Source organism: Arachis hypogaea, chromosome 16 (assembly GCF_003086295.3).
Source record: "Arachis hypogaea cultivar Tifrunner chromosome 16, arahy.Tifrunner.gnm2.J5K5, whole genome shotgun sequence".
Classification (NCBI taxonomy): domain Eukaryota; kingdom Viridiplantae; phylum Streptophyta; class Magnoliopsida; order Fabales; family Fabaceae; genus Arachis; species Arachis hypogaea.
Genome location: NC_092051.1, coordinates 8,706,949 through 8,851,127, shown reverse-complemented (window position 1 = coordinate 8,851,127; position 144,179 = coordinate 8,706,949). Strand labels below are relative to the sequence as shown.

The following is a 144,179-nucleotide window of genomic DNA, read 5'->3' as shown; positions in this document are numbered from 1 at the left end:
GGACAGCTCGGTTGCATGAAAATGCTCTTCTGTCCCGGGTATCAGTTGGGAGTCAATGAACTTGGAAGCATCAAAATTCCTCTCCATTACGGTAAGGGCCCCTTCCGGGCTGGAAGACATCTTTCGCTTCTTGGGAGTGTGGATAAGCTCCACGTCACTATCCGGATGAGGGGTGAGAGTCACGTGCCCGTCAGCGCCCCCTCCCTCATGGACAGGAGAAGCCTGACCCCTTGCGGCCTGTTTTCCCGACGTTTCGGTTTCCCGGACAGGAGAAGCCTGACCCTCTTTCTCCCCTGAAGGACCCTCCGACTTGCCGACGTCCTTCTCTTCGGCATTCTCGTCATCACTTACCTCAAAAAAGGTCTTCATCAGATTCTCAAGACCGGTCACGGTGGCAGACATTTCCACTACAACAAACAACAAGCACGACTAGTCGTTAGATCGGAAAGAGAAAAAACAATGACAAACATAGGCAAACAAGGAAAACAACTCACGAATATAGCTCCTGGCGGCCTCCCGTTCACCCATAAGAAGATGGGGGTTCACGGGGTTCTTTTCAAAGATAGCAAGAAGGACGTTCGCTATCTGCTTATCTACAGCCGACAACCTTTTGTACGACACTTTAACAAAAGGATTCGACCCCGCGCCAAAGCTCCAGTAAGTCTGGATGAGGCGCTCCCCCTCTAACGACAACCAGAAGGGGTGACGACCTTTGACGGGACGAACCTTGAAATACTTATCCTTAAAACCATGGTAAGAGTCCTCAAAGAGGCTAAAAATCTTCCTACCCTGGGCAGCACGAAAAGAAAGAAATCATTTTCTCGCCTTCCCCTGTTTGGAAGGGTTGGTAAGGTTGAAATAAAAGAGAAAAACGTCCACCGACGCCGACAACTCCAAGTACTCGCAGACCATCTCGAAACAATGGATCGAAGCCCAGCTGTTCGGATGAAGTTGAGACGGGGGGACGGATATCTGGTTCAGCAGCGCCATTTGAAACTCGGAGAACGGTATCCGAACACCAACTTGCGTGAACATGGACTTATAAAACCAGATCCAATCGGGGACGCGGGGGGAATGGAAATTGAGCTCATAAATACGCTCATGAGGAGCAGGGACAATGGCCTCGTAGTTGGCCTCTTCGTCAGTACCCCCACACAAGTAGCCGGCTTGCCGGAACTCCGTCAATTCCTCCAAACCCATCTGGTTGGGTGAACTCCTTATATCGTCAGTCACCCAAGCATACGGGTCGTAAGCCGCAGCAGATCCGGAAGACCGGGAGACAACGCGAGGCATACCTACAGCGGGGTACCACTCCGTTAGTCTATGAGGTCGGGAGCCCGAAAAAACTCAGAAACTACACCTTTTCAACTCAATCATGACCAGATACGGCTAAAAACTACGCCTACCTCACAAACCACCCAAAAAAGCCTATCCTGGAATGGTACTCCTTCCCTAACTCACCTACCCCAGCACTGAAAAACCTCTCAACAAAAATAAACCAGCCATGCAACAAACGCAAACAGCAAATCACACAACAACAGAACATAACACAGATACCAGAAGAAAGAAACCAGAAGATTACCTGGAACGATGAAGGAAATCTGGACTGAAAGTTGAAGCAAGAGGGAGTTCGCACAGGAAGCTTTGGATGTTAGGGAGAGAAGGAGTTGGAAATAATAAGAGTGGGAAGTGGATAGGGAGAAAACTGTTTAAAAACCACCCCCAAAAGCGCGAAAGGAAGCAAGGGCAAAATGGTCTTTGCGCACTGGTTTTTTCAAATCATTATGAGCATTAAATACCCAGCGCGGAGAACGAAACGGCAAACAGATGCCACAGCAGATCAAGAGACACGCGCGCAGGAGACGCGTCCCTCCCACGATCAGCCGACTCGACGACAACGTACGAGCATAGAGATCACGCGCCACCCATGGCCTTCACGACCATCGCTGACGCGTCGGGGGCACTGTTACGGCCTGGCCCAAACTCACGCGGGTTAACCCGACCCGAGTTCCTGCCGGCCCAATAGTACGCCCTTCATCCGACCCGGACACGCGTCCCGTACGGCTTGCACGCGGCCGTGGGACAGCGTCTTCGAGGGTATGGGCCTGACCACTGAAAGGGCCCACTACTGACATGTATATAAGGGGGAGACTGGCTCTCCCCCCAAGGTACGTCATATTCACACACCATTTCCTCTCCGCCTGCACATATTCTGACAAGAGCGTCGGAGTGTCTTTGCAGGTGGCACCCCCCTCTCTATGTGAAGTGCTCGGGACCTCGCACACCCGGGACCAGGAGACCACGACCAGACGAGCCTCATCACCATCACAAGCGTTGACCTCAGGGTCCTGACCCGAACCGTCCGGTACCCGACCTACCGAACAGATGCTGATATGTGTATTTAATTATATAATATTATATTAATAAAAAAATATTTTTTTATATTTTATTTTAAACTGATAATGTTATTTTTATTTAATTTGAGAAATTTCATTTTTAATATAAAAATATATTTATAACAAATTTTGTCAAATAAAAAATATTAATTTAAAATTGATAATATTTACTGCATTTCTTTAATTCATTATTGTATAAGTGATATATCTTTTAGCGACTTTTTACTGTTTTTTATTGCATTTTTTTTTCTTTTTAGTTTAGGAACTCAAAAAAAAAAAAAAAACAATTAGAGCTGCACATAAATCGGATAATATCCGCATATCTGCGATAATTATCCACATCCGATTCAAATTTTGCGGATATTATCCGTCTATCCGATCTGCACTATGGTAAGATTGAATTGCGAATTTAGCCGTGATATCCGCGGATCCGATTCGCAAATTCGCATATCCGCACGTCTCATATAAATAGCATAGTTTAAGAAAGTAAACTCTAATGTGATATGAATTTTAGTGTGTTGTTTTATGAATTTTATGATATCTTATTTTTAATTTTTTATGTTATACTTCAACTTAGAATAATTAAACTTAAATCTTGTGTTATTATTATTTTTTTTTTTGGTTATTCAAGAGAACTTTTATTTATAATATTTTAGGAGTAAATAGGTTCAATCAGCTGAAAAATGAATTTTATGGATATTTTTTGATAAAAATAGTCAAATAGAATCTTAAAATAATTTTTTTTTTAATTATGCGGATATACCCGATATCTGATCCGATCCGCAACTATGCAGATCGAATCTGACCTAAAAAAATGCAGATATCTGTACGAATCGGATAAAATTTTAGGCTATATCCGATCCGATCCAATCCGTATGTAGCCTTACCAGAAAGTGTTTCACAAAATATTTTTATTGGCACATTAAATAATAAAATTATTAGTAATTATAAAGTTAGACACCTTTATATGTAAGGGGAAGTGCAAGTAAGGATAGGAAAAGGACTAGACTTTTGCTCTATTGGATCCTATGCAGAAGTACTGACTCTTATAAAATTATTAATTATTTTAATGTAAAAAAGTAATTATTTTGATAGATAATTATTTTTTAAGAAAACATGTAAAGACATATATACATAAATTAAATAAATATGTGTTTGTTCTTAAAAAATATTATCAAAACTTTAAGAGATAGGGATGGAAGATTAGATTGAATTATTTCTTAAGAACTAAACCTGGTTTAATTGAGAGTGTAAGATTACAATAAAATTCTTCTTTGGTAAAGATAATTGCAAACTTCAAATCATATTATTAGTTAATCCACAGCAATTAAAAAAATCCTTACAATTGTCTACTATTTGTACGACGAGACTTTACTTAAATCATAAGAAATGGAATATGTTGCATTGGAGGATCTTAATATCTTGAATAGAGACCATCGTATGCTTATAGTGCAATCAAACTCACTGCATTTAGTTATAAGAACAGAACAAAATAAAACAATGAAAATAAAATATAAAAAATAGAAATGTAAAAAGTTAATATTTTTATATTTTATATAAAAAAATTAAAAAATATATAATAATAAAAAATATAATTATAAAAAAATAATAAAAAAATTGTATTTTTTGTATTATTTTTATATTTTTAAACACAATATTTTTATTTATATCTCATCCGTAAAATATAATTTTGTATTTTTATATTTTTATTTTACTATCGGTTATTATAAATAAATGCAATCTTTTAGAACACAAAGACTTGATTTTGAACAAAGCAAAAAGCATATTAATATTATTCAAGATTTTTCCCTCTTCCATTTAAAGTTTAAAACATGAGGTTTTCTTTCTTTGCCTTTTTTTTTTTTTTTTGGTACAATCAAACTTCTATTGACTTTGGTTTGTTAGGAACTTAGGATGCTAGTTCGGTGTAAAGGTTAATAACGTGTCACTATGTTAGTGGTTGGTTACTATATAATCAAAGGTTATAAGAAGTTGTTGATTTCTTTTATTTTGCATTTTTTTTTTCACATGGAAAGTAGTTGAATATTGGTTAAATGGGATGTTCTGAAATTAAATTGGTTAATTTGTGTTGCATCAATAAATCATGATATAAGCCAATGAGTTATAGTTCAAATGGTATAGTCTCTCCATACTCATCTAAGAGGTTGCAGGTTCGAGTCTCGCTATCTTTGGTAAAAAAATAAATAAATAAATAAATCATGATATAATATTTGCATCCATGAGAACGTTAGGCAAATAAAATTGTGAGATTTAATTTTACTGAGACAAACATAATATAAATAATTCTATGTAGATTTAGAATATCTGGTGTGCACATGACGGATATAATACAGTAATGAGAGGCAGAAGAAGGTTGGTTTGGCTTGTTCATCATTTTTAATCATTGGCAGCATATTTGATATTATAAATTACTAAATCAGGGAAGTTAAAAATAAGAGAGAACATGGTGGTTTCATATGAAACCAATCATATGATTTTTGTTTTTGCATTGATTCCTGTGCACCAAACTAGCTAGTTTATATTTTTATTTTCGTTTAGGGAAAAAAATACTGAATATTATTTATCAACAAGTGATATAAAATACTTGTAAAAGTTAAAAAAAATTATTTTTTATTTTACTAATGAATACTCTTATCCTTATATAACTACAAAAATAATAAGACTCAGATTGGATAAATAATTTAATTAATTTTTTTAAAAATAGTTTAAATAATAAATATTTATATTAAAAATAATTTAAAAATAAATAATTTTGTATTTGATTTTTTAGTTCTAAAAATATTTATTTTAAAAGAAATGTGATAAAAAGCTTTATATTATGAGAGAAGTCATTTTGTTTAACTTCTCTATAAATATTTAAATAACTTCTTAAAAATTATACTAAACATTAATATTACTATTTTTTACAAGTCAAAAGCTCAAAAAAAAATAACTTTTAAAAATTTTCAAACGGACTCTAAATACTTGTAAAAAGAAATACAAATTTTAAATATATTAACACATTCAGTATATTAAAAATTAAAGTTTAAATTTTTTTGCAACTTTTTTTAACTCACAATTTTTGTAATCTAATTAATAAAAGTGTTGCTAAGGCACTTATGAATAAAAGTCAAAATATTTTAATTCAAATTATATGACAATTTAATATCAAGACTTCAGATAATATTCAAAACAACAATTATTATATGCTCTAATCTATTGAATATTTAAAACTTAAATTTTTTAGTCAGTTTATATATAGGGGAATGTTAGGGGTTATCGAGTCAATACTTTCAGTGTGACAAAAAAAAAAGGGGGGGGGGATTTATTATTTTTAGTGGTAAAATAATAGAAAATTGATTAGTAGTAGATCAAATATTATTAATCACCTAAAATTTGTAATGATAAAGACAAAACACCCACTTTTACTTCATTGACACTGCAATTTTTTGTTCTTGTTCTTGTTCTTGATGCATGGGGATCTATACTCCCTAATAATTATATTATTTGTGCAACATAGACGTAAGGGAAAGGGAACATGCTTTGATTGAATCATTTTGATTTTTGAGGTGAACAAGATGCCTGCTTCTTAGTGCACACTTTATTTTTCTGCCACTCACTTAAATTAAATTACATCGAATTTGCATCAATGCCACCCCAAATTAAATAATTAAAAGAAAAAGATAAATAAATTTTTAATTTTTTAATTCGAAGACACATAATTTTTTAATTAATTAAAAATATAAATATATTTTTAATTTTTTAAAATATGAGATATTAAATTTTTTGTTTAAAATATATAAAGATAAATTAATTTTTTAAAAAAATCTCATATTTTAAAAAATATTAACATTTTTGTATTTTTAATTAGAATCGATAACTTATTTGTTTTCGAAATAAAAAATGATGGATGTATATATAGTTTACTCTTAAATTAATTGTTATTGCTTTTCAAGATTTTCCACATACACACTTTGTGTTAGTGATTGACACGTTTAATTTGAGCTTTGTGAATTTGAAACTCGTTTAGCGATATTTTTTGTTTCCACCACTCACCCTTTCTTCTTTATTTAGACCCCGCTAATAAGTAATAACATATGAATGCATGTAAACTTTACTAAAGAAAGGGAAATATCAGAAATCTAATAGTATCTATCTATCTATCATGTATGCTACTTAGAAATTTCAAATTGATTCCCATGAAATTTTAAAATAGACATATAACCTAAGAGGTCTTTTCTTCTTTCTTTTTTTTATTTTATTTTTAAAAAATGAAACTCTTACATAATTTGCGAATGGAGTGATGATGTGACTATACAACTTTATAATTTTAATAAATTAAAAAGAAAATTCTTACAAGAACCACTAATTAAGAGTTCTAAATTATCTTCTTTATTTTAATTAAATAAAAATTTAAATAAACCTCCTAATTTTTTAGATTCTAGTAATAACATGTATTTAAAGTGTACATTTTAAAAATATTACAAAAAACTACCAAGAGTTATTAAAACAATAATTTTTTTATATTTCTAATATAAAATATCTTAAAAACATAAAAATTTCTATTACTATATTCTTAAAATTATAAAATATTTCTTTAAAACAAAAATAGGTAAATTCATTATTTTTCTTCTTAGAAAATTGAAGGTTTAGTCCAAAAATCTAGGTAGTGTGACACATTGAAGAAAGAAAGGGAGCAGCAAATAGCGAATTTCGTGGAAGTTTCGTGGAAGTTGGCATTGTTATTGAATGGGCACTTGCTTCTTAGTTCTTACGGCACATGTCTACGAGAAAGGATGTCGATCATTGCATCAAGTCATCAATGTAACCCCATGGTTTTTTTTGTTTTGTTTTTTTTTTTTTTTTTCAATAGTTAAGTTACTGAGTTAATGAAAGATATTTCGATTTCCATATGAGTCCCCGAATGATAAAGTTAATCAAAATAGTCCCCAAAAGATGACGGACATGACCACGTTAGTCCTCCCGTCAATTCGTCCGCTGAACTGGCTAACGTTAGGTGACGTGTTCCATTAACTGCCTGGGTGGCTGACACCTACGTGTACGCTAGGTTTATTGACAAGGTAAGTTCGTTAAAAGAAATCAAATCAGTCCCTTGGATAATGAGCCCTAATCCTAAATGCGACGACAAATACAGTAGTCCTCAATATAAGCCAAGAAAAATACGGTCCTCAATAAACAAAATGAAATATTAGTCACCAAAAAAACAAAATGAGATATTGTACAAGGAATTTTCAGTTTGTTGCAGCAAAGATGAACTTAATACTTGAGTGCTTCATCTATTTTCATGCAAGTGGTTTCAGATGGACAGCACGAACCTAGTATAGGGTCAATTGGGCAAAAAGAGTTGTAGCTTCGGTTTGAAGGGTCTAAACTTTGCACTCGAGTTCTTGTATATAGCGGACCTTTCTCTCTTTTGAATGTGCAGCAGATTGCCAATTAGCAAGTATTCTATACATACAAGATACAACAATATTCGTCAGAATACTAATTCACAGAAAGTATTAAGATATGGAAATAAAAAATGACATGAAACAAAAGAGCAGCGTCCCTTGAATCTCACTATCCCTCACTTTTGTTTCTCCCATCTCAATTTGAAATCAAAGCACAGACAAAATGGGAGGATACATGATGATCTCTGTTTTTCAGAAATAATAAATTATCTATTGTAATGTCACTAGATTGAGCATAATTCATGTTAAAAAGGAAGAGTCTTCATGACAAATGGTTTTGAACTGTGGCCTGCACAGCATTTGTATTGGTTTTGAAGGTTCTGCTACAAATTCACAATTGCAGCTGCATCAGCCATGTAACCTTAAAACTTCCAAGGTGCCTATTCAGAAACTACCTATCAATTGCTATAACAACTCATCTGATTCTGAATTCCAATGCTTTAATTACTTCCAGGGTTAACAAACCAACGCTACAATAGAGCTAGAATGCCAAAATCCATTCATGCATCAAATTAAGAAAAAACATGGCAAGAATCAAATATCATTGCCAAAATTTAGCGTTCCGACGTCAAGAATCAGAAATTTTCCAAAAGGAATTGTTTGTAAATAACATTAAGATCAACGGAAAAAGTCCACGCTTATAAATCATTGCATTACCTTAAAAAGTGCAATTATCCACCACAAACTAACGCAAGAAATTTTCATTTTCAATAGCTAACTCAACAAGATGAAATTCGTAAACTTCATGCAGCAATGTAAAAGCATAAGAAACCTAATTCCACTGTTCGAATTCCGAAATTGCAAAAACAAAAACATGTACTCAAAATCAAAATAAAAAAAATAGAAAAAAATAGCAAATTTAAATGAAAAATGAAGTGAGTATCATGTTCAGACCTCTTGGCGCGTTTTGGATCAATGGTCCATAGCTCAACGAGCTTATCAGGAGGCATTGCTTTCTTCGCCTCCATGATCTCTCCGAACACACCTATCGTAGAACCGTCGACGGAGTTACTATGCCGGTGCCTCGGCCTAGCTCCTCCGGCGCCAGCGCTACCGTTTCCACCAGGACTCTTATCTTCCTCGTTGTTGCCGCTTGTTCCGGCGCCGCTGTAACTGCTCTGATCCGATCCATTTCCTCCCTGAATCGAACCGTTTGAAGCCCCTCCTCCGCCGCTGAGCTTCTTGATGGGTTGCAACGTTTTGAATCTCTCCTGGACACCAAACGACGTCATCTCAACACCTGGAGGCCATTGATTTAAAACGGCGTCGTTTGTTACTGTGCCACGCGGGCTCTTAACGGAACACGTCACCCAACGTTAGTCAGCTCAGCAGACGAATTAACGGAAGGACTAAGGTGGTCATATCCGTCATCTTTCGTGGACGATTTTGATTAACTTTATCATTTGGGGACTCATATGGAGATCGAAGTATCTTTCAGGGACGATTTTGACTATTAACTCTTAAGTTACAACTTCAACTCAATGGAGAGAAAGTTATAAAAAATTTAAGAGTCCCACTAGGGAGACAATGAAGTATCTATACAATATGTACAATAGACTGTTTATTTAGCTCATTATAATAAAAAAGAAAATAAACCCTCATTTACTCTAATTTAAACCCCCAATTTCAAATTATCCCCCATTTATTTTTATTGACCGTCGGTAACTCTACCCCCAAAATCCCCAACTGTCGCTGCTCAACCTCCCCCACCCTCGCGTTGCCCCCCGCACCCGCAACCTGCCGCACCTCCAACGAGAATTGCATTGCCCACTAGTCTGCGCGATCATCCTCCTTCGCTGGCAACATCAGATTCACACCGTCGGCGCTGAACATCCGACCGGTGCATTGTCGCGTGAGCTACCACATCCGTCACCACCCACCCCTTCTACAGCGCCCAGCATCCGCACCCGTACTCGGTCGCTGGCAGCAACCGCGTCGCACCGTTCTGGGCTGAACATCCCAACCTTGCATCGCCTCGTGGCGTGGACCAGTCATCGGCGCCGACCCGAACAGCAGCACCCAAACCTGCTTCCCGCTGCGTTAGCCTGCGGCAACGATCCTGCCTCCTGCATCAGATAGTTCATGCAGTGACGGTTGGACGGGCCAGGCTCTCGTTGCTGTTAAGGGCCCTCATCTCCGACCGTCGTCAACCATCTAAGGTTAGTGGGTTAATTTCTTCCTTTCACGATACATCTTTCTGTTTCTTCATGTTCTAGTTTATCCTGCTGAAATGTTTGATTGTACATGAAAAAAATTGAATAGATGCAATTTTAGTATGTTGGAACATATTGAGTAAGATGTTGACTGAGATGGTTGGAATTGATTTAACGATGGTGCGGGAAAGATCGCGAAATTTAGGTAATCTGGTTTAAATAGCAAAATATTTTTCCCTCGCCTAGTTGACCTTTATATGCAATGTGACGTAAACAAGTTGACCATTGTCGATCTTTAGTTGACCCTAATTGGATGGTTACTTTAGCAGGGTATCAGATGTTTGATTTTGATGGTAGTTCTTTTACTTCTTTGACTTAATTGTTTTTTGTAGTTGATTAATTTAATGTATAGTGAGATGGTTATTTGTTGCTGTAAACGTTGATTTCAGGAGATACCATGTTCTTGAGCTGTGTGAATCTAATTTATCGTGCTATTTGTTGTGGTTTTTTTATTCTAGAATATTGTCAGCTTGTTTGAATTATTTGTTGCTGTAAACATTGATTTGAAGGGATACCATGTTCTTGAGCTGTGTGAATCTAATTTACCGTGCTATTTGTTGTGTTTTTTGATTCCAGAATATTGTCAGCTTGTTTCAACGAGTTGCTTGTTTGATGGGTCTCTTCTTTTTGTAGGTAACACAATGCATATATGATGTTGATTATATTAGCCTTTTATTTAATTTGAAGCAGGGACGATTCATTAAATTTGACCCCACAATAATTTTTCACTCAACTTTTGGTACTTAATCGTCAATTTAAAAATTTTTTATTAGATATTCATTAGAATGATCAATTCTCATATTTAAACGAAATTAGTGTTCTTTTTTAAAAATCAACTCAAAAGAATATTATTTATCTTCTTTTCAAATTAGCTTTAGTTTTTGCATAGTAACTATATTAATTGAAAGGATTTTTTTAACTATGAATATCAATAAGAGTCGGCTTCTAATTGTGTTGGGAAGTGAATTTTTAAATAATTGTTTAGTAATATATATGGAAAGAGAGAAATTTTGATGGTAGTGTTAAGAGAAAAATTACTTAATTTTTTAAAAATATATAACCTAAAAGAATAGAATTTTAAATTATTTATTATTATTATTTAAATTACTATTTTAGTGTTTTAATTTGTATATTAGATATTTTGAAGGCTAATCATATTTTACAATAACAAAATATAATCATAACAATAATCATACTATATGTATATAAAAAATAATTATCTGTATAAAATATATATTAAAATATAAAATATACATTAAAAATAAGTTACACAATACATATATTTATACACAAATAAATAATGGTTAATAGATAATTTAATATTTAATTTTTTTATATACACATTATTTTTATTATCAAAATTATTATCATGTTATATAAATTTTGCCCCCACTACCAAAATTTTCTGAATCCGTCACTGGTTTGAAGAAGTTCAAGTTAGATGTTTACTATCACACATACGACTTACTTTAATTTTATCATAAACATATTACATGAAGAGATTAAGTTTCTTATATTCGGTGTTAAATTAGTTTATCTAATTATAGAACACATGTAAAATATAGTTTTATTAAAAAACAAAACTAAAAATTGATCTAGCCATTGGAACAAGTCAAATAATAGCAGGCCATGTTTTCTATAATTTGTTTAATATACGCCATTTTTTGCAGGATAGCTGCAAGTTTGTTTTGATTTTTATTTCAAGCTTTTTTTTCAGTTTTTCAAAGTTTAAAAGTCACACATTACTATAACCTTATTTTGTTTTCACCTTGATATATATTATGAGCTTTTGTTTGATGATCTTATAGAGAGGTTGATACCTAATTAGAACAAATACAACATTAGTTACATATATTGAAAATTTAAATATTTTTCTTAATTAATAAAACAAGGAGGGAAGAGACTTTTACCAAAAATAAGCGACAAAATATAAAAGTGGTATTCTGCATGTCTTTTAGCATGCATCCAACTATGACTTTGCTTCTTTCTAATTACTAGCAACATATCATGTATATAATAACAAAAAAAGACCTTATGTAGTAGAATATATGCTGTCTATGTGTGCTGTTGGTGGTGGTATTAGATTTTAATTAACCACATTAATATCAACACTCACGCTGTTATGATTTAGTCCATCAACATAACAACTATGAATAGTTACCAAAAATGTTATATATAATAATTATTGTAAAGCACAACCAGCATCACAGTGATTGAAAGGCAATAACATGAATTGCATTATTATGAGAATACATTAAACAATACATGAAAAAAGATTTCTACCAATTAGAAATCTTACCTGAACAGTTGCTAAAAGGGATCCAGTTTCCTTCACATATCTGTTATAACTTTTTGTAAAATAGCAGTAGTGCTTTGAATCAGGATAGACCACAACTACGCTCTTCTAAGAAAACAATTCATTATTAGTTGCTAAGTGGCCTTTTTTTTTTGAAATCTGCTTAAAAAAATAGAGAATGAACATCCAACTTTAAACAAGTAAATGACTAGGATAAACTACTTTAAATATATCATGATGCTCACTAAGGACAAAATCAACCAAATTGGCAGCCACAGCTATAGCAGCACCACTGGAGGAGCCGCCTGGTACTCGAGCAGGTAAAGCAGGATTGGTTGGCGTTCCATAATGTTTATTTTCACCACTAAAACTACAAATCAGATATTCATTTACTAAAAATCCAGAAGATAAAAAATAAGAAAAACTTTCATTCTAAAATTTTTCAAGTAAACTATTGAATATCATTTACTATCTACTACACCATATGGTGGACACAAGACAAAAATATATTCAGTTATTCTTTGATCTCCTTAGCCAAATTCCTAGATAGGAAGAAATTTTTAGGTCAACATGGTCTACAATATCATGTCTTAGACATTCAGATCATTTTTTAACTTATGTAAGATCATTTTCGATGACCCGCACATTTGTTACATTTCATATTTTTTTACTCATGGCCAGGTGCCTATTTTTCTATACTCCATTTGGTTAACATCATAATTCAGCATAACTTTCTTGAGTATGTACCTAGTTAACAAAACCTAGCCCATCTCTCCCCACCAAGACATGGCTGAGGGAGTGAGGGAAATCGAAAAGAAACAAATAAATAAACAATAGAATATGAAGCCAACCCAAAAGCTAGTTCATCAACAATTAAAACATCCATTTAAAAATTAAAACCCTAGCTATCACTAACCTGTTGTAGTCAAATGAGGTTGCTGACGAAGATGTGTGTTACTGTGTCAGCGCCGTTTGCTGGAGTTGGTGGTGACAGCGGTGTTCAGGTGTCTATGACGTGTGGCTTGCTTGGTGGTGCTGCTGCTGCTGGGTCCGTGGCAACCGTGGTGGGCGGCGGTGCAACGCGAACAAGATTGGGTGTGGGAGAAAGGAAACAGGCTGGAGACGCTCGGCGACGACGTGTGTTGCTGGAGAGGGAGTGGGCATCTACAATGGGAGAATGGAGAGAATGGAGGTCAAGTCGTATTGAGAGAGGGAGGTCGTTATTTTGATTCTATAACTGACGGTAATCCTAATTTGTTTCAAATTTCAAAATAGAAATTCAAAATTAATTAATTGTCCATAATTTAATTTTAATTTCACGTTAACTCTCATTGTATATATTGTACAATACATGTATTGGCTCCTCATACTTTTCTAAAATTTAATAGTAGATGTTAGAGTATAATTATAATTCATTAAAATCAGTTAGTATCATTTATATTTATATAACATACATATCTGTGTATTATAATTATATGTTAACACAAAAAAAAAAAGAAAAATTCTACACTTGAAATTAATTTAAGCACCTTCAACCTCGAGTAAATCACCAACATAAAATAGAATACAAGTCCTTATGGCATCAAAGTGTAGATAAAATACCACACAAGAAACAAGTCCGTGAGAGTAATTAATTTCTATGAGTTGCACTACATTATTCTCATTGAATTTTATTGTGTTGTTATCCCTAAGGTAGCGTTTGTTTTGAGGTACTTAGATAGAGACTGAGAGATCGAGACTCAGTATCGTGTTTGTTGGTTTAGAGACTGGTACTAAAATTTCTGTCTCTGTCTCTAAAATTTCAGTATTTCAGTACCTCCAAAAAGTAGGGACACAGGAGATTAAAATTTTTAGAGATGGAGACTGAAACTTTAATAACATTTTATACCTAAAATACTCTCATTTCAATTAATTAATTTCAATTTTACCCTTTGTACAAATTAAATTAGAGTTTTATTCTTGTTTCAATTCTTGTCTCCCATTTTATACCAAACAGAATATTGAGATTTATTTCAATCTCTGTCTCTTAGTCTCTATCTCTCAGTCTCAGTCTTTCCGTCTCTGTTTCTCCACCAAACGCTACCTTAAAGACTCAGTCTTTGTATTAGATTCATAAATTTATTTTTTTCAAAGTTTAACATCCAATATGCATTCACTTTTTCTTTTGACCACTTCACCAAATACTAATCCTTAGATATGAATACTACTTCATCTAATAGTCCTAACTCCTCTTCAAGAATAAATTGTGTCACTAATTCCACACTAAGCACAGCTGCACCCGCATTACATCCTACACCTACAAATTCATACCAAAAAACAAGCACATTATTATTATGGTTCAAGAGATAACCACCACAGTCACATGTTTTTCATGAATATACTCTATACATAACTACCAACTCCTTTTTCCCTCATGGTGCTTCCTATAGTCTATTCCTTCACTCCTTCTATTGATCGGTCTCAACTTCTCATAAGGGGACAAATCATTCAATTTTTTTCATTCACTCCAATGGTGCTTTATTATTTTTCAAACTTCATCCTGTTAAAATTATTTATTTTAAAAGAGCTTAAGATTTTTAATTCTCCATATTGTCCACGTTATAGCAAACCATAGATTGATCCAATTTTCTCTTTCGCATTTTATTCCATCTTGATCACACCATGAAGCAAAGAAAGTTTTTAGATCCACAGTCTAACCCATTTAATTCCTTCCATATGCATTGTCTTTTTCCACATACTTACAATGGATAAAAAATTGATCTCCATCTCCCACGACTTCTTTACATAAGCCACAATTTATTTGGTCTAAATTTAAGATGTTTATCTTCACCAATCTCATTTTTATATTAAGTTGGTTATTAATATCAAATCATGCCATCATCTCCACTCCTAGAAAAATTAATCTAAGATTTTATCAAAACAATGTTTGGATTCTGACATGCCTAACTTTTCTTTTCAAACTGTATTCATTAGTAGCAATCTAATAAAAAAAATGGGATATCAGAACTGTTGTAAGTCAATTTATCTTCATCACCTGCACACAGAACATTCTATTGTAACATAAGAAATTCATTGTACTCGAGGTTGAGGTCCACCTGTATGCTGGAGGCTGGAGCAACGCGCGCTGGAGCGCGGAAAGGTGGATCAAGAGGACACGCAACCTGCTGAAGCATGAAAGACCCTCGGAATCATGGAGCACAGTACAATAACTATGCTTTCACTCCCCGCGAATTTTAAATTATCTTTCAAGAAATTTCAAATACCTTATTTCCTTCTCTCTCAGTATTTTCTTAGTGATTCCCCACGAATTTCCAATTTAATGTCTAATTGTCTTGATTCTGAAGCGCAAAAATAGACCTGTGCGCATTGCCCAAACTCAAAATTCACCCAAAAAGTTGATTTGGTGCAACACTCCAAACAGGTGTATGCCAGATTTAAATTCTTTTGTGAGAAATCTTTTTTTTGTAATATCAGATCATAAGAGAATATTAAAGATATAATTATTCATGTTGTCTCTTTTTATCGGCTTCAATTTTTGAAATAAGTAATTTCATAATAACGATAAAAAATAAAAATCTATAAATAATTATATACCCTATGTATGTTAAGTAAAAGTTTTTCTTTTAATCTGAATGAATATTACTCATGTTTTCTTAATTTTTTATATTAAAATTATTTTTTTAAATAATTAATTAGAATTAAATTTTAAATTTATTATCATAAAAATTCTAATGTCTTCAAAATTTGAACAAATATACAAAAATAAAGTCACAACTCACATATGTAGATAAATGGACAAACATCTAGAAAGTGTGAAGGATGAATTTTTTAATTTTACTGAAGAATCTACTTTCAAGGGTGACAAGGATGATACTTGTATCTAGGGGTGGCAAAGCGGGCTGGCCCGCCCCAACCTGCCCCGCCCCGCCAAGGCTCGCCTCATAAACGGGGCGGGCCGGCCCGTCCCGCCAACTAAAATGGGTTCAAAATGCTAGCCCACCCCGCTTTATGGCGGATTGGCGGGTTGGCGGGCTAGCCCGCTTGATTCTTTTTTTTTTTTTTTTTGAAAAAAAAATTCATTAAATTTAACCAAAAAATAATAATTAAAAAATCAAATACAAATAAAAATAGTCAAATTATAATATAATTTTTTTACTATTTTTTTTTAAATTTTTAACTTCAATAAAATTGTTCAAAATAATATTTGTCAATAGAATCATCCTTATTTTAAAAAACAAGTCACATAATTTGAGCATATATACGAAATTGTAGAATAAAATAAATAAAGTTAATAACTAAAAGAAGAATAAAAACAAAAAATGAAAAAAAGGTGTTTAAAAATTCTATAATTATTAATTTTATAATAGTAATCACTCTTTTATTTAATAAAAAATAAGAAATAAATAAAAATCTTCGGCCCGGCGGACCGGCCCGCCCCGCCCCGCCAAAACCCGCCAATTTGGCGGTGCGGGTTTGGCGGGTTTTTTTAATTTGGCGGGTTCCAAATCCTAGCCCGACCCACCTTTTTTAGCGGGTTTAGCGGATCGGCCCGACGGGCTCGACCCGTTTTGCCACCCCTACTTGTATCTTCAGTCATGTCCTGTCACCTATTTTTATTTATCTCACTAATCATATATTCTTTTTGCTAATTAGATAGAATCAATTACATTTTTATTAAGGTTTTGTTCATCATCACGTACATATAGTCATGATTTAAGTTTAATCTTTTTTAATTAAACTTTTAAATGTATAAAAGATGGATAACTCATCTTGGAAGATATAATTAGTAGATTTATTTGTCCATGTATAAACAAGATGCAGTATAAGACACAGACAAATTGTACAATGTACATTGCTTTATGGTGTTGTAAAAGTTGTTGTATTATTTGTTATACATCACAGAAGTACAATAATGATAGAATAGTAGACAATATGTTATATAAAATGAAACAATAATAAATATATTCTAACTTTTTTTTTTACCAAAGATAAGAGATTCGAATTCGCAACCTCTTAATTGAGTATGGAAAAATTATGCCATTTGAGCTATAACTCATTGGCAATAGATTCTAACTTTTTAATTTAATGATAAATAAATTTTTAACTAATTGAAAATATAAAAATTTCTCTCACTTTTTATGACGAAAGACATCTAAATTCTTTTAAATAATCTATTTATTCTTATAAAGTGACGAATATTTTTATATTTTCAATTAATCAGATACTTATATATTTTTGAATTAAAAAGTTAAAAATTTATTTATTTATTTATTTTAAATGAAGTTAACGAGGGTGATAGAACTTCTCTTATACCACTGATTGACGATGATGTCGTTCACATACAACTTAATTAGTTTGTTTAATTAAGTGTAAAAAATTTTGGCCAGCAATTTTTTAAGTTCTGTATGATATGTAAGTTTTTTTTTTTCTTTTTATTCATTGGTAAGATTGCTTTATTAGCGATAGAGTAAACTACCATTTGTACCCACGAAAGTTGAAAACGCTGACATATCTACCCATAGAAAAAAGAAATTACCATTTGTACCCATAAAACATGAGTTTCGCACCAAACACTAAAAAATTATCTAAAAACCCCAAAATACCCTTATCATTACCACTGCTACCATCATCCCCCATCTCTCTCTTTGGTTACATGAACACTCTCTGATCTAACCTCCATTTCTCTGCCACAAACCACTTCATTGTCACTCCTTCATCACCATAACCTTCATCTTTGGAGGAATCAAAATCAACCCAGAGAAGAATTTGAAATGGATGACGATGGGTGAGAGTCAAAATTGGATCTTGGTTTCAGCTGAATCTGAAGCTGTTTGAGAGAACAAAACATTGAAAAGGGTGTCATGGAGAAAGCTAATAGAAATAGGACAAACAAGAACACAGATCCAAGGTGAGAAGAGAGTGAGGAGAGAGGATCAAATCTGAACAATCAAACACAGAAGTCTCATGTATTAATTTGGATTCACTTTTTCTGGGGGAAAAGAAAAATGGTGAAAGAGACAGAAAGAGAGAGAGAGAGAGCTCACCGCGATTTTGGTTCGCAAAGGGGACCGCGGTGGCGGCGGCTGGCGCAGTGGCCCATCAGGGGCACTGGTTCGGTGATGAGGAAAAGGTAGCCCCGGTAGGTGAGGGTGGTCGGCGGTGAAAAGAGGAGGAGGGGGCACTGCGGCTCTAGGGTTGCTAGCGACGGCGAAACAGGGGCGGAGTGGGAGCGAAGGTCCTCTGGTCGGCAAGACCGAGACAGGGAAAGAGAGAAGGAGGGGTGGTCACTGACAAGGGTCTCTGACGCGGTAGGCTCTGATTTGAGGCCGATGGTGATGGTGGCGAGGAGAAGCTGGCGCGGTGCTCTTGGGCTGGCGGAGGTCCGCGACGTTGCTAGCGGAGAAGGGTGAACGATGATGAGGATGGTGAGACGGTAGTTTGTGGTTGATGCTGGGATTGAGTGGCTGTGAACATTGAGAGAGAGAGAGAGAGAGGAGGGAGGTGGCTATGAACATTGAGAGAGAGAGAGGAGGGAGGAAGGAGATGATAGTGTGGAGAGGATGGTAATTTAGGGATTTTAGATAATTTTTTAGGGTTTGGATAATTTTGCCTGTAAAAATAATTTTTTATGGGCACACATGGTAATTTCTTTTTTCTATGGGTAGATATGTCAGCGTTTTCAACTTTCGTGGGTACAAATGGTAGTTTACTCTTAGCGATATTATAAAGAGAATAAGTATTACAAGCTAAGAGTGTAACCGTGTAAGAGTGTCTCGAAAGATTACAACCAAATTAATAGCGATGGAAATTTTCCGAGTTGATAAACAACTCTAAAAAAAGAAGTTAAAGCTAAAAGAATTAGATAAATATACATTATTGTTAATAATTAAGAATGTAAAATATTTTAATACGTTTTATTAGATTTTCATCTAATAATTTTTAATTATAAATTTTACATGAAGGCAATTATACACAAAGTTTTACCTATTATAATGGGTTAATAATATTTAATAGTTAAATTAGTTCTTCAAAAATAAGACATTTTTTAAATTCATCTCTAAAAATTTTTTTCAATCAAGTTGATCTATTAAAAATTAAAAATTAATCTTATTTGTCATTCAATAACTCAATTAACAATTTCTGTCGATGATTGATATTGTAAAACGTTAATTGACAACATACATGACACTTGATATATATGTTTCATTGAACTTTGACTAAATATATTTATGAAAATCTATTAATTTAGTTTTTGTTTTCAATTACATAAATTATATTCCCAATATAATCTAACAATTAAATTTGTTCCTGCGTGGATATGGATGCTCCGAGATATAGCTCGTCCTACTAGAATTCAGACCGGCTTCCCTTGGGCAGAAGGGTGGAACGTCGTCTACTTACTGGCGAGGCGGTGTTGGGCACCTGCAAAGGGACTCCAACGCTCAAGTGAGTAAGAGTGTAAAGTAATTCAGAGTGAAAACTGAATGTATTGCATACCTCTAGACTAGTAGATTACTAGTATATATATTGAGCTGTTGTCGTTTGGTTTGTTACTCGTATCAGGTTTATTGGTATCTTTGTTGCTGGTTTGACGGAGTCTATCCGAATTTGTTGGGATAGTGATGGTTTGAATGGAGAGGTTGTTGGAGAAGGTATCTCTGCCAGTTATACCAAGTTCCGAGATATGTGTGGTTGTGGGCCAGGGTTTGAGTAACGGATCATAGCCCTGAAGTAAGCTGCGCGATGCTCTTGACTTGGTCAATTCGTTGCAAGAGAGGTTGACGACTTATGAGAATGCTGAAAAGGAATTAAAAGAGAAAAATGTGTCCCTTGAAGCTAAACTGGTGGTGCTTGGTGTAGAAAAGAAACAGGCTGAGACTGAGAAGGAAGATCACGGTTTGGAGATGTTTTCGGCTCGGTTTGAAAGGGCTGTTGATCAAGCGAGGCTTCTGGCGCCTGCTGCTGACTTGTCAAAGATGGATCCTTGTAAAGTTGTTGTTGGTGATGAGTTGGTTGAGGACGAGGGTGGTGTTGAGGGTGAGGGTGAAAACCCTGATGTTTAAATTGTAATGAATTTGTTTGTATATGTGGGTTTGGAACTTGTTTGACTTATAGCCGTTTGGCTTTTTTATTTTGAACTGCTGGCTTTTAGCCAAACATATTTGGTAATATTAGGATTTGGTTTCATATTCCTATTGCATGTTTGATTTGTTTGAAGGATATGTTTGTATGTGTCGGATCTTTAGTATTGTTTGTTTGTGATAGTCGGATGAGTAGAATATGAAGTAGGATACAAATGATTGTTTAGTGTTTGTATATAATGAAAAAATGCGGGGTGCTGTGCGTTATTAAAACCTCTCCAGCAAAACCCTCCTTAGGGATAAAATCTGGTAGTAGGAAAAAGAGTACATCACCTTGCCCAACTTATAGACTAACTGAAATATAGTTTTAAAGAAGATGTATTCCAAGTATTTGGTAGGATAGTTCCATCAAGCTTTTGTATTTTGTATGCTCCTTTGCCGATAACTCTTTGGATTCGGAATAGTCCTTCCCAGTTGGCGCTTAGTTTGCCATGTCCTTGTATTTTTCGTATATCTTCAACCCTTCAGAGAACGAGGTCTCCCTCTGAAAATGTCCTTGGTCTGAGCCTCTTGTTGTATTTCCAAGCTATAGCTCGTTTAGCGGCTAGTTGATGCAGTGCTGATTTGTCTCGGTTTTCTTCGACGAGGTCAAGCTCGGTTCTTCTGTTTTCGATGTTGTCGCTTTCGCTGACGTTTGTAGTTCTGGTGTTTTGTAGGGATACCTCAATGGGTATCATGGCATCACATCCGTAGACCAACCTAAAGGGGGTTTCCCTTGTTGATGATTGTTCAGTTGTGTTATACCTCCATAGTACTTCAGGGATAAGCTCGGCTCATTCTCCTTTTGAGTCTTCGAGCTTCTTTTTAAGGCCCAGCAAAATGATCTTATTGGCAGTTTCGGCTAAACCGTTAGTTTGTGGATGTTCGACAGAAGAGAATTGTTGAACTATTTTAAAATTTTGTAAGAAATTTGTGAACTTTTGATCTATAAATTGTCTACCGTTATCAGTAATAATGAATTGAGGAATACTGAATCAGCATAGGATGTTTTTCCATATAAAAAAAATCATTTTTTTGGAAGTGATTTTTGCCAATGGTATTGCCTCTATCCATTTTGTAAAGTAATCAATGGCGACAATTAAAAATTTAACCTGGCCTGGGACGGGAGGAAAAGGCCCGAGGATGTCTAGCCCTCATTTGTTGAAAGGCCAGCATATCTCGAATCGGTGTAACTGCTCGGTCGGGTTGTGGATGATTGGTGCATGACGTTGGCAATGATTGCAATGCTTAACTTTGTTCATGTAGTCTTGTTGTAACGTCGGCCAGTAGTAACCTGCTCGGAGGATTTTGGCAGCTAGGCTTCGGCCGCCTATGTGTGTGCCATAGACGCCTTCATGAACTTCATCTATTGCCAGCTTGGCTTCTGTCGTGTTTAGACATCTTAGGAGAGGTCTTGTAAATCCTCTTTTGTATAGTTCGGTTACGATTATTGTGTAGAAACTTGCTCTTCTTTTGAACTTTTGTGGATTTTGGATGTTGTTGGAGATGTTACCTGTTTGTAAGTAAGTTATAAAGGGTGATCTCCAGTCATCTTCCTGCGAAATACTCGAAATTGTTGTCAGCATAACACTAGGTTCTTCGAGTGTTAGTTGAGATAATATAGGTCGTAGTTTGACTTCTTGTTGTTACTAATTTTGAAAAGATATCTGCTCTATCATTTTGTTCCTGAGGTATGTGGGATATATTGAATCTTTAAAAATTACAGACGAGGTTATTGATGATGGTATTGTATTTTTCTAATAATGGGTCTTTTACCTGGAAGTTACCTGTTACCTGCTGTACCACAAGGAGAGAGTCGCATTTGACGTTTAACTGTGTTATGCCCATTGTGTGAGCCAATCGTAGTCCTGTTATTAGAGCTTCATACTCTACTTGGTTATTGCTTGCGTGGAAAGTAAATTGCAGGGATTGTTCTAGTGCTATTCCTTGTTCATCCTCGAGTAGTATTCCTGCTCCGAAACCCTTACTGTTTGAGGCTCCGTCGACATATAGTATCCATATGTTATCTTTAGGATCTTTTTATTCTAAAGTGAGTTCTGCAATGAAGTTGGCCAGTGCTTGTGATTTGATAGCTCCTCTGGACTGGTATTGGATGTCATATTCTGACAACTCGATCGACCATTTGATTAATCTTCTTGCTAGTTCAGGCTTCGTCAGTATTTGTCTTAAGGGTTGCTCGGTTCTAACCACAATGGTATGGCTTTGGAAGTAGTGTTGCAGGCGTCTGGCTGTTGTTACAAGAGCCAGAACCAGTTTTTCTAGCTTCGGGTATCGGACCTCGGCGTTCTGAAGGAATTTGCTTACGAAGTATACTGGGTGTTGTTGCTTCCCTGTTTCTGTTACCAAGACAGAACTGATGGCATGGTTAGTAATAGATAAATAGAGATAAAGTGGTTTACCAGCCTCTGGGGTTTGGAGGATTGGAGGTGCTGAAATTATGGCTTTGAGCTCGGTGAAAGCTGTTTCGCATTCTTCAGTCCAATGGAACTGTTCTTGTTTCCTTAGGCTATTGAAGAAATGGTGTGATCGGTGGGCTATACGGGGCAGAAAGCTGGCCAACGCTGCAAGTCGGCCAGTCACTTGTTGGACTTCCGTGACTGTCTTTGGGCTTCTCATGTTAAGGATTGCCTAGCATTTTTCGGGATTTGCTTCAATACCTCGGCAAGTTAGCATGCAGCCGAGGAATTTTCCACTCTGCACTCCGAAGGCGCATTTTTCTGGGTTGAGTTTCATGTTGTATTTTCGAAGTTGTTGGAATATCTCTGTTAGATCGTTGACGTGGTTTGCCGTATGTGTTGATTTTGCCACCATGTCGTCGACATAGACTTCTATGTTCCGGCCAATTTGATTTATGAAAATTCTGTCCATGAGTCTTTGGTAAGTATCACCTGCATTTTTGAGTCCAAATGGCATAACCTTATAGCAAAAATTTCCATTGTCAGTAATAAAAGCAGTTTTATCTTGGTCAGCCTCATGCATTAGGATTTGGTTCTAGCCAGAATAGGCATCCATGAAACTTAAACATTGAAAACCAGAGGAACTATCAACAAGTTTATCAATGCATGAGAGGGGTAATGCATCCTTTGGACATGCCTTGTTGAGGTCTGTATAATCCACACACATCCTCCACTTACCGTTGTTCTTTTTTACCATTACCACGTTGGCTAACCAAGTGGAGTATCTGAGCTCTTTGATGAAGTCAACGTTGAGTAGTTTTTGGGTTTCTTCCAGGGAGGCTGCCCTCTTGTCTGTGCCGAGGTGTCTTTTTTTCTGAGCTATAGGTCAGACTGATAGGTTGATGGCTAACTTATGACAGATGACGTTGGGATCCATCCCTGGCATGTCTACTGGGGTCCATGCGAATAGGTCGACGTTTTGTCTTAATAGCTCGGTTAATTGATCTTGTTCATCATTTTTTAGTGTGCTGCCGAGGTATGTATATTTTCCTTCCTCGGTTGTTAACTGAATCTTAGTAAGGTCGTCTGTTGGCATCGGTCATCCTTGATAGTTGGTTCTGGGATCCAGGTCGGCCAGGGGAGGTAATCGATCTGAGTTATATACTGCTTGGACATACTGTTGGTCGGGTTGCCTTGATTGTTCATTTTTTTAGGCTGGCATTATAGCACTGCCTGGCCTCCTTCTGATCTCCGTGGATAGTTACAACTTTATTATCCTGCAAGAGAAACTTGACACACAAATGCATAGTAGAAACAATAGCATTGAATGCATTTAACGAAGGTCTACCTAGAATGATATTATAGGGACTTTTGCAATCCACGACGAGATATTGTATTTCTAAGGTTTTGCTGTTAGGATATTCTCCGAAAGTAGTTTGTAACCAGATGTAACCTCGGATGGACACTCGCTCACCTGGGAAACCTACCAGTTCTCTGGATGAGGGTTGGAGGATCTTGTCGATGAGTTTCATTTTTTGGAATGCTGAATAGAACAGCACGTCCGCGCTGCTCCCTGGATCCATCAGGATCTTCTTTACTAGTGGTTCACCGACCTGTGCTGTAATGACGACTGGGTCGTCCAAGTTTCGATCGGTCGCCTTATAGTCTTTAGGGACGAATGAAATTTTCGGTTTGTCCTTGTTGATGGGTTGGGATGAAGTTGACTTTGTCATAGACATCATAGCTCGGTATGATCTCTTTCTTGCCGAGTTTGTGCATCCGCCACCTGCAAAACCACCAGAAATGCTATTTATTATTCTGCGAGGTGGATTGATATCATTGTCTACCTTTTTCCCTTTATCTCGAGAATTGTCAGTTGTTTTGGATTGCTGGCGGAGGTCTTCTGTGTTTCGCTTTCACCCGCGGCTGTCGATGTACTTGTCCAATAGTCCTTGGCGGGGAAGCTTCTCAAGGACATCTTTTGCTATTACGCAGTCATCTGTGGTGTGGCCATACTTCTGGTGGAAAGCGCAGTACTTGGATTTGTCTACATGTCGCTGGTCCTGATATGTACCGGCCCTGTTTTGGGTTTGATGAGTTTTGAGTGCAGTATGTCTTTTATAATGTCCTCCCTCTTTGCATTAAGGGGGGTGTAGCTGTTGAACTTGGGTGTTAGTCTGAACAATCTTTGGTCTGTTCTGCTGCTTGAGTGCCTGTTTTGTCTTTCCTCTTCTCTGTTTGAGGTGGGTTTTTCCGCTCTTCGCAGTGCTCAAAATTCTTCGATTTCGATTTAAGTTGTTGCTTTTTCTCGGAACTCGGCCAGGATCTTCAGTTTTGCTATGACTATAGACTCTTGGAATTTTCCTAGGTGGAGACCGCTCTTTAGGGCGTGGAGATGGACTTCGGGGTTTAGGTTGGGTATCTCATTGGTTGCTTCAGCGAACCTGGTGATGTAGTCTTTCAGGCTTTCATTCGGCCCTTGTTTAATGGTGCTCAGGTAATCAGAATTGTGGACATATATTTTGGATGCGACAAAGTGATTGACGAACTGGTCGGCCAGCTCATCAAAGTTTGAGATGGAACCTTCAGGGAGGTTGGAGAACCAAATTAAGGCAGCTCCATCCAGAAAGGTTGGGAAAGTGCGGCATAGGATCGGGTCGGATTCTTTGTTCATAAACATCATGGCATGAAATTTGGTGACCTGGACATTTGGGTCTCTTATTCCTTGGTAGGGTTTTAGAGTTGAAGGCAAGGTGAAGTTTTTGGGCATTTCAAAGCTCATAACTTCCTTTGTGAAGGGGTTTGTCCTTTTGGTGGTTGTCTTTGGGGGATTAGGTATAGTTTGTTTGGTCTCTGATGTATGCTCATCGTTGTTGTCCTTGTTTTCTGTATTTTTGTGTTCTCCCCCTTTGCTGTGGTCGTGATGCCTCTGGCGTAAGAGTTCAGCCATTCTTTGATTCTCGGCCCTGAGGGCCTCATTAATTGCCAGGAGCTCGGCCTGGTTAGTATTCGAAGGAGTATGGCTGTGCTCGTCCGCCATGTGCTGTGTCCTGCAAAGAAAAATAAAAAATGCGCAGAATGAAGAGTTGTGGGGTTAGAGATATCTTTGCCCCACGGTGGGCGCCAAATGTTCCTGTATGGATCTGGATGCTCCGAGGTATAGCTCGTCCTACTAGAACTCAGACCAGCTTCCCTTGGGCAGAAGGGTGGAACGTCGTCTGCTTACTGGGGAGGCGGCGTTGGGCACTTGCAAAGGGACTCCAACGCTCAAGTGAGCAAGAGTGTAAAGTAATTTAGAGTGAAAACTGAATGTATTGCGTACCTCTAGACTAGTAGCTTACTAGTATATATATTGAGCTGTTGTCATTTGGTTTGTTACTCGTATCAGGTTTATTGGTATCTCTGTTGCTGGTTTGACGGAGTCTATCCGAGTTTGTTGGGATAGTGATGGTTTGAATGGAGAGGTTGTTGGAGAAGGTATCTTTGCCAGTTATACCAGGTTCTGAGATATGTGCGGTTGTGGGCTAGGATTTGAGTAACGGATCAAAATTCAAAGATTTTCATAAACATATTTGATCAACATCAAATTGGATATGTTAGGTATTATATATGCTATCAATTAACATTTTACATCATTAATTGTTGACAAAAATTATTAATAAAGTAACTGAAAGACAAATATGATTAATTTGTAATTTTTAAATGATCAATTTAATTAATAAATTTTTTTAAAGACAAATTTAAAAAATATCTTATCTTTCAGAGACTAATTTAACTATTATCTGGTATTATAAGTCATGAAGCTTAACCATAAGCAGCTTATCCCAAGAGTCATAAAACGTTAGTTTGCTAAGACGTTTAGGGCTAGAAAGCTACTAGGATTCCATGTATAAAGATCTAAAATGACATGTGATGAATGTAATAGGTCCACTTGTTCCTTCTTTTATTTGCTTTCATATGTCCTTTTCAGTTTTCACACTTTTCTCTTCTTCATTATTCATAATAGTCCTGCTCCATTATTGTAACTTATTGTAACGTACTACTCCTTGCATTTCACGTTCACACAATACATCCATATCCATATTGTTATATTAATAATGTTAAATTAACACCTCAACCAGATAACCATTGTACAAAATCACAAAAACCTGGTGTTGTCTTTACATGGATTTATTGTAGTTATATTAGTTTTTAGTGTAACTATAACTTGATTATTTATTACAAAAATATCATTTAAAATTAACTACTAAAATCAATTACTAATATATTTGTATATAAATGGTGGTAAAAGTATACTTTTACAATTATTACGACAACTCAAAATCATGCGAGTAATATTAAGGTACAAAAGCCTAGCTACTATAAATAAACTAGCTAGAAGTATAATATACTACAATTTTGCTAGAAAAAAAAATATTTAATTAACAATAATCATATAACAATATAATAAATGAAAAAAAAAGTTAAAATTTATTTTGACTAATTATTGATTGAAAAATACGATTTTAAGAATTGCATGGTATTGGTTAGTTCAATTAGATTAACCAAAAATTAATTATTTTATCAGTCAAATTTAGATAAAAATTTCGATTACCAAAATCATTTAAAAAAACTAGTGAATTAGTTAAATAGTCAAATTTGTTGAGAAAATTATTACTTAAAGATTTTATTTTTAAATTTAACCGGTAAAACTTTTTTTATTATTATTAAAAGTTTAAAGATCTAAGTGAGATTATAATTTTTTATTATTAAAAGTTTAAAACTTTTTTTAATTAATATATATATATATATATATAACACTTTTAAATACCTAATTTTACCGGTTAATTTTCAAAATCTTGCTAAAAATCAGTCTCAATCTTTTCTTACGATAAATTTTTAGGGACTAATAATTTTTATTATTATTTAATCAACATAAATATTAAATTATTTTTAATAAATAAATTTTATTAATTTATATGTATAAATTTTAAAAAATATAGATATAAATTATATTAATTTATGTATACAAAATTTTAATAAATATAAATGTAAATTATATATTTTTTATATGTAAAATTTTTATAACTATATATATAAGTTATTATTAGTTAAATACTGTTAAAATAATAATAATATTTACTGACTAACATGGTTCGATATTAACTATATCCATGTCAAAAAATAATAATATTACTGTCAATGAGGCACATGTAATTCTGATATATATCTCAAAGAGTTAAAAAAATAAAAAAGATTTTGGAGCCGAGTACAAGTCATCACTTTGGTGAAACATTTTTGTGCAATTTGGAATTAAAAAAGGGGCAGGGATTAATGAAAACAAAAAGGGTGCTACTCAAATGAAGATGCAAAAAACATCTTTTTATGAAGATGCTTTGTATAAAAGTGTGATTTATTGATTTGGCCATACTTTAAATAAAAACAACACTTTTATAACATATCAAAATCTAACCCTACAATCCATCATCTAAGGGTCAAAAAGAAAAATCATCACATGAAGACAATTATAATATCTTCATGGGAATACCCACCAAACAAAAAAGGGTAACACAAATGTCCACAAATTCGGCAACTTGGATTAAGAAGCAATCGCCGACTCAAAACACAGCACGCGGAAATGCTTAGGCACACGGCAAAATCCTCATTGCACACAAACTTTAATTAATTGAACCATTGAGTTTTCAATCCACGGATTCTTCGGATTTTTTATTTTAATAAATAAAATAAATATAATATTTATCGAAATAAATATTTTTATAAAAATTTATCGATTTAAATTTTTTTTTCATATCTCATTTACACTGTAAATAAGATGTACAAATAAGATATGACAAGTCAAATTAATACGTATAAACGAAATACGTGACAAATCATCTCGTTTACACGATAAACGAGATATGACAAGAAAATTTAAATCGATATATTTTCGTAAAAATATTTATTTTAATAAATATTATATTTATTTTATTTATTAAAATAAAAAATCTCAGATACTTTATTTTTTTATTTGTTAAATATATGTAAAATATAGTTATATATGTATTTTTTATTTATTAAATTAAGTTTATGACATAATATACGAAAAATTATTATTATAAAATTTAGAGTCTAATTTTTATTATTTTTAAAATATTTTTTTAGGCAAAAAAAATTGTACGAAATTTCAACCATCAATAAAGAAACTCCCACAAAACAATATATTAAATAGGATATATAGTGGTTTATGCACTTATCCATAATTTTTATAAGAGGGCACACTCATTCCACACGCACATAAATTGAAGTTATTGTATTTGTAGGACCCTTCACCCTCGGCCTTCAGTTTTGAGCACTTCAAAGTCCAAACCTAAGTGGGCACTGCCCATGTTAGCTTTTCATCAACGCTTGGACCACCATCTATTTTTTCTAGTTTCAGTTCAAGAGGAGTGTATGTGGTTGTGTATTTCAAATTGCGGCTCACTACAAGAAATTATTAAAATAAAAATTGGTTGTTAATAGTGATTGATTTAACAATTAATATAGAATTTATAAAATTAAAAAAATATTAGTTGCTAAATTACATTCAGCGGTCGATTTTAGCGACCAACAAAATCGGTCACTAATAATAGTCGAATTAGCGATCGATAAATTTTTTATACAACTAGAATAAAGTTGGTTGGTAAATCGGTCGCTATTTTTTAATTTAACGACCGAATTAGCAACCAAAACAAGAGAAGTAACGTTTTTGGAATTCTTAGTCACAAAATCGGTAGCTATTTGTAATTTAGCGACCGATTTTACAACGGATAGAGAAAGGGTGAAAAATTATTTGGTTGCTAATTTAGCCACTAAGACAGTGGTCGCTAAATTGGTCGCTAATAGCAACCGAATTAGCGACTGATGGTTACTTTTTTATACAACCAGAATAAAGTTGGTCGTTAAAATCGGTGGCTATTTTTTAATTTAGCGACCGAATTAGCAACCAAAATAAAGAAGTAACGCCTTTGGGACTCTTGGTCACAAAATCAGTCACTATTTTTTAATTTAGTGACTAATTTTGCAACCAATAAAGATATATAATGAAAAATTAGTTAGTCGCTAATTCGGTCGTTATAAACTCATCGGTCACTAAATCGGTCGCTAATTTAAATAAAATAATATAGTTATTGAATTACCCTCACTAATCCTAACTCACCCACACCATTCTCATCTTCTCACTTCAGTTACGGAGTTATTCGCCTGAAGCAGCACCGTCTTCTTCGTCTTCTTAGTTACCCACACCATTGTCATCTTCTTCGTTGCAGGGCCGTCTTCATCATCTTCTGATTGCAGCGCCGTCTCCTGAGGCCTCGTCACTGTCGTCTTCTGAGGTTTCGGTGTCGTCGCTAAATCGGTCGCTATTCTGATAATTTCTTATAGTAACTTTTTTGTGTGATTTTTAAATTTTTTATATTTATTATTTTTTTCCAAAGAAATTTTTTTATTAAAAGTAATTTTGAAATAATTCATTATTTTATTTTCCAAAGGTAAATTTTGTATGAGAAGTAAATTTGAACTAATATATAATAGAAGGATGCTATTATTAATTGAAAGATGATAATATCTACTACCTTAATTTAACTATAATTTGTTGATATGTGGTTCAAATATTTATGATTTAAAAAGTACAAATATTATTTAATAGTTATTAGTTTATATTTTTAAGTATTAGAATGTTTAAATTTTATGTATTTTAATTTTTTTTATTTAATTAATAATTTGTTCTTTATGTTAGTAGATTTAGAATTGTTTTATTTTTAATCTAATTTAAAATATGTATAAATATCTTTTAAAATATTGTAGTCATCAGTTAGATATAGACATTAGAGGATTGAAAAATCAATTTTTCTAATTTGGTAATGAAATCATAGTATGAATAAATAAAGTTGAATGAATTTATTTTTTGTTATATCAAAAAATTAGATAAAAATAGAATAATTTTTATTGTATTTAATTTCAGTCTATGTATTTTATTTTTTATTTATTTTTTGCATTTAATTTCAATCTTTATCCTGTTATTTATCCTTAGTTTTTGTATTTTTCCATCTATTTAATTTATACTTATGTATGGAGACTATTAAAGTGTTAAAATAAGTCTCTCTAATTTCTCACTCACGTACTTAGTTAAGATCATTAACTATCATTTTAAACATTTACAATAACATAATAATAAAAATATTAATCCACCAGTTTTATATAATAATTTAACACATTTTTTCTATTATTAATAAGACGTAAAATTATCATTTTATAAAGTTTACAATTTATTTAAAAAAAATGAATCAATTTAATATATAACAAAGAATAAGAAAATATAACATTTATTTTAAAATAATTAGCTCCATTTTGAGCATGCATACAGCGTGTGTTTGTTTCCATCCATTCCTTTATGCTATTTTGCTCATGCCTACAAATCTTTTTTAAAAAAAATTATTTTATATATAATGCCATGATTATAGTCTATAGCATCCATAATAACACTGTTTTGCATATGAACAAGTTGCATTTTATTTAGACTTGTGACGTAATTAAATTAAATTTGGGGCATTATGATGAGTTTGGAATAGAGACAAAAATTGAGATATTGAAACTAGGAGATAAAGACTGAGAGATAGAAATAGAAATTAAGAGGTAGAAATTAAATTAAATTATTGTATTGTGTTTGGTATAAAATATACTTGACTAAGTTATGTTTTAGTATTATGTTTAATTTAAGATAAATATAGAGATTGAATGATAAATTTAGAATTTAAAAAGTTAAATAAAGATATTTTTAAAAAAATATCATTAAAGATTTAATCTCTCTCCCTAAATTTTATCTGAGACTTCACTTTCTCAAAATATTAAAGGGACTGAAATTTTGAAGAACTGAAATTTTAGGTAGCGTTTGTTTGCGAGACAGAGACAGAGACAGAGAGACAGAGACTAAGAGACAGAGACAGAAATAAGTATAGTATTGTGTTTGGTGTGATGGTGTACAAGACTGAGTTATGTCTCAGTATCGTATTTGGTTTGAAGTAAAAGATGAAGACTAAATTTATGAACTTACTAAAATGCCCCTTTAATTTCAGCAAAGAACCCTAACCCCCCCCCCAAAACAATTTCATTTTCGATAGTGGCAAACCCTCACCCCCTTTCTCCTCTCAGCCACCGTTCCTGCTGTCCTCTTCCGGCAACGTAGGCTGGAGCCTGACCCGCGGCCGCTTGGACCTCAGGTTTTCAGCCTTTTTTGGTCAGATCGACGAAGGCCCCTCGGCAGTGATCCCTGGTTCGACTTGGTGGACCCGCTAGTGACCCTTGTTTTGTGACGCCGCTGCAGAATCGATCTTTGTGGGTGTGCGTCGCGACGGTGCCGGATCTGTGCCTCAGTTCGTCGCCGTTTGTGAGGTAGCGTTTGTTTGCATTGTCGTCTTTTTTGTTTTGCTCCTTTCTCAAAAACCTTAATTAGTTCATCTTTAATTTCGGCTTCTCTGTTCAGACCTCTCAACCGTTTGCCGAACATAGTATTGAATTTAGAATTTAAAATATTGAGTGAAGGCATTTCTCAGGAATTGCTGTCAATACTTGCTCATATTTGTCTTCCAATGGTATTTCGTTTATGTATGTTCTACTGTGAAATTGTAATTCTGCTGGCGAATATTTGCTCTGCTGAAAAGAGAAGTGAGCTTAATTAAGCAGGTATCTGTTCCAGCAACTATCTAAAATTTAACCTTTTATCAATTAAATAACCTGTTCAATTTGAGTTATCCATTTATTTGTCCACTTAACCATCTTTCTTCTTTAATCACTCATAATAAAGTGTTTATATGTACTCAAATTTTGTTATTTGAACTTTGCCAAGTAAGAGGTGACACAGTTAACACTTGATATGCAAGTTATCATAGAATTTTCCTGGTAATTGTTTGCGAGATGTTTGTCACGAAACTAGCTGTAAGGCCGTTTTGCTGTAGTTGAAAGATCCTCCTAAGATGTATCCTATAGTTGGTTCTCTAGGTTCATTTTATTATCTTGCAATTTAATGCAATTCAGATTAGGAGCTGTTTTGTGACCATACTCTACTGCTAAGTGTAGTAGCAACTAATTTAGCTAGCAAATGCACTAAGCACACTTGTTCCTAGCAAATGCACTAAGCACACTTGATTATCTAGCAAATGCACTAAGCACACTTGATTTTCTCTCTGCATCAACTAATTTGTGGTTTCAATGAATTTGTCCCTTTTGCTTCCTAACAATGGTTTGTAGTGCAGTTGTTAGAAATAGGCTTTTTGTGTCTGCCTGTGTATTAATTTGTTATTGTATATGGTTGAGAGGGTTTATGCAAACTATTGTATATACAAAATGTATATACGTTGTAATTGCGCAAAGTGGAAATCTTTTGGGGAATAATGATATATCCTCCTACACAGAAATTGTTCATTTCTTCTTATCTGATATTCATCCTAACTAGTTGACCATTTATAATATTGTTATAATGTAACCTCCTGTTTGTGAATGGCGAATGAGTTAACAATTTCTGAATCAGTGTAACCTGCAATACAAGTCTACAGCAGTCTTGATGATATACTTTGTCTAGATGCTCAAACTATTCTAAGAAACTTTCCTTTTGTTTTAAAAAAAATGAGAAGAACTGGTACAGAGACATGATTGCAACCAAAAATTTTTTTTACATTTCTGCATTTGTTTCGGTTGAATCATCATTGGTTGTTTCATATATGAATCCTCTTCTTCTTTTATGTGTTGTGTGTACTACATTAAAATTGTTTGAGTTACTGTTAAATTTGTAGGGTGGTTAACAATGGCTTCCTCAAGTCGAAGATCAACAAGTGGTACGTACGGCAGCAGGAACATAACGGGAGACCTTTTTGTGAGTGTGGGTTAAGAGCACCGTTACAAGTTTCGAATAGCGTGGCCAACCCGTGTAGAAAGTATTACGCGTGTCCAACAAGGCGATGTGGATGGTTTAGATGGGCATGCCCAAATATCCAGCCTTCTGACTCCGGAGATGATCAATCTTCTCAGCTTAACTTTAATGTTAAGACGAGCGAACGAGTGGAAAAACTTCATGCTGATGTTGTGTATCTGAAGTTTCTAATGTGCGGTCAACTTGTTGTCTCCGTTTTTTGTATTGTGTTGATCATTGTTGTGTTGTGTAAGTTGTAGTATGGTCTTTGAACAAGATGTGAATAACAGTAGCACATATTTGGTATAAAAGATGGAAGGAATTCATATTTTGAACCAATATTGTCTCAAGGCCATTTTTGCCTGTGAGAGAAATTTCACCTTTGTTTGTATAAGTGGATATGTATGTTTACACTCATGATGTCGTTCTGATGAAGTCATTTGACTGCCAAATGTATCAACATGTTGCCTTTGTGTGTGTTACAAAACACTATTTTTGTTAAAAAGAATTGAAACAGAATTATTAGACTTACTAGGAAGAAATCTTTGTAAGTTAAATCCTAATACAAATTAATATAACCAGAAAATGGAGGAACTTGTTAAGCTTGATAATCAACCACCAAAGTATTCATCCAAAAAATATCAAAACAAAGGAAATTCCATAGTTAAGGAACCAAAACATAGCAACACACAGAGGGTACCAAAGTTTTACCGTGTTAAACATAACAATGTTCTTAAATCCTAAGACCCAACCTCCAAAAAGTTAACACCCTTAACCAAGCTTAATACCAGAACCCAATGTTAATAAATTTAACTAGTCTTGAACTTCATATAATGGAACGCACAAGCGCAATCATTTGTGAATCTGACAAGCCCCAGAAATGTGCATACACATTAGGACTCTGGGCAAACTTCAGAATCGCCCTCACCACATCGTCATCACCGAATCCAAGCTGTGTGAGCTTCTCGCCAACCTTCCACTTCTCGTTCACACCAACAATGGCATCAGCTATCAGCTGGGCATTCTTTCGCTGGTCAGCCGATGATTGCTGAATCTGATTGGCCATCCTCTCGAGTACGTCAACTTGTTTTCTCTTCCTCCCGCATAGCCTTGTGCTTCCCGCGGTCGCACCGGCCTCAGAATGTGATGCTTGTCCTTGCATTGCTACAACTCCCTCTTGGTCTGGAGGTGGAGACATCTCAGACTGATCAAAACCAGCAGCAGTGTCGTCTGTCTCCTCGTTAACCCGTTCCTCCGCATCGAAGCCACTAACGGCCCCGGCTCCCGTGGCTCTATCTCTGCCAAAGATACCTTCCAGCCGGTGAAATAAAGGAAATGGCTTGCCAGGAGTGTAGAACTTGGTCGGATGTGCCTGCGAAACATGTACAACGAAATCAGTAATGTTCAGAAAATAACACAATTCCAGATAATCAAACTCGTCAAACAATACATGCGTAGTAATAACGAATCTGAATTAGTGGTGATTTGGGGTTCAATACATGAGTAGTTAGAATAAAAAAATCTGTATTAGTGGTCATTAGTGGTCTTTGCTTCATAACATATTTAGAGTTTTACTAGAACACAAAAGTGAATGGAACTGCATGTGTTTGTATACAAACTTTCAAATAGTAGTACAAGGTGGGAATTAGAGGCATGAAGTTTTATAAAGCTATGGTTAGTGATTAACCAACCACAAATTAAATAGATCAAGCTTTTCCAATATTTATATTAGAAATATCTGAAATGTCTTTGGTTAAATTTGTGCAGAATACAATAGTTAGCAAATAATAAAAGTCTGCTTAAACTTTTTATAGTTGGCAATGATTAGAATGAATTCACATCATTGACGAAATTGAATTTTTTTATTATTAGCATAAATAATTTCATACTGCCTATATTCTATTCGGAATGTAAGAAATATTGCTATATGCATAGCTTAAATGTAAAAAGTGAAATAGTAATCTCTTATTGAATATAATACTTCCTTAATTAATTATTTTGTAGTCAATGCTATTGCTCAAGAAGCATTTTTTAAAACATATTTATCAAGTAGCACAAAATGGCAACCACCCAATGAAATTCCTCAAACACATGCACCTTCAACCAAGCATCAAGGACGTCTTTGCTGTCAACCTCTACACATTCTTTCTCGTTGTTCCATCCGAATCCGCTACAAGCAAGCATATCAGCGGCGTACTGGTACTTCTCCTTGAGCCGCTTGTGCTTATTCTTGCAATACTTCGCGGTCAGTGTACAACCGAGGAAAGCCTCCAACATCTTCAAAGCCAGTTTCTCGAATGTTCCCGGTTTAAACTGCCCACAGTCAGCCCTCTAACCGTCAACGACAAACTCCTCCATGAAGCCAACAAAGGCCAGTGTCTCTTCATCACTCTACATTCGCTTGTTCTCCATTTCTTGCTACCAACATTAAGATAATAAAAACCCTACATTAATAATGTAAGTTACAATAACATGAATTAGCCAAGGTAATAAAGTAGGTCATCAAAAATTACGAATGGAGTAGCAAAGAATTACACTACAAACAAAATTAGTAAAACTGGTCTTTACCATAAGAGATGAAATAAGGAAAAAATAGTCAAGTAGTTCAATTGTTAAAACACTGGTCGTTGCCACGGCAAATGCAAATAAAACAGCAAACAATATCACAAATACGCAGTAGCCGAAAATTAAATGATGTGCTGTTACAATGTCTCGACACTCTACTATTCATACAAATTAACTTGCCGCCATTACAACATCCCTAAACCACACAACACTACTCCGTACGACTTGCACGCCACTCTTCATACATCTCATTTGCTATGTTGTCACGCCAGTGACTTCACTCGTTCGTGTTTTCGACCACCTCGATCAATCCATGTTGTTCCTCGTCTCCATCGGGCGTAAATTCATCCAATATGCTACCTTCCTCCTCCGGATCCATCTCCATACTCTTTCTAATGAAATTTTGCAGCAAACAACAGGCAATAATTATCTGAAATTGTGTCTTTACGGGATAAAAGCTAGGGCTCCTTAAGATGGACCACCTCTTCTTCAGCAAACCAAAGCATCACTCAATGATATTCCTTGCAGAAGAGTGTACCCGGTTAAAATATTCTTGGTAGTTGCGCGGTGCACGTGCTTCCTGCGCCCACTCTCTTACATGATATCGAGTCCCTCTATACGGTGCAAGAAACCCCGGACCATTTGTGTAGCCAGCATCAACTAAATAGTAATTACCTATGCACAAATAACGCAAACAACGTAAGACGATGGCTATCATGAACTCAATCTAGTTGTATATACTTAACTCTAGAGATGGCAGAATTACCGTGGGGTATCTTAAGACTATTACGACGAGTTATTGCATCTCGAAGTACCCGTGAATCAGATGCCGAATCCTCCCATCCACTGAGTACGTAGACAAAACCCATCTCCCGATTACACACTCCTAAGACATTCGTGCAGATTTTACCCTTTCTTGTGCGGTACCTTGCCTTCTCAGACTCGGAGACTGTCACCTCTATATAAGTGCCATCTAATGCTCCCAAGCAACCCTACCATCCATAGAAAGCTTGATATTCAGATAGAGAATCCATCAGATAAACATGAATCATAGAGAACATCGAATAAGCTCTACCTTAAACCTTCGCCATGTGGGGTCAACACAGTCCTCGGCAACTGGTGTAGCCTTCGCGAACAACATCCCTTGAGTCCGTATTACAGCCTTCAAAACTTTATTAAAATACTTACTAACTGTCTCGCCGGACCTACAAAATCTAACCTGTAGACTACGTTTTTTCTTGTGATGCGCTAAGATAATTAAGAAGGTCACAACCTGCTCCGGCAGGCTTACATGACCATCCTCTGTAAGTCCGCCCTGAACTTGGAGCAACTCACACAAGTTAGCAAAGGCATTTGTGTTCATTCTCAACTCCCAGATACAATTCCTATCACCCTCACCAACAATATGCTCTAAAGCCTCACGTCTAATTCTACTATTCATTTTTCCGCCTAACGATAGTTGGCCACTAGTTCTACCCCTAAAGTAAACAAACAGCGTAAGCACAAAGAACAACATTCTTTCTTCATGGTTGGATCTCATCTCTTCATAAAAAGACACGCATCGCTTAATAATTTCCGACCGCTCCATTTCTTTCTAGCAAAATCGTTTCAAAAAAAAAAAAACATAAACTTTCCAAAGAACTCTTACACAACTTCAGAATTTTCATTACAATTTATTTATTAATAACGTTATTTCATCCAAACAAATGCTTACCATATATTTTTATTAACTTAAAAAATATGAAACACACAAAACTTTAAAGGGAGTATGGAGTTTGGACTTTGGCATTTTTATGAAAACCAAGGTTAACAACAAAGCAGTGTCAGTCTCTAAATTAGGTTAACTCCCTTCTCCCTTTACCTTATGCTTATCCTTATACTTAGCTGTGACAAAAGAAAATTTTAGTTTGACATTTTCAAAAGTAAGGTTATCATTTAACAATGAGTCAAAGAGTAATTAAAGATGTGGTTATTTGATTTCCGGTAGCAAAGTATAACAAGACAAGAATGTTAACAGAAATATGCAAGCGTGCAATCCCTTTGCGGATTCAGAAATAAGGGAATCATCTAAATCTGTATGTATCAGTTACAAAACCTAAGCTCAATCTTAGTAACATTGTCAATTCAACAATTAATTTCATTTCGTACCAAACTACAAACATAGTATCAGATTCAGAAAAAATAAACACATTATAAACATAGACACAACTACAAACATTGTATCAGATTCAGTTACATCAACTGTCACAAACTATGAATACCTTAATTACAACATAAAAAATGGATTCTGTTTGTCACATAGAACTGTAACAAATTCACAAAGTAGACTATCTTTCAGCTGCATTCATGAATTAAATAAATAATCAACAAATGAATAAATTCGAATAGACCATGCAATTTGTCGTGGTTAACCTTCTACACATCTTGTTTGAATGTATAATCTTCTATGTTCAATTCTTAATCTGCTTTTTTCAGTACCCCTTAACAGTAACTAAAGCATACATTCCACTTCAACTTTCTTCTCCCACTTTCCAAACCCAGTAAACCAGAAATAGAGCATAATCCACAAAATAAATTACACCCAAACCTCTTCATCCAAACTGCATCCCACACCATATGAAGTCACAAGAACCCATATAAAAAAAAAGGAGCTTTACTAACCTGGATAACGGAAACTGTGCTCGCAACAACTCTCAGATGGCCTCCACACCGACATGGCAGGTTCTCTCCTGTAGCTTCGTCGGACCACAAAATCTGTGAGCAAGCGAGAAGACGTCAGAAATGGAGGCCTCGGAAGAGGAGGTTGGAAGTGCCAATCGCTTACCTTCAACTGGTTAGGCCGGCGAGGTGGACGGACCTTTGGCTATGGACGCCGAGCAGGACCTCCTTCAAGCAAGAAGGAGAAGATGTATCGAGGGGCTGTTATAAACTCAAGCCCTAATTTCAGATTGGGAAAGGGTAATGTTGGAATTAGATAATTACATTAGGGGTATTTTAGTGATAAAATAATTAGTTGAAGTTCTGTCTCTGTCCCAGTCTCTAGTGTCCCCAATTTTTTGAAGCACTGAAATACTCAAATTATTAAGACAGATACACAATTTTCAGTGCTAGTCTCTGCAAACAAACACTACCTTAGTTCCAGTCTCATAGCCAGAAGCAACGTTGTCTTCGACACCATCGCAATGGAAAAGGCAGAGGATGCAAACCAAGAACTAGTAGAGAAGAAGGTGATGCGACCACCACCAAAGGCACCACATATGAACTCGCACGCAGTGGTCTTAGCTGAACAGAAGAGCAAGAGCCAAGAAAGAAGAAGCAACAGATCTGACCATATATGTAGCGGTCTTTGCAAAAAGAGAACAAATACTCGCATCGATGGCACTTTTGACGGTGGAACTCGTGACGACCAGCGTGCTTTATGTTCGGTGACCGTTGTGAGAGACACAAGGAAGAAGGAGGTGCATGTGGGTACGACTAGAAACCATGGAATTAGTAATGAAAGGAGAAGTAATAGGTATTGTCTGTTTTAGGGTTTATGAATGTGGAGATGGAAGAAAATGAGATTGTATTTTTGGTACAGATTGCCGAAAAAAAGGGGAGAGAAAATATCTGAAATAGAAGAAAAAAAAGAAAAATAATTTTTTTAAAATTTATTATGATTTTTTTTAATTCGTGTTCTATTAATATAAATTACATAGGATAATATTAAATCAATTTTTAAATATTATACATATAAATAAAATGATTTAAACGTTAAAAATAATTTTAAAATTTATTCTAAACATTGAGAACAAAAATAATACTTTATTCTAAAAAAAATTTATTTTGCTAGTTTAGGTTTTTATTTTATTAATATGTCAAAATAATAATAAACTTATAGTGACGTGAAAGACAATTAATTAATCATAACAAAATTACTGAATTGCGCTCAAATACCTAAAAAGTTTTTCTAATAAAAACAGTTTAATTTAAGCAGCAATGTTGAAAGCATGCAAAATCGAAATTAAACGTGGGAGGCAGATTTGATTGGTTCACAAGGTTTTGTCTACTCAATTGCCCTCAAAATCAAATGGGGATATTACACCATAACCACATGCCCAAATTAATTATTAATTATGGATTTTATAATATCATATAGTATTATTAATTAAATATCAAATTGCAGGATGATGTTATGGGTTTGTATCCTTGTATTGGTAAGTTCAATTTTTTTTTCTAATAAAAAAAAAAAAACACAATGTGTGCTTAGATGCATTTCTCACATCTGTCATTAACACTATTAAAGAAGAAAAGTTTTGAATCTTGATGACAGAGTAACCTATATTAGAAGAGATATATTTTTCTTTGTAATTATCTAAGTTTAACGATAAAAGATACTTTGAAAAGAGATAAATTCTTAAAAATATTAAATAAAAAATGAAGGTGGATACTTTAATAATAATGTTTCACATAAAAACCATATTATTAATTATTTAATAGTTAATTTAATCAAATATATTCAATCAAATATGTATCAATCTATATAATGATTTATAATATAATTTTTATATGAAAATTATTTACCATAAAAAATAATATATATATACCATACATTTATAAAAGTACACTCCATATGTCTGGAAACCTCTGTCAATGCATGTTCAGTGGAATGAGGACACAACCCTTCTTTACTTAAAAAAATTGTGTCGATAAAACATTTTACATAGATATTAAATTTAACATCATTATAAATAGGTTTAGGATTGTAACACACTAAAGAAAAAAGTATATTTTTTATTTTTAAAATTTATTTAAAATTTTAAAAATATCTCTTAAATTTTATTTTATTTTGATTTTGTCCTAAAATTTTTTTATTTACATTAAATATATTTTTATCAATTAATTTTTAAAAAATTTAAGACCAATTTATTAATATTTTTACAAAAATAACCTTTAACATAAACAAACTAGATATAATAATTATGTATTATTGTTAGATTGAATCTAAATTTTCTGAAAATTAAGTTAGTAGAGATATATCTGATACAAATTAAAATTTTAAAAATAAATTTAAAACAAAATAAAACTTAAAAAATATTTTTAAAAATTTTAACAAATTTTAAGAACAAAAAACATATTTTATTTTAAACTAAAATTTCATAACTAAATTGAGTTTTAGGACTTTTGTCTTAACAAAGCGGAACTAATTAATATTTGACATAAATAAGCTGGCAAATTAATGAAATTATAAATAGAAAAGTACAGGTAGATAATAAAAATACGGAAATGGATCCTCTCCATTTTTTTTATTAGAGAGAATAAAGTGTGATCTCTCATCTTTAATTTTATAAGTGGGACCAGAAATTAATAAGAGAGAAAGAACAATGAATGGTAAAATCAAACACTGGATACTATCCAATTTTTTTTTTTACCGGAGAGGATCCACTACCTAAAAATACTAAATAATGTGAACAATGAATATATCGAATGTTCATTTTACTAGGTGTGCGGATGGTTATTCTAATATTAAGATTTAAGTGCATAATTTGGAGGTGTATAACCGAAAGCATATTGTTTATAAGTTATAACAAATTGGAGACAGAAGAGTGAACCCAAAATCAAGACACAACAAAAATCTCTTAATTAATAACAACTTAACCAACAAAAATCTCTTAATTATCAAACCACAAATATTATGAAATTATATATGAACTGTAAAGTAAGCAACATTTTAGCTATTGCTTCAACCACAAAATCGATGTTTTTGGAATGCAATTCAAAAGTTTGAAAAAAGACATTGTATTTTGTTGTCGGCTTTTGCATGAGCACCGGCCATGTGATCTTAGTCGGCTCATCTTTTTCTTCCCATTTATATTTTAATTATTTATTTATTTTTTTCATTGAGTTGGGCAGATAAGGATAAATGATAAACAATGATATGGCTCACCAATTCTTGTTGGGGCATCATTTTTTTTTTTTTTTATTTTGGTGTGACAAGTACATTTACGTTAAATGTACTTCATTTAAGTATTTAATATCACACGTCTTTTTAACTAACAATGATTGATTTCACTAAAACGTATTAAGACTCTAACAACACTACTACAGCTCTGAATCATGCAATCATTCATTCTGTAAGTCACAACCATAAACAAAGAAAGAAAAAATTATACATATATACTAAAAAATTAACTATTAAATCAACTAAGTATATAGAATACGTATTAAAATATATAATATATAGTAACTATTTTTTTTATATTCACATGACAATTTTAAAATTATATATACATATGAGGGAAAAATAAACACCTAGTGTTCTATCTTAGTTTATATTTGAATCTCTTTTTATGTCAAACTAGAGAGAGTTCCTAGTTAAGGAGAATGGAGATTGTTAGATATAGCGGCATGATTGAAGGGATTACATTAACATTGTATTTGTCCAAAACTAATCTTGTTGCAAGTGTCATAAAGGTTTACAGCTAATCTTATTGTTAGAGTCTACTATGAATGGTTTTTTGGTTGTATAATTTCCTTTAATAGTTTCCTCATATTTAAGAATAGTTTCTCCAATTGATTTTAATGGTTAAGTAGAGTAAGCTGCACTTTCAAGTGAAATAAGTGGTTGGGCTTACTTTTGTAGCCCTACCTAATTATTTTTCCAACTTGATACATTAAGGTTTCATAAAAAAAAAATTAAATGCCAGTTTAATAGGGTCAAGTTGTTGGCTATTATTATTATCATATCATTGAGAAATGTCAGAGTTAAATGCTGGACTGTGAAATTGACGTTGTGCACAGATTTCAATGGCATCGATTATGTTCTTGAGATTGACAAAAGTACACCATATTAATTCCTAACCTATTTTTTATTAACGACGTGATGACATGACTTGATGACGTGGACTGTTAGTGACACGTGTCACTCTATAATTTAGCTACGTGTAATGGAATGATAATGTGGTGACCAGTAACACGTGGCATACTGATGTGGATGGTTATTTCATGTGTCACAATGCTATTTGGCCACATGTCTATTTGTGCCACATGTCGCAACAGTATTCGTTCACGTGTCGTCCATTGTGTTATCATTGTAGATGTACCAAATTAGTCACTCAATTTGCATTAAGTGACTCATTTTAGTCACTAAAATTGAAAGTCGAGTACCAAACTAGTCCTTCATAAGTTTTTTCTCCTTTTTTACTATAAATTCAAAATTCTCAATATTTTTCAATGTATTAATTTCGATTCTATTTTTTTACATGTTATTCAAATACAAGTGCTTTTATAAAATTTTTTTTTTCTTGTGGATACCCCTAACCGCTATCTTGGAGTTGACGTGAAGGTATTTCAAGCACTTTCACTATCATCTCCAACCTCTTTCAATGCTTTTATAAATATTTTTTCTTGCGGATATCCCTAACCGCCGTCTTGGAGTTGATGTGAAGGCATTTCAAGCGCCCTCACTACCATCTCCGACCTCTTTCGTCTAGACTGAAGAAGTCAGAAATAGTAGTGAGAGTGCTTGAAGTGGTCTAGCCCATTTACACACAACGGAAACGTGTATTTCATAAGAACAAAAAAAAATATTTATTTTAATTATTGATTTCTTGTTAAAAATACATTTTTTGATGAAAAAATGTGTCTAATTAATCATATAATTCGTTTTTTATATATTACAAAATTTACCAATGTTAAATTATTATAGAAAAAAATTATATAATTAAAACTAAAATCTTAAAATTTTTTATGAAAACACTTGTATTTAAACGATATATGAAAAAATAAAATTGAAATTAGAGCATGTAAGATATTAAAAATTTTAAATTTTAAAAAATGAGAAAAAATTGGTGAATGTACTAGTTTAGTGCATGACATTCAATTCCAGAGACTAAAATGAATGAATGACTAATTTGGTGCATCTACAATGATGACATAATGGACGAAACGTGGACGAATACGGTCGCGACACACGTGACCAAATAGTATTGTGACACGTGACACAACCATCTACATCAGCATGCCACGTGTCACTGTTAACCACATTATCATACCATTACATGTGGCTAAACCATGGAGTGACACGTGTCACTAACAGCCCACATCATGACGTCGTTAATAGAAAATGAGTTAAGGACTAATATGGTGCACTTTTGTCAATCTTAGCGACGTAATTAGTGCAATTGGAATTTCAAGAACGATTTTAGTGCAGGACACCTAGGAGTGTCAAAAATCCCCAGGAGGCGGGGATCTCCGTGGAGACAGCCCCGAATAGGGCCCAATAGTGGGAAATTTTTCCCGTGGGGATGGGGAGCGAAATTCTCCCGAGACAGGCGTGGGACCCAAACAGGGATCCCTGTCCCATCTTCAATAATTCTCCGAATTTTTTAACTTACTTAATAACCCTTACTTTATTTCTAATATAGGAGTTTTTTAGTAATTTCACTCATTGAAAAATCCTAATCCTATTGTTTAAGATTTTATTTTATAGATTATGATTTGCTATGTTATATTTCTGGACTTATAATCTTGGATAAGATATGTTTGTGTGTTTGTAATAACATTTTGTAGTTTGTTTTTTATTCTTTTGATATTTTTTATTATAATTTCCATATGAATGTTAAACATAGGGAGATAGGAAATGGAGCCCCGCAAGAAATGCGGGAAACGGGAATGAAAACAATTATTCCCCATGGCGAGAAACGGGGCGAGGACGGGGATTAATTCTGGAGGCGGGTCGAGGAGCATGGAGGCATCCCCCACCCCCACCCCGCCCAATTGACATCCCTGAGGACACCAATCACAGGTACCACTTTAGAGTTTATCCTACATTCAAATTAGAAAATAACCTTATTCATATGTAATACTAAACTAAAAACTGATTTAATTTCAAATTAATTCTTTTTACCTACATGAACCCCAACCTCCAAAATTCATCCTCAGAAGTAGGAAAAAGTTTTAGAATGTACAATATCTCTTTCTTTTCTTACTTACATATTTATGAGTAAAGCAAATTGAAAGCTATATTCCCTTCAAACTCAGAAACACAAATAAATAATGCAACCTAAGATTGGATTTCCTACTACTTACAAGGTGGAATAAATTAGACCCAAAAATATGAAAGACTAAGTGGAAAAGAATTGATCTCTAACTGTAAATAAAACTGTGATCCATGGAAACATATTTTTACGTCTAAGTTAGGGACCTAGCTGCCTAAGGATCATCATCTCCACTTTCAGAAGATGAGCTTGCAGCATCCATATCCTTTTCTGGAGACTCAATTTGGACACTCTCAGCAGCTTCATTGCTGTAATTTTCAAAATCATGACACCGATTTGAATGTGTTAACTCTTCTTTCTTGACAATATTGAACACAAACCCATTATGTATCCTTTCAGGCTGCAAAAGGTCACCTTCATTTACCACTATGCTAGAACCGTTAACAAACCTGTTACCGATTTGTTCCTTCTGATCGGATTCTGCGCTATCAAAGCTACAATCTGGCGGTGTGTTTCTAGGACTGTGATATTGGAAATCATGAGGGTTAGAATGAGCCATCAGGCCTTTATTTTGCTCCGAGTCGGCATCTAGGCTGCGGAGAAAGTCGACAAACTTATTCGCAGAAGTAGTTCTCATCAAAGGGCCTCCAGATCTGGTCCATGTATTCAAATCAACACTTTCAGAATCACTGTCATTTCCATCATGTGCGCCACGGTGGGTCTTCCAGTTTTTACCATGGCCTCCATTGGAACAACTAACACCTTGATGCATTGGGGAAGCAGCATCCGTAAGGTCTTCAAGGGAACCTGTTGAATTCTCTCGTGCAATGCAATTCCATGAAGGGATTCTTCTTGAAGCATTGAATCTGTTGTTGCTGGACAAACCATGAGAAGCAGAAGCAGAAGCAGCAGCTCTCTGTGCGCTTCTTTTGAGTCTTCTCATATGATTCAGAACTGCAACACATTCATCCAGAGCAAGCTCGATTCCACAGTTTGCTTTTATGGCTGAAAGCTTCTCCCAGGTGCATCTTCTCCCTTGGTTGGCTGCCTTCTGAAGCTCCGCATGTGAAGGGTTCTGTATGATTTTTGAATACTGGAGCGGGACACAGGTAAAATAATATAAGATAAATTTCAGGACACTTCTCAAAATATAAGAATGTATCTAAGTACAATAAAATTTCAACAAGTTTGGCAATAAAGACTTGATGTTAACCATTAGCTCTTTTTCTTTGAGTTAAAATATAACCGAAGTCACTTTGATCACTCAAATTAAATACATAGCTGATAATATGAACTATTAAGATTCCATAAACACATACCTGAGCAAGAGTTGCAGGCATAACAACAGTAACATCGCCTTCCCAGTCTTGAGCAAACAACTTGGCAAGTCCACCTAATGGAAAGCCAAGTTCGAGTATTTGATTGCACCTGTGTTTCACTTCCATCTCCGCGAGATGAGCAAGCTGAAAATTGAAAAAAATGTTAAAAATGCTAAAATCATTGTCTTAAGAATATATTATAGATGCAATAATTAATATGTATGACGACGCCTTAGAATTTAGAAATTATGAATGATAGAATTTAGAAATTATGAATGACAGCTGTCAAGGGATACAATTGTTTCATTAATCAGTCGGGGAAAGTAAACACAAATTTATTATAGTGTGAATTTAAGAATCCTCTGCTTAAGGGATGAAAATTTTGATACAGATGAGATACTATTGTGCAATGTGCATAATATTTCAGAAACAAGCGTATGCAATGACAATAAATATAAACATGCACATGAACAAATCATGAATTGTGCTTGTAGTATAATAGTCAATAGTAAGCTGTAAGTCCATGAATATGTACCTTAGCAGCGAAATTGCCTCCATAATTTCTCACAAATTCTTTCAATCTTAGCAAGGGTGCAATATGAGGATTAGCCTGACTGACTATAAAGTGATTGACATTGAACAGCTCTTTCAACTGAATCATTGGTAAATCAACCTCCAAGCTACCATCTCTCCATCGGCGCGCTGAAGTGGATCCCTCCTCAGGACCCAAATTGAAAGGAGGATGGTAAGGAACAATCTCACCACTTCTATCCTTTGCCATCAATTCCTGAGCCTCAAAAAGGCCAGGAAAAGCACAAGAAGCAGTGACTGCACTCCATATGACAACGTGCGGCGAAGTCAAGTAGTTAAGACATCTTGGTGGTTCATGCTTCCTCGGGGAGCAAACTGTAATCCCAAGAATTCTACCCGTCATGTCATAAGCCTCTTGAAATGTAAGATTGCTTGTCAGATGCCTCAACATTATTTGCAATTGTCTGATCTCATGAAGAGCGCCAAATGTTGTAACCCTCTTGACAACTGTGAAAATCCCACCCATTTGGTCGAAAAACTTCAATGCGTGCCACGAATCCTCAAAGAAGCTTTGAAGTTCAGGCCAAGACCTAGTGGCAACAACAGCACACATTATGGATCCCACACTAGAACCAGCAATTATCCTAGGCAATAGTTTATGTTCTACAAGTGTTTGTACAACACCCACATGGAATGCTCCAAGAGAAGCACCCCCACTTAACAACAAAGCCGTCCTCCCAAAAGCGTGTCTAGTTTCGTGCATGAACGCAAGCTTTTCTTCCAATGAGAGCTCCTCTGAATCAGAGTCACATACCATTCTGAGCTGAGTTGATACTTCATCAATGTACTCCTTGATTAAGGCAGGCACATGAAGCCTACCCTTGTGGAGCTCGGGGTTACACATGTTACCTAGATTCCTAATAAGATCAGCACGCATACAAAATATTATGTCTCTGAGAGACCCCTCTTGCCGGCGGTGGCGCAACTCTTGGAGCTTGTTCCTCACCAATTCCACATCATAAAGATCTGATTCATTCATCTTTTGAGTCGCTTTATCGAGCATCTTAGCTGCATGAGCCCACTCCTCATAAGTCAAGGCAGATCTCATCATATTCCTCCAGAACTTCCTCCTATACACTAGTTCAGCACTTGCCCTTACATTAGTATATCGTTTCAACAAGAAAGCAAGTATTGTCATCATTGTTAGTATCCCCTGAGGGTTTCTTGGATGAAACCATGACAAAATGGGTGCAAAAAATCCCTTAAACCTAAAAATTAGATGCAACAATACATGAACTATTCGGTGCCTCAATTCTGACATAGACTTGCAGAAAAGAACCCTATAAGCAACCGTTCTACCAAGTATGCCGGAAGGGCCAATTCGAAAACGGTCAACTCGAGCCTCATTACTAATATGATCCATTCAAATCGCAAACTATAAAATCCCTAGGGTTTAGATTAAATTAAACAAATGAATAATTAACAACAAGAGAATTTAACAAACGAAAGGTTGAAGTTCTAAGTTTAGCCACCTACAGAGCTCATAAAATTCCCAAATAAACCCTAAATTAGTAACAACCAAATTGACAGAACATTAAATACAACAAGATTACAGTATTGCAGCTGAAAATCTTTGTTGTTTCTTGTAACTACAAGGAGAAACCCAAGAAGTGTGGTATAGTATAGAAGCTGAAGAAAAGATGAAAGCTTTAATGAAGCTCAGAAACGAAACGGTGGATTTGAGAAGATATAAAGTTGGGGGAGTCAAAGAACGCAACTAGATGAGATAAAAAGATTCGGATATGGGTCAAGAAGCAGAATCAGACGCAGAGCCCCAATCACAAAAAGATGAATTGATGACTAGGACACAACACAACACATATACTTGCATGAACGCACCATATCCAATAATAGAAAAATGTTATTTGAACGTTCAAATCAACATTTATTTATTTTTCTATTTTTAGAGTTTGTGTTTGTTTAGATGCTATTAAATTAATAAAAAAATATTTTTTTATTTTTTAATATATGTAATAAATTTTTAAAAATAAAAATAAAAATACTAAAAAAATAAAAAATATATATTTTTTAAAAATTATAATTTATATATTTTTTAATTTTAAAAAAAAAATATATATTGTTTATATAATAATTAAATAAAAAAATATTTTTATTTTATTTTATTTAAATATAATTGATAAATAAAAAAATTTATATTAAATATTTAAATATAAAATTATTTTTATTTTTATAAAATATTTTTTAAAAAATATGATTTAAAAAAAATCTTTTTTAATAATGACGTCGAAACAGACTCTTTCTTAACGTGTGTCATAAAATTTGGTATTAAAAAAAGTAGTGGTACTAGAGATAACTGAAAACCTAACCATATCTTTGGGAATTGGGAACTGGGAATTGCAGCTTTGGAACTTTTCGTATCATGTACAAACCTATCCAATCGCACAAGCATTCGGTTCCATACCTCCCAGAGATAAGGGAAGGGGAACAGCCAAACGTGACCGAAAGGGACACCTCTCATGGGCCTAGAAAAAATTTTAGATGGGCTTCTTCAAAACACAATCCCATTGAGCCCAGATCCATATGATAGTCTTCTTCTCGGTCATGGGTGGCACCTATGACTCACAATACGCGTTATTCTTCAGAGCAGCACAACTCACACTTGTCAGTTGTCACACTCATTGTGCATGCATCAACACTCACTTTCTCACTCATTAAAGTGTTGTCGTTAGAATTTAAAATGAATTTATACATAAAATCTCGCTTTTCTTTCCGTAATTATTTGCTTTATATGGAACGATTTAACCTTTTCAATAATAGAGTGATAAGAACGTAAACCGATTTGAATTGGTCGATTGATTAGATCATTTATTCGTTTAAATATATATCAAAAGTTTAAATAAAAATTTTCCATATAATGGATGGCATTAACGCATGACTTTTTAATATAAACCATAATAAAAGTTGGTAGTTATCAAAGAAAGGAAGAAAGAATGATGAGTGTTTAGACTTTTTCTACATATAGACGTAATGAAATATTTTTCTACCAAACATTAAACGGTTCCGCTACGTTATCAACAGTTTGCCAACTTCTGTCAAATTGTGTTTTATAGAAGTGTCTTCGTGAATGTGTCTAATAAAAATATCTTTTTTATGGTTGTTGTTACGGTGGGTAACCGGAGATTAGTGGGCCGGATGACGTTGGTTGACCCAAACGTGTGAGGGAGGTGGCCAGCTGGTGCACCTGAAACTCGGTGTTCCTCCGTTCGACTTGTGCGTCTGGAAGAATGGGGGGTGGTACCTGCAATGACACTCCAATGCCTAAGTTAGCAAGAGTGTGAGCAAGTTGAGAATGTATTGGGACTTAGTGATACCTGAGGGATGTCAGGGTATTTATAGTGGTGAACCAATAACCACCGCTGAAGTAGTGCCACCTTTTTAGGTGGATAACCGTTCCCATATCTTAGGGAGGTTAAGATATGGCTCTATGAAGTGGTTAGAGAGTTTCTAGGGGCGGTTACTCATTCAAATGAGTGTTATCTGCCAGCTAACCCTCGTATCCGACTTCTTTGGAGTAGGTCGTGTTCAGTACCGACTTCTGGGGATGAAGGCCGGTACTGGGGGAGGGCCAACCCCTTTGGGTTGGGCTTCTTTGCTTGGATCCTGGGTCCTATTTATTGGGCCAGGGTATGAACAGTGCCCCTACTCGAGCCCAATTTATTTTTAAGAGTTGGGTTCGAGTATTCAACTCGGGGTCGTAGCCGATTTGTGAGAGGACCGACGTGATGGTTTGAGAACCGACGTGTTTTTTCGTGACCTTTTGGTTCTGACAGTTACGTCTAATCAAGCGTCGTGTCCGTTAGGGGTGTGCGTAGGGATTTAATAGCCTTGGTAACGGTGCATCCTCATTAATGATTGCCCCGATTTTACCGTTATGCCCCTAACGTTCTTATAAATATTTTCCCTCTCTTTCGTTGTTTCGTTTCTGCGATCTTTCAAATTTTCCTTGCCTTCGTTCGTGCTGCGTTCTTGCGTCTTCAAAGGCTTTTTGCTTCCAACCCTTATTTCCGGATAAAGGTTAGTTCTTTAATATGCCTTTGTAGATAAATTTGATTTGTAGACTTTAGTTTCGCATCCTCCTCCCTTTAGAGACCGTGTTGGTGACATTTCTTTTCCCCTTGTAGGTTTGTTACCCCCCTTTTTTATAAAAAGAAATGGCTTCTGTAGATGCTCTCTCTCACTGGGTTGATGTCACGGTCTTAGGGGAGGAGCCCTCAGTCGATTCTGAGTTCATTACCAACCTTCGCACTCATCACAGAATTTGTACTTCTGAGGATGACGAACCAAAATACGAATTGGTAGTCCCGGGTCCTGAAGACCGGGTTTGTTTTGGAAGAGTCGATGAGGCGGCCCCTCATTTTTTCTTTATGTATGAGTGCATGATCACCCGTTTGGGTGTTTTTCTTCCTTTTTCGAATTTTGAGATATCTGTTTTGCGTCACTGTCGAGTCGCTCCCACCCAGCTTCACCCCAACTCTTGGGGTTTTTTGAAAATTTATCAATTTGTCAGCCAGGCTTTAGAGTTCCCGACTTCTTTAAAGATTTTCTTCCATCTTTTCCATATGACAAAATCCTTCAGTGGGCTAAACAATAAACAACAGTGGGTGTCGTTCCGAGCCATACAAGGTCGGAGACTTTTTACCCTTTTTGACGAGTCCTTTCATGACTTCAAGAACTACTTTTTCAAAGTGCAAGCTGTAGAGGGTCACCACCCCTTTTTCCTGGATGATCATTCTTCTCCCCAATTTCCTTTATATTGGCTGGAGGCCTCCCCTTGCGAGAAATATGATCTGGATGATTTAACTGAGGTAGAAGCAGCCATTGTGGGGTTCCTCCGAAAAGCGTGGGGGAGGGCCCCATACTTGGATACTAAAAAATTTCTCCAGGGGTCGCCGTCCTTTGTCCAGTCACAATTAGGTAGCTTTTTGCGTTTCTTGCTTGTTTCCGACTTGCAATTTCTTTTACCGACTTTGTCTGATTTTGGCTACCAATTTGTTTTTTGTAGAGATGGCAAAGAAAAACGCTCAAGAGTCTTACCAGAGGGTTCAGGAAGCCAAGGCAAAGTCTCGAGCCAGGTCTGGAGGTGTTAGGATGGTTGTCTCTCCTCCTCCTCCTCCTCAGAACGTTGGGACTCCTTCTCAGCCTATTGTAATTTCTTCCTCTGCTTCCTCTCTGCCACCCCCTTCCGTCCGACCTACTCCCGAACCAGAGCCAAAGAAGCGCAAGACCTTAGAGTCTGGCGCTTCTGGTGAGGCGGACGCTCTTGCGTTCGTCCGAAAGAACATCTATCCTCATGCTCGTATGAGTATGGATGATGTTTCTGTTCGGCACTACCTCACTACTGTGGTTGAGGAGAGTCTCAAGACGGCGGGGGTTTGTGGCAAACTCTTGGATATATTTGAGAAGACTCCCATCATCTCTTTAGGGACGACCTCGAGGGTCGAGGAGCTGGAGGGTAGGCTCCGTATATATCAGGAGCATGAGAAGGAGTTGGAGGGGAAAGTCGCCAAACTGGAGGGGGAGAGGAACAGCCTCCGAGAGAAGGGGCAGAAGTTGCAAGCCCAATGTAACATGGAGGTGGAGTTGAGGAAGGCAGCGCAAGCCAGCTACAATAGTTTATTTGCTGATCTTGTGTCTGTAAAGAACGACTTACTGAACGCTCGGAAGGCCTACACCGAGTTGGAGGACTCTATTGCGGATGGTGCTGATGAAGCCTGGAGGATTTTCAAGGAACAGGTCGGGGTTATTGCTCCTGACTTGGACCTTTCTCCTTTGGACCCTGATAAGGTTGTTATTGATGGTGCCATCGTGGATCCTCCTGTCCCCATAGTGGAATCTGAGTCTGATTTAAAGACTCGGGGGCAGAGGATCGTAGAGTCCCCTCCTCGCTCTAAGGACGCTCCGAGTTCTTCTACTGTTCCTCCGACTTCCTCTTCAACTCCTACCCCTGGCGTTCCCCCTGATCCTGCTGGTGGTGATCTAAAAAAGTGATTTTTGGCTATTGGGGCCCGGCTTGTGGGCCCCTCTTTTTTGAACTCTTTATATTTATTTGTTGGTGTTTTGAACAATTTTGGCCTTTTAAGGCCGTAAACAAAACAGTGGTGCCCCTTTTTAATAGGGGTTTAATTTAGCGTTAAATAAATTCCCTTTCTGGATAAGGGTTTTGAGTTACCTTATGCGCACATGCTTTTCGTGGTTTATTTGACTCTTTGATCTTTTGTGGAGAAAACCTTTTCTTTGGGACTTGCTTGCTTTTCTGAATTTCCTTGATTCTCAAAGCAGCCTTTTTCTTAGTTTTTCCTTATCTCTTTTGGTATTCCTAGTACTCAATTTTGTTTTATTGAGTTTTTCGTGACTTAGGCTACTTTTGCGATTCATTTTAATTGTACTCGGTTTCGCATTCCGCCCTGTGAGTCGGACCGATCCCGAGTTTATCATGATCGACTTCTATAGCCTCTTTACACCGACTTGTACCTCGTCGTTTTATCCTGACGACCATCTAGGTCGGTTCATGGGATTTTTACGTTTTGTCGAGCTTAAATCGGCGCGTTTCGTAGAAAGAAAATTTAAAAGGGAATTTTGAAAGAGATATTTAAAATGAAAGAGTTCTTTATTAATTGAGGAGGTACCTTATTGCTACTAAGGGCTTTTGCTAATTTATTTCCCTTAGCCCCTACTGTGATGCCTCGTTAAAAACCCTTCTTCAGAAAAAACCCTTTGATTCTGGGAAAAAATCATGAAGCTGGGAAAAGAGTACATCAGGGAGTAGGGTTTGCTTTTAACTGTAGTACCTTTTCATATTACAAGCATGCCATGACCTTGGTAACTCGGTGCCGCCTAAGTCGGTCACCTTATAATAGCCTTTTCCTAAGACCTCCTTGATTTTGTATGGTCCTTTCCAATTGGCGGCGAGCTTTCCCTCCCCAGATTTGTTGACCCCAATGTCGTTTCTGATTAAGACTAAGTCATCTGGGGTGAAACTCCTTCGAATGACTTTTTTGTTGTACCTTGTAGTCATCCTTTGTTTCAATGCTGCTTCTCTTATCTGAGCTTCTTCTCGGACTTCAGGGAGCAAGTCGAGTTCTTCTTTATGTCCCTGTATATTCCTGATCTCATCGTGGAAAATCACTCTTGGGCTTTGCTCATTGACCTCTATTGGGATCATGGCTTCTACGCCATAGACTAGTCGGAAGGGTGTTTCTCCAGTGGCGGATTGGGGAGTTGTTCTGTAAGCCCATAGTACTTGTTGGAGCTCTTCAGCCCAAGCCCCTTTCGCGTCTTGTAACCTTTTCTTCAGCCCTGCCAGAATGACTTTGTTGGCTGCTTCGGCTTGCCCATTGGCTTGTGGGTGTTCCACCGAGGTGAACTGGTGTTTAATTTTCATACTGGCTACCAGGCTTCTAAAGGTGGAGTCGGTGAACTGGGTTCTGTTATCTGTGGTAATGGAATAAGGTATCCCATACCTTGTGATTATATTTTTGTAGAGGAACCTCCAACTCCTCTGTGCAGTGATGGTGGCCAGTGGTTCTGCTTCTATCCACTTTGTGAAGTAATCTATTCCCACTATTAGGTATTTAACTTGTCCTGGCGCTTGGGGAAAAGGACCTTGCAAAGGGCCATGGAGAAGTGATACTAATGAGCTCTTCTGGGAGGGCCACGTGGAAATTTGCATGCATTTGGCATGGCTGGCACTTTTTCACAAATTCTGTGGCATCTTTCTGTAAGGTTGACCAGTAAAATCCAGCTCGGATTACTTTCCTGGCCAATGACCTGGCTCCGAGATGGTTCCCGCAGATTCCGCTATGTACCTCCTCCAACACCTCGGTGGTTTTTAAGGTCGGTACACACTTTAACAATGGTGTTGATATTCCCCTTCTGTAGAGAACATTTTTCACCAAAGTATAATGTTGTGCTTCCCTTCGGATTTTCTGGGCTTCTTTTTCCTCCTTAGGGAGGATGTCGAATTTTAGGTATTCGACTAAGGGGTTCATCCATCCGAGGTTTAATCCGACCACTTCAAAGACTTCTAGTGTGTCTTCTGTTTTTACCACTGAGGGTTCCTGGAGGGTCTCTTGAATCAAGCTTCTGTTATTTCCTCCTGGCTTGGTACTTGCTAGCTTGGATAGGGCGTCTGCTCTGCTGTTTAGATCCCGAGTTATGTGCTTCACCTCGGTTTCTGCAAAGCGCCCCAAGAGCTCCGAGGCTTTCTCCAAGTACCTTTTCATAGTTGGGTCTTTTGCCTGGTACTCCCCACTTATTTGAGAGGTCACCACCTGGGAGTCGCTGTATACCATCACTTTCGTAGCACCGACTTCTTCAGCCAGCTTCAATCCTGCGATCAAGGCTTCGTATTCTGCCTGATTATTTGAAGCTAGGAATTCGAACTTGAGGGAAACTTCTATCTGGGTTCCCCTTTCATCTACCAATATTATGCCTGCGCCGCTTCCTGTTTTATTGGAGGATTCATCCACGTAGAGTTCCCAGGTAGTCGGTTTGTCCTCTTGATCCCCTGCATATTCAGCAACGAAGTCGGCGAGGCACTGGGCTTTAATCGCCGTCCGAGTTTCATACTTTAAGTCGAACTCGGAGAGCTCTATTGCCCATTGTACCATTCTTCCTGCAATATCCGTTTTTTGGAGGATCTGCTTCATGGGTTGGTTCGTGCGGACTCTTATTGTGTGAGCCTGAAAGTAAGGCCGTAGCCTTCGAGAGGCTATTACTAAGGAGTAGGCAAACTTTTCTAATTTATGGTACCTTAGCTCAGGGCCCTGTAGAACTTTACTGATGAAGTAGATTGGGTGTTGCCTGACCTCCTCTTCTCTTATCAAGGCTGCTGAGACAGCCCTGTCTGCCACGGAGAGGTATAGGATGAGGTCTTTTCCGGCTATAGGTCGGGTCAAGATAGGAGGCTGGCTCAAAAACTTTTTGAACTCCTGGAATGCCTCCTCGCATTCGGGGGTCCACTCAAACTGGTGCCCCTTTTTTAGTAGGGAGAATAGTGGAAGGGATCTTAATGCTGATCCTGCCAAAAATCTGGAGAGAGCTGCTAGTCGGCCATTCAGCTGTTGGACTTCTCTCAAACAAGTCGGGCTTTTCATCTCTAGGATAGCTCTACACTTGTCGGGATTGGTTTCGATCCCTCTTTGTGTTAGCATGAATCCTAGAAATTTTCCTGCCTCCACTGCGAAGGCGCACTTTGCAGGGTTTAGTCTCATCCCGTGCAACCTTATGGTATCAAAGACTTGTGAGAGGTCGGATAGGAGGTCCACTTCTTCCTTGGTTTTTACCAGCATATCGTCGACATAGGCTTCCATTAAGCTCCCTAAGTGGGGGGCAAACACCTTATTCATCAGCCTCTGGTATGTGGCCCCTGCATTTTTCAATCCAAATGGCATGACCACGTAGCAATAGTTGGCTCTGGGCGTGATGAATGATGTTTTTTCCTGGTCTGGTTCGTACATCGGGATTTGGTTATACCCTGAGTAGGCGTCCATGAATGACAGGTATTGATACCCCGAGCTAGAGTCCACTAGGGCGTCAATGCTTGGTAGTGGATAGGGGTCCTTGGGACATGCCTTATTTAAGTCGGTATAGTCGACGCACATTCTCCATTTACCATTTTGTTTTTTGACTAGCACTACATTGGCTAGCCATGTTGGGTATTTGACTTCTCTGATGAAGCCGGCTTCTAGGAGCGCCTGCACTTGTTCTTCTACTACTAGGGCTCGCTCTGGGCCGAGCTTGCGTCTTCTTTGTTGTACAGGTCGAGACCCTGAGTAGACCGAGAGCTTGTGAGACATGAGCTCGGGATCTATCCCAGGCATGTCGGAGGCCTTCCAGGCGAAGAGATCGGAGTTATCTCTTAGGAGCCTAGTCAACCCTTGTCTTAGGGTTTCCCCTAGGTTGGCTCCTATGTGAGTGTTTTTTCCTTCCTCTTCGCCGACCTGAATTTCCTTGCTCCCCCGAGTTCTATTGTGTGGACTTCTCTGCCTTTTCCTCTCAGGTTTAGGCTTTCATTGTAGCACTTCCTTGCCAGCTTCTGATCTCCCCTCACCGTCGCTATTCCCGACGAGGTCGGGAACTTCATGCATAGGTGGGGCGTCGATACCACCGCTCCAAGTCGATTAAGGGTAGCCCTGCCGATTAAAGCATTATAAGCCGACCCCACGTCGATGACTATGAAGTCTATACTCAGAGTCTTTGATTTTTCCCCCTTTCCAAAGGTGGTGTGGAGGGGTAAAAATCCTAGTGGCTTTATCGGCGTGTCACCTAATCCGTATAAGGTGTCGGGGTAGGCTCTTAACTCTTTCTCATCTAAACCTAGCTTGTCGAAAGCGGGCTTAAAGAGGATGTCTGCTGAGCTTCCTTGGTCTACTAGGGTTCTGTGTAGATGGGCATTTGCCAGGATCATAGTAATTACCACTGGGTCATCGTGCCCAGGGATTACTCCTCGCCCGTCTTCCTTTGTGAATGAAATGGTCGGAAGATCGGGGGACCCCTCTTCGACCTGGTAGACTCTCTTGAGGTGTCTTTTTCGGGAGGATTTTGTGAGTCCCCCTCCCGCAAATCCTCCTGAGATCATATGGATATGTCTCTCCGGAGTTTGTGGTGGTGGATCTCTTCTATCCGCATCTTCTCGCTTTCTTTTTCCATGACCGTCCGACCTTTCTATGAGATATCTGTCAAGCCGACCTTCTCTGGCTAGCTTTTCTATCACATTTTTAAGGTCGTAACAGTCGTTTGTGGAGTATCCATATATCTTATGGTACTCGCAGTAATCACTGCGGCTCCCCCCTTTTTTATTCTTGATGGGTCTGGGGGGAGGCAGCCTTTCAGTATTGCAAATTTCTCTGTATACGTCCACTACAGGAACTTTCAATGGAGTATAAGAGTGATATTTTCTTGGCCTATCAAGGCCGAGCTCTTCCTTCTTCTTCGCTTCCCTCTCCCTTTCTTTCGTTGAGGGAGGGGGCCCGATTCGCAAACTCGGGTCTCTTAGCCTAGCGTTTTCTTCCATATTGATGTACTTTTCAGCTCTTTCCTGTACATCATTTAAAGAGGCGGGGTGTCTTTTTGATATGGACTGTGAGAAGGGACCTTCTCTAAGACCATTGACTAGCCCCATGATGACCGCTTCGGTGGGCAGGTCTTGAATCTCCAAACATGCTTTGTTGAATCTTTCCATATAGGCCCGTAAGGACTCCCCGACCTCCTGTTTTATTCCCAGGAGGCTTGGTGCATGTTTTACTTTGTCCTTCTGGATGGAGAACCTCATCAAGAATTTTCTTGAGAGGTCTTCAAAACTGGTAATTGACCTCGGAGGGAGACTGTCGAACCACTTCATCGCTGCTTTGGACAAGGTTGTCGGGAAAGCTTTGCATCGCGTAGCGTCTGAAGCGTCGGTCAGATACATCCGACTTTTAAAGTTGCTCAGATGATGCTTTGGATCGGTGGTTCCATCGTAGAGGTCCATATCGGGGCTTCTAAAGTTTCTCGGAACTTTTGCCCTCATTATGTCCTCGCTAAACGGATCTTTCTCTCCTAAGGGAGAATCTTCTCTATCGCCTTGGGAATTCCGACCCTTGAGGGAGGATTCTAACTTTAAGAGTTTTCTTTCTAACTCTTTTCGTCGCTCCATCTCCTCTTTTAGGTTCTTTTCAGCTTCCCTTTGTCGTTCCCGCTCCTGCTCTAGCTGCTCGAGGCGGCTATGAATTAGCCCCATAAGCTCACTAGCGAGAGGGGGTCCTTCTTTTTCTGACTCGCGCCCCTCCGAGGAGTTTGCCTTCGGATTTTTGATTCCGGAAGTACCTTCCTTATTTTGATCATTAGCTTCCTGGTGGAGGTTCTGATCTGCTTCATTGTTTCCGGTGTTCAAATTCTCTTGATCAGAATCTGTCTCCACATGACCTTCTTCAGGGGATCTTTCCGCCATCACTGGTCAATCTCTCGGGTCCCCGGCAACGGCGCCAATGTTACGGTGGGTAACCGGAGATTAGTGGGCCGGATGACGTTGGTTGACCCAAACGTGTGAGGGAGGTGGCCAGCTGGTGCACCTGAAACTCGGTGTTCCTCCGTTCGACTTGTGCGTCTGGAAGAATGGGGGGTGGTACCTGCAATGACACTCCAATGCCTAAGTTAGCAAGAGTGTGAGCAAGTTGAGAATGTATTGGGACTTAGTGATACCTGAGGGATGTCAGGGTATTTATAGTGGTGAACCAATAACCACCGCTGAAGTAGTGCCACCTTTTTAGGTGGATAACCGTTCCCATATCTTAGGGAGGTTAAGATATGGCTCTATGAAGTGGTTAGAGAGTTTCTAGGGGCAGTTACTCATTCGAATGAGTGTTATCTGCCAGCTAACCCTCGTATCCGACTTCTTTGGAGTAGGTCGTGTTCAGTACCGACTTCTGGGGATGAAGGCCGGTACTGGGGGAGGGCCAACCCCTTTGGGTTGGGCTTTTTTGCTTGGATCCTGGGTCCTATTTATTGGGCCAGGGTATGAACAGTTGTGTTTAATAGAAATGTCTTTATAGACATATTTTTTGAATGTGTCTCTTTATATATGTATTTAAAATATAATAATTAATTATTATTGACAATAAATTGACAGATAATATGTTGGTACCCTATACTTTTTCAATATTAAAATATAGTTTGGAGATCACAATTCACAAACGAAACGTACAAGCCGTGAAATCATGATTGTCATCATGTTTCCAAAATAAAATAATAATAAATAAAATAAAATTGAGTTGTTATCACGTCGAATTCTATATTTCTATTGAGTATTGACCATAGGCCAGGTCAATTAAATGCAAGAGAATCTTCCTTTCTTGCCTACTAGTCAAGCACTCCAATGTCTCCATTTCACTTTTTTTTTTATAAATTAAAGAAAAAAAAAATCTCTTGACAATTTCAATTCCAATTCCTAGACGTAAATCTCAAGAGCCATAGCTTTTTTTTCTTTTTATTAATATATATAATTTTTTTAATTCCTCCATTAATTTTAATATCAAAGTGCAACTAAGAAAACTGGTACACAGCTATACAACAAAGAACAAAGTACACTACACACACTTCTCTGGAGCATTTTCACAAATAGGTGCCAGACCATTTAATTTTGTTAATTTGTTTTCATTACTCAATCTAGAATTTATTTGTTTTTCCACCAAATTTTATTTCAATGTGTTGAATGTGTTCTGCACTTCTGCAGAATGATCAATCTAGAGGTTGAATCTGAAAGTGTGCCTGAAACAGAGGACTCGCTTTCTTTTCAGCATGAAAGCATAGGAAGGTTGGGATCTGGGAAGAAACTGAAGAAAATGAGATCAATAAGGTTTCCCAGATTTTCAAGCATGAGATCAACCAATAGAAGAGGGAAATCCAAGCATGAGAATCTCTCCATTCTCTCATCTTTTGCAACAGAAAGTTCAGAAATGCCAACAACCCCAATTGAGATGTCAGATTCATCACCTCATTACATGAAGGGTACAAGTAGCTCTCATGCAAAGGAGAGCTTTCAGGTAAAAAGAAAGTTTACTGATTCTTGATAAATTTGTAAAAGCTTGATTTTGGGCAGCTTCAGTGTTTGTGAAAAGGATAAAATGAAAAATATGCATTCCTTCTTGAGTCTTGATTCTTGTGGAACTGTACCTTATAGAGCCATAGATGTGAAGTCTTTCTTGAATCTCTGACATGGATTCTTGATTCTTGTCTGCAGAATACACAAATGCTATTCACAACTGTGAAACTGAAGAGGAGTCTGAGCAGAAAGATATCCGGAAGGAATGATGTGAGGAGGAAACTCAAGTCATCAAGATCAATCAAGATTGGAACTCTGAATGGCCAAAAATCAACAAGAAAAGTATCTGAATCCATTTGTGACAGTGATGATACACAATCTTATGATGGTGGTAACAAACCCCAGAGAGTTCTTACAAGAAGATTGAGCTTGAAGCCTGTGAGGATCCTAGCAAAGATGCCTACTTCCAAATCAAGGAAAGCTTCCATGGACAAAGGCCATCATCACATCTCTCTGTCCACAGAATCATGCTTGCATAGAGCCACATGTTCTTCAACTCTCAAGGATTCCCATTTCTCTGATCACAATGAATTGCCACTTGACGAAAATGGTTCTCAAGAAGTATCAGCAGTGAAGGTTTGTCCATACAGTTACTGTTCCCTTCACGGTCATCGGCACAAGGATTTGCCTCCATTGAAACGCTTTATGTCTATGAGGAGGCGTCAGTTGAAGGCCCAAAGGAGCATGAAAATGGATGGTAGAGCTGCTACCAGGTCAAATAAGTCTGGTAATTCAAGGAAAGTTGCTCAGAAAACCGGAATTGTTAACACTGAAAGTGGCATATCTAACATTCAGAATGGGAAAAGGAAGGTAAAGGACTCAAGTATTAGGGCTGTTGACAATGAAGGATCCACATTTGGTGAAGGTGGCAGTTCTATGGGAGAGGATGAAGAAAATAACAACTTCAGGTATGATGCCTTTGAGAAATCAACATTAGTTGATGTGGTTAAGCCTTCTTCTTTTGATATTGAGATATTGGAGGGAGAAGTAGCCACCAGTGGTGAAGAAAAAGAAGGAGATAATGAAGTAATGCAGGTGTGTTCTTTGCAGAAAGAAGCTAAGCCTGCTTATAGAATACAGGAAGGGAATGATAGATATATGAAAATGTGGCACTTGGTGTATAAGCATGCCATGTTAGGTAACCCAGAGAGGGAAGAAAAGCATCCAAATGATGGGAATGATAAGAGAGGAGTAGGGAAAGGAGCTCACTCATTTGATGTAGTAAACAGCTCTTCCATTCAGGATCAGTGCGAAAGGGACCAGGCTGTGTATGATGAAAATAAGAGTGTGATTGACTTGGTCCAGAAAGCATTTGATGAAATTCTTCTTCCGGAAACAGAAGACCTTGCTTCTGATGATGGTTCTAAGTCTAGAGGCTCCGGTCCCGATGAGGAGCTCTTAGAAAAGAATGAAGATAAAACTGGGGAAGGGAGTGTCTCAATATCTGAAGAATCTCCTAAAGAAGATACATTGCTGAAAGACGAAAACTTGAGCAGTCAAGCAGAAGAGATAACAGGGCAAGGAATGGGATCCAAACCTGACCAGAAAACACCGAAGAGCTGGAGCAATCTGAAGAAGCTAATCCTGTTGAGAAGGTTTGTGAAGGCACTGGACAAGGTGAGAAAGTTGAATTTTAGGCAACCCAGACATTTGCCATTAGATTCTGAGTTTGAAGCAGAAAAAGTTTTTCTCAAGCGGCAAACAGCTGAAGAGAAACAAAGCGCTGATGAATGGATGCTTGATTATGCACTTCAGAAGGTCATTTCTAAACTAGAACCAGCTCAAAGGCAAAGAGTTTCACTTCTAGTAGAAGCTTTTGAAACAATTCTTCCATTTCAAGATGCTCAAAATGCCCCATTGTCTTCTGCAACAATTGAGAATCGAGCCAATCCAGTTCGGTCCCTTGATGACTCCTCGAATCACAGCAAGAAAGAAACAGAAAAAGGTACAGATTTATGGTTATTCTAATAAGATATGTTGCTTGGAAAAGCATCCATGTTCTCATAATATTATTATTGAATTTGCAGATAATGCTTGTTATAATACAATGCCTGAACTGCACAATTCTGTTGTGCTTAAAGAAAGATGTCTTGAAAGTCTTGGGACCAAGGCAGTTGAGAATATTTCTGCATCTGGAACCGTCAAAGAAAAATCAAATGCCACACACAGTATAGCCAGCAGTTATGATAATGGGGAGAAGGCATTAACTGGAAATGATAATATTCATCATGAGGAGACTCCATTCAGTGGGATACTCAGTGAAGTTCCAGAAGACTCAATACTGGATTCAAACAAAAGAAACCCAACAAGCCAATCTGGCTCACCCCAACGAGATTTTGAAACCAAGATTGATGCCAATACAGAACAATTTTCTAATTCGAAAAGTTTTATACTAAAAGGTCTTGTCAGGACACTTGGAACTAATTTGGTTGGTTCAGGAGAACCTTCAGACCAACTAGGGGAACCAAAAACAGACACAGAAGAAAGGACAGAGAAAGATAATATCCTTATGCATGAGCAATCTGAAGATCCTAATAATGCTAATGCAGAATCTGAGACTCAGCCAGAGAAGCAGAACTACACAGGACTATGGTACTTGGTGTATAAGCACATGGTATCCGGTTCAGGAGAAAATGATTCCAAGTTAGTAATTGATGGAGCAGATGGGAAAGAATCTGAGTATGAAGGTAGCAGATCAAGAGACACCTCAGTTTCATGTGAAAGTACACCAATGATGAATCAAGGTATGGACATGAAGGATCATGGTCTAGCTGACCAAGAAGTTGAACGCCAACAGCTTGAAGCCATCAAGATGGTAGAAGAAGCAATTGATTCAATCATCCCGGATGATCTTGAACATACACCAGACAGACAATTGATCACTGAAAACACAATTTCAGTCGACGGCTCCAAACAATCCAATGGTGCTGAAAGAGTGTTCAGCAAAGACAACCAAGAGGAACCAAGGATGGCATTTGGAAATGGAATAACCGAAAAATGCGAAAAGGAAGATCAAACAGAATCAAAGGAAGGAAACAACCCGGACAGGAAATTACCTAGAAGCTGGAGCAATCTTAGAAAGGTGATCCTGCTTAGGAGATTCATCAAGTCATTGGAAAAAGTGAGAAAATTCAACCCAAGAGGGCCTAGATATCTGCCAATAGAGCTTGATCCAGAAGCAGAAAAGGTTAACTTAAGGCATCTAGACATGGCAGGAAGGAAAGGCACAGAAGAATGGATGCTTGATTATGCGCTTCGACAGGTTGTTTCGCAACTAACCCCAGCTCGGAAAAGAAAGGTGGGGCTGCTAGTGGAAGCTTTTGAAACAGTCATGCCAACCATGAAAAACTGAAGCTGGTCAAATAGCATAATAGCTTTGTATGCAAAGTAGATTCAAGCTAATTAAACAAAGCTGAAAGGTAGGAAACCACCCTCCCCTGGCAGCAACTTCTAATTAGTTTAGTTTTTGGCTTTACTTTTTCTTGCTCTTTAAGTATTGCAAAGATTGCCAACTGTGTGAAAAAGGGAGTTTCTATGACATGAGAAAAAGAAATATCAAGCAGGCTCTTCTATATACTCCTATGCTTACCTTAATTACTATGTATGATCATGAATATCAACATTCGTGTAATAATTTATGAGTTTAATTTTGATGTACTAACATCGTAAAGCGTTTTACACAGTCGTGCAGTTACATCCGTTCTTTTGGATGACCATTCAAGTGGTCAATGTGAAAAGAAGTTATTTTTACTGATATGGCATTACGTAATTGGATACACGTGTAAAACTACTTTACATTGACAGTGCATCAAAATTAAATTCATAGTTTATAAGTTGTATATGTATATGCCACTGTATTATAGAGATGTCTAATTGCTGGTTTCCTCTATATTTGCAGGTCAAAAAGAAGATCTATTTGATCATAATCCTCTGGGATGAGTCTGCATATTGTTAGGTTTCCAGAACATTGTGTGAGTAGCACTGTTTGATTGATCCTTTAAATTTTACTTCTTTCCCTTGTTTTCCATCCACTGTTTTAGCAGTTAGCAGATGCATGTATCCTAAAGACCTTTGCATTACAAATACCATGGACGATTTCGAATGTATAATAATATATAGATATATACATTTTATTTTATTTGGAATGAATCAGATTAGCCTGATTTGTGTCATACACATTTATTTATCTATACCAATATATAATGGGGATATGGAAATTTGGTATCCAATTCCTTCTTCCCATTTTATCCTCTTTCTTTTTTTGTTCCAGAAAAGGATTTACCCACTTCACTCTTAATAAAAAAAAGTTACTATGTATTTAATTTTTTTTATTTTTTATTTTTAAATTAGCTTTACTCATGACAGAGTTTAAAACCGATTCATTTTATTTCAAGTAATAACATAATTTGTTGATATTCTATAACAAAATTAATTAAATTACAATACACTGTTTAAATATTTCTGATGTCTATTGTTTATTTTAAAAAAAATACATATAAACGTGTACTCCTTAATTAAATCTATACCAATTAATTAAATTACAATACACTGTTTATATATTTTTCTGATATCTATTGTTTATATTTAAAAAAAAATTACATATAGAAAAGTACTTCTTATTTCTTAATCAAATCTATACCAATATATAATAGATTATACCAATGTATAATGGAATAGGAAAGTTTGGTATCCAATTTCTTCTCCTTATTTTATCCCTATTTTTTTTATGTTGGTTAAACACTGAATTCAATATAATTGTTACTACGTCCTCCATTTTTTATCAAACTAATTCACTTTCAACCCGACGACATATTTTAAAACTAATTTTCTTCCAATTAAAAAATTGCTACCACATACTCAATTTAAAAACGGACCCACCTTCAATAAAAAACTGATCCACCTTCAGTCTTGTTAGAATATAATTAGGATCAATTAGTATTATTTAGTATTTCTGAATATTTATTATAGGAGATTACGTCTTTATTATTACGTCTTTATTATTACGATTTTCTTAGTACCTATAAATACCCTTTTATATTGCGTGTAAAATTGTCTGATTCATTGGAAAACCGAGAAGTGCGGATGGGCAGCAGGGGCACTGTGGTGGAGAAGTCAGAGGAGCAGCTCCGCAATGAGATCGATGAGCTTCTCCGCCAACAGCGCGCGATTACGGAGCGGCTTCGTGATCCTCGAGGCCTTCGAAGGGGTGCCTTCTCAGCTCCTCGCCGACAACCCTTTCCTCCCCATGGAGACAGGAATGAACCGGAAGGTCAACCTCCTGCTAAACGCCGGCTTTCTTCTGCTGTTGTCAGGGTAGAGGAGGAGGGAGAATTGATTCAGGATGATCCTGCTCATGCACCGAAGAGTGTTAACACTAATGAGGCCAGTGTTACTAATCAATCTATTTCTCAACACCAGACTGGGTGGTCTAGGAGAGACAGAAATTCCAACATGGACTCGGACCCTCCTGCTGCAGAACCCGTTCCAAGGGTATTGCCAAAGAATGATGATCCTCGCTTGGTTAACAGGAACAAGAGAATGATTGGTCAGCTTCTTGGAACTTTGGAGAAATTTAGAAAGGAAGACATGAAACTCTCAGGAACAGAGGCATACATGGGGAGATCTACTTCTTTGCAAAGGGCTGAGCAAAGAGCACGTGAAGAAAGCGAAAGGCTAAGGAAAGAAGAGCGTGAACAAATTGCTGAAAAACGCAGGAGAGACTTGACACTTCGGGCACGTGTGGCTGCTAAAACTGAAGAAAAGAAGCTGGAATTGTTGTTTCTTAAGTGGAGTGAACATCATAAAAAACTTGGAAATTTTATAAGGACTAAGACAGAGCCTCCCATATATTATTTACCTAAGAAGCCATTCCATGAAGATGCTGCGATATTTGAGAAGCAGAAAGAAGAGGCTTTTCTAGAATGGAAGAATGCAAGGAGAGAGGAAGTGTCTGAGTATCAGAAACAAATTGGGGAGCAGTACCTTGCAAACGTTGAGAAAGATATGGAAAGATGGCAGAATGCAAGAAAAGCTCGGAAAGTAAATAACGACCAAGATTTACAGGAAACTATGGACAAAGAATTGGATACACATAGGCTTGAGCATGGTCCAAAGAAAAGGAAAATACCTGGTGGAAGCAACAATGAAGATGATGAAGATGTGGAAGACATCAATATTGGAGAGGAAGACTTGATGGAGGATGTTTTAGAGGATGATGCTGGTAGAAGAGTTGATGAAACAACCACAACAGAAGCAAGTAACCCTAGTTATGAACCTGCAGTTGATTCTGATAATGTAGACCAGAAGTGATGCCAACCAGGTCATGTAGTTTTCAATGATTTTTAATGTTTTGTTGCCTATTCCATGCCTTTTCTAGGCTACCATAGATAATTCAGATATACTAAATAATACTAATTGATCCTAATTATATTCTAACAAGTCGTACTTAACCACCAAGAAAATTAAATTACTCCTTCACTTTTAATTTTGGTCTCGCAAACGTTTTTTTTCTCTGCATCTTGCTATCACGAAATCAACAATCACGTCAACGTCGACCACTTGAACAGAACAGAACATGACTGAAGAACAAAGATAGCAACACCTAACTAGAAGACGTGCAACTTATCGGGAGATGATTCGACAAGAAAACAAGTTGATATATCAACTGATACAACTTCAATTTCAACTCTAATGCCCAACACAAGTGGAGGTGCCACAAACACAGGAGTAACCCGATTGACTACAATTAGAATAGGCAAATAGAAATCTATAACAATATATAATGTCGATACGGAGTTATTTAAATAAAAGAACTTCCACCGTTAACAGTAACACATGTTCTTCTATCTCATTTTTATTCTTTATTTCACTAATAGTTGTAGGAACCATAACCTCTTCTTCAATTCTTTATTCCAATAATTTATCATTTTTATTAATTTTATCTGTTTTCAATTTTTTTTTATTTCTCTTTCCATTTCTGAATATGCTTCTCTGTATGTAACCAATTATTTGGATGAGTTTTTGTGATTTTCTGAACTAGATAATGACTATGCTAAATGTTGATTTTTGACGCCATATATGAAAGGAGGAAAAAAAATAATTATGGGTGATAAATAATTTTTTATCGATCTTATCGTTTTATTTTGGGTATATTCTTTATGTATTCAATTTTTAGTGCTTCTCCTCTCTCACAGTTAGGTGCACTTTTCTGTATTATTACTGTTGCTATCATTCTCCTTCCTTCAACATCGTGATTGTATCGCCTCCATCTTTTTCTCGCTTCCATTAACTACAATTGCAAATTTTATATCGTTTTACTGCGGTTATTAATTTCATGCATAACTTTCACCCTCATTTTTCTTTCTCTTCAGTGTACTTACTGTATTAATTCTTATATATTTTTAATCTATCTTTCACATCCAAAGTTTTCTCTCATCAATTTAATTTTAAAAAAAAATTTTATCTAATATTTGTTTTTGAATTTTTTTACATGTATATACCTATCAATAATGAACCGAAGAATTCTCATAAATTATTTTGTTAATTCTTTTTTATTTTTTAAACGATTTTGTACAAGATAAAATTATTTTTAAAATTTTTTAAATTATTGATTATGTAGAATATTTTTTTAAATTTTGAGTGCATCAATATTTACCTTTTAGTTAAATCTCATTTTTTTTAAACTGCTTTGTATTTAATGATATTTTTTTAATTTTCTAAATTATTGATTATGTAAAGTATTATAATTAAAATTTGAGTACATAATATTTATTTTTAAATTAAATTAAATAAATTATACAACAAAAAATTTAGTAATTTTGTATTCCACAATATTATTTGTTTGACATATAGCCCTTATGATTTGATGAGTTTAATTTTGATGGTGATTAGCACGTGTAAAACTATTTTTACACTAATAGGATATCAAAATTAAATTCTTATTTGATTGACATAAAAAAGACGCAAAAAAATTTTTGCAACTACCAATGATTTATTAAAATATTAATATATTTATTTCCTAAATTATTAACAATGTAGAGTTCTGACATTTAAGTACATGCAAATTTGTTTATAATTAAATTAAAATAAATAATTTATATTTCAAAAAAATTAATTAATTAAATATTATTTGTTTGGCATATAGTATTGATTATTTGATTGGCATATAAAAGATACAAAAAAAAATATGTATCTATCAATAATAAAGTGAAAAAACTCTCATGCATATTTTGTTAATTATCTTTTAAAATTTTAATCAGTTCTATGTTGGTTAATATTATTTTTTTATTAAATATTAGATTGACATATAACATTAAAGATATGGTAAGATAATAACATCTATGAATTAATTTTTTTAAATAACCTGATAATATAATAAATATCTAAATTTTCTGTTATATATTTTTTAACAGTTTCAACCTTCACAATATTATACCGGCTAATTTAGATTAGCCAAAATAAAGTAAAATAAGTAAAAACAAGAAGATATAAAATTTTATTTTTTGTTCTGTAGTACAAAGATAATATAATAATCTAATAAATTGTAATATTCTGGTTTAAAAGAACATAAAATTTAATCAAAAATACTATTTGTACACCAAAATCAGCCACCAATGTATTTGTGTATAATAAATACATGTGTAGTTTAATTTAGGATTAAGTTTGATTTTGGTTCCCAACGTAGAGGTCGAAAATCGGAATCGTCCCCAACTTTTTTTTTGCTACAAAATGGTCCCCAAGGTTTCAATTTGTTTTAAAATCGTTATTTTTACCAATTTTATTTTTTTATTACCAAATTATCCTTCATTAAAAAAATTATAAAATAAAATAAATATAAAATAAATATAAAATAAATAAAAAAAGGGAAAGAAAGGGTACAGAGAAGGGGAGGGGAGAGCAAGAAAGAAAGGGGGGAGGGGGGAGAGAAGGGCCACTGCCCGCCCGCCGCTGCCGCCTCTTCTTCTTCTTCTTCTTCTTCTTCTTCTTCTTCTTCCGCTATACCGCCGCACCACCGCCCGCCGCCGCCGCCTCTTCTTCTTCCTCTTCTTCTTCTTCTTCTTCTTCTTCCCAAAGCTCACTGCCGGCGAGCCTCCCCTGCTTCACCACCGCCAGCGAGCCTCCCTGCTTCCCCTCCCTCAATCCCTGTCACAGAAGGAATCAGAGCTCACCGCCGCCCGTTACCCTCCCTCCAGCCCCTTCCTGTCATGCCCAGACCACCGCGCTCAACCACTGCCTTTCCTGTCCCCTCTTTTCTGTTTTTTATTTTCATAATCCAGTTATCATTTTGCTTTCAATTTCTGTTTTTGGTTAGTGTTAGATGCTTGATTTGATTCTGGATTAGTTTAGCTGGATTTTAATTTTATGTTAGTTGATTTTAAGGTATTGAATTGTTGAAAATTGCTGCTGAATTATTGTTGTTGTTGTTGAGATTTTGTTATTGAATTGCTGAAAATTGCTTCTGCTATTCTTCCGCTTCTGCTTGATGTTCTATTTTTGGTTGATGGTTCTTCTGATTTTCAATTTTGTTGATGGTTCTGATGATGATGATGATGACCATGATGATAATGGTGGTGGTGGTGGTGGGTTCTGGTTTAACTTGGGTTTCTATTTAATTTTGTTGTTCTGATGATGATGATGATGACGATGACCATGATGATAATGGTGGTGGTGGTGGTGGTTCAGGTTGGGCGTAGACTTCTGTTCTGGTGGTGGTGGTTGATTTTGGGGTGATCGGAGAAGGGTATTTTCGTCCAAGGGACGATTTTAAAATAAATTATAACCTTGGGGACCATTTTGTAGCAAAAAAAAAGTTGGGGACCATTCCGATTTTCGACTTCTACGTTGGGGACCAAAATCAAACTTAACCCTTTAATTTATTTTCAATGTGTATTTGTATTCTAGCATGTATTTTATACAGTTGGGGAACTTTGGTGGCTAATTTTGGCGTACACGTAGCATAACTTAAACTTAATATTATTCTTTTCAGTAGCTTTTTATCTTTTTATTTTAATTTTATTAAAAAATACTAATATAATTTATTTTTAATTTTTAACTTTTAAGATAAATATAAGGATGTGATATTTTATGTATTAGATATTGTAAAAAATTTATTACAGAAGAAGTTAAGAATATAAGAGAGAGAGAGAGAGAATTTTTTAACCTATTAAATATGAGTTATATCAAGTGATGATTAAGATTTAAGAAACATATTAGAACTCTGAATTCAAAAAAAATTTTTTTGACTCTCTTTATACCGTGTTTTACTTTAACTAACTATTTTTTTATGGATAGTATTTAAGTGACAAACAAAATAGTACGAAGGTTCATATTAGATTATGAAAATTAATATCATCATTATAGTAGGATCGCATTATTATTTCAAAACATGCAAAATAAAATAATAAAATATAGTTTAATTAATTTACACAATAAAATAAACGTACAACTTATATAAGTTGTCAAATGTAAGAAGTAACGACAGTCTTTTATTCTAAGGGCCTATATTAAATTGCAACTTAATTTTATAATTATTAGTTAAAAACTTACAATAATGTACTATTTTTATTATATTAGTTAAAATAATATATTTTAATATTATTTTTAAGGATTACTGACATCAAATTTTGATAATTTGAGCAAAAATTTTGAATGTTTTATGTCGTACATTTTTTTAATAGAATAATAAGACAACTTAAAATTCACATCAAGAAAAAACTATTATTTTTATACATTTAGATATTCAGAAGACACAAAAACCAATTCTTTTAACAACACTTTAACGACTCATAAAAGTTAACATAATAAATGATTATAGATCAAAGTGATAGATAAGATTGAAAGTTGCGATAATAGTACTTGTTGATAATTAATTACGATTGGGTGAAGAGAAGGTGTGAGGAGAAGAAGAAAATGAGAAAGGAGAATAAGGCAATAATAGTGTGCGATAGAAATAATAGTAAGAGAAAATAATAGTATGTGATACAATAAGAAGATATAATAAAAGTATACATTAATAATTTAAAAAAGTCTTAAAATTAAAGATAATTTAATAAATTGAATATAAAATTTAAAAAACAAAATATTTTTTATCTATTAGAATTATGAATATAAAATTAAAAAATAAAATATATTTTATTTATTAAAAATTATGAATAAAAATAAAAAATACTTTAAATATAATTTTTTATATTTACTTCAAATTAAATACTGTTAAAAAAATAAATAAATAAATTTTATAATATTTATAAATAATTATTTTATAAATATTTATCTTGATTTTATTACACATAATAACAATATAATAAATTTTTTAATATCTTATTTAATTTAAATTTATAATTTTTGAACGTCCTAAAAGTTAAATAACTTATAAAATTTTTATATTTATTTTTAAATATATTTTTTATTTTTAAATTATTTTATCAAATCTATAATTAATTGAATTAATTGAATTTGTCCCTACTATATTAAGGAATCAATTTAATTGAATAATCTTGAAGCGTTTATATAGTTATTTTTATAGTCAATAAATCTGACAGTTTTTCAAGACTCAAAAAGTTATTAATAAGGATATGTATGATGAATTACGAAAATTTTTTTTAGGTACACAATTTTTATATTCTCCTATTTTGTTTATTAATTATTCTTATAATTTGATATGTAAAAAAAAAAAATAAACATTCTCATTTCTTCTTCTTTTCATTACTTATAAGAAAATGAAGACCTCTTCAGATTCATATTTTGGCATACCACTTAAAAAATATAAAGACAAATATAAATATCTATGACATTTAAATAAAAATTATCTTTTGTAAATAACTAATATGTATTTTTTATTTATATATAATTTTTTTGAATCAGGATAATATTATTATCATTATTTTTTAGATTATATTATATATATATATATATATACACTTTTTTATTGTGTGTTTTTATAATTTAATATTTTAAAATTTTTTATAATAATTTTAATTTTAACAAAATATGATATAAATAAAATAATGTCAATATTAAAATAATAAAAAAATATGTATCTAATAAATTTAAAAAATAAATAATATATTAACAAAAAATAAAATTAATTAAAAAAAATAATAGAAAAACGGCTGAACAGGCACTCATATCGTGTCTGTTGAGCCGCTAGTGTTAATAATGATTATTGTTTTCAATTTTAATTCTCTGTTCACAGTTGGACATTTTATATAGTTATTTTTCGTATTTATATAATGATGTACTACTGAATTACAAAAAATAATGGTAATAATATTAAAGATGTCAAATGAATAATAAAACTTTACAGATGGCACCTAAAAAATAACTATATATTTGCAATTTTTTATTTTTTTTTTCTAAAACAAATGGATTCGCTTCGGCCATGACCTTTTACAATGCTCATCCTTGATTTATTCAATTGTAAAAGAAAAGAAGAATTTTTAAGTTGTTTCTCGAATTAATTTATAAAGTTTACAGATTTAATCTAAAACAAAAACTATATATTTGTTAATAATAGTTATGAACAGATAGACATCAAAGCAAATCCAAATGGATTATGAAACTATATATGTTGTGTATATATTTCCTGTGACTAATTTTAACATTGTTTCGTTAATTATTCTAACTTCCATAATTCACAGTTATTGCAACTAGATTATGCAAAATGCTTACATGAAATAACCGTTACATGCTATCAAATTCATATCTAAATTTCCTAAGCAGATTTAATGAAAAAGACTCCCACATATAAATGCATGACCATATTCATTGAAATCCAAACCAGATCTCTCTGTCTTTTTCTCCAGTCTCTCTCAGGTTTATATCTTTACTTTAAAAAAAGATGCTTTTTCAGTTAATGAATAACATGAGAGGTTGTTATTCAAGCAATAAGGATTGGCCTTCCCTGGTTCTCATATCAGAACTCATAGGGCTTCTAATCTTCATCATATCATTCACAACTTTGGTGTTTACTTGCAATCCAAGCATCCTCACAGAGCTATCAGGTACACCAAAACCCCCCACCATGGAAATCCTTGCACTTTCTGTATCCGGGCTCAATGTTTCATACACAAACAAAAATGTATCAGCCAAATGGGGTGTGGAATTGGTGGTGCAAAACCCAAACCTATTCTCAACATTGTATTTGGATCACATGGTTGGTATGGTGCTATATAAAGAAGAGGTTATTGGGGTGAGTTCCTTGGAGAAAAAGTTAATTGCTTTGGGACCAATGGAACATAAATTTGTTAGCTTTAAAGTGTGGAAGAAGGATTGGGATATAGATGATGAGGATCAACCAAAGGTGAAGGAGTGGGTTGTGGAAAATATCATGATGGACAAACATAAAGAGAAGATTAATTTCAGTGTGCAAATGGGTGTATGGGGTAAAATTAAATCTAGTTGGTGGTCTTCAAAGAGTGTTATCATGAATCCTAGGTGCATGGATTTGACTATTAACTTTGTCCCTATGAGGGGTTTTGGAATGTTGTTAGATGAAGAGCCAATAAGATGTTATGTTCCTATGTTGGATAATTAGAATCTTTCTTTTTTATTTAAAAAAAAAAAAAGAAAATTATTTCTTCCAATCGTCAATTTGTATTTGACATGAAGGAATATATGTCTATAATTTTTTAGCCTGCGTTAGTCATATACAAGAATTTGTAAATTCAACTGTCACCCTTTGTTGGTATCTTTTATTATTATTCTTCTTAGTTAATTATCATGATTTTCAACAATTATTACAACCAATTTTATCATCCTGCATCTCCTCCTACTTTATCTACAATTAGAAAGACTACTAGAGTGGAAATTCAGGTGCAGTCAACTTTACATGAAATTAATAGCTAATAATCGTTAAATAATTTGCAGCTCTCAGTTATCAACTTCACGTAAAATTAACTGCACTTGAATTTCAACCTATGTGTAATTACCAATAGTAATAAAACGGATAAAAATACATTTTTACACTACTTACTCTTTTGCCCTATTTTATTTTATGTAGATTTTATCCCATTACTATTTCTAATAGTAAAAGTTTTACCCTAACTCGTATTCCCATTTCTGTCTCTATAATTTTTTAAACTAATTTTTATTAACTTATATATAGAGAGAAAGAGGAATAATATTTAAATTATTTTTAAAAGATAATTTATTTTTTAAATTGACTTCTAAAAAATTTTGTTAGTTATTCGTATTAGTCAAAGATTGTTTATTAGATATATTAATATAATAAATTAATATTACGTATTCCAAATTAATTAATTAATATATTTACAATTATAATTAGTTGACCATCAGTCCATCAAACAATATTAGAACATTATTAGAATCAATAAAAAAAATTATTAGCATCAGACTTTAATAATGGTGATTTCTTTCAAATCCATGGTAATTTTGTGGGTAAGTTATCCTTGCATATGTGTCATCATCTCAGCCATTGATCAAAAAAATTTTCAACTTTTCAATTAATGTATTCATTGGTTATAGCAAAAGCCTTTAATGAACATATACCATAACATATACTACATTAATTATTGTATATACATACTATATAGTGTATTGGGAATCATTTGTAATTATAATTTATAATCTCTAACTTGTTTTTCATTTTAAAATATACCCTCCATCTCTTCCTGAAATTCAACATGCATGTCTCAGAATTTGGAAAACACATAGAACCCACTACCCACTGGTATTTTCGCCTGCGTTGTATACCCACTACCCAACCCTGAAATTTGTTATTCTAGAACCCTCTACCTAACCCTGTTTGGTTTTTTCGCCTTCGTTCTATACACAGCGTACATTTAGCAAGAATGATCTCCTTCGATTGAAAGGTTCCGGAACTGGTGCTCTGATTCCGTCGACTAGGCATCGACGTCAACTGAGGAGATGGCGAATGCTAAACTAATGTGGCTCCGGTAGAGAAATTTGTAGCTGAACTTCTGCTTGATCGAAAACTATGGCTGCTGGAAGCTGGTTTACCAACATTCATTTTTCGGCTGCCTTCGAATTAGGTGCGTACGAATTAGGTAAGGTCACCTCCCTCTGAGAGTGCATTTTTTATCCGTTCAAGCTCAACCTTTGGTTGTCATCAAGGTATGTCCAATTAAGTTTTTTTGTTAATCCATATTAGTTTAATTTGGATGATAGTCCATGCCTTTTCAACGGTTCTCTGTTTAGGGCGTTGTGTTGCTTTTAGCATAAACTTAGTGATCATACATGAAGAATTGGGTGCTTACCTTTAACAATGGGCATCCAAAAATTAGCCTATTCGGGTTGGTGTCTGTCTTTGACATGTAACAGATGGCATATTTTTCGCAGAAATATTTTGGGGCAACACCATCTGTTACATCCGCAGGTTGCAGTGAACTTGAACTTGCATATCCAGCTATCAGTTTCTATTGTCCGCCGGCTTCACCTCTGCCTCGTCTCGTGTTTGAGGAGCATGCATCACTGGCCATCAATCTGATTAATATTAAACATAGGGGTGGCAACACTACCCGAACCCGCGGGTACCCACCCCACTCCTACCCGCTCGGGGCGGGTAATTACCCGCTCCCGCACCGGGGCGGGTTTTAACGGGACGGGTTCTTTGGTGGGGCGGGGCGGGGTCGGGTTTAGGTTAAACCCGCCCCTACCCGCCCCGGTATATATAATATATATGTAAATATATATATTTTTAATATATAATATATGTAACATATATAAAATAATTAGTAAAATAATTAATAATATTATATCATATATAAATTTTTACTTTAATTTATATTATATATGTAAATGGTGGTTATATAATTTTTAAAATTTAATTTTATTTGTTAGATTTAATAATTATAGGGGCAGGTTAGGGTTTAATATTTTACAACCCGCGGGTAGGGCGGGGCGGGTTTGATGCGGGTTTTTTGTAGGTCGGGGCGGGGTCGGGTAGAGCAAAAATCCGCCCCTACCCGCCCCGTTGCCACCCCTAATTAAACACCACCATGAATAACTATTATCAATTATTGCATTCAAAATTGAAACAATCTGCTTCGATCAATGGTGATTAAAGAAAGTGAAGATTGGTTGTGATGATTAAATTGGTTGTGAAAATCGACAACAAAAAGAAACGAATCAGCTATAAGAAGAAGCAGTAGGCCTTATAATGGTTTTTCAAGAAGGTTTTCCACGTGGGTCGACGGTACCGTTCCCGGCAAGGGGATGAGTTACGTTCTTCGATGATTTCGGAAATACTTCACTCCGCCTGTGAGTCACAGAAAAGGACATACACCCGCATAACCCTAGACGAAGAAGCAGTAGGCAGGGTCTTCGACGGGGTTCGAAAAAATCTGTCACTAACGATGAGTCACCGAAGAAATCAGAGGAATGAAGTAGAAGAAGAGGCTGTTGACATTAAAGCGGTATTTAGGGGAAGGTTTTGTGAGTGGGTTGCCGGAAAAATCAAACGCTTCAACTACAGGAACGGTTGGAGGAGCAGCGAGGTAGAAGAGGAAGCTCTATACATTACACGGGTATTTGGAGAAGGTTTTGCGAGTGGGTCGCTGGAAAAAATCAAACCCGTCACCTATAGGAAGGGTAGAGGAAGCAGTGAGGTAGTAGAAGAAGAAGCAGTGGACATTACAAGGGTATTTAGGGAAGGTTTTGCGAGCGGGTCGCCGGAAAAATCACACCCATCAGTCCATCACCTACAGAAAGGGTAGAGAAGAAGGAGCAGTGGTCAGTAAGGGAGAAGAAGCAGCGAGGTTGAAGAAGAAGCAGTTCCTTCGAAGTGTATTTTGAGAGGTAGAAGAAGAAGAAGCTGTAGACAATCCAATAGTATTTGGGGAAGATTTTGATTTCTTTAGTATTTGGGGAGGGATTTGTAAAATCAATTATTTGTATATTGCACCCATTTATATTACAGTTCAAATACGTTATGTGGTATAATGTAAATAATATAAAATACAATGTAGTGTGAACACATTTATTTAAGGAATTAATGAGAGATTGAAAATTTTTTAGATCAATGGCTAAGATGATGACACATCTGCAAAGATAAATTACCCACAAAATTACCATGAGTTTGGAAGAAACCACCTTTAATAATACCAAATTTATTTTTGAGCAATTAACACTATAAATGTCAAATTTACATTTGGTACGCTCACTGTTATACAACCCAAATTTTATTTTTATCTTGTTTGATTTTTTTTTCTTTTTTTATTCTCTTTTATTATCTTTATCATAGTTGTCAAATCATCTTTTTCATATTTTTCCTTTTTTATATGTTCAAAAAATTAAAGTACAAAAATTTAATTTACAGTACAAAAATTTTGATGCACATAAAAAATTTTAAATGACTATATATAAAAAATATTGACACTTAACCAACAAAATACATACAATACAAAAATTTTAATACATAACACAAAATTTAGTACATAATATAAAAATTTGGTACATGGCACAAAAACTTTTCAAGAACTACATATCTAAAACATCGACTCCTAATCAATAATATACATACAATATATAAATTTTGGTGTACAATACAATTTTTTTACACACATATAAATCTTTTGATACACAATACAATTTTTTTAAAAACTGTATGTTCAAAATATTGACTCACTGAAAGTTTGTGTTATACATTAATAAAATTAGTGTTATTCACAAAAATTTTATGTTATGGATACAAATTTTAGTATTATGTATAAAATTTTTTATCCTACATTAATAAAAATTATGTCAATAAATTTATATGCTCTCTAACAAATTAACAATTATGTGTTAAAAAATATGAAAAAAGAAAAGTAATAACGCATACATGTGCATTTTTTTTATTTGTGTCAATTTAATTGGAATTGACTACAAAAACTCTTTTACTTGTAGCATCACTCAAAATTAAATTAGAAGAACCCTGTAATATATAATATTTACATTTGCAGGAGTAAAACTTGAGTTTAGGGCATGTATCTACAGCAGCGTTTAAGTAATGTCTTTTGATTTCATCAAATTATTTAAAATAAGAAACGGTCTTTTTAACGTATAAATAGTTGAGAATTTACATCATTTTTGATAAAATTAAGTCTACGATAATGATATTTATAAATTGTTCTTCTTTTCAATGTATAAATGGTTGAGAATTCACATTATCATCATTTTTGATAAAATTAAGTCCACGGCAATGATATTCATAAATTGTTCTACTATAATTCTTCGTAGATAACTTTAATTTTGATTTAATAGTTGTTTATACCCTAACTCAAAACTTAAAGTCAGGCTCAAAGTACAGAAAATTCAAAAAGTAGTTACTAAATAGTCGATCTCCTAAGAGGTCGGACAAGAATACTACCAAGTGATAACTCTTTCTTGAAGGAGTTATCCTTATTATCTTTTACTTATTTCTAGAAGAGAGATCTCAACAACCCCTAAATAAAAGGAACAGTTATTCGCCAATAATGGTGAAACTATTCCAACAGTAGTTATTAACTCATCACCTATAAATACACTGATATTTCTCAGATATACTTAAGATCCAATCTCTTATAAATTTGGTGGTACCCTTATTGACTTAAGTATCGGAGCGGCAGCCATCTGACACAAACTAAGACGGACGCTGCCTCATTAAGAGTCTGAATCTCACATTCAGGTCTAAACATAATCTAGTTTTAGATAACTCTTAAAATAATAGTATATTTCAATAGAGGATGACCATACACTTTTTTAACTTAAATAGTAAATATCATGACACAGACTTTGAAAACTTTTAATGGAAGAGATAGAAATTTGTAAATCTTTCATAAGTAACCTCATATATACTATTTAAATTCTTTGCCACTAGAAATTACATCTCGTGCCTTATTTGATTTTGTCAAATTTGTTCAACAACGGAAGTGAATGAGGAAAATAACATAAAATTTATTTCATATCATTTTTTTTTGGCTTATGTCACATAAAATCTATAAATAATATTTTTTATTAAGATATTTTAATTTATTTTTTATTTTAATTTTTAAAATTTTACTTTTACTTCAAGAAAGTAAACTAAAATATATATCGTTTTCTCCTAACAACACCGCTCCTTTGACTACATTCAAAATGAAATAAACATTAAAAAAAAAAACATATAAACATCAAAATATATATTAATTTTGTAGTTAAAACAATAATAATTGGTTACATTTTAACCTGTGCATTAATAAAAATACAAAGGCCACAGACTTTTTTTGTTGTGTCTGTTATCTCTGTAATGACTTTTTCAACTGTAAAAATAATTATATGTTCAATATTCCTTAATGAGAACCCAGACCAGACAACATGCAAAAACTCCAAACAAATTCGGAAGAAATTAGATTTCAGTTAATATTTATCGTTTTGATGTAACTAAAACTTTATAAATAAAATAAAAAATTAAAAGTTTCATGTTAAATATACATTAAAACCAACCACTAAAATTAATTACATACAAAAACGTTTAGACATATAATATCATTTAAAATTAATTTAGAAGGATGCCATAATATATATTATTTACATTTACAGGAATAAAATTTGAATTTAGAACCTCATGTATATATATACTCAGGGGTGGAGCCTCTCATATAGCAAGGCATAATGGCCCCTAAACTTCAATTTTTTTTTATAAACTGTGTGTAAATTTTAATTTAATTCTCTTAAAATTTCATTCTAATTTTTTTATATTTAAAAATTAAATTTTGGTCCTTCTTCAAATTTTATGCTAGTTCCGCCGCCCTATACTATTTAAATTTTTTGCCACTAGGGATTAAATCTCATGCCTTATTTGATTTTGTCAAATTTGTTCAACAGCGGAATTGAATAAGAAAAATAACAAAAAATTTATTTCATATAATTTTTTTGGCTTATATCACATAAAATCTATAAATAATATTTTTTATTAAGATATTTTTATTTATTTTTAATTTTAAATTTTAAATTTTACTTTTACTTCATGAAAGTAACTAAAAAATATCTTTTTTTAACCGCCGTTTCTTTCTTTGATTATATTCAAAATGAAATAAACGTAAAAAAAACACATAAATATCAAAATATGTATTAATTTTGTAGTTAAACAATAATTGGTTACATTTTAACTGTGCATTAATAAAAATACAAAGTCCACAGATTGTTTCTGTTGTGTCTGTTATCTGTAATGATTTTTTCAACTGTAAAAATAGTTATATATGTATAAAATAAAAAATTAAAAGTTTCATATTAGGTGTATACTAAAATCAGTCACCAAAATTTGTTTAGGATAGAATACATATTAAAATATAAAATATACATTAAAAATAAATTAAATTATATATTTATTTGTATAAAAATATATGGTGATTGATTTTGATGATCAATTTTAATGTATAAATAGCATTTTTAAAAAGCTTTATATTTGCTAATATGGTTGTGAACAGATAGGCAATGAAGCAAAGTGGATCCACTTTTATAGTTTTATCAACTAACTATGTTCTATATAACTACTATATGATTATTACTGTCAACATTTCGTTACATATAATTAACCACATGCAACAATATGATACAAAATTGTTAGATGACAACCATTTCTGTTTGCAGAAAAAAAAAAAAAAAACCTACAAAATTCCCTTTATATAAATGCATGATCAATTGATCATCACATACATTCATCTAAATCCAATCAAAAATCTTCTTTCTTCTTCTAGCTATATCCAACTCAAAAGCTACTCGTCATATATAGTCACATATATATTATATTCTATCAAAAATGGAATATTCTCTATTATTGAGGAAGCATAATGTGAAAGATTATTACCATTCAACAAAAGAAAGCCCTTACATAGTTCTCATGGCAGAACTAGCAGGGCTTCTAATGTTCTTATTATTATGCACAATTCTGGTGTTTACTTGCACTCCAAGCATCCTCATAGAACTTTCAGGTAAACCAAAACCTCCCATGGTGGAAATTCTTGGACTTTCTGTCTCAGGCCTCAATAATGTTTCATACAAAAATGTATCATCCAAATGGGGTGTGGAATTAGCAGCAAAAAATCCAAACATCTTTTCAACATTGTATCTTGATCACATTGAAGGTATGGTACTATTCAAAGATGAAGTTCTTGGGGTGAGTTCAGTAAAGATTAATAAACCAATTGTTTTGGGACCAAGGGAACATAAATTTGTCAGCTTTAAAGTGTGGAGGAAGGATTGGAATATAGATGGTGATCAACCAAGTGTGAAGGATTGGGTTGTGGACAATCTTGTCATGGAACAAAGTAGGAATAACATAAACTTCAGTGTGCAAATGGGGGTTTGGGGTCAAATTAAATCTGGTTGGTGGTTGAGAAAGAGTGTGATCATGAACCCTAGGTGCATGGATTTGAGTATTAATCTTGTTAAGAATAGGGGTTTTGGTATGTTGTTAAATAAAAAACCCATAAGATGCTATGTTCCTATGTTGGATCGATAGTTAGCTATATACCTTAGTTTTTTTTTTTTTGTTCATACATATGGTCGATGTTAATTAATTAGCATGTAATTATGTAATCAAACATGAATGAATAGATGTACATCTATTAGATTAGACTTGTATTGCACAATAATGTAGAGTTTAAATGATTAATTTATAATTTGGATTGCACATAATAGATATTTCAATATCACATAATGGGACAATTATAGCCTCTTTGTTATAAATTGTTTTATTTCCTTCAATTCGTCCTTTTTGTTCAAAATTAACATTGGGCATAAGAACATCTCCGTAAACTTATCTTAACAAAGTTTTCAATGAAATAATATAACGGTATATAGTTGTACTACATGAAAAAGGTTTCAATTAACTAAATTTATCGATAATCATCCCAATATCTTCATCTTCAACTTCTTGTTTTATTTGATTTATAGACCACATCATGGGCATAACGTTATATATCTATTTTTCTTATTTCTATTGTGGGTATACGTTAATACTTATGGATCAAGATTTTTTAAAATAAAAAATTGCTAAAATAATAAAATAAAAAAATAATAATTCTTAAATTAAGATAGTAGGACGAATTGTTTGTAATTATAATAATAGCCCATAAGAAAAACATATCACACTAGAACAGCACATATATAATTAAGGTGGTCACTCATCACATACATGTATTTTTTATTTTTATATAAAGATGATTTAAGATATAACAGTTTTCAACTATCATCTCGGGTTCGACTAATCACGTAAACTGGAAACTCAAGTGCAGTCGACTTTACGGGAAGTTGATAGTTGAGAGTCATTAGATAAAAATTTAGTCAAATCAGCCAAATCATCTATCTGCTCTCAATTATCAAAATTCACGTGAAGTCGAGTGCACCTGAATTTCCACTTACAAGAAAAAGAGCAAGTGTAGAAGAATCATTCATGATTGGATGAGATTCCACAATAGGCTTGAATCCGAGTATCAAGATCTTTGATCTTGCTTTCATCAAAGAAGCGAAGATAATCATAATGGTGGAACGTTGTTTTGTAACGCAAGGGATGTTGTTGATTGACCAACTCCTGAGGAATCTCGAATGTGTTGGAGCAGAAAGAAAAGAGTCCCGTAGAGTATCTTAGATTCTTGACATGACTACTCATTGTAACTCTGTGTTCGCATGGCCTTATCCTACCATTGCTCCAAATCTTGAATGCATCACCAGCCATGACAACAAAGGAAGAAGGAGAAGCATCAACACCTCTCCAGACTCCATCGTTGGATTTGATTTCTAAGCCATTGAGATTGTTGAGTTGGTGAACTATTGATGTGATGGTTAAGTCTGTGTGAGGCTGCAATCCTGTTTCATTCTCATCGTTCTTGGGTGGCCTATATTCTTGGCATCGAAGCAGATAGTCGCTTGATTCTATCATCAATTTGCATCTTTCCATGTCCACTCCGTAGCTCTCAAACACCATCCTCTTTGCTATATGGTCTATTTCCCCCATTAGCTTTGCATACTCATTAATCCTTTCACTATATACATGCATTGGTTATGTCACGGATATTAATAGTTTTACTATTATAATCTTTAGCTGTTAGGACAAAGCGGTTTGAATAATTATATTTCTAACGCATCCGTTCTCTTTTTCACTTTTTTTTTATCCTTAAATTAGGGTGAGACTCGAATCTGAGACCTCTAAATAAAGATAAAAAATTATGTCATTTAAGTTATAACTCGTTGGCTAACGCACTCATCCTCTTATATTAATCCTTTATATCACACATCCTCTTATATTAATCTTTTATATCATATAAATTTTTATATATATTATAATATAATAATTTCTTTTAAAAGTTAAATTGATAGAAGAAAACATATAAATAATTAGAGTTTAATTTTGATTGACTGATAGTGTAATTATACTTGTTCTTTTGATGACTATTCATGTGATCAATATGAAAAGTAGTTATTTTTACTAATATGGTATTATGAAATTAGAGATATACGTGTAAAACTATTTTACATTGACATTGCATCAAAATTAAATTTAAATAATTATATGTCTAATAAAAAGAAGAATGATAGAGGGCTATCAAAATTTATTGTTTTTGACCATTAGTTAGTTATCAATATTTTAAAAGTGTGAAATAAAGTAAGGTGTTAGATTACTAAACTAAAAAAATCGAATTGATGACTAAAAGTAATAGTCAAAATCAATAAATTCTAATGATTCTCTAGTATTTTTCTATTAAACATATTAGAGATATAATTATTTATGTAATTTTTTTTTATCGACTAAAGTTTGTTTAGATAAACAATATCATAGACATGATATCAAATAAAGAAGACCTATGCAAAATTTATACAAATCCAAAAGAGATTTTAAAGTGATCTAAAATTTAAGTGAGTGATAATATTAAATATATTAAAATTTAAAGATATAGTCATTTACGTACCTTTTCTTATATGTTTATTAAGTTTTTCAAGCCATTTAAATAAAAATGTCAAAAATGTCTTTTTTAAAGATGTTTTTTAAAAATTAAAATTTAACACATATAATCAATTAAATTATATTATTTTTATTAAAATTAGACTGAACAAATTAGTTTAGTAAAAAAAATAATAAATTAAATTTTAAATCGGTATAAATTAATATTTTTTATAAAAAAATTACTACAATATTCCTATTATAAAACACAACTAAAATATCCTATTTTATATATATATATATATATATATATATATATATATATATATATATATATATATATTAAAAACTTTAAATTCTAACACTATAATGATAGAAAAGAAAATGGCTAGAATTTAGAATTCTCAAAATTAATATATATAATAAGAGTATTTTAGTCATTTTATATAATAGGGATATTGTAGTCATTTTTTATAAAAATAATATTAATTTAGACAAATTTAAAATTTGATTCACTATTTTTCGGTCAAATTAATTTGTTTGACCTAATTTTGACAAAAATAATATAATTTAAGTGATTATATATGTTATATTTTAATTATTAAAAAATATCTTTAAAAAAAAGACGTTTTTTACATCTTTATGGTAGCATCCCTTTCAAATAAACATTACTATGACATAATATCAGATAAAGAAGACCTATACAAATTTAAACAAATTCAAAACAATTCAATTATCTCTTTTTATGGACTTAAATTTTTGAGATAAATAATATCGTAATTTTTGAGATAAATGAGATGAAAATGGTACATACCAGAAACGGTTATTGCCTTGAGGCCACATTATGTTTGCAAAGTGTTGGCAAGCAGGCATAGAGAAAGGGTCATCAATGCCCAAAGATTCATACAAGGGAATCCAGGAGACTTGTCCCAAGTAACCATGAAAAAGCTTGTCACTCGTCTTCTGTGCTTTTGTTTCCACTGGCAGACCGAATAGTTCCTCCATTGCTGACACAAGACACTTGCATAGCGACTCCCCAACCTTATCGAACCGCACCACAAAACAACCGTGCTCCTCCATCCCCCTCCTTGCCACACGGCACGCCGATACCCATGCCTCCGTGCCTGCCTTCATCTTTTCATCGCTCAAATCAATTACAGGAAATGGACACACTCTTATTTGTGATCCCATTATTGTTTGGTCCTTAATTGGATCAATAATGTTGTAATTTCTCTTAATTATATATAATACCATCTTTAATTTATATCATAATATTTTGGTCACTATCGATGTTGACTTGGAGCAACATGATTATTATTAAATGTTATCTGTTCAATAATTTGTTAACACTCATCTTGTATGATCATATGCTTCTGAACAATTTAGCTGAATAATGTAGCATCACTTCACCAATAATTGAAATTAACATATACTTAATTACTCGTACTTGGTGCATTGATTTGATTGATTAACGGTGTGATCCATTTTATTATTATTGATGAGGACCACAGTACTATGTTATGTCACAAATATACTGATTTAATTTGTGGAAGAATAAATACAACTATATATTGATATCAGATCATACGTGTTATGAAAATGAAACCATATGTTAATTAAGAGATTAAACTAAGCAACATGGTTATTATTAGCCTTTCTAGCTATGGATAATAATAATACTGAAAAAAAAATTGAATTTCATCCAGCACCGCACCTAAAATATATATATATTTTTTAATTTCTATCTCCCATTTCTTATGATAGGGGAAATATTTTTTATTATCCTCATTTTTTGTGAGAAAATATTATCTCATGGGATCCCACTGAAATTATTCAATTTAATAAAAATTAGATTAAGTTTAGTAATTATGATAAAATAAATTTAATGTTTTTAAGTATATGAATAATAAACATCAAATTCTCAAATATTAAATAAAGTATGCAATACATATATAATTTTAAAAATAAAATACTAGCATTGTAGACGTTCAATAATTCATATTTAAAATGCTTTAATTTCCGAGTCAAATATATATTAGTGTAGGAAAAGTATAGGTAAACAATGAAAATATTAAATAATGTAAATAATAGATATATCGGATGTTTATTTTACTAGTGTACATATGGTTATTTTAATATTAAAATTTAGAGGGTTAAATTGGAGGTGTAGTGTATTTTTATTTAATTAGTGGTTGTTCATATTGTTCAACAAAGTCATTGTCCTTAGCATTCCCGTTAGTGTATTACAACTCTAAATTAAACCACACTTAGACACAATATATAAGAGCAAGTTGGCTAATCATCATGATCTAACACTCCTGTTATTATATTCCACAATAGGCATCCATTCGAGTTTGAGGTTGTCTGATTCTGTGCTGGTCAAAGAATCGAAGGTAATCATAATGGTGGAATGCTGGTTTATAACGCAAGGGGTGTTCTTCATCAACCATTATTTCCTCTGGTATCTCCAATATGTTGCCACAAAATGAGAATATTCCTGTTGCGTATCTTGCTTTCTTCTCCTTCATTTCAACTCTGTGTAAACATGATTTTATCCTTCCATTACTCCACACCTACAACATCAACTTCTTAATTTCAATATTTTCTTTTTCTTAAAATATTATTTGTACATTAAAATTAGTCATTAAAATTAATCATCATGTATTTATATATAAATATACGTATAATTTAACTTATTTTTAATATATATTTTATATTTTAATGTGTGTTTCATACTCATAATTAATTTTAGTGACTGATTTAGTATTGTTATAAAATAATAGCAGTAAAATAACAGATTAACTGATTTGTGCCAGCTCACTCTAACTACTTATTGCCATGTCAGGTGCAGCAGAATAACAGAATAACCGCCTAACAGAATATGTAGGTAAGATACCTGGAGTGCGTCACCAGCCATGACGACAAAGGAGTTGGGGGAGGCTTCAATGGGTGTCCATTGTTCTTGATCATCAGAAACATGGCTGGTCTTAACTTGCAAGCCATTGAGATTGTTAATGGGATGAAGCACTGATATGATTGACAAGTCAGTGTGAGGCTCCAACCCTAACACATTCTCATCTACGCCCTCGCTTCGTGGCTTGTACTCCAAGCAACGAAACACATACTCGCTTGTTTCTTCTATCAATGATTCGTATCGTTCCATCTTCATACCATAGCTCTCAAACACCATTCTCCTTGCCACTACCTCTAATTCTGCCATCACTTTCGCATACTCATTGATGCTTTCACTGTATCAACCAACATACGCATGAAGTAGTATGGATGAGCATGTGTCACCTAGAACAATTTCATTGTTTTCTCAAACTTGATTCACTTATTTCAGATTTAAAAAATAATTGAAACTAAATTTGGCACAATACTAATTAAACTCAGAATTTTACTATTCGGTCAAACTTGATTTACTCTTTTTTTTTTTGTAACAAAAATAAAATTAAATTTGACCAAACACTAAAATCTTTTTACACCTCACATTTTATATCAATAAATTCTGAGTAAATTGGCTTTCTGTGAAATCAATAATAATTGACTATTAAATAATTTAGTCAAACATGTTCAAATTATCTATTAATTTACAATTAATAATTTTGTATAAAAGACAATTGTATTTAAGTTTTTAGTTTTTATTTTTTATAGTACTCATAATATTCATCAAAAAGTATTTTTATTGCACTGGAGAAATTAAACTAGAGAAATATTAAAGAATTGTCAAAATTTATTATTTTTTATTATAAATTAGTCATTAATATTTAAAAATATATGAAATAAAATATGTTATTAAATTATTAAATTAAAAAAATTAGATTAATGGTTAAATAATATCCAAAAACAATAAATTTTAATGATCTCTAACATTTCTGGTTAAATTATTCTATTATTCATAACTCTTTTATTTGGATCAAGACATTAACTTACTCCTTTTATTCTAAAATAACTAAATAGCTGTACATTTACAATTAGATATACATACAAAGGATTAATTAAATAAAAGATTGAACGCATTTTAATTCAAGATCGCTAAAATTAATTGCACAAAACCATGAGCTTTATTGTTATGAGTTTCTTTTTTCTAGATTTACGATTTCCACTCACACCATCTCCCTCTCATTCATTTAAATACACTTATTTAAGATTAAGTTAAAAATTTAAGATAGACACACACTTATTTGAAACAAAGAAAAGTATAACGATATATTTGACAATGCAAGGAATGAAGGGAAAAAAAGCGACATACCAAAAAGTACGGTTTCCATGGGGCCACATAAAGTGGGCGAAATTTTGCACTGCATCCATGGACAAAGGATTATCAATGCCGATAGATTCATACAATGGAAGCCATGGCACACTTCCTATGTAGCCATGTAATGGCTTCTCATTTGTCTTTTGTTTCTTGGTCTCCAATGGCAGGCTAAACAGTTCCTTCAAACACGTCACAACGGAGTTGCAAAGCTCCTGGCTAACCTTGTCGAACCGCGCCACGAAGCAGCCGTGCTCCTCCAGCGCAGTCCTCACCACACGGCACGCCGACCGCCATGCCTCGCTGCCCGCCTTCATGTTTTCATCTCTCAAGTCAACCACATAAAATGGAGACCCTCTTTCGGATCCCATCTTGCTCCTCTCAAATCTCAATGCAATCAAGAAAGACGTAGCTGCTCATTTTTTCAAGGACAAACTATTTATTATGTCTATGGTAAATTCAAACTCTCGATTTCATAAACAATTTTATATGTCTAAGGTGGATTAGTTCTCAATCAAGACACCAGATAATGCGCCACCGAATCATATATTGATTTTTATCTTTTTGTGTATAAATATACTCTTAATATTCTTAATGTATAGTTTGTATTTCAATATATATTCTAAGAAATTAATTTACTTGCTGATTTTGTTTTGCGTTTATAACATGATCGTCTAGTTTTATTTTTTTTTTTCATAATATCCCTCAGGAGATCAAGAATAAATTTATCGCAAATTGCAATTCCATTTAAAAATTTAAATCATTGGCCAATATTCAAATTTCCAACACCTTCTCTCTCAAAGGAAGAGGTAGCTAACACTCAACAAATTCGGTGAATATATAATTCCTTAGTATCTCATTCGTTTGTATCAATGTTTGTGCATAAACAAATTGATAATTGGATGAAAGAAATATAGATCCAACAACTCTTATTTATCTAATGTAGTTGTGTGATTCATAAATATGGTTGATTATCCATTATATTTTAAGAGTTTAATTTTAAAACGTTTTATACAGTCGTTCATTTTTTTTGTTTTTTTGAATGATGATTCACGTAGCTAATATAAAAAATTGTTATTTTTGTTTATGTGCTATTAGTATTACATAATTGAATATCAATCCCGTTACGTTACCAACAGCATTTCTGCCAATTTCTGCCAACTCTTATTTATAACTGTGTTTAATAGAAGTGTCTTTGTGGATGTGTCTAATAAAAATGTGTTTTTTATGGCTATGTTTAATAGAAGTGTTTTTATAGATATATTTTTTAGATGTGTCTCTTTATATATATGTTTAAAATATAATAATTAACTATTATTGGTAATAAATTGACAGATAATATGTTGGTACCTATACTTTTTCATTGAATATACATGTAAAAAATCAAAATTAAATTCATATTTTAAACACAAGCAGTTTTTAGATATGTATATAAATCTGACATTAGAAGAATATATAAACACTTCTCTGAATTAATATATATGAACAACCAAAATACAGACCTGATATTTTAACCTCTTTTAAATAACAGAGTATTGTAAAAAAATGTATAGAATAAGAATAAATTACAACTGCCAAAATAAGACAGGGTTAACGGTTTAGTTTATTTATGGAAAAAATGTAAACTAAAGTCTAAAGTTGATATTGCACAGGCATATATACAATGGAAACATCCTAGTTGGCTTTAAAAACATTAAGACACCAAAGAACCATTCACCAACAATTTTTTTTGCTTATTTTATTGAAAGACTCCAAAGCATTGGGAAAGGTCCCTGAACTCCAAATGATATTGAAACTGGGCTTAAACTGGCAAAACCATGAAATCAAAACCGCGGCCCAAGGCCCATTAAGGCCCAACAAAAACCATAAACCCTCACTTCTCTCGCTACCACAACGACGATGGCCGCCAAGGAGATCCTAACCCGTCGCCCCGTGGCGGCGACCATCAAGCTCACCGTTCCAGCCGCCGCAGCGCGCCCAGCCCCACCGGTGGGTCCCGCATTAGGTCAGTACCGTCTTAATCTAATGGCGTTCTGCAAGGACTTCAACGCTCGCACACAGAAGTACAAGCCCGATACCCCAATGGCTGTTACGATAACAGCGTTCAAAGACAACACCTTCGAGTTCACCGTTAAGTCGCCGTCGATCACGTGGTACCTGAAGAAAGCTGCCGGCATAGAATCCGGAAGCGGGCGCCCCGGTCACGTGACGGCGTCGACGCTGTCGCTGAAGCACGTGTATGAGATCGCGAAGGTGAAGCAGAACGATCACTATCTTCAGAATATGTCGCTCGAGGCAATCACCAAGTCAATCATTGGAACCGCGAATAGCATGGGGATTCAGATTGTGAGGGACCTCGATTGATTCAAAGAAAATTCTAGGTTTTGCAAATTTTCCCCCTTTTTCTATATTTTGGAAAGTTTGGATTTTGTGCGTGTATTGGGTGAAATGGTTGAATGTAGGGTTTGTGTGAACGTGAATTTTTTGGACATGATGAATGAGCCTCAGTTTTTTGTTCTTCATTAGATCACTTATATAGTGCTTTATTGCAAATCTTTGCATAGAATGTTGTATTAGGCAGTTAATAACTGCAATAAAAATTTATTGAAATTTTAAGAAATATGAATTGATAAGGTCAATCTGGTGTGTGTGTGTGTGATTCATGAATTGGTCATGTTTATAGGTTTTGGGTTGGATTATTAATTCCTTGTGTAGTCTCAACTCTTAGTGTGAGAATTATATTCTTTGTATCTATAATATGATTATCATGTCTTGTTGATGGTGATGATTGTATAGTTCTCCATATTGGTCTAGGATTTACAATCCATTGGTTCAAGTTTATATATCATGGATTTGAATTTGACAATTCATGATTATCCTTTGTACTATATGTTGATTATATGGAGTAATGGGTAAAATTTTTGTATGCAACAAAAAAAATCAGATCAGTAGTCTTATTTCGGAATGAGATGCCAAAACAAGAATTAGATGTGTACTACAGAAGCAAAGCATATACATTTGTTTGTAACTTTTAATTTTTGGGAGAATTAGATTGAAGTTCAACTTATATATTCAATATCCAATGAACAAACAAGAATTTGGTAATCATATTATCATTACAAAATTTGCTAGTGCTAATGTTAATTTCATTAGAACTTGTATAAATTGCAGAGAGCATAAATCCCCCAATTCCCCCTTCACTCACATATAGATTTCTTACTTGACAATTTGATTTTGCGAGTAGTGACCCATGACTGATGACATAGCAAGGCATGCTTCAGCTAGGGGTATGCTTCAGCTAGGGGTGGCAAATGGGCCTAATTCTGCCGGTCCGGCCCGCGTAACCCGCCAAAAAAGGTGGGACAGGCTGAAAAATTGGGACCGCCAAATAGCAAGATCCCACCTAACCCGCACCGCTTAAACCGCGGGCTTTGGGGGGCTTTCCTGCCGGGTTTAGTGTTTTTTGGCAAGGGAGTATTTTTACAATTTTTTTTGCCAAAATCCAACTTCTCCCAACCCAACTTACAAGGTAATGAAGATGAAAATTGAATGTCTTGGATTATGTTTATTTTGCTTTGGAAACAATATTTATAATTATATTTATTTTGCTTTAAAGTCAATATTTATAATTATGTTTATTAGATATTTATAATTACAAAAACTTTAATGTTTTTGAATATAAAAATTATAATTTTCTATGGTTTTAGAACGTATAAATTTATTAAAATGATTGTAAAATTATATATATTGTTTAATTATTTTATAGTTAATAGTAAAAAAAAAAAAGAGATTTGGCGGGCTGTCCGTAGTTAGACGGGATGAGGTGGGATTTTAGGACTGCCTCACTATGCGAGAAGGGGTGGACCAGCCCGCCAAAAAACGGGTTTTCGGCGCAGCGGATTTTCCCACTTGCCACCCCCTTTGGGGGAGTTGGCTGTTAGTGACTCGTTCAAATGCTGCAACTAAAAACAAGTAATTTAAATGAATGGTTAACTTCATAATACATTTGTTTTTGGTTTTTGATTTCATTAGAAGTAAATTTTTTTTTTTTACTAAAACTGTATATGTTAGTTTTTTTTATGTCTTTGTAAATAATAAATTTGAAATGCAGTTATTTTTATTGATGGGGTAACATATAATTTAATGTTTGAGTAAATTATTTTTGTATTGATAGGAGATACAAATTAAATCTAAAAGCAAATACATAGCAATACAAATAAAGGTATTTGTAGGATGTATATAACTATGGATTTAAATAGGAGAAACCATCAAATTAGTGAGTGGCAGTGGAATAATTTTGTATGGGTACAAATTATAAGAGATTATTATTTAGGTACGCTCAAAGAATTATAAAAATTCATAAATAAGTGAATATATGCTAAATAAATTTACGACTTTTTTTTTGTCAACGGTGATGAACCAAGTTTATGTTGCTATACAGTATACACTTATATTTGAGGAGTTCTTCATTTTTTGGTCAACGGAAGGGGTATGTGTCCCACGAAAATTGGAAGAATAGTGTGCTTAATGGGCCATTAACCGACTTGGTGGGCCAAGCGATGTGACTTGTGGCCCATATTCTGAACAATTGGCAACTCCTATTCCACATATTAATGAAATATCTTCGTCCAAAAAAAAGAACAATTAATGCAACTCGAAGTGGGTATCATATCATCAAATGGTGACTCCATTTTAAATTTTAAAATATTTACAATTCTAGGGCACTCTCGAATCTGGTATCTTTCTTTGGTATGCTTAAAATTTTTATAATTTTTTTAAGACCAAGAAAAATTTATGATAATTTGACCCAAAATAAAAATATGATAAGAACTAATATAATAAATCAGCATTTGACCAAATTGTTCAATACATTTAGCTTAGTTAATTACTTTTCATATATTTAAGTAATGTATTTAAAGTACTACTAGTTAAATAAAATTTAAAAAGCTGTAAGCAGAGATCATTAACAAAAAATAGCACAAAGCAGGATCAAAGAATATTTGGAAAAAGGGTAGAAGCAATGCAAGTGAAATGATTGATGTGTGACATTGTAGCATTTTGTTTTGCAAATTAAAAATTGCAGTAATCTAACAATAAAGAAACAGTGAGAAAAAAACGAACAAACACACGCCTTAAAATTGTAAACATCGACGAAGCAGCACAGAACAATACTAACGTGTGACGAAATAAAAAAAAAAAAAAAAACACATTGATACTTGATTTTTGGGTCTGTAAAAATATATTTAATTTTTTAAATTTTTAAAAATTTAGATATACCGATTCTTCGGTTTAATTTGTCATATTTTTAAACAAATTTCGCATATGTATCCGTATTAATAAAATTAGTACAATAAAAATTGTGTTTGATTTTTCTGTTAAATTTAACAAACCCAATAAACTAAGAACCTATTTATTCTCCTCTCTAAATTTTATTATAATAATATATTCATAGCTGCCCCTTCTCCAAGGCAAATGCTCCCTTGGTTCTCAAGCCACCACAACCCCGTAAGTGCAAAACGTAATTTAAAATAATAAAAAAAAGGGTTACATTTTAATATTAAAATTATTTACTCTTGCATTCAACATCGAGTTGATCCACTTTTATTTATTATTGAATGATCTAACTTAATTTATTTTGACATGATGTATCAACTATCTTATATGTATATAAAAAAAATCATTAAATTAGTTATTTATATAAAATATATAATAATTAATTTGTTGATTAGTATTTTATGTATATGTAGTATTTTTGTAATTTTTATAGATATAATAGGATATGATATAGGTGTCAAACGATTTAAATTTAATAAAAAGAAAAAAAATAAATAGGTACTTAATTTTTTAATTTAAAAACACATAAATTTTTGACTAATTAAAAATACAAAAATATATCTAACTTTTTAAAATACGAGACACTTAAGTCCTTCCGTTTAGAATGATAAAGACAAATCGATTTTTTGAAAAGACTTAGATATCTTGTGTTTTAGAAAGTGAAGGCCGTTTTGTATTTTTAATTAGTCGAAAAATTTATTTGTTTTCGAAATAAAAAATTAGAGATTTATTTGTTATTTACTCTAATAAAAATAACTAATTATTATTAAACTTGACTGGAGGACAATTAAATCTATTTTTTAAAATAATAATTTGACTAAAAATATTTCTATGAAAAAGTTAGGCTAAAGAGAATCAAAAGGGGTGTGTTGAAGTGTGGCTATAAATACAAGTGGCAACATAAGCACTTAGTTGTAAAGAAAGTTAGATACTCTCAAAATTAAACAACACTTTATTTTCTCTGTTTCTATGGCTGGCCTTCAACAATATAACTTCTTCCCAACCGATCTCTTCTACCCAAAGCCTTCATCTCCGGCTGTCGCCAAGCCCACCGTTCTTCCCCTCCAAACCCCGACCGGAGGCGACATCACCGCCAACGCTGAGGATCACCACAACCAACAACAACAACCTAGGAGCTTGGTCAAGGCTACCCCTTCTACTACTACTCTCCTTCTTCATCATAACAACAACAACAAACAACAACAACAACAACAACAACCAATTCTTGTCGACAACAAATTCAAGAACACCCCACTTTCTTGGATGGATTGGATCGATCAAGAAGAGGGATCAGAAGGTTTTTGAATTTTTTTTTTCTTCCTAAGGAATTATATATTATTGACCTTTTCATGTTAATTTCCATAATCTTGTAAACTTGTTAATTTAAGGGACTTAGCTTGTCACCCTTTTCTTTTCTTTTCTTTTTTTTTTTTTTGTTTTCATAGCTTTAAGTTGTTGTCTTCTTCCAAGTTCCAAACCAACCCTTTTTTGGTATTGGGTTTTAATTCATATTTGAGGAGCTTCTACCACGTGAAAGGTCATATAAATATAAGAATGGAAAACATCAATAAAATTGAAGCTTGTTATGTTATTCTTTCTTCTATATACAATTCCAGCATGCCAATCAAGAATTATGAAATTGTTGAGTTATATGGTTCATTCCTTCATTTTAATAACTACTTTATATCAAATTAAAGTAATAAGTAGCGAAGTCTAGGATCGGATACACATTATTTAGACTTAGTACAGGAAGAGTTTTAAGTGTACGAAAAACACCAGTATTTCAATTATTTTAATTGTTGATTTGAATTATAAAAAAATATATAATATATATTAATTGAAATCAACAGTTAAGAACACATGTTTTTCGATACACTTGATTTTTCCAAGAGATATATGTTTGCGTTGAAATCAAATTGATGAATATGTAACACTATTGATATTGAATAGTGTCTAAGCTATAAGGTCAACGATGTTGTATACAATAACTTATTATATATATAAGTCAAGATTGGCTTGCTACGGACACCACACTTCTTCAGGGAATGTCCATTTTCTTAAATCAAAATCAAATTCAACATAAAATAAATATTATTACTATTATTATTATTTTGATCAACTTGTGAATCAATTGAATTGAATAGTCACCTTATTATGACTTCAACACATGAACATGCCGAGTCTCATGGCGTGCATGTTACGCAGAAGCCACTTTTTTGGAGCCTAATCAGAATATGCCACGAATATTCTTTTATTTGTCTTCTTAGTTAATTTGATGATGTCATTAATTACATCAATATTACTGTACTTTGCAGCTCATGCTTCACATGGTGATAATTTTCAACCATCAAATTAATTACCTTATTTTATTTTCCCGGTGTGAAAACTAATTTGTTAATTAGTGTCTTATATATTGAGTGAGATTCTTTTCTAGAAAAGACATTATTATTAGCATCTAATATAGTGTAATGTAATATACCGCAACAATAATAATATAAAGATAGAATATGCTTTACCTAAGAGAAATCGATAATCTTATGCGCTTATCAAAACATTAATTACAAAATTTTGTTTATTATTGTTTATATAGATTGAAATGACATAAGAATTATAAAAATCAATATATTAGTACATAAAGTTGAAAAGTAGTATTATTGCATAAATTTTCTGTCTATTTGAATATATGGGCTACCAATTCCCTTACTAAATTGCTAATTCAAAGTTCAAACCAACCATAATTGATTATGGAACAGATCAAAAGAAGTGTAAAAAAAAAAAAAAAAAAAAATCTAGCACAGTTTATTTTATTTTATTTTTGAGGCATGATGGGTGGTTGGTGGTTAATGGTTATTAGTAACGGTCTATAATGTGCCACCTAACATAACATAACATAACAATCTTATGGAAATTAAATAACGAGTGAAAGGAGAATCTAGCTACCCTTCCAATTATCACGGTATCTGTCTTTGCTTATCAATTATAATGCATAAAAATAATCGAATAATTTTGCTGGGACCTCACCCAACATGTGTGTTGTCCTAGATTATTCAAATAAATAAACTATTTCTTTTATTTCCTTATAATTTTAATTTTTATTCCATAACTTCAACATCAAACTAATAATAATAATAGATAAAAATTTACGTATAATTATTTTTATATAAAATTAATAATTATAAATTATTAAATAATAATTTAATTAAATATATTAAATTATTTAATAATTTTTTATTATTAATTTTATGTGAATATAACTATATATGAATTTCTATATTATTATTATTATTATTATTATTATTATTATTATTATTATTTAGTTAGTAAATATTTCCTTCTTATTTATTCTAATTATTGGCGTATGGATGCATGTGGTGGGGATTGGAATTCTCAATGAGAAACTTGAGGAATTGGTTGATTTATGTGTGAGACATATCACATTCCAAAACCAAAAGTCTTACTCTTAGACAAGAAAAAGGAATCACTACTTTTGGTGGTTGTTTAGAAGTTTATTTTTCATTGGAAACTTGAAAGCATACTTTTCATGGAAAAACTGAAAAACTATATCATGTGATCGCAAAATAACAGTTACTAAGACTTAAAAGACATTAAATTTTTTTTTTGTCACTTTTACACTCACTCACAAGCATTTCCAAGTTTCAATTTCTTAGGCTGTGTGTTTGAAAAAGATGGAGAGATTAAAATTTAGAGATTCACACTAAATTAAGTTTTTATATTATGTTTAGTGTAAAGTATACATAATTAAATTATATTTTAATATTTTTTTGTTTTAAGATAAATATGAAGATAAAACAAAAATATTTGCTTATTAAAATATTTTTAGTTATTAAAAAATAGAAATATTTAGTAATAAAAAGAAATTAGCCAAAAACAGATAAAATTTGTTTTATTTAGTATTTATTAATTGTTATAACAATTAATAAAAAAAATATTATTAATGTTTTAGTCTCTGTCTCTATAAAATTTAGTCATCAATATCTTCATTCTTTAAAGGTATTGAAAGGATTGAAATTTTGTATTTTGAATCTAAAACTTTAGTTTTAGTCTCTAATCACCAAATACAATACTGAATCTTAGTTTTTCAATCCCAATTTTAATTTCTAAAAACAAACGTTTCCTTAAATTGTCAACCATGTTACTAAATTTTGATGGTGTCATAGACTTATGTATGTAGTGAAACAGACCAAATTAAATTAGAATTAAACAGACAAAATAAAATTATAGTTGTTTTTTGTCACAGATCCTAAAGTTACAAATTTAGTGAAACTATAAAGAAGTTCACAAGTCAATAGGAGATTAGGACTTAGGAGTAGTTATGACTCATTAAAATTTAAATCAACATACATTATTTGTATTTAACCTTATCATTTATTTATTTCTGGGAAGTGTTTTGACTTTTGACCTTTATAATTAATATCGCTCTTCATAGTTCATATTTTGTATTTCATTTTAATTAATACAAAGGATTGATTTCTTAGTTTAATTTATTGTCATTCTTCCCTATAAAGGTGAGAACCCAAATTAAAGAAAATTGTGATCACTCTTCATGAAGACTTCATCAAATATAACAAAGACAAAAACCAAATTTTAATTCAACTATAAAAGTAAAAAATAGATGAAAATTCGGGCTTTATAATTATTATTCTTATACCTTAAAAAGGTTGGGCATAGGTAAGATATTTCTAAGTGAGTCCAAAAAAAAAAAAAAAGAAATATTGTTTTCTTCGTCGTGTGGAAGAGTTTATACTTTGTACCCAAGTGATTTACTTTGCTTCTATAACTTAATTTTTTATTTTTTTTTATTTAATTAATCACATTACAAAAAATTCACTTATTTAACTTGATGTAGTCCCTTCCAAAGAAACAGAGGCCTCCTATTGAAGTTTTCCCTTTTTATTTTTAATATTCGAATCCAAGACTCTTGATTAATAAATTGAATTACTTAATATTGAGACAGAAATTTCACATGAAATTGTTTCTGGATGGCTGACATGTATTATTATTTGGTTTGAAAAAAAATAATTTATTTTATACAAATGATTTAATTAAAAAATTAATTTAAATTGGACCAAGTAGTTACTTTTACTCTCTTCTTTTTCGTTACGCTCTTAAAATTTGTCTTTTTTTTCCAATTTTTTAGAATTAATATCAAACTTTCAATTGAATATGTTCTTTTTATTTGTATTTCTTAATCAAATTTATTATTTCCAATATATTTTTTAATTTATGTTTTTATTCACTTCTCTATGAATGATAAAAATCATTTAATAAATACGTAACTATTCATATCATCACACCATTTGATGTTCAAGATAAAATTAATTGGATGTTGGACAATAATTTTAGAAGTTTTATTATTCACATCTTTGTGTAGAGTCAACACAGAAATTAATTAAGTTATTGTTACTTCCCATATTCAAGTCATTATAGGTAAAATTAATAAGGATGAAGAAGAAAAACGTATCAAATTCATCATTTAGGAATTTAGAGATAACACATGTCAGCTATCCAATGATATTTGGTTTCTCACCAAATACACTACAAATTGATTACTATACAAAATTTCCAATGATTTAAATTCCTTTGTTACTATTGTTATTATGAATAGTCATGTTGATGTTAAATGCTATTTGTAACAAAATATTGGAAAAAGAAAAACAATTATAAAAATCCCTTCCCATCTATTTCGAAAAAATATAATACTCAATGAAAAATATAATAAGCATAGTAATAAAATTGTGAAAGAAAAAGATGAAGAAATTTTATTGATTGTTGATTGAATGAATTGTAAACTATGAAAGTAAAATTAAATATATATAGAGTATTGGCCTATGAAAGATAAAAGTAAATAAAGATAAGATATAGAGATAAAGATAAAGATAACTATAAGATAAGATAAAGACTAAATTATCATTTAATTTGTGTATTCTGTTGGGCTAAATTTGTGGGCCGTGAGACGTCTTTATTGTTGTCATGGGCTAAGGTGGAAGAGTGGTTTAATACGCCCCCGCAAGCTGGAGGATGAAAGATGTCAAGAACACTAAGCTTATTCAGATTAAGATGGAAGGGTTGAGGAGACAAAGGCTTGGTGAAGATGTCAGCTAGTTGCCCAGAAGAGGGAATTGGGAGAAGTTTCATCACTCCAGCTTGAGCTTTTTGTCGAACCAAGTGACAATCAACCTCTAAATGTTTGGTCCGTTCATGAAAAATCGGGTTAGCAGCAATATGAAGAGCACTCTGATTATCACAATATAAAACTGGTGGGCGGATAGGAGAGATGCGTAAAAATTGTAACACATTTAGTATCCATTGAAGTTCACAAGTTGTGTTGGCAAGTGCACGATATTCTGCTTCCGTGGAAGAGCGGGCAACGGTGGTTTGTTTCTTGGTCTTCCAAGAGAGTAAAGAACTGCCTAAGAAGAAACAATAACCTGTTAAAGATTGCCGAGTGTCAGGACATCCGGCCCAATCAGAGTCACTAAAGTCGAGAAGCTGAATTTCTGATTCCCTTGGAAAGAAAAGTCCTTTGCTGGGACTAGTTTTCAGATATTGTAACACATGCTTGGCAGCTTGAAGATGAGATTCAGTAGGAGATGCCATGAATTGACTTAATTGTTGAGTGGCATACATGATGTCCGGTCGAGTAGTGGTGAGATAGATAAGACGGCCAACCAAACGACGATATACAAAAGGGTCGGATAGCAAGGGACTTTTGTCTTGATATAGTCTTGTGGTACTATCCATTGGAACAGAGGCAGGTTTAGCACCTAATAAACCAGAATCATCCAAAAGATCAAGACAATATTTTCTCTGAGATAAGCAAATTTCCTTCTCCGATTGAGCAACTTCAATACCCAAAAAATATTTTAATGGGCCCAAGTCTTTAATTCGGAAGTGTTGATGTAAAATAGACTTAATGGCAGCAAGTTCAGAAATGGAATTACCAGTGAGAACAATGTCGTCAACATAGACTAAAAGGATAGAAATTTTATCACCAATGAATTTGACAAATAAACTATAATCAGATGAGGTCTGCTGATATCCATGAGATAGCAAAAGATGAGAAAGTTTGTCATACCACATACGACTAGATTTTCGTAAACCATACAGTGACTTTAGTAGCTTACAGCATTGATTCGGTTGAGGAGATATAAATCCGGGTGGCAGAGTCATATAAACATCCTCAGAAAGATCCCCATGTAAGAAAGCATTATTGACATCCAACTGATGTATAGGCCAATGCCAAAACTAATCTGATAGTGGTAGGCTTGACAACAGGGGAGAATGTTTCCAAGAAATCAACACCTTCAGTTTGAGTGAACCCTTTAGCCACAAGGCGTGCTTTATATCGATCAACTGAACCATCAGGCTTGCGTTTGATGCGATAGACCCATTTACAGCCAACCGGCTTAACCCCTGCAGGGCAATCAACAAGACGCCAAGTTTTGTTCAGCTCAAGAGCATCCAACTCATCTTTCATAGCACTACGCCAATTAGAGTGTTGATTGGCGTCCTTAAAAGACTTTGGCTCAACGTCAGAATGTAGAGATAAAAGAAACTTTTTATGTGAAGATGAAAGAGGAGAAAAAGACATGACTGAAGATAAAGGATACTTGCACTTTGAGGGAGATTGATTTGTAGAGATGAGAGAGGAATTACACAAGTAATCAGAGAGATATGCTGGAGGTCGGTGAGGCCGGTCGGAATGACGAGGATGGGGTTGCTCAGGTGGTGAAGAAGGTGACGGGGGATGAGAAGGTGATGGTGGACTGATGTCTAGTGTTGAAAGTGATTCGGTGGTCATGGGTTCAACTTGGTTAGGAAACGATAATGAGGAAGAAGAAGAGGTTGTTGGAGAAAATAAAGAACTAGGTGGAGTTGGGTCAATGGGTATAGGTGAGGGTTCAACTGGAAGGCTAACTGAATCTTGTTTTTGAGAAGGTGTGTTTGGCAATGTTGGGCTGAGTGTCTGGAATTGGACATTTTTTGTGACTAAGGGCAAGATCTTTTAAAACATAAACATAAACAATATACCCTTTAAAACCAGATTGAAAGCCAATAAATACAGCCTTTTTGGCTCTTGGATCAAATTTTGATCTATTTGCCATTTGGGTAGAAACAAAACATAAGCATCCAAAAACTTTAATGTCATGATAATTTAGTAGATGATTGAATAAAATCTCAAATGGTGTTTTAAAATTAATTGCGGATGATGGAACTCTATTAAGTAAATAAACAGCATGTCTAACAGCATAAGACCAAAAAGATGATGGTAAATTAGATTGAAACATAAGAGCACGAGCTATGTTCAAAATATGTTGATGCTTGCGTTCTACCCTTCCATTTTGTTGAGGAGTTTTAACACAACTACGTTGATGACTAATGCCCTTTGAAGCATAAAAATCAGGTAAAATAAATTCTGGTCCATTATCGGAACGAATAGTTTTGACTTTGGAGTTGAATTGTGTTTCAATTAAAGTAATAAAATTTTTTATTTGATTCTGTACTTCTCCTTTTGATTTTAATAAAGTAACCCATGTAAAGCGGCTAAAATCATCAACAATAGTAAAAAATATTTATGATTATGAATAGAATTTTGTCGAAACGGACCCCAAATATCAAAGTGTAATAAATCAAAACTTGCATTGGCTTTGTTAAAACTTTGAGAAAATGAAAGTTTCTTTTGTTTAGAAAGATGACAAATGTCACAAGCCTCATCATGATGCATAGAGATAAAAGGAAATTGTTTATGTAAATGATTAAGTCTTTGCCCAGAAAGGTGTCCTAAACGAAAATGCCATATATTGGAAGGTGTAATGGGTGGAGATTGGATGGAATTTATGGAGTGTGTAGTGGATAAATTTTTACCGAAATTGGGTTCAAAGACATATAATCCCTCTCTCATTCTGGCCAAATCAATTGTCCCCAAATTGTTGCTCTGTAGAGTGCAAGAAGAAGATGAAAAAGTGAGTTCACATATGAGTGCTGAAGTAATTTTTGAAACAGAGATAATATTAAAGTTAAAATGAGGTAAATAAAGAACATCATGAAGAACCAAGGATGGTGAAAATTGAACGATGCCTTTATAAGAAACAGTAGTTCGAGAACCATTTGGTAAATGAACAATAATAGGAGAAATTTGTGTGTAAGAAATAAACCAAGATAAATTTGATGCAATGTGATCTGTGGCACCAGAATCAATGATCCAAGTATTCAAGAATGAATCTCGATTTGAAGAATTGTTAACAGTAGAAAAGGTATTGAAGGAACAAAGATAATGAGTAGTTGGACTTGGCAGAAGCTCAAGTTGGTTTGAAGGACGAGCTTTTTCATTGAAAGGAAGTGCCATGAAAGAAAAGTGTTGGGCTGACGAAAGGTCCAAAAGAGACTCCGGATGAAGTTGCTGGTGTGCCATTTCTCCTTGATCTATGGATGTCAGCAGAGCTCAAGAGGAGCTCTGATACCATAATAAAATTGTGAAAGAATAGGAAAATAAAAGAATTGTGAAAGAAAAAGATGAAGAAATTTTATTGATTGTTGATTGAATGAATTGTAAACTATGAAAGTAAAATTAAGTATATATAGAGTATTGGCCTATGAAAGATAAAAGTAAATAAAGATAAGATATAGAGATAAAGATAAGATATAGAGATAAAGATAAAGATAACTATAAGATAAGATAAAGACTAAATTATCATTTAATTTGTGTATTCTGTTGGGCTGAATTTGTGGGGCGTGAGACGTCTTTATTGTTGTCATGGGCTAAGGTGAAAAAGTGGTTTAATACATAGTTCAGGAACTTATTTGTGAAGCAATGAAGAGGTGGTTGAGATAGTATCCATAATCCATGGCACCAACTCCAGTATCAGCAACAAAGGTTCAAAGGACGAACCAACTTTGCTCTTGAGGCTCACAACAAAGATTTTTAAAACACTTTAAAATTTCAATTTTAACTAATTCATAATTCAAATTTAGTTATTTCATAGTCAATTTTTAATTTTAATGTTTGCTACGAATATTAGTCTATTATGATGCTGGTGGTATCCTAGTGCCTTGTACATTTATCTGTTTCTACTAAGAAATTTGACTACAAGTTCAATGCTTATTACTTGAGGCATAATTTTAAGGCAGAAAAGGACAAACATAATGAAATTTGGGTCATTTCATTGTAGCAGTTACATTACAATTACATATGATGCTTAGCTTATACTGAATTATACATGGAATAATGATAGTAACAATTAATTAACAATAATATTAAGCAACTAATTAAATAACTAAGACATGATTATGATGAAGATAGGGAATTAGAGAAAGTAAATTGAAATATGAGGTTTGTAATTAAGGGCATTTTGGTCCACCCCTTTTGGTCTTCCAATTGTTGTAGCAAGGGCAAACTTGCTTGTTGCCATAAGTACCAGGAGGCACACATAAGCACTTTGCACAACACTTTTGGCAGAAGAACAAACATGGCTTCTTGTATTGTGTCTTTGAACACCTTGTTGTGCAACGTGGTCCACATTCTGCATCCACCAAAATCTTACTAAGTTTAATTATTCCATCATAGTCATCATCATCAAAATTTCGAGTAAACGACAAAAATGTCTCCGATTTTTTATCTCGAAAACAAATAAATTTTCGACTAATTATTAAAAATATAAAAGCGTTTCTCATTTTTTAAAACGTGATACATTTAAATCTCTCTGATGGATCGATTTGTTCATGTATATTAGATGAAGAGACTTAAGTATCCCGTATTTTAAAAGGTTAGAAACGTTTTTATATTTTCAATTAGTTAAAGATTTATATGTCTTAGAATTAAAAAGTTAGAAACTTATTTAACTTTTTTTTAATTCTAATTTAAATAAAATAAACTTTAATTATTGAAAAATTTTTAGGACTACGTACTACTCTGATTAATTACTTATCATTAATAAATTCTTAATTTGAAAAGATATTATTATGTCCTTAACTATTACCTGTTGGTTTAAGACTGCCTTCAGTTATGCCATGCTGAAACTCAAGAAAATAACACATCAAATTAACATATATAATGAAAGAAAGAATTGACATGCATGGTTAAAAATTGAAATAATGGAAAAAAAATATATGCAGAATTTTTCCAAAACAAAAAGCAAAAATATTTGGAAACTCTCACATTAATGGGGAAGTGGTTAGAAGTGGTTATGTTAGTGTTAGGCTGCGGAGCTGGAGCCTCTGTGGTAGCAGCATCAATAATCTCAGCCTGAAATCATAACCACAATTATTGTGACTAACATAATTAATAAACCATGATTAAAGAGACAAAAAATCATGTTGAGACTAATTAAACATAGGAATGAGTATAAATGAAAAGTTATATATGTTGGCTTACATGGTTTTTTAATGGAAGAAGCAGCATTGCAACTAGGAAGAGCATAACTATGGTTAGTGTTGTAGCCATTGCTAACACTGAGAGGAGAGTAGCACACAACAGAGAAACTAAGAGAGAGAAAAGAGTGATGAAAAGTTATCTCAAAAGTGTATATGGTGTGGTCTTCAAGAGCTTGTGAGTATGTGTAATTATAGGCAGATGAGGTTTCTGTCGTCTTCTTTTTTTCTTTTTTCTTTTTTGTTTTTGTTATGCATGAAAGGTGGATCAATGTTGGTTACTGTTTAATAAATGATTGCTATATTCACGTAAAGTTGATAGCTGAGAGTTGTTGGATGAAAATTTAGTCAAATCAATCAAATCATCTAACGGCTCTCAGTTACAATTTCACGTGAAGTCGACTGCACCTGAGTTTCGACCGTGTCTCTTCATATTCATTTAATGATACTTTGTTAGTTATAATAATATGGATTAGTAGTTCATGTGAGCGGTTAGGATGAAAAGGACAGGTGGCAGTATGACATGTGAAGTCACATGTGGGTTTTCCGAATGGCGCAATCAGAGTAACGAACTGATAGAAGAAGTGGCAAAGCATTCACCATAGGCATATCTCGGATGGGTCTTTGTTTGAAGCTTTGTCCTTTTACACAAAACAAGGCGCCATGGGGAATCCTTCTCGATACTCAATAATGCTCAATAACGCACTCTACCATTCCCGTGAACTTGTTTCTTTCTTTCTTTATTTATTTATATTTGTATTCTTCTCCACAAACCACAATGTGTGTGAAAAGTTACTAACAACCGTCACAACTCTCAAACTGAAATTAACCGCTCCTTACTCTTCCGTCCTTTGCTCTAGATTCTACTACTTCACTCCTTCAATCTTTTCCCATTCTATCATGCACAAAGCTTTATAGAATTCTTTTTCGGATGCTAGACTCTCAAAACTCATAATATAAAAGCGTTCACCAAAATTTACAATTTCCTTCTCTATTAGGCTATTACAATAGTATAATTCCTTATTTAATATTATTCCTATCATCACTTATACTTACTAAGATTTAATAGTCAATTATTTTCTAAATTCCGTGTATCAAGCTGGGTAACAACTAACAAGAATTATTTCTCGATATTAACTTATTACTGCCTCCTAATTGTGTTCATACATTAAAATATAAATAGCCAATGAATCTTAAAAGCATAGGATAATAGCTCACTCGTCTCGCTTTGTGCTTGCAGCGACCCATTGGCCAGCGATAAACCCTTAAATGAAGTTCAAATTTTTTTTCTGTCATTAATTAATTTGGAGGAGTTAGCCGTCCATGTCAACCAGTGATAAAGAATGTGCGTTAGGTATCAGTTTGTTGTGTTGGATTGCTCTCGTGAGTTTTGCATTTGTCTATATTTGGCAGAGTTTGTGCGGTTAACTCAAAAAGCCACAATGTCCCTGTGGTTACCATATAACCAAATCAAAATGTGTCAGACTTCTCTACCCAAAGAGATGACATGCAAGTTAACAACTTCACTAATATACTATCGTTAATTGTTGATTACGAGATTAAAGTTACAAAAACTAATGCAGTGCCCATCCTCAAATCCACATTGAATTCTAAAATCCACAAATGCAGTGCCCATCTTCATGTGTTGATGCTGATTGCGTAAACCAACAATAGAGTAATACTCTACTCCTCTTCAAGTTACTTGCTAACATTTTCGTCCCACTAACTTTTTACTAAGAGTCCGAATTCTTCATATTTCTCACATGGTTAAGTAACTTGTTTATTCACGTGGTGTTTACGATGCCGAAAATTAATTGCCTAACATATACTAATGGACCTCACATTAACAATTTTTCCAAAAATCATATATCAAAACCAATTTCGACAAAATCGACATGATATTAAAAGACACCAGAGAATTACCTCGCAAAAAAATCCTTCGGAAGAAATTGTAAATACAGTACTCAAAACGGAGTTTATGGGCAGCTTTTTACTGCTTCGCTCTGACATAAGTACACCAGGAACAGAAAACAGATCCCTTCACAAAATTTGTACCAATAATTGCTTCGGATATTTTCATTATCACATTATAGCAGAGTATAGCATAGCCTTTAAACTAGGTACCTCGTCCCCAACTATAACAGGACCACTTAAAATGCAGAGGTTAGAGAGCAATGAATTTGGATCAATTCAAAAGGAGTAGCAGTGAGCGGTTCCCTTTCCGTTCCATGATACTAATAGTGAAACACACATGCTAAGGCATTAGAAATAAGCAAAAAACCATTGAAAATTTTCCAAATGCTATTTTCTAAATCACACACCAGCCTGTCAGTATCATGAAAGCAAAAGAAAATTGCGGAGCTTGCAAGAGTTGGGACACATGGAATGCTGAGTGAGAGTTAGGCTGAGGTATCATGGGAGAAAAGTTAGTTGAATTAAACCACTGAGCTAGTTGCACCCTAAAATTATATAACTCAATCAAAAGAATTTCCCCATCAAAGGACATCATCTGAAGCATGCGATAAGCGAGTCATGACAGAGGCACCAATACTCTTTGTAAGGCAGGGACATCCACGGCATTGGCGAAGGAAGAAGGGTTCCCCGTAAAGATTGCATTCTGGCAAATGAGAGTAAAAAAGAGGAATAAACGGAGGAAATAGAAAAAAGGGTGTTGTTAAACAAAGAATTGGATAAAACAGGAAGAGAGCAACGAATCATGAAAATGGTAAAGCAAGTTAGCACCATTATCTCTCTCACCTTTTCCCAATGACGATTCCATATGCTACTTTGTAGATGGATGACCCAGAGACCCCTAACAAAACACTTCTGTAATGTGGCAAACTTACTTTTCCTGAAACACAATCAATTGAAGTCAGCAAATAATGTTTTATGGTATATAGGAAAAAAGTCACATAATGCAAAGTGTTACTGCTCCTAGGTCACAGCTATCAGAGCCACTAACAGATAAAAATCCTATACAATTGAAATTTCAATTGAGCCTTAAGATTTGGTTTTTTTCAAGAGATAGTTGATGAAGTCTGTGTCCAACTTATATTGGGCAAGCTTTCACCAAGGTATGCAAGTATTGAAGAGAGGAACTTGCTTCAAAACTAAAGGAAGATGACAACTGCCTAATTACCCCAATACATATCATCATACGTAAATAAAGCAAGTCTTAACATTTTGATGCAACATTTTGATGCAACATTTTACACATTAACCACCTATTGCCACACATAAAATTTCACAAAAGAAGCATTGCTCGGATCCCGCAAGTGCAAGCTTCAGACCTCACCTATGCTCAAATAGTTGCTGTGAAGGAAAGAAACCAGGATACTTGATTTTTTTCTATTGAAATCCTTCAGATGCACTGATTCCTTGGATGAGTTCATTTCATCAGTAACACCATCCTCTGGAGAAACATTACTTCGAGAACCACAAATTTCAAACCATATTCCAGAAGGGAATCTCTGTGGTCTCACCAACCAAAGAAGTATCTTGACATAAGGTGTAGCATGAATTACCGAAATAATGACTTCAATCAATACACAGATGAGGTTAATGGTTGTCTCTGTGATACTAAAGAATATATAGAAAACCGAAGTAGTTGGTAAAAGAAGTATAAGTGGTGTAAATAAAAGAGATCCAACAATATGTTGCTTCACAGTGTAGTCAAAGCTATCCAACCTCTGACGAAGAGGATTCCACTTTCGGCCACTGCAAAATAATCAGCAATGCTGTCAGAAAAGTTGAGCAAGTATGCTTGCAAGCAAAACAACTATTCTTCCAAACAATGATGGACAGAAATAGAGATATACGGAAAATATGATGGCACTCAGACATAATACAAAGGGATCTAGTGATATTCACTAGAATTTACAAAATGCATCAACTTCCTTACAGCTAGCAACAATTGATTCTCTCACTAACTCACCGGATAGCTATTATATATTAAGGATAATGTACGTATCAAAGTATGATGCTCCAGAGGAAAAAATTAAAAATGAAGCTTGAGACAACCTCAATAACTTTTATTTGTTTAGTGTATGTATGTGCACCTTGCAATTGATTGAAAAGAGAACTACTACAAGACAGAATGATTTACCATAATACATAGAAGTGGTCAGATTAGACAGTGGTAGAACTCACTTCCTCATCTAAAGGTTTTTAATAATGCCAAATAAATGTAAAAGATAAATTCTGACAAAAACTCTGGCTGTCTATTTTTTTTTCCTTTTCCCTAAAAAAAAAATGAACTTCCTCCTAAGTGAACAAATTATATTGTCAAATACAAATTTCAGAAAGTTCCATCCATAAACCATAGGCAATACAATGCTCAACAATTAAATTCAAATCACATCCATATAGTTAGCTAATAATCTTAAAATGAACAACATTTGGTACCTGAAAATCCGCCACAAGGCTGCTAGTGCCTGTATCTGTGATGAATACACAAGCGAAATCAACCGATGAAGAATTGAAACATGTAAAGTTGCCAACACAATCATGTCTATAATCATGGCAGCAAAAGCAGTGAAACCACATATAATTCCCAAAATTGCAAGCCCTTGAATGATATAATTAGTGATGAACCCCACAAATATCCAAAGTGTTGACCATATTTGGATGGCATTCAAAGAAAAAATTCCCAGCACATTAGCCAACTCAGCATTCAACTTGAAGCCTGCAGGGTCCCCCATTAACCAAACACACCCGGATCGCAAAAATGTAGAAAATCCATGGATGAAGTTCACAATTGACAAACAAATGGATTCTGAATTATGTAACAGTGGCCATCCAACCAAGTTCCCCAGGAGTATATCCACAAATAAAGTTGACCACATAGAATGCCTATGCATTGCAGCTTTCTCTGCATATTCAACACATGATCGTGACCTTGCATGCAAAATAATGGTGTTAAACATGGAGAAAACAAAATTATTAATAAAAAGTAATAGCTGGTAAAGAACAAAAAAGTTTAATAGAAAAATAAATATATTTCAGATGGTACACTTTAAGTTACAATTGTCAAAAGAATGTGTTTAATGGGCAAAGTAAGCTCAAAGAACACAGAAACGAGGTAAATCAACATCCTAAAACGAACTAAAAAATATAGCATACCAAATACCAAAGTAATTCTTAGTCAAGTTCAGTTTGGGAATTTGGGATGAGGCTCAATTGCAAAATAACCATACTTCCCAACTGACAAATATAATAACAACCAACTCATGAATTTTCAAACAGTGTTTTTAGGCTTGGTTCATTCTGAGAATGGAAACATGGTTGATTCGTGTTTCAAGCCCTAATAATACCTTATCAGATCTTAATAAACTAAAGAGCCACTGTCCAAGGACAAGAATAATTTAAAACAACAGAAAACCAAAATGCAATAGTGCACTATAAATAAACAATATAAGATAATAATGGCAGTTTTATATGTCACGTACAAAAAAATCTGTTTGTAGTATATTGATGTGGAACATAATACGGAAGAACAAAGTCAGGAACAGCCTGAGACGCAATAGAATAGTGTTGCTCAATTCGATCTCAACTTCAATTCAATAAATCTACGGGAAAACTCAACTTGGTAAACAATTAACCAAGTAACGCTAAATTGCTAGAAGCTCAAAAATTATAAAATAAAAATTGAAAAATTCTAAGTATAGGATCCCATACACCTACTATCAATATTCTATATCCTATTATTCCAATTACACATCAGATCAGGGTTATATACAATATAACTGAGTTAATATGGTTAGACCAAATCTCCCATATTTATGTAAAATGCACAGAAAAGAAACTCAATGTCTGAAACAAATCATAGTTTAATTCACTTCAACCAGTTTAATCTATTTTGATTTCTTGAATGCCCCTAGCAAAGTTTTCCTGAACAAGTAACTAAGTTACATGGACTTCATCAAAAGACTAAAACCTGATATTTCAAAAATGGAAACCTGCCACAAATTATACAAGCCACAAAAAAGTGCCTAAAACTTCACACTACCTGAGATCTTTGTCCTGAAGAAAGATTGGCCAATATAATATCTGACAACATTTTATTTGGATATTTATCCATGCAGTCCTGAATATGTTTGCTAAAGTCATATGCATCCATGATTCTGATTTGTACTTTACATGTGCTTGGCAAAACTGAAGAGAAATATAGACCACAGTGGAAAATGAAGCAATAAACTTGGAAAACAGATGCCCTATGATAATTAAAAACCTGAAAAATCAGAAGATACGTCATCAGAGTTTGAGTCAAGATCAGAAGATAGCACATAAATAGTGCAGTGTGTACATGGAAAATATGGAGAGCTGCCTCAAGGATCTCCTTGGGACTGCAAGAGTTTCAAAAATTCTTTTGGCAGCGGTGGTGCAATTAATTGCCATAATAACTGTCTCCTGTGGAGAAATTTTGGAAGGCACATTAGCAAGTAGCAACTAGAGCATAAAATCGTCATAATAAAAAATGAAACAGCTAAATTTCATTACCAATTCAACGAATTGCTGCTTTTTATGAAGCTCATTCACCCACTTGGGATTCTTAATGGAAGGTTTTGCCTCCTCATTTGAACCTAAATTGCCCAATGAGAAATGATGATCACCATAAGAGGGTGTTTCATAAACGATGACCTACAAATTGTCAAAATACCATATATAATTGTTTGTCATAGGAGAAAAAGGTCTTCGCAAATGACAACTACTTGCAGAAAGGCAACAAGTAGAAGGGAATAATGACTTACATACGTGAACATCATAGTCCGACATAGTTACTCCATTCCAATGAATGTGGTGCAATCTTGGAACCCCACGACTTCTTGCATCATTTTGTTCAGTAGAGTCAAACATTAGCAGGACCCAATTACTTTTTCCAAAAAAAGATTGGCTACTTTTCCTCAATGATTCATGCTGGAGGGAACTGCAGCTCCTACACTCATTCTTTTTTTTATATAAACTTGTACATCCCTCTGCCAAATTGTTGCCAGAATCAGAGAATTTTCTTTTGTCATATTCTGCTTCAGCAATCAAGCCATTACTAGTAGGGTCCACAATGCAGAGACCAAGTACAGAGAAGACAGATTTATCCTCCAGCATTGTAGGCATGCTCCCATGTGTATCATGAATGATATCCTGATAGAGAGTAGCAGTTCATGCTGTTAATTATTTTCATTACCTGAGACATTTTCCATAAACAACAAAAAGACAACTAGTATGAATTATGAAACAATTGTGGATATACCAATTGGACTTCACCATCACAGTCTACTGTAATGGATGATGGAACAATACTTTCATGATAAACACAAACTAAAATGCTATATATTATTTCACAAACAAATTGGTGTCCATCTACATAGTTTTATTTTCCCATTTGACTATATATACATCTTTCCAATGATTTAACAAATATGTTGGCATAAAATTTACTATAATTCCAAGAGGGAAATTTCATTTCTATTTAAGCGCTATACTTAATGTATGATCATGACTATAGCTTAATATTTAATAATATCACAAAAAAGGAAACTTTCGGTTTCCTCCACAGTTAATAATTGTAACACAAAAAGCATCAATCATGTCATAGCTGCAACAATTGAATTCACTTTCTTCATTCTAAACTGCATAAAAGAGGATTCTGAACCCAACCCTCCAATTATCAATTACCATACCTCAAGACTAGGATTAGAACTTGAAAGCAAGACTTCACTGCAAGTAAAGGCCACAACAATGTCAAAAGTCAAAGGAGAACAGGTGACAAACCAACCCAACAAAACTCTGCAGGGTGAAGGCAACTCTTGATCTGTTAAGAGCTGCTTCGGCCACCAAAGCCTACAATGTCTTCTCATTTTCTGTCCAATTGGATATTCATGCACACAGTTTCAGCGCTCATGAATTCCCTGCAATGTAATGTAAAATAAGCAACCCTGTCATCTTTACTCTCTCAAACAAATTAAACTTCTCAAAACCTTCGTGGACGAGAGGTATTCTTTAACCATTCATAAAATAAATCCGAAAACAAATCTCAAGTACTAAATTCAAAAACAAATAGAAACCTAATATTAAGTTTTATTATGAATGACCATCAATAAGATTGAACATAACAGCCTTGCATAAAAATTAATAAGCTAACCTAATTTGATCAACAATGGGGTCATCAATTTTATCTAGCTATTTAATCAAATTGATCAACAATAAGTAATAACAACAGCATCAACAACACCGCATTGATAGCAGAATTTCACTTAACAGCAGCCATTAACTCTTAATTAATCAATAATAACAAACTGTTCAACAAAAAGAGTAAAGTAACCAAAAAAATAAATAAAAAATAAAAAAAGCAGGAAGGAGGCGCACCAGAAGCAGAAGCGAAAGAGAGACGAAGCGAATGCAAAGAGTGGGAGAGGCACTAGCACTCAAGCAGAGAGAGTCGGAGGCGAAGGCGGCGGAGCAGCAGCACAAGCTCACAGCCGACAGAGCAGAGTTGGGGAGATGCGACGGCGACCGACGGAGATGGCGCCGCCGCAGAGAAGAGAAGCACGCGAAAATTGAAAGAGAGGAGAAATGATTTAAAGTAGGAGGTGAAAATTTAATTGCATACTTTCATTGAATGATGATGTTGTGGTAGAAATAATTGACACCCTCGATATGATTGTTTTTCTAATAGGAAATTATTTTGTCTCTCAACTAATTTTTAAAAAAGGAATGATATTTTCAAAATGATTTTAGTTTCACAAAATATATTAAATATTTGGAGATGTATTCAAAAAAATTATAAATATAAATACATTTGTTTTGGTAAGTCTGCTTAAGAAATTAAGAGAAAAATTAATTTGGTCATTTATTTTAATTGATTTTTTTAGATATCTTTTATATGATTGACAAAATATTAAAAATACATTAAAAAATAGTATAAAAATAAATTTTTATTTGTACTTTCTAAATTACCTTTGAGGATCCTTGGCTGCCTCCTCCGTATCCTTTAATGATTTCTGACATGCCAAATAGACAGGTTATTTCTGAGTTGGTTCCAAGAGTTAAAGATCTACTTACTAAAGATAGAAATTGGAATCAGAATCTCATTCAAGAATTATTTCCCCAAGACGTTGCAAACAGGATTTTGTCAGTTAAAATTCAGCAGAGTAGGGACAAATTACAATGGGATTTGAACAAATCCAAGCAATATGATACAGCTTCAGGTTACAGAATTGGCTATTTATTTTACCATCCGCCTCTGGAGCTTTGCCCTAATTATATGCAGCAGAAAAAGCCGTGGATTGATCTATGGAAGTTGAACTTGCCTCACAAAATTAAGCTATTTATCTGGAAAGCTCTCCATGGCCGACTTCCGGTGCTTGCTCAGATTCATCACCGCATCCCATCTATATCACCAATATGCCCTTACTGTCATGAAGCAACGGAAACAGTCACTCATTGTTTGATCGATTGCTCTAGAATTAAAGACGTGTGGTCTCAGAGTTATCTTCGTGATTGTCTTCCCCCTCAGAGTTCTAATGACTTTTGGACATGGTGGACTGCATCAATAGAGATACTTAACCCGTTGAAGAATGCTGACCGTAATCCTCAATTGCTTGCCATCATTTGCTGGAACTGCTGGAAAGCTCGCAACCAGTTTATTTTTGAAGGTTCTACTTCTATGCCGTCAGTCATTCTAGCAAGCTCTGTCAAGTTGCTCCGTGAAATCCAAAGAACTCCCAGTTTAGGTTGTCATCTCCATGAGACAAGCTCTTAGTTGCATTCAATTTGATTTATCATTATTTCTTCTTTAAGATTTTTCTTCGTTTTTCGACCACGCACCGTTGGATGAATACCTACAATGTAGTGTCTTTGAGAAATCCCCACCTTTTATTATGTTGTTCTGCTTTTGGACATCTTTGTATTTTATTTTTTAATAATTAATGAAATATAACCTATTATCTTTGGAAAAAACACAAGGTTGGATTAAATGCATATGTTATTTGTCACTTATAAAAAAAATATGTATTTTGTCAAACTAAAATTATTTTTGAAAAATTAAAACATTATTTCTTTTTTTAAGGTTAAAATAGTGATTTTATTTTAACATTTTAAATTATATTATTATTCATACCCTGACCCAATATATAAACTAAGCTCAATAAAGTTAAGAAGCCCAATAAAAAAAAGAAGAGTAAAATTCCTCCCCGGTCCCTGACCATTTACGAAATTGACCTGGCGTTCCCTCACCATTAGAAATTAACAACGCGGTCCTTAACCATTCTCTCCGTATGACCAAAAAGACCCTCTTACTGGTACTTCCGGTTAAGAGGGTCCTTTCGGTCACACGGAGAGAACGGATAAGGACCGTGTTGTTATTTTTTAATGATGAGGAGACCGGGGAAGGATTTTACTTAAAATTGGAAAAAAAAAAAAACATTGTTTTAAGTTTTGCATCTAATGCATTCTGCCATATTTTACACGTGGACGGAGAACAAACAACGTTAAACTTAATAGATAGCATGAAATCATTAACAACGAGACTTAACACAAAAGTGATCATTATTTGGGTTGATTAAGCATTATTATGTCTTGGATTTAGGGTTTTAAGAACGACATGTATGTTCTATATTGTTGAACCTAAAAAAAAAGTTAGTTCAAGATTATATTCCATACAACTTTTTCTAGAAAAATTAAACTGTTTTTCTTATTAGTGGAATTAAATTCATCAACCATAATTTTAATAGTAAGGTTACACGTAGAGACTAAATATTCTTTTTAGATTTTTAGAAGTGATATTTGTTTCATCCAAATGTTCGTGATATGACGAATTTTTAATTTAATTTTACGTATTTTAATTTTGTTTATTTGGTTACTAATTTGAATTTTATGTCAGAGGATTTAGTGTTTTCTTTATTTAACCTAAAGTTGAGTGAGTTTCTTCGATTTAATTTCCAAACTAGTGAACAAATTAGATTGAGGTATTTCTTTCTTGTTGCATCAAGAAATTGAATACAAAGAGAATCAGTTGATCGGGTAAAAAGTAACCGGAAGTATCGGAGTGTCTTGCAGGTACCACCCCCACCTATTCAAACGCATATGTACAATTCGGACAGCGGCTCTCGGATGTGAACAAGTCGAAAACCACCATCCTTCAACGTTTGGACCTTCCATTCGAGTCCAGTCACCCAATTTCAAGTAAACCCCGGAACAATTATCACTAATTTAGTATGTTTAAATTAAAGTGAAAATTTATATGTAATTGTTTTTAATTGAAGTTAACAGTTAAAAATTATTAGATAATTATATATATTTAATTAAATTATTATTTAACAATTATCAACTTTGATGACTTCATATGAATTTTTATTTTAAATTAATTTTTATTTTTATCCAAAAACAATCTAATGCAAACTTTTTGGTGATGAATGCTATTCTAAAACTATTAGACTAATTGGGCTTCAATAAATAGGCTATTATAAGGCCCAGTAGTTTCGAAAGAGAAAAGAACGCAAGTAGCCATCAGGTGTAAAGGGATGGTTATCCCTAACCAACGTTCAAGTTAAAAAAAAAAAAAAACAAATCTCTTACAAAATAAAACTAAAAAAAAAATAATTATGAATTTATGATCTGATGACCCAATAAGTTGAGAATGAATCAACTTAATTTTTTCTATAATTAAAAAATAAAATATAATTTCTCACTATTTATTTTATAAATAAAATAAAAAATATAAAAAACATTAAAAAATTAAAAATTATACTTTATTCATTTACTTGTTAAAAAAATTGAGAAATTTATTTCCTAATAAGTTAATCCATTTGATTACCGATTTGAATATGAAAACTATTATTCTAGTCCTAAGAGAAGATCTATCAGCCAAGAAATATAACGAAGTAGAATTAGGTAGTGAATGAAAAATATAAAACTAAAAGATTTAAAAAAAAGACGACTATTTTTAGTTAGATGACTTAGATCATATATATGCGCTTTTATATCCGGGAGTCCATGACGATTGATGCATTTCAAACCCAACGAATCTATTTCCTCAATTATTTCTCATTAACTGCATGGAAATCAACAGCCATGTCTACTTTCCTCAATTATTAGCATGGAACATTAATTTGGTTGCACAAATGAGCATAACAACAGCCATGTCTACTTCCACCAAAATTCTATTTAGGACTACAAACAAAACCAAACTCAAAAGAAAAATCAAACCACACACATTTTAATGGATATACCATAATCAAATATCTTGTTAAACAAAATTTTTAGCTTTCAATGATTTTTGAAGATCTGAAAAGTGTTGTTGATTTAGTGAATAGAGAATGATCTGCCTGTGATTGAGTATAACCGAATTGGATCAATACTGAGCACAATTTTAAATTCTATTGGCGACTTGCTTGTTTGAGGCCGTATAAGAATTTTTGAAACTTGCAAACTGTCCCTGGTGGAGCGTTCAGCCCCGGAGGCACCTTCATGTAGACATCTTCAAGTAGGTCGTCATGTAAGAATGCCGTATTGATATCGAGTTGGTGAAGGTACCAGTTCTTACTTGTAGCAATGACTAAAAGCACTCGAAGAGTTGTCATCTTAATTACTGGACTAAAAGTATCAAAGTAATCATAATCCTGAGTTTGTGTGAACCCCTTTGTGACTAATCTGGCTTTATGCCTTTCAATGCTCCCATCAGACTTGTATTTTGTTTTAAAAATTCATTTGCACCCAATTGCCTTTTTTCCTTGTGGTAGAGAGGTGAGCTTCCAAGTGTTGGTGTTCTTCAAAGCACGCAACTCAGATTTAATAGCTTGTCTCCAGCAATCATGAATGATTGCTTCTTCATAGGATGTTGGTTCGGAATTTGTTGTAATTGTGATTGAAAGAGATTTGTGTGACCGAGATAAAGAATTATAGGATATATAATTTGACATAGGATACCTTTAAGGAGTGGATGATTGGTCATGACTTAGAGAGGTGAATGTAGGCATACAATGATAATCTTCCAAATAACTTGATCTATGCCTTTTTCTTGTAGACCTTCTCAAAATAGCACTTTCACCAGTTGTGTATTGTGTGGGATGTGGTATATCACTTGTGATGGCATTATTATAATTTTGTGATGAATGAAATGTATCATGCTGTGTGTTTATGGGAGGGGTACTAGATGTAATGTCAGGAATGATGAAATTATCTAGACTATGAAAATATGTTCTATCATTAGAAGAAGCGGTATTTTGAGGATGCATAAATAAAGTATGGCTGGAATGAGATGAAGATGCAGTGTTTTGTGAGTCAACATAAGAAAAAATATGCTGATAAAAAATGACATTTCGACTTGCAAAAAACTGCTTGTTATGAACGTCCATTAAAAGAAAACCTTTAGTGCCGGATTGTATATCCAAATAAATGCATTTTCGTGATCGTTTGTCAAGTTTTTGTTTGTGAGCAACCAAAGTTAATGCAAAAGCAAGACATCCAAACACTTTAAGATGTTGGATGTTTGGCATTTCATTAAAAAAAAGTTGATAAGGGAAAAAGTTCTTATGAAGAGAACTAGGCACTCTATTAAGAATGTGAACAGCATGAGCAGCGGCATGCTTCCAAAAGATTTTTGGTAAGTTTGCTTTGAATAAGAGTGCTCTATCTATGTTTAAGACCTCTTGATGTTTTCTCTCCACCACCCCATTTTGTTGAGGAGTTTCAACACAAGAAGTTTGGTGGAGGATACCCTTTGATGCAGTGACGGACCCAGAAAATTTTAAGAGTGGGGGCAAAAATATATATCTTAAAATAAATTTTGTTGAACATTGTTAATTATATTAAAAATATAATAGAGATATAAAATTTAAAGAATTAGTGAACACTTTCATTCTTAAAATACTATTTATTATATATAATTTATTAAAAAATATGTTTTTATTTCTAAAATTTAAACTTAAAACATTTTTATTAAATTATAAATAATTTGTCATCATAACTAATTTTTTATGTATTTTAATATACATTTAATAATAAAAGACTGAATCAATTGGCACGTTAGTGCCTATTAATACACTAGCATTTATAATTTAAAACTATAATTATATATAAATACCATAAAAAAATAAACCTATATATGAAAAATATGTTTATATCAATTAATAAAAATTTAATTTACAATTATTTTTCTCTCTTTCTTTTGAAATAATTAATTTTTTATATATTTTTTAATTTAATTTTGATATACTATTAGATTAAAAAATTTATACATCTATTTAATTATGTATTGTATTTCAAAAATATCTTTTACATTCATCATGTAAATAATTATCTAAAAGAATAAATATAATCAAATAACTATGTAAAAAAATATATATATTTTAATATATCAAAATTAACTTTCATACTTTTAAACAATTGTTTTACTACTCATTATAACTTTCAAATATTAATTACCATTAGAAAATTTATTTTTTATAATATTTATGACATAAGATACTTTTTAATCTAAAATAGTTATTACAAGCAAGATTATTTAAAAGATAAAATTAAAAAATATTATATTATTTTAAAATAAAAGATATTAATTAATAGATAAATACTATTTTTTCTTATCTCAACTAATTTTTTAAGACAAAAAAATACTGATAATTTTATTTATATTTAAAAAGCAGAAATTTAGTTTGGTAATTAACGAGTTGACTGGATTTAAAAAATTATATTATCACTGTTATTAATTTTTTTATTGAGTTAATTTATTTACTTATTTTTAATTTTAATATTAAATCAAATTTAACAAAATAAATATTGTTATACGTTAAATTTAATAAAAAAAAATTACTTTTTAACATGAATCTCAAAATAAAATTTTATAAATTTTTGTGGGACAAAAATAAATTATATTAAAATAAATATATTAATTTATATAATTTTTTTTTTCTTAAACCTAGTGGGGGCAAGTGCCCCCCTCCTTCCATGCCTAGGTCCGTCCCTGCTTTGATGCATAGAACGTTGCCATTTTAAATTCAGCACCACTATCAGTTCGGAAGCACTTGACATTCATACCATCTTGGAGTTTAATAAAATGAACAAAATGCTCAATAAAAGATGAAATTTCACTTTTATTTTTCATAAAGAAGACCCATGTGAATCTGCTTTTGTCTTCAACAATAGTCAAGAAATACTTGTGTCCAGCGAATGATGGGGTGGAAACAGGTCCCCAAATGTTCATATGGACTAAATCAAACAATTTTTCTGATTTTGTTTGGCTTAAGCTAAAGGATATGCGCTTTTTGTTTAGCATAATGACATGGTTCACAAGAGGTATTATTTAAGGGACAAACAATAAAAGGATAATATTGTTGCATTTTTAATAGCCTATTAGTAGAAATATGGCCTAGTCTACAGTGCCAAGTATCTTGATCAATGGAGTTATTAGTAATATTAGCAGTGATGGTTGGTGAAGTGCTGTCTGAGTTTACTGTATGTGCAGTTTCTGGTTGGGAGTTGGTGGAAGATGCCTCTTTATCCAAAATGTATAGCCCATCTCTTTGTTTAGCATGACCAATCATCCTCAAAGAAAGGTTGTCCTGTACATCGCAATGTGTATTTTTAAACAAAAATTCACAAGATAAGAGATCAATGGCCTTTGAAACAGAGATTAAATTAAATTTAAAGGATGGAACATAAAGAACATTAGTTAAAATAAAATCCTGTGATAGCACAACTGTTCCACAAATATTGGTAATTGTTTCAGTGCCATTGGGGCATTTGATTAAAACAGGGTCAACAACATTGTAAATTTAAAAATTTTTTAGGGAGAATGTGACATATACAGTATCACCAGTGTCTATTATCCAACTATTTGGGTGTAAGGATATATGAGATGTGGAAAAGATGTAGGAGACACCTGCTGATGGTGCTATGACAATGTTAATGGCTTGAGATTGAAGCGGTGAGTGAGGGTGATCACTTCCTTATTGAAAAATAGCAATTAAAGCTTTCTTTTAGTCTTCAGAGAATAGGGAATCAAGGCTTTGTTTGTCTTCAATTGGGGCTGAGTTGTTGTCGAGATTGTTGCTTGTATTAGGGGTATTCTCAGTAACAATAAGATTGTTGACAGTGGCAGTACCAAATCTTCTTTGTAGATTGGGGGAGGGGGGGGACCATGCTTATAGTAGCAAGTTTCAATTGTGTGACCAGTTTTTCCACAGTGAGAGCGGCTCCTCAATGATCCTCTACCAGCTTCGCTTCTTCCTCTATTCGATATGTTGTTACCGCTTCTTCCTCCACGCATAGGTGGGTTGAAATTTGAAGTAAAATCGTTAGGTTTTTGCTGTTAGCATTAATATTTACAACATTTACCACTATCTTTTCATCATTGTGGTCATATCCTATGAGTTATCTTTCTTGTTGCAAGAGCAGGGAGTAGATGTTTTGACTAAGTCGCTACCACACCATGATAAAACAGATTTTATATCAATCTTGATCTATGTAGATAATCTAGTAATAGCAGGGGATAACATCAATGAAATTCAACATATCAAGAAGAAGCTTGATGATCAATTCAAAATCAAGGACTTGGGAGAACTCAAATTCTTTTTAAGCATGGAGGTTGCACGAAGTAAGAAGGGTATAGCCCTATATCAACGCAAATATACCTTAGACTTGTTAAAAGAGTATGGATTGTTGCACTTTAAACCAACCATCACTCCAATGAACTACTCTACACAACTCTCTAAGTTTACTGGTACACCTTTTGAGGATGTTAAGCCATATAGAAGACTTATTGAAAAACTTATCTACTTTACAAACACAAGACCTGACATATGCTATATATGCTGTTAGCAAGCTAAGTCACTTCTTGGATTGTGCTACTGTTGAGCACTTTAAAGCTATCCTGCACATCTTAAGATATCTAAAGCAAGCTCCATCCAAAGGGTTACTGTTTAACTGCAGTTGTGATTTGTCTTTAAGAGGCTTTACCAATTCTGATTGGGAAACTTGTCCTGACACTCGAAGATCCGTGTCTGGGTATTATTTTTTCTTAGAAAATTCATTAGTCTCATGGAAAAGTAAAAAACAACAAACTGTAGCTCGTTCTTCTTCTGAAGCGGAATATCGAGCCATGGCATTGGCTACTTGTGAAGGAATTTAGCTCACCTATATTCTGAACATCTTTAGAATTACGTTGGTCAAACCCATGACACTGTTCTATGATAGTGAGTCAGCAAGACGTATCGCATCCAATCCCGTATTTCATAAAAGAACGAAACATATAGAGATCGATTGCCACAAGGTCAGAGAGAAAGTACAAAATGAAAGCCTAAAGTTAATGCCAATTCCTTCCAAAGAACAGATAGCAGATGTTTTGATTAAGTCACTACCTTCAGGACCATTCGAAACCTTGTATAGTAAGCTAGGCATGTATAACATATACAGTCCTAGCTTAAGGGGGATGTTGGTGTGTGAAATATATATAATATGTTATTAGTTACTAAGAGTTTGACCAGTAGAAATAAAGTCTATTAATTTAATTTGATAGCAGACTAATTACTATTGGCTAGATAGTGCTGTTAGTTTTTGTTTTGTTATAATCATGCAATTCAGTTGAAGCTATAAAATAGGGGTTTTAGAATCCTGACTCTCTTATTCTTGCTTTTTCCTTCTCTTGCTTCATAATACGTGGCTTCGAACAGATTTTATCAAGTCTATCCAAATTACGCTAATAATAATTAATTAACTTTTTCAGTAAATTTATATTACCTTTTAGTTGAAAATATCTAATAAAATTATTATTTATTCAATAATATTTAAAAAATAATAAAAATTAATTTAAATAATATATAATTATTTTATTTAATATTTATTAATTATCGTTATATTAATTGTATCATTTTAGATATAATAAATATATAACTATAAATATTATATTATATAAGATAACTTTAAATATTGTGTATCTAGCATTACCATTACATATTACTCTGTGAGCTCTATAGTTAATGCATGACTATAATTAATTGTGGTATATGATGATGAATTCTTTAATCTTTAGTGATGCAATTGTTGATAGAGACCACTTTGATAAAGACACTAAAAATGTCTTTTTTAAAGACATTTACATATGTCATAATATTATTGGACATCTTTATTAAACTGGTTAATAATTTATTTTTTAATAAATTAGAATAAAATCGGTTTATTATAGCAACAATAATAAACCCAATTGTCCGCGCTATAATTATTAGACTCGATTTGATCCGACTGATTTACACAATCTAAACAAATTATGTTTAAATTTTTTTGATAAAAAGACAAATATATATATCCTTGACTTTTGTTTAAAAATAAAAACAAAAAAAAAATCCATAATTCAGTGGTTTATGTAAATTGGTCGGTTTGACCAGATCTGATAATAATTGAATTTATTGTTATTGTTATAAAAAAATCGATTTTATTCTAATTTATTAAGAAATTCAAAAATAACTAGTTCATTAATACGTCCAATAATAATATGACACATAAATATTTTTACAAAAAAATATTTTATGCATCTTTATGTAAGCATCCTCCTTTGTTGATTTAACGACGAGAATAACACACCATGTGCAACAAAAACTAATTATTAGGAGATTTGGCATAAAAGCCTCCACGCTGCTCCCACATCACAAGACATTGAATTAAATATGCGTAGCATCAAAAATAGATCAGAATTCCTTGAACATGAACATACTAAAATGTGACAACTATCAACAATTATTATCAAGCATATCTTCCTAGCTTTTTCATTTCATCGTCATTCTTCTATGCCTTCGAATTGACAAACAATAAAACTCAATCATGCATGATTCTAAATGTTGATGAAAAATTAATTATTAATAATATATGATCAAAATAGCTCTACTTCCAACTACAAATTAACTCCTTAATTAAAAAAAATCTATGAAACCGTTCTACTCATAAGTCATATAATTAAGCATTGTGTTAGCATAATATCTGGACACATTGCAGCTTGAAAGGATAGCCACAATTTTATTGATATTTTTTTCTTCTTTATTTTTTCTAGAGAAAAATGTGAGAGCCAGTATCTAACCACATCATGAGAAACGATCGTGACAAGAAAACTATTGCATGCAGGATGATAGAGGGGGTTTTGAATTGCTTATTAGAATTATTCAGTGTATCAGTGCAATAAGTTATTATTTTATTTACTAAATTATGTAAAAATAATAAAGTAGAACGTCTTAGATGATAACTTAATTAAAAGATTCTGAATTGAAGTGAAGCCTTGAAAATAGTTAAAAGTTTTTCTTCATGGATATAATAAAACAGTATTTTTAAAGAATAAATTGTATACCAACCTTTTTCATACTCCTATTATATTCAGTATAAATAAAAGTATAAATCTACATTAAAATTAATTATTTAATTAACCACGTAGATTTTAGTTTTGACTTTGACTAAGGATCGATATCGACTAAATTTATATCACAATCTCAATTCAAATAGTAGATATGACTCTTATTAAATGATTAATTTATAGACTTTATAATAGATGTGTCTAATACAAATTGACTTATTTTTATTAATACGACAAAATAATAACAGTAAATTTCAATGAAAACTCAAGAAAAACTGAATCGGAAAAAGTTTAACATGAAACAAGAAATGAAATTAAAGAAATTGGAATGAAATTAAAGTAAAATTTTGAATTAGAACATGAACTAATAAAAAGGACAATGAAAATATAAACAAAAATAAAAAAAGTATGTCACTGACGAGGCAAATATGGAAGAAATGTTTTAATATATTATGAAACTAGATTATAAATGTCATTAATTGAGTTATATATTAAGTTCGAACAATTTGAGGCTGATTGAAATATTAAATGAAGAGATTACAACTGTGATAACGAAAAAAATTTAAAAACAACTATAAAATTGTTAATTCAAATAAAGACGAGGATCAAGCGGATGATATTACGAAGATAGATGTGGTAGAAGTGACAAATACATTAACAAATTAACATCTGTTCGAGGAGCCATATTTTATACACGCATTGAATCTAAAGGTGATGGATGCACCAGAATTTTATAAATATTTGAATGCATGCATGTAACTTGAATAATTATATTGTAGCTTTTTATTATAGAAATAGTTAAGTTTGAGGTATCTAACATAATGTGATTATTATTAACTTATTTATGCAAGTAGTTGATGACTTTGTAGTTTAAAATAAAATTGGTATTATTATTAGATATTGTATTTCGTATATTAGTTATATAATTTTTTATTCTATTTCCATTATGACATAACTAATATATCTTTAATTTTTATTAACATACTAATTTTTATTAGAGATCTCATATACATACAAGTTTTTTTGGTATATAAGTTCATATAAGTTAGTTTAAACTAACAAAAACAATCTTCAGTTTAGATTGCATGTAAACACGTATTTCCGTCCTTAACTCTTGAATAACACAAATGGTTCTTTTCCCTCAATCAAAACTGCGACGCTCAAAATTTAAACAAAAATCAAAATCTCTCAAAAATCTCTGAAAATCGTCGCGAAAAGTGAAGGAAGTTGCGAAGCTAAATTCGAAAAGAATTATGAGAAAACAAAATAAGAAGATAAAGAAGAAGAGCAGAAGATGAGGAGGAGAATGATGAAGAGTTTTGAATTATGCAGAACTTATCAGCACACATACACCGAAAATTCTTAAACAATACACTCAAATATCTTCATGTTACACCCAAATTTGTTGCATATACAGAAAAACATTTCTTCTTTCTTCTTTTTTTCCTTATTTCTTTCTTTCTTTTAGTTAAATGAATATAAGTTCATCATCTTCCAAGTAATTTTACAACATTATGTGTTTTTTCTTCTTCTGTGTTTGATTTTTTTTGTTTTTATTCTTGTTAAGAGAGTAAAACAAAAAGAAACCTGAGAAGGTAAAACAAAAAGAAAAAGATGAATAAGAAAAAAGAAAAAGATGGTGATGATGATGATGAAAAAAAAGAAGCAACAACAGAAGATGAGGAGGAGGAAGAGGAATAGTTTTGAATTATGCACAACTTATCAGCACACATACATCGAAAATTCTTAAACAATACACTCAAATATCTTCGTGTTACACCTAAATATCTTCGTGTTACACTCAAATTTACTGCAAATACAGAAAAATGTTTCCTCTAATGCTGCATTTTTTTTCTTCTTCTTCTTTTTTCCTTATTTCTTTCTTCCTTTTAGTTGAATGAATGTAAGTTCATTCTCTTCCAAGTAATTTTGTACCGTTATGTGTTTCTTCTTCTTCTTTGTTTGATTTGTTTTATTTTTATTTTTGTTAAGAGAGTAAAACAAGAAGAAACTTTAGAAGATAGAACAAGAAAAAAAGATGAATAAGAAAAAAAAAATAAAAGAAGAACAAGAAGCAGCAGAAGATGAGGAGGAAGGAGAAGAAGAGTTTTGAATTATGCAGAACTTATCAGCACACATACACCAAAAATTCTTAAGCAATACACTCAAATATCTTTGTGTTACACCGAAATTTGCTGCAAATATAGAAAAATATTTTCTTTAATGCAGAACTTTTACATTACATTCAATTCAAACTATCAACGATGAACAACAATTTTCACAAACAAAAACAACATTATTCACCTACAGAATCATAAACTACTAACGAAAACATTAACTAGAATCGAGCCACACCTCAGCCACTTGATTGGATTCAAAACAATAGTCAACTTCGTTCTGGTTCAATTGACAATCTGAACTTGAATTATTCATCATCTTCAACAACGAGATAACTGTTCAAAACTGATTTTAGAGCTTGATTTCAAAAACGTAGAGAACGAACGAAGAGAAACGAAGAGAACACATAGATGGAAGAGAACGTATATCGAAAACGTTGAAAAAATTCGAAAACGAAAATGAAATCCTTTCGAAAAAGACAATTATATATCCGTGCATTGATTGAAAAGCTAGTTAGATTAAGTGGTGCGTGAGGTGAATCAGGGTAAAATGACTTGTATGGACTTGTATAAAAAAATGACTTATATGTGAAAAATAATTGTTGTCATTAACATAAACTAGCTATATACATAACTAATAATTATTTACACACAATATATATTTCTAATACTACTGTTTAATTATTATAAATAACATTAAATACAATAATATTATTATTTTTATATTCGCACAGGAAAAAATTACAATAAATTTACTTATATAATTAGGTTTATTAAAATAATTAATAATGTAAAGTTCAGGACGATCAACTTCTTTAATTTTTTTTCCTTTTAAGCATTTTTATGGCTAAAGCTAGGAGTTTCGTCTCCGATTGTGAGTATCATTAGTTTTGGCTTGTTGAGGATGAAGAGAGTGAGAGTGAGAGGGATGAGTCCAACGAAGGAGAAAAGAAATGAAGGAGCCTCACACCCCACGATGGGTGACACCTGTCATCAAAGGTGACAAATCTAAGACTCAGATTTGCGGAATGTTTCTACCATTTGATTTCGTTAGATTCAACCCTGTTCGTGCGGTTAATCAAACAACAAATCCGAAGTTTAGATTTATAAACTTGAATTTGCTCGTCTGATCTCGATGAATTCAAATCTGATTGTTCGATTTTCGCGTGCGTGTCCCGGTTGCAAGCAAATCTAAGGGTTCAAATTTAAGCGGAAACTGGCCATTCGATTTTGTGGTTTTTTAAATTTGACCCTCCAATTTATTTACCGTTATCTTTCACATCCAGAAATAACACATTCAACTCCAATATCTATAAAAAAAATAATTATTATTAATCCAATATAAAAATTAAAAAACATAAATTTAAGTCACCATTCATCAATGCAGCTCAAACAAAATTTTATATTCAATCTCTATATATCTTTAATTATTCAAAAATCAAAAGTATTAGTGTATTACCATATGACATCATATGAAAATACCATTTCACCCACCTTGAGTTGTCACCCTCGTTTTGTGCTAATAATTAACCCCTTAAGCGGTTATTTATTGCTCTAATTTAGCCAATGTTATGTGTATTATACTATTATTATAGATAGAGAACAATATTTTTTTTCTAGAATACTACTACTTAGTAGATTTCCCATAATTTATTCCCTTAACAAAACCCAAAATTTTCTATGGCTGAGGCAAAAAAAAAAACTGTATTATCCACAATTAAATAACAAGAACCATAGAAAAAAAAAACAACAAAAACGAGGAAAATAGTTAGGATAACGAAAACAAGCATTATATAAGAGATCAAGGGGTCAACAATAGCCAACACCATTACGCGGCACCGTTGACCGTTGACCACCCCCTCTATCTGTCTCTCTCTCACCGTTGCGTCCGAACCAAGACGCAACACTAATACGGTGCTTTCGCCGAACCTAAACGGTGGGACCCACTCCGTACCCGAACCAAGACAGGCTCGGATTTCTCTCTTTATAAATACTGCGGATTTGCGATTTTCTTGACGCGTCAACTTGTCTGTCAATCGTCGTCGTCGGTAACCAATTTCTCGTAGCTGGAGAGGTAATTGCTCGTTCCTAATTTTCTCTCTCCGATCTGTATGCCGTTCGAAGGAATTGTTATCGTGAATTGAGAATTTCGTTTTTCCTTTTTGGCTTGTATGTTTGCTTTTGGTGTTTGGTTGTGAGGAAATTGAAGGAAAATAATGGAAATTTTTGAGTGATCGGGTTGAGATTGACGATTTTGTGGGACCATTTCGTCGATTCGTGCTTGGAAACTAAAGGATTTTGGTCCATCCGTCTTTGAATTCAAAGGATCCACAATTTTCACGAGTCAGCGCTTTTTCATTTGGATATAGAAAATTTTTCGATGGAGCGATTTGACCGATTTTTACTTTAAAGGAGTCAAAGGAGATGGTTTTGAATTTTGATCTGAGATCTGAAGTTTTTTTTTTTTTTTTTAAATTTATTTTTTTAGTCTTATTCATAGTGGACTAAATTAAAATTACCATACGATGACATAACAAATTTAAAAATAGACACGAATTTTTCACGTAAATGATGAATCATGACTTATATGCTTACTGTATTATGATATCTGGCGAGCAATTACTTGTAGCTATGGGCTTTAGAAGATGAAACCTTCATGTTTATTCTTGGTACTTGGAAGTTTGTGTTTGAAATTTCTGATTGTGATATATCATTGTTGATTCACTTTTAACACGGCTGATGATTTGTACTGCAGATAATTCTAACTAGAATCGGACTGAAAAATAAAAAAGGAACAAAAATCAGATCAAGATGGCATTAGTCTCTGGAGGAAGATCAACACTGAACCCGAATGCCCCTCTTTACATTCCAGCTGCCTTCCGGCAGGTGGAGGATTTCTCGCCGGAGTGGTGGCAGCTGGTGACAACACTGACGTGGTACCATGAGTACTGGCTAAGCCAGCAACAGGTTGAAGGGGGCTTCTATGCTGCTGAGGATGATGGATTTGATCAAGATGGCAATGATGTTGTTGATTTGCTGCCTGATATATTTGATCTTGATGCCGGTGAAGATCTTTCCGTGATGGAAGCTCAGCTTGAAGAGTTCATTCGATTATCTGAAGGTAAAGAATACATTAGGATTATCTCAATCAAACAATTTAAAATAGCTGAAAAAGAGCCCTGTATTATTTGGATCAATATGTTTGGTTACAATTTTTATATTTAGATATATATATTGATATAAAGAAGTACCAAACAGATTGGTATTAGGATTGAGGTCTCTTATCAAAATTTGTTGGGATCTAATTTTATTATGTGGGTATATTTAAATTGTTGTCTTCATTTCATGTATGAATTTTCATTTACTTAACAGAGTTGTTGATGATTGCAGAAGAAACTGGACACAAGACATTTGTGGAACAGAAGAGTAAAGCATAAATTGCAAGAGCTATGAAGCTTGTAAACGTAACTAAGCAAACAGGCTGAATGCCATGGCCTTAATTAGCTTGCGGTCATTTAGCTAGTGTACCCCATAATGTTTATCTCTAGCTTTTAACTTTCCAGTAACTCTTGTATAGCCAAGGTTCCGACTTTTTCTCCTCTCTCTTGTAAACAGGGAAGGAAGAAAGGTAACAAAAAAAAAGTGAAAATATGTTGTAAGAGATGTTACAAGTGTTAAAATTACAAAAATGACAAAAAGATTTTTTTCTTCTGTCAGGGTTTGTCTTCTCAAGATTTATGTACTCTTACTCGCTCTATTAATCTGTCACTTTGATTCTTTGAGATATTCTTAGAACTCTAGACTCAGTGACTCACAACTATACAGCGAAAATATATATTGATTCAAAAATATATTAATAGGTGATAGTGATGTGATGCAAGTTGTTGAATGCTCAACTCAACCAAATTTGTATATAAGAATAACTTATCATAATATTTTTTCAATTCAGTTTACATCAATAGGCCAAGAGCCCAAGAATAAATATAATCACTAAGCTCATTCTCTGTTCTCTATTGCACAATTTGAAGTAATACCTCACAAAAATGCAGATATCATCACTAGACATGTACAACGACTCATCTAACAAAACTACATAATCCACGAATGTGACACTTAAACAAGAAGCGTTGCATTTATCTCTATTTTCTGTTTATAAGTTAGAAGTGGCAGAGGGGGAGGGGGGTTCTCACACCAACTAGCTAAGAGGACAGGCACAAAAAGCTTCTAGCTGAAAACACACTATTGCCTCTGCAACACGTCAAATTCAGTCACACTTCTATTTTCACCTGAAAGCACTCTTGCAAAACAATTAAAATGTTCTGCTCAAGCTGATAGCTCTGCACCTGCCCCCACAAAATCTGTATCTTGGTCGTCAAGTTTTTCTCTTTTTTTAGCTTGAAGTCTGGTTTGGTTGCCAATAGCATCAGAGATGGCTCTTGGTAACCAAAAACCAGGTTTCTCAAGGGACCGGGCCCGGTCAAGGACCAATGGCTCTCTCAAGGTTACTTCAACACCATCAAAGGTCCACAGTTTCATGGTTGCTTCACCTTTGAGACAGAGAGAGTACCAACCTAAGCCAGCTATGGCTACGTCAACGTTGTTGACCTCCCAACTAGTTCCAGACACCTTAATTTCCCTTTCTTGCCACGTGCCTAATTCAGCAGCGTGTTCACTGCCAATGGGAGGCTGAAATAAAATGCAAAAAGAAATGAAGTTAGAGGAAACTTAGACATCATGTATCTCAAGGGAAGGAAGAATAGATTATATTGAGTAATACCCCAAATAAGTTTAATTCTTAGTCGGACACTTTAGCCCCAATAAATTTTAATTACCAAATCAATCTCCACTATGTTGTTAGTCAAATTAGTCACCTGTCAAGTTTTGCTAAAAAATTTAGACAAATAAGCTATCATTATTTAATAAGCACATAAAAGTTATTCAAAATTTTTAAAATTTTCAGATCAGTCCCTTTAAGTGAGACTCTTCTTCATCTCTAACACTCTTTTCTAACTAATCCTCTTCCAACTAATTGATTATTGTTTCCACCTATCAAGTTCCATTACCCAGGCCCGGTTCCACACTACAAAGAATATGGTAGCTTTTCATCCCGTTCCAACCAAAGGAATGTTTCCGCATTATAGAGTACATTTCTTTGACAACCGAAATCAAAATGCGCCTTTCCCTTATAATTTAAAAAGGTAAACTGAAAGTTGACATGAAAGAGCAATTAATGAAATGAAAAACATATTTGAAGCTCAGGTAAACTGCAGTTTTAGACCTTAACACTAAAATTAGTTATATAGGCATGCTTAGATTTGTGAAAAGAAAAAAAAAAAAAAAGAAAGAAAGGGCTTACCTGCAACCTGACACCAACATGATTACTCCAAACCTCTTCAGCATTTTCTACTTTTCCCATGTGAAGAGAAACATTTGGTGATGCCCAAACGGTCACATATATTGTTTCAACAGAGGCTTCAATAAGGTCAATTCTTGTCAAGCCACCAATGTGCACTGCCTGCCCTACCTATAAGTTAAAACCAGTATGTAAGATTCTAAACCACATCTGCATTTTCCAAATTTACATATTGATACCAAAGAAATTGCTATCTCGATTTATTAACTGGAGTTTCCATGGAGCAGGGGGAAAAAATCAAACCATTGTCCATTTCTGATAGCCTTTAACGGATAAACAACGTGCATAAAGCATACATATAATCTATGCAACAAAAAGAAGTTGAAGATAACTTAGAGAGCGGCAATAGCAATAAGCCATTAATAACTTGCCTTGATTCTATATGATCGAGGTCGAAGTTCCTTCCGTATCTCAACCATCTTTTGCTCTTCTCTGTTCAGTCTCATCGACATTAAATAGGGATGCAGGAGCCCTGGAGTGTCAAACATCTTAGTCTTAGCTGACAAAATTCCTCCAATTCTCAAGATCCCTAGTGTTGTCCCAGGAATCGGAGCTTCTGTGAGCTTTGTAGCTTTAGCTCCGTGTTTCTTTGAAAATGCATTGATTAGAGTAGACTTCCCCGCATTCTGAGACCCAATCACCCACACATTCCCACGAGGACCTGCCAAGTCCTTTATGAAGGACAACAGATTCCTTACACCTAAATCCTTTCGAGAACTTACAAGATAAACTGCACTTAGTTTAGGTGCTCCCGCAGCACTTGCTCGGTGTCTAACCCATCTATCTAACCTTGCAGGGGAAACCTCTGATGGAAGGAGATCAACCTTTGTAGCCACAAGAACTAGCTTTGGCAGTTTCTTACCCTTCTTCGAGTCATCTTGGATTCTTTCCAATGCCTTAAACAACGATTTTGCTGCCGTCCTAGGGAAAGAACCATCAAAATCAACACAATCCACAACCATAACAACAACAGTAGCACTGCCATTGCCAGAAGGGTTCATCAACCTAGTGGAAATCAACCTATCGAAATCAAAATCGGGTATCAAATTCTCAGCAGTCTGGTTTTTCACCTGGCCATAATTCCTCAAGGAATGACACCTAGCGCACACGGTAACCTCTTCCTTCACCTTTCGGGCCTCCCTAGCCAACTTCTTCTTCTCAGCTTTCGATACCTTCTTCTTCCTCTTCCTCTCCAGGACCTCCTCAGTGATGTTACCATACCCAACCCCCGCAGGCGCAAAGCCATTTAAATCAGCCTCATCATCCTCTTCGCCCAACAACTTAGCTTCCCACTCATCAGAATCCCAATCGAAATCATCCGGTAATACCTCAATACCTCCTCCAAGTTCATTTTCAATGCCATCCAGAGACCCCACATCATCATCATCATCATTTTCTTCTTCTTCTTCTACTCTATTAATATCATCAAACACATCATCATCCTCATCTAATAGTTCATCTTCCATTTTCACCCTCCTTTGTTGATAGTACCCAGGAAGGTTAGGGTCCTCATCTTGCATGAAGACCCCACAACCAGGGCAAATTGGTCCACGACTCTCATCCTCATCTCTCCCCTCACTCAAAAACGGGTTCCTACCCTTTTTCCTTGGCGTGTTTCTTTTTTCTGTTTGAACAGCGGAGCTTCCGTTTACCGCAAAAGCAATAAAGCAAGGAACTTTTCTAGTCCGAACACAATTATCTACACTCCAGTAAAGTATAACTACGCTTCAGCCAAATGGGCATCAAAAAGCGAAGAGCGAGAAACTAAAGCAACATGAAGTGGGATTCTAGGTTCTTACCTGTGAAATGACGCAAACTCTTGATTGGTTGATCAGGTACTCTGTTAAAGAAGGAAAACTTGCACGCACGAAAATTAGAAGGAGCTACAATTGTAGAGAAAAATATTGCCATGGCTTCCAATGCATGAAGCGAAGCAGAGAGGAACACTGGTTCGAGTTCTGCAGCAGAGGGACCGAAGAAGGAGGAAAGGATTATAACGATATGAAGAAGAGCAAAAATGTTGGGCCCAATTTGGGCTTTGGCCCATTAATGAAAAAAAGCAAAAACGTGGCTTAAGCTTCTCCGGCAACTGCAGGGGTAATATGCAAGGTTGCGAGAACCGGACCGGTCAATAAACCGGTGAAGTCACTGGTTTAATGGTTCACTGGTTCGACCGGGGTTTAACCGGTTTAATTAAATATTAAATAAAATTATTAAAAAATTTAAAATAATCTTAAGTATATAAATTTAATAATTTCTAACTTAATAAAATTTAATATTTCACATAATAAATTATCCATTACTTAATATTAGAGGTTCAAACATCAAACATCAAAGCTTATAACTAAACAAAAAATAAAACGTAAAAAAGAAATCAATTTCATGCAGCTTGACAATCACAGAAATCAACTGAGAATATTCATGAACCACCAAACAGAAGCAAAAAGTAACAATATTCTCAAAGCCACATTCTCAAAGCCACAGAAATTTTGAGATACCATTCAGTACATTATTACAAAGATTGTCAAGCTAATAGATAACAATCTAACAACTATTGGCTATTGATTACAAACACACACAGTAACAAGAAACAACTCTATAAATATTAATAAGCACACATAAACACACAGAGAAAAGAAGGATGACAAATTCCCCAGCTGCCTTCAACGCCCCAGCCTCAATTTGCTTGCAATGATCATCATTCAATCCCAAGTCACCAATAAACGCATCATAATGGAAAGCCAAAAACAGATTGAAGATTCATCAAACAGAAACCAAAATCATGTAATCCAGATAAACATGAAACAGCAACTCAAAATCATGTAATCCAAATAAACATCAAGCAGCAACCAAAATCATGTAATCCAGCATGAACAAATAGGAACAGAAACATGAACAGAAAAATCAAATTATAAACATGTTCTGAACTTCTGATGAACACAGCTAACAAAACATGAACAGATGAACACAGACTTAACAAATCATGAACAGAAAAATCAAAAAATTATAAAATCAAGCACAGAGTAGGCGACGATTAAATAGGAGCCAAGGTGGAAGGCAGAGTATTACCGGCGGCGATGGTAGAGGTGGAGAGCTCGGCGACGACAGTGGAGGTGGAGAGCTCGGCGAAGACGGTGGAGGTGGCGAGCTCGGCGACGACGATGGAGGAGAGGAGCTCCGCGACGGCGATGGAGGAGAGGAGCTCCGCGACGGCGAAGAGGGGCTGTGGGATGCGGTGGCGATGGCGGTGGGATGCGGTGGCGATGGTGGTGGCTATTAGGGTTCGTGAGAGGGTGAGAGGGTGAGAGTTGAGACTGAGATACTGAGATAGTGAGATGAGGATTGGGAATTAGCCATTAGGGATCGTGGCTTCGTGCATAGCCCTTTTCTTTTTTTTTTTTTTTTTTTTTTTTTCCTTCAAAACGACGCCGTTTTGAAGTTTAATATGCAAACCAATAAACCGTAAAAAAACCGAACGGTTCTCCCGATTTACCGGTTAACCGCCGGTTCGACCGGTTTTTTCACCGGTTTTCTACCAAACGATTTCTGACCTTACTCGGATCGGTTAAGTGACCGGTTCCCGGTTTTTCCGGTTGAACCGGCCGGTCCGATTCGGTTTTCAGAACCATGGTAATATGCAAGTACAAGGTGAGGTATTTTTTTTTTTTTTTTTTTTTTATTTTTTTTTGGTCAAGCGGATTGGACAGCCCCCAATCCTAGGCATTACACCCATGTTTCACACACCCATCATTGAAGACCATGGTAATATGCAAGTACAAGGTGAGGTATGAAACCATCATTGAAGACCATGGAGCTGGGAAGATGGAGTGAAAGTGAAACTGCTCACCATTGTTTGCAGATGTATCTCTTTTTGGACTAGGTTATCCGGCCCAGACAATGACAAAAAAAAAAAACATGTGATGACCAAAATGCCACCACGATTTGATTATATATAGAGGGTTTGGTCAAAACCTTGAAACCAAAACGAAGACTTAAAATAAAAAATGGCGCGAAAACAAAAACCTGGTGCTCGGGAACCAAAACCAAAACCAAAACCTTTGTCTCCAATTTCCATCGGTGAAGAACCACAACCTCTATGATTCTCATTTTGGATGCTCCATCTATAACCACGATTGTTACATTCTCATTTTTTTCACAGGTAACTGCGAGGTCACTGTTGAGGCCAAAAACTTCACATGCAAATCCGAATCAAACAGCACCGTAATCTCTCTCCCGAGAAACGGAAAGATAATAGTATCAGGTGTTTATTCATTTATTTTTCGGTTTGATTCGATTTTGCTATTGATTCATTATTTATTTAATTTTGCCATTTTTCTGCCCCTATAAACAGTGGCACAAGAAGAGTATGCGAACAATGGAAATGCTACTGGGGATTTAAATTCCGATGATAGAGGTAAGTGGTTTATGTTTCCATGTGATTGTGATGTTAATTTTTTGCATGTGGATACAATACGAATTTGTGGAAATGATTATGGGAAAATGCACAACTGCAATTACTGTAATAGTATGACGCGAATTTAAGTCATTTGAGCATTCTTTTTTGTTTTTGTCCTGGCGGAAACGAGAAGAGCTTGTTAGTGTGTCTTATTTGGTTTTTTACTGTATAGAACATGAGTTCATGCTTGTTAGTCCTAAAGATGATGCTGGGATAAGCAAATCCTACCTTCAGGTAACACCCTTGTTGCTCTGTGTGTACTCCTCACTCTGCTATAATGACTCTATATATCTCTATAAATGGGTTTGCAGGAAGTTCTAGAGATGTATAAGGCAGAGCTACCAGGAATGAATTATGCTGCTAATACTGGAAAGCAATCAAAATTTCTTGAAAGATGTGTGACCAATGGGTAATGGGTTCTTACTTCTATGATGTGCTTTCCATGGTAGTTATTGCTTTTGTTTCGGTCATGTATTTGAAATAATGGGAGCTTTTGGTTTTGGGAACAATTTTTACCATGTAAAAGTGTAGCTTAGTGTTCATGTGTACTGTGCCTAGTTGAGAGGTATGTACAGTATGATAGGGTTTTTTATTCTTGCTTGCTTGTTCATGCAGGAAATATCGAACACTACTTCTTAATTCCAGTTCTGTTGAAGATTCCGGAAAGGTAAGTTTGGTACATGGCTGTAAGTAGAGAATCATCATGAGTAACAATACTATCATTTCAATATATGAAACTACTTTAAACTGAAATAAGTAAATTATGTTCCACTATCCTAAAGGTTGAAGGACAATGCTTCTGGTCATATTTTGCATTATTATAAGTTATGCAAAGCCTGAGTCTGTTTCCTAAGGTGAAAAACTGTTGTTTTTATCCAAGACTGTTTGGCATATAATTGTATTAAAATACAAGACTAAAGAATGTATTCAGTAACCATTTCTGGAATGTTTTGGTTCTTTTAGTAGATTGAGCTTTCTAATGAAAAAGACCTAGCAATCATCAGGACATAGAAAGAACAAAAAATAAAATTCTTACCATCTAAAAAGCTGTGCTGATTGATGGAAATTAGTTGAATGTAATCTGAAAAAAAAAATATTTGTATGGCAATAGTGTAGCATATTATTGATATATTTTATGTCATTTACAGGTTATAGCTGCAATTACATATCAAATCATCCCTGCAGATACAGAATATGCAGAGATCCCACTTACAGCTGTGAGGGAAATCTACCAACGGAAGGTCTGTTCTAATATCTAGATTTCATTCTTAATTCCAGCTTTTTGCTTTTTAAGCAACATGTGATTTCTTTTGTCAGTTTTAAGAACTTTTTGTGTGTGTGCATCGAAAATATTCTGGGCATTTCTTTGATTGCAAACTTCCAATTGTGATTTTTCCATCTTTTCTGTCTTTTAATTAAGTTAAATTGATGGTGGATGCCTTTGTGAATTCATTCTCCGTAAATGTGAGTAGTACAACTTTAGAATGTACATAATCAAAACCAATATGATAATCTTTTTCACATTGATTCCTCAGAATGCCTCTTGGTAAAGTCTTATGGCATATTGTAGTTGGCTGTTTTTACATTTATGTGTGTCTTGACCACAATCATATTCTCTGTTAATTACTAGTTTATATCCTGTAGGGTTTTGGCCGTCTGTTGTTTCTGGAGCTACAGAAGAGACTTCAAAATATTGGTGTTCGTTCCATTTTCTGTTGGGGAGACAAAGAATCAGAAGGATTTTGGCTTAAACAGGTAATTTATAGATGAAATTTGTCTTGAGCAGATTGTGTAGCCTCTTTTGGTTATTTTTTCTTTCTTGTATGAATGCATCTTGTTTCATTCCTTGTCTAGAATATTTGATACATACAAACACAACTATCATTGCAAGAATTATGTTTTCATTTTTCTTTTAGCTACATACTAATGCGTTTTAGTGAAAAGAATTCATACTTGTGATGAGGTATGTCATGTTATAAGATTACTGCTCAATAATATCAAGAACATTTGTCTTCATATTTCATTAGAACTACAATTTTTCTTTCCTACTGCAAAAGATACTTCTATGGTTCTAAGTTATCTCTTTCTGACTGCAAATTCAGGGTTTTATATCAATAGCACAGGTTGATGCCAAAGGTAAAGCCCGCAGGTTTCCTGTAAAAGCTAGTATTCGCAAAGCATTATGCTTTCCTGGTGGTTCAACTCTCATGGCATGCCATCTAAGGACAGAATTCTCAGCCGATGCAGCTGACTCTATGCACTGTCTTCCTTCACCTCTCTGTCATCATTCCTTGACACCTGTCATTGCTGAAAATGAGCAGCTGAAATGTTCAGGATTGCTGCACATTGATTTGAACCTGTCTAATCATTCAACCCATATTATAGAAAGTAAAGATAAAATTCAAGCTGAAGGTTTGATGAAAGCTGGATCGTCAAGAGAATATGGCAAACTGTGTGGTAATACATTGATCTGTCTATCTCTCACACATTAGTTTTGGAAATCAAAATGAAACTAAAGAATCTTTTTATTATAATGTCTAATTCATTTCTTGCTCATTTATATCTTTCACAATATGAACAGGGTTTGACAGTCACAATCTCCAACATGGCTGCAGTGACATTTTTCCTTTTGTCAGAGCATATGAGGACAGAAATGCTACTGCTGCAGAAAATTCACAGGATGAAATTGATGATAACATGAAGCTTTGTCATCTTTTTCCAAAAGCTGCAAAAAGGGGCTGGGAATCCTCTATATCCTCATTGAAATCTAAAAGGGTGAAGGGAAGCCAGTTGGCTGACTGTCGATCAGATTCTAGCAACGGTTTTACATCAGAGGCTAATAGGCCCAATCCTTGTTTTCAAGAAGTCCCTCGCGTTGATCCTCTGAGTGCAGAAGTTTCTGAGAAATATATGGAGGATCATGTACAATTAGAAGCACCCAACGACAAGGAACTGCCGTTGGCTAAACAATCCTTTAGAATTATGTTAATGAATATTGCAGATGATACTAAGAGAACACAGCTTTCAAAGGTATGTTTATTTCACCACTTCACCAGAGCAATTTATAATTACATACTAGTGAGGAATGTGTTCATTTATACAGAGACTTAATTTGATCCTTTTGAATATATAATTGAGAAATGTTAGGGGCCCATTAAAATTTATTGTTTTTGGCCATCACTTAGTCATCAACTCAATTTTTTTAGTCTAGTTCCTTTAGTCTAGTACCTTTAGTCTAGTAATCCAACAACATATTTTATCCCATACTTTTAAACATTGATGGTTAACTGATGGTCAAAAAAATTCTGATGACACTCTAGCATTCCTCTATATAATATTATTGATTTTAAGTATTGAGACGTCTGGCAATTTAAAGAGCATTGTAATTTTTTACCCTATTAACGGGTATCAAATGCTGCAGTCATGTTTCTTTTCGGAACATAACAGCCATTAAAGATTTGTTTCACATATAGGTTATTGAAGACCTTGGTGGAACTGTTGCGTATGATGGAAGCATAATAACACATGTTGTCACAGGAAAAGTGAGGAAAACTATGAATTTCTGCACTGCTCTCTGTTCTGGGTAGGTTCAAATTTGTAATCCTAAAAAATATGCCTAGCTTCACACTGAAATTTTATGTAGTTGGAACTTGAAATACTAGTTCTTGGAATATATGTTCGGGTTTTTAAATGAATCTAGAATAATATTCCTCTCATATCGTGCAGTTGAATATCCGAATATCTGTGGCCACCAAATCTCAGTTTTATACATCTCCAAACGATCTAGTGTGCTCGTTACCAAAGTAGGATTGTGGATATTTGAAGAAAGCTCATTTTTTTTTTTCTGAAAATAATAGTTGCTTTCAAAAACAAATCCTTTTTCTTTTGGGGTTCTGTTATAGGTTCAACTTTGCTAACCAAGAGATTATCCAACAATTAACATTATAACTTTGGAGAAATGCTAAAAAGCAAAAAGCCTCCTTCGGTTCATGATATCATTGGGAAGAGAAACTAAATTCATTTATACATGTTTTTGCATTTCTTTTATCTGGCATTTCATATTGTAGATTCTCAATGTAGGGAACACTGAGTTACAGGATCTTCATTCTGTCATTCACTGTCATAGCCAAATTGTGAAAAACTCAGTGCTAGAATTGTGATCTTTTGTATTTGGGGCTTTGGACCTTGCCAGGGGAGAAGAAAATAACATTTTGAAGTTTGATTCCTATGAGTTCTGCATTTGTTAAGATGCCCTACTCTGCATTGATTATGTTGATTATTTATATTTTATAATTCGTAACAGAATATTGATAAACTATACAGGGCTTGGGTGCTCTCATCTAGTTGGTTAAAGCAAAGCTTTCGTGAAGGCAGATTCGTCGGTAAGCTGGGCAATTTTATCTTTTCTGAGTATACTTAGTAATTATTCATGACAGCTTACACACTCATTTGAGTCATTTCACCAAACAATGAAACGCAGATGAGTTGCCTCACATACTGAATGATGAGGAGTACATGCTGAAGCACAAATCTGATTTAAAAAGTGCAATCTTCCGAGCAAAAGCTAGCCCCCATTCTTTGTTTAAGGGCTATAATGTATGCATTGCAGCTCATGTTCGAACTCCTGCCGACACTCTATCTGCTATTGTCAGGTCTGCTGGTGGTAATGTAAGTATTTATATTTCGGAACGCTTAAACAGTGCTTCATTTCCCATCAATTATACACGCTGAAAGTGCTAAAATCCTAAAGCCTTTTTTTTAATAATGAAACATTTGAATACAAATATTATGCCTATCATATTTCTTACCTTTGGAGGTACTCTTATGAGTTATGACAATAAAACAAACCCCCCCCCCCCCCCCCCCCCCCCACACACACACACACACAAACAACAAAAGACATAGTATTTGTGAATAATTTAGTCAACCTAGTTTTTGAAAACAGGAAAGCCTTTTGGACAAGTTTACTAATCTGGTTTGATCTAAAATCATTCTTTATATTAATTTTATAAAGCATGTTGCAATCTGTTTTCCTGCAACCTTATCCTCACTTGTGAAGTTGTGATCAATTTCCACTCATTTTGTTCATTAGGTTATCAATGGGCTGGAAAAAGTAAACGAGACATCAACAACAATCTTTGTGACATGCGAAGAAGATACAGAAGAAGCAATGATGGCTGCAAAGAAAGGAATCCGGACTTTCAGCAGTGAGTGGTTTATGAACTGTGTTATGAGACAGGAGCTTGACTTGCAGGCCTCCCAATTCGCGCAGTCCTTATGAGGAAGTATGTCAGCATGCCCAGTGATTATTTATCTGGTGCAGTACATATGAATTTCTCTGATAATTTAGTAATTTTGCCCCCTTCTATTCCACCATTAAAATAAGAATGTGTATCTTTTAGGGACATTGCTATGAAGCACCAAACAGGTTGAACTTGGTGCATCATGCATTCAGTTAATTTTATCAGGATAGATTCGAATCATGATAAATGTTACTCTCTCATAGTTTCAAATTTATAGCAGTGCATTATTGCATGGATCACCGGGTTAAGCTTAGGATTTTTGTGTCTTATCTATTTATGTTTGAGATTTCGACTTTTTCATGTCTATATAATATTTCTGAATATTATATTATAGGTATTGCAATAACATATGAATGATTGAGTAATATTATGCATAATAGCAGTGCACTTCTGGTTTGGTATTCCGTTTGATAAGATATATATAATCATTATTCATTAGTAGTTACTTCAGATCATCAAGGTGATGCAATAATGTAAATTTGTGTGGGGTATGAAATCAACTACGGGTTGGTGGTCAAATTAGTTCCTAAAAAATAGGTAATTTTTTAATTTTGTCATTAAAAAATTTTATTAATTAAATTAGTCTTTTAAATATTATAAATTAATTATTTTTGTTCTTCTGTCATTCAATTAATAGTTTTCGTCAACCATTAATGATATAAAACGTCAATTGACCATATATATGATACCTAACTTATTCTATTGGATTCTGAATAAATATATTTATGAAAAATTATCAATTTAGTCTATTTTTTAAATTATATAAACTTTAATCTTAATATAATCTAACACTAAATTAATAAATTTTTATAAATATATTTTTTTAATATCTAATTAAATATATTAGGTGTCATGTATGATGTGAGTTAATCATTAATTATTGATTTAAACTACTAATTAAGTGACTAAAGAACAAAAATAATTAATTTATAATTTTTAAAAGATTAATTTAATTGATCAAATCTTTTGGGGGGAGAGAGGAGGGAAGGAGTTGATGTCTATGGAAATTGGTCAATTAGAGGGCGGCTAATAGAACATGAGAATATTTTTAGAAAGGATAATATTAGGTAGATAAAAAAAAAAAAAGCTAAAACTTGTCTTATTTAGTATTAATTAATTATCACAATAATTAATGAATACTAAATAAAGTAAATTATGACTGTTTTTGACTGATTTTTTTTTGTTACCAGATATTTCCGTTTCAGAAGAGAGAAGGTTATTTCTCATTAGTCACCAACTCACCATTTGATCCATTAAATTTATAGTCTTAATGACTGGCTTTTCTAAATAGTAAATATGGTACACAAAAAAGTTTTCAAAATAGGCATGTGAAAGTTTCCAATAATACGCGTGTGGTCCATTTAGTGGGACACCATACACGAGTTGGAATTTAGTGCCCTTTAGAGGAGGCCACCTACCAAAGTACCAATTATTCCTAAAACCAACAATGAGGCCAAGGCCATGTAATAATGAAATTGTTTTCAACATTCAATTAATATATTATATTAATTAATAATTAATGATCTCTTTTATTTTCAACTTATTGATGCATTTTTTTCCAATCAAAAGCGGCAGAGAGAGGGATGAGAATCAAACATATAACTTAGGATCAAATAAGATTTATCTGACTATTAAATTGTAGATTAATATTATATATGATAAATATTTTAAAATAATATTAAATACATTTAGAATATTATCATAAATTTAGAATATTTTATTCCAGTAATAGTAATTCATATAAAGCACTTAGATTCATTTTCTTCTTATTTGAAAACATGGTGGTTAGGAAGCTTCATACAGATAGACATAATGTTAGGTTGGATGGTCAAATGGTCATAGATATAGTCT

The 144,179-nt window shown here is 33.8% G+C and overlaps 13 protein-coding genes across 19 annotated transcripts; 6 read left to right on the top strand and 7 right to left on the bottom strand.

Moving 5' to 3' along the window:
* Positions 1–21,650: 21,650 nt before the first annotated feature.
* On the bottom strand, positions 21,651–22,344 carry LOC140179966 (uncharacterized). The gene is made up of 2 exons (XM_072220336.1): positions 22,273–22,344; positions 21,651–22,052 (listed from the first exon to the last, which is right to left on the bottom strand). The coding sequence occupies exons 1-2, from the start codon at positions 22,342–22,344 to the stop codon at positions 21,651–21,653; spliced, it is 474 nt and encodes a 157-aa protein (XP_072076437.1).
* A 22,977-nt stretch (positions 22,345–45,321) lies between these two features.
* LOC112755940 (triacylglycerol lipase SDP1) lies at positions 45,322–49,686 on the bottom strand. Its single transcript, XM_025804290.3, has 3 exons — positions 47,229–49,686; positions 46,694–46,837; positions 45,322–46,467 (listed from the first exon to the last, which is right to left on the bottom strand). The coding sequence occupies exons 1-3, from the start codon at positions 48,645–48,647 to the stop codon at positions 45,589–45,591; spliced, it is 2,442 nt and encodes an 813-aa protein (XP_025660075.1). The 5' UTR covers positions 48,648–49,686; the 3' UTR covers positions 45,322–45,588.
* Positions 49,687–60,056: 10,370 nt separating this feature from the next.
* LOC112755915 (uncharacterized) lies at positions 60,057–67,345 on the top strand. Of its 2 annotated transcripts, XM_072219236.1 has the most exons (5): positions 60,057–60,404; positions 60,516–60,825; positions 61,023–62,829; positions 62,912–64,303; positions 64,783–65,056. In XM_072219236.1, the coding sequence occupies exons 2-4, from the start codon at positions 60,517–60,519 to the stop codon at positions 64,234–64,236; spliced, it is 3,441 nt and encodes a 1,146-aa protein (XP_072075337.1). In that variant the 5' UTR covers positions 60,057–60,404; position 60,516; the 3' UTR covers positions 64,237–64,303; positions 64,783–65,056. The 2 variants fall into 2 exon arrangements, with proteins under 2 accessions (XP_072075337.1, XP_072075338.1); XM_072219237.1 differs by lacking the exons at positions 60,057–60,404; positions 60,516–60,825; positions 61,023–62,829 and having other exon boundaries at positions 63,520–64,303; positions 64,783–67,345.
* A 6,557-nt stretch (positions 67,346–73,902) lies between these two features.
* On the top strand, positions 73,903–74,415 carry LOC112756573 (uncharacterized). The gene has a single exon (XM_025805192.1). It carries the CDS (start codon positions 73,903–73,905, stop codon positions 74,413–74,415), a length of 513 nt encoding a protein of 170 aa, XP_025660977.1.
* Positions 74,416–81,618: 7,203 nt separating this feature from the next.
* LOC112756572 (uncharacterized) lies at positions 81,619–82,546 on the top strand. The gene is made up of 2 exons (XM_025805191.1): positions 81,619–82,264; positions 82,500–82,546. Exons 1-2 carry the CDS (start codon positions 81,619–81,621, stop codon positions 82,544–82,546), a joined length of 693 nt encoding a protein of 230 aa, XP_025660976.1.
* A 400-nt stretch (positions 82,547–82,946) lies between these two features.
* Positions 82,947–85,957, bottom strand: LOC112758637 (probable 2-oxoglutarate-dependent dioxygenase AOP1). The gene is made up of 2 exons (XM_025807347.3): positions 85,553–85,957; positions 82,947–83,842 (listed from the first exon to the last, which is right to left on the bottom strand). Exons 1-2 carry the CDS (start codon positions 85,927–85,929, stop codon positions 83,248–83,250), a joined length of 972 nt encoding a protein of 323 aa, XP_025663132.1. The 5' UTR covers positions 85,930–85,957; the 3' UTR covers positions 82,947–83,247.
* Positions 85,958–86,879: 922 nt separating this feature from the next.
* LOC112757985 (probable 2-oxoglutarate-dependent dioxygenase AOP1) lies at positions 86,880–89,428 on the bottom strand. Its single transcript, XM_025806534.3, has 3 exons — positions 88,991–89,428; positions 87,635–87,986; positions 86,880–87,311 (listed from the first exon to the last, which is right to left on the bottom strand). The coding sequence occupies exons 1-3, from the start codon at positions 89,362–89,364 to the stop codon at positions 87,063–87,065; spliced, it is 975 nt and encodes a 324-aa protein (XP_025662319.1). The 5' UTR covers positions 89,365–89,428; the 3' UTR covers positions 86,880–87,062.
* Positions 89,429–90,452: 1,024 nt separating this feature from the next.
* Positions 90,453–91,632, top strand: LOC112758369 (uncharacterized). The gene has a single exon (XM_025807028.3). It carries the CDS (start codon positions 90,893–90,895, stop codon positions 91,355–91,357), a length of 465 nt encoding a protein of 154 aa, XP_025662813.1. The 5' UTR covers positions 90,453–90,892; the 3' UTR covers positions 91,358–91,632.
* A 12,857-nt stretch (positions 91,633–104,489) lies between these two features.
* On the bottom strand, positions 104,490–105,973 carry LOC112758886 (gibberellin-regulated protein 6). Its single transcript, XM_025807672.2, has 4 exons — positions 105,720–105,973; positions 105,504–105,590; positions 105,325–105,358; positions 104,490–104,868 (listed from the first exon to the last, which is right to left on the bottom strand). The coding sequence occupies exons 1-4, from the start codon at positions 105,786–105,788 to the stop codon at positions 104,687–104,689; spliced, it is 372 nt and encodes a 123-aa protein (XP_025663457.1). The 5' UTR covers positions 105,789–105,973; the 3' UTR covers positions 104,490–104,686.
* A 1,790-nt stretch (positions 105,974–107,763) lies between these two features.
* Positions 107,764–114,433, bottom strand: LOC112755857 (N-acetylglucosaminyl-phosphatidylinositol biosynthetic protein gpi1). 3 transcript variants are annotated; one of them, XM_025804161.3, is made up of 10 exons: positions 114,077–114,433; positions 113,392–113,619; positions 112,465–112,852; positions 112,214–112,296; positions 112,020–112,123; positions 111,723–111,944; positions 110,120–110,611; positions 109,011–109,432; positions 108,473–108,566; positions 107,764–108,332 (listed from the first exon to the last, which is right to left on the bottom strand). In XM_025804161.3, the coding sequence occupies exons 2-10, from the start codon at positions 113,566–113,568 to the stop codon at positions 108,221–108,223; spliced, it is 2,094 nt and encodes a 697-aa protein (XP_025659946.1). In that variant the 5' UTR covers positions 113,569–113,619; positions 114,077–114,433; the 3' UTR covers positions 107,764–108,220. The 3 variants fall into 3 exon arrangements, with proteins under 3 accessions (XP_025659946.1, XP_025659945.1, XP_072075336.1); XM_025804160.3 differs by having other exon boundaries at positions 112,214–112,354; positions 112,469–112,852; XM_072219235.1 differs by having other exon boundaries at positions 112,214–112,354; positions 112,469–112,852; positions 113,487–113,619; positions 114,077–114,381.
* A 14,469-nt stretch (positions 114,434–128,902) lies between these two features.
* On the top strand, positions 128,903–130,872 carry LOC112755849 (protein EARLY RESPONSIVE TO DEHYDRATION 15). 3 transcript variants are annotated; one of them, XM_025804152.3, is made up of 3 exons: positions 128,903–129,230; positions 129,912–130,277; positions 130,547–130,872. In XM_025804152.3, the coding sequence occupies exons 2-3, from the start codon at positions 129,968–129,970 to the stop codon at positions 130,591–130,593; spliced, it is 357 nt and encodes a 118-aa protein (XP_025659937.1). In that variant the 5' UTR covers positions 128,903–129,230; positions 129,912–129,967; the 3' UTR covers positions 130,594–130,872. The 3 variants fall into 3 exon arrangements, with proteins under 3 accessions (XP_025659937.1, XP_072075335.1, XP_025659936.1); XM_072219234.1 differs by having other exon boundaries at positions 128,977–129,230; positions 130,550–130,872; XM_025804151.3 differs by having other exon boundaries at positions 128,977–129,230; positions 130,529–130,872.
* Positions 130,873–131,040: 168 nt separating this feature from the next.
* On the bottom strand, positions 131,041–135,913 carry LOC112755848 (GTP-binding protein BRASSINAZOLE INSENSITIVE PALE GREEN 2, chloroplastic). Its single transcript, XM_025804150.3, has 5 exons — positions 135,639–135,913; positions 134,369–134,527; positions 132,941–134,268; positions 132,513–132,680; positions 131,041–131,842 (listed from the first exon to the last, which is right to left on the bottom strand). Exons 2-5 carry the CDS (start codon positions 134,478–134,480, stop codon positions 131,480–131,482), a joined length of 1,971 nt encoding a protein of 656 aa, XP_025659935.1. The 5' UTR covers positions 134,481–134,527; positions 135,639–135,913; the 3' UTR covers positions 131,041–131,479.
* A 310-nt stretch (positions 135,914–136,223) lies between these two features.
* LOC112755847 (uncharacterized) lies at positions 136,224–142,690 on the top strand. Of its 2 annotated transcripts, XM_025804148.2 has the most exons (14): positions 136,224–136,646; positions 136,729–136,830; positions 136,921–136,983; positions 137,198–137,259; positions 137,337–137,434; positions 137,641–137,692; positions 138,174–138,266; positions 138,670–138,780; positions 139,128–139,482; positions 139,607–140,055; positions 140,499–140,608; positions 141,349–141,407; positions 141,506–141,693; positions 142,118–142,690. In XM_025804148.2, the coding sequence occupies exons 1-14, from the start codon at positions 136,574–136,576 to the stop codon at positions 142,304–142,306; spliced, it is 2,004 nt and encodes a 667-aa protein (XP_025659933.1). In that variant the 5' UTR covers positions 136,224–136,573; the 3' UTR covers positions 142,307–142,690. The 2 variants fall into 2 exon arrangements, with proteins under 2 accessions (XP_025659933.1, XP_025659934.1); XM_025804149.3 differs by lacking the exons at positions 136,224–136,646; positions 137,198–137,259 and having other exon boundaries at positions 136,692–136,830.
* Positions 142,691–144,179: the final 1,489 nt, after the last annotated feature.

Coding starts and splice junctions, on each gene's coding strand:
- LOC140179966 (XM_072220336.1), bottom strand. CDS start 22,344: ATGGGCATAACACAGTTAAACGTCAAATGCGACTCTCTCCTTGTGGTA. Junction 22,053..22,272: donor AGGTAACAGGTAACTTCCAG/GTAAAAGACCCA, acceptor AGTATTTCGCAG/GAAGATGACTGGAGATCACC.
- LOC112755940 (XM_025804290.3), bottom strand. CDS start 48,647: ATGGATCATATTAGTAATGAGGCTCGAGTTGACCGTTTTCGAATTGGC. Junction 46,838..47,228: donor GAGGCAATTTCGCTGCTAAG/GTACATATTCAT, acceptor TTCAATTTTCAG/CTTGCTCATCTCGCGGAGAT. Junction 46,468..46,693: donor TGCCTGCAACTCTTGCTCAG/GTATGTGTTTAT, acceptor GTCCCGCTCCAG/TATTCAAAAATCATACAGAA.
- LOC112755915 (XM_072219236.1), top strand. CDS start 60,517: ATGATCAATCTAGAGGTTGAATCTGAAAGTGTGCCTGAAACAGAGGAC. Junction 60,826..61,022: donor ATGCAAAGGAGAGCTTTCAG/GTAAAAAGAAAG, acceptor TCTTGTCTGCAG/AATACACAAATGCTATTCAC. Junction 62,830..62,911: donor CAAGAAAGAAACAGAAAAAG/GTACAGATTTAT, acceptor TTGAATTTGCAG/ATAATGCTTGTTATAATACA.
- LOC112756573 (XM_025805192.1), top strand. CDS start 73,903: ATGGAAATCCTTGCACTTTCTGTATCCGGGCTCAATGTTTCATACACA.
- LOC112756572 (XM_025805191.1), top strand. CDS start 81,619: ATGGAATATTCTCTATTATTGAGGAAGCATAATGTGAAAGATTATTAC. Junction 82,265..82,499: donor TGTTAAGAATAGGGGTTTTG/GTATGTTGTTAA, acceptor TGCACATAATAG/ATATTTCAATATCACATAAT.
- LOC112758637 (XM_025807347.3), bottom strand. CDS start 85,929: ATGGGATCACAAATAAGAGTGTGTCCATTTCCTGTAATTGATTTGAGC. Junction 83,843..85,552: donor CAAGGCAATAACCGTTTCTG/GTATGTACCATT, acceptor GCATGTATATAG/TGAAAGGATTAATGAGTATG.
- LOC112757985 (XM_025806534.3), bottom strand. CDS start 89,364: ATGGGATCCGAAAGAGGGTCTCCATTTTATGTGGTTGACTTGAGAGAT. Junction 87,987..88,990: donor CATGGAAACCGTACTTTTTG/GTATGTCGCTTT, acceptor TGGTTGATACAG/TGAAAGCATCAATGAGTATG. Junction 87,312..87,634: donor TGGCTGGTGACGCACTCCAG/GTATCTTACCTA, acceptor TTGATGTTGTAG/GTGTGGAGTAATGGAAGGAT.
- LOC112758369 (XM_025807028.3), top strand. CDS start 90,893: ATGGCCGCCAAGGAGATCCTAACCCGTCGCCCCGTGGCGGCGACCATC.
- LOC112758886 (XM_025807672.2), bottom strand. CDS start 105,788: ATGGCTACAACACTAACCATAGTTATGCTCTTCCTAGTTGCAATGCTG. Junction 105,591..105,719: donor TTCTTCCATTAAAAAACCAT/GTAAGCCAACAT, acceptor TTATGATTTCAG/GCTGAGATTATTGATGCTGC. Junction 104,869..105,324: donor AGGCAGTCTTAAACCAACAG/GTAATAGTTAAG, acceptor TGGTGGATGCAG/AATGTGGACCACGTTGCACA.
- LOC112755857 (XM_025804160.3), bottom strand. CDS start 113,568: ATGAGAAGACATTGTAGGCTTTGGTGGCCGAAGCAGCTCTTAACAGAT. Junction 112,853..113,391: donor GTTCTAATCCTAGTCTTGAG/GTATGGTAATTG, acceptor ACTCTCTATCAG/GATATCATTCATGATACACA. Junction 112,355..112,468: donor TGTCGGACTATGATGTTCAC/GTATGTAAGTCA, acceptor GACAATTTGTAG/GTCATCGTTTATGAAACACC.
- LOC112755849 (XM_025804151.3), top strand. CDS start 129,968: ATGGCATTAGTCTCTGGAGGAAGATCAACACTGAACCCGAATGCCCCT. Junction 130,278..130,528: donor GTTCATTCGATTATCTGAAG/GTAAAGAATACA, acceptor TTTACTTAACAG/AGTTGTTGATGATTGCAGAA.
- LOC112755848 (XM_025804150.3), bottom strand. CDS start 134,480: ATGGCAATATTTTTCTCTACAATTGTAGCTCCTTCTAATTTTCGTGCG. Junction 132,681..132,940: donor CTCGATCATATAGAATCAAG/GCAAGTTATTAA, acceptor TTTAACTTATAG/GTAGGGCAGGCAGTGCACAT. Junction 131,843..132,512: donor ATGTTGGTGTCAGGTTGCAG/GTAAGCCCTTTC, acceptor ATTTTATTTCAG/CCTCCCATTGGCAGTGAACA.
- LOC112755847 (XM_025804148.2), top strand. CDS start 136,574: ATGGCGCGAAAACAAAAACCTGGTGCTCGGGAACCAAAACCAAAACCA. Junction 137,693..138,173: donor CTGTTGAAGATTCCGGAAAG/GTAAGTTTGGTA, acceptor TGTCATTTACAG/GTTATAGCTGCAATTACATA. Junction 139,483..139,606: donor AGAATATGGCAAACTGTGTG/GTAATACATTGA, acceptor CAATATGAACAG/GGTTTGACAGTCACAATCTC.